Source organism: Caloenas nicobarica, chromosome 1 (assembly GCF_036013445.1).
Source record: "Caloenas nicobarica isolate bCalNic1 chromosome 1, bCalNic1.hap1, whole genome shotgun sequence".
Lineage (NCBI taxonomy): Eukaryota > Metazoa > Chordata > Aves > Columbiformes > Columbidae > Caloenas > Caloenas nicobarica.
Genome location: NC_088245.1, coordinates 70,331,906 through 70,476,084, shown reverse-complemented (window position 1 = coordinate 70,476,084; position 144,179 = coordinate 70,331,906). Strand labels below are relative to the sequence as shown.

General features: G+C 40.0%; 5 protein-coding genes across 10 annotated transcripts in view; 2 read left to right on the top strand and 3 right to left on the bottom strand.

Moving 5' to 3' along the window:
- Positions 1-631, bottom strand: part of FGF23 (fibroblast growth factor 23) — a 4,040-nt gene extending 3,409 nt beyond the window's left edge. The window contains exon 1 of the mRNA XM_065658658.1: positions 409-631. Coding sequence (XP_065514730.1) covers positions 409-631 — 223 coding nt within the window. The remainder of the gene's footprint in view (positions 1-408) is intronic.
- A 16,443-nt stretch (positions 632-17,074) lies between these two features.
- FGF6 (fibroblast growth factor 6) lies at positions 17,075-26,476 on the bottom strand. 2 transcript variants are annotated; one of them, XR_010605824.1, is made up of 5 exons: positions 25,854-26,476; positions 24,844-24,947; positions 22,559-22,805; positions 18,074-18,160; positions 17,075-17,127 (listed from the first exon to the last, which is right to left on the bottom strand). XR_010605824.1 is itself a non-coding variant. In XM_065629659.1 (3 exons), exons 1-3 carry the CDS (start codon positions 26,191-26,193, stop codon positions 22,629-22,631), a joined length of 621 nt encoding a protein of 206 aa, XP_065485731.1. In that variant the 5' UTR covers positions 26,194-26,476; the 3' UTR covers positions 18,364-22,628. The 2 variants fall into 2 exon arrangements, 1 of the variants encoding a protein (XP_065485731.1); XM_065629659.1 differs by lacking the exons at positions 17,075-17,127; positions 18,074-18,160 and having other exon boundaries at positions 18,364-22,805.
- Positions 26,477-52,560: 26,084 nt separating this feature from the next.
- Positions 52,561-74,218, bottom strand: FERRY3 (FERRY endosomal RAB5 effector complex subunit 3). 4 transcript variants are annotated; one of them, XM_065629624.1, is made up of 15 exons: positions 74,119-74,206; positions 73,485-73,596; positions 72,704-72,898; positions 72,294-72,439; positions 71,893-72,074; positions 70,142-70,241; positions 69,934-70,055; positions 67,568-67,674; positions 66,076-66,273; positions 64,025-64,132; positions 62,866-62,934; positions 61,163-61,365; positions 55,323-55,380; positions 54,056-54,123; positions 52,563-53,218 (listed from the first exon to the last, which is right to left on the bottom strand). In XM_065629624.1, the coding sequence occupies exons 2-15, from the start codon at positions 73,525-73,527 to the stop codon at positions 53,126-53,128; spliced, it is 1,692 nt and encodes a 563-aa protein (XP_065485696.1). In that variant the 5' UTR covers positions 73,528-73,596; positions 74,119-74,206; the 3' UTR covers positions 52,563-53,125. The 4 variants fall into 4 exon arrangements, with proteins under 4 accessions (XP_065485714.1, XP_065485696.1, XP_065485706.1 ...); XM_065629634.1 differs by having other exon boundaries at positions 73,485-73,561; XM_065629651.1 differs by lacking the exon at positions 73,485-73,596 and having other exon boundaries at positions 74,119-74,218.
- A 113-nt stretch (positions 74,219-74,331) lies between these two features.
- Positions 74,332-82,971, top strand: RAD51AP1 (RAD51 associated protein 1). 2 transcript variants are annotated; one of them, XR_010607539.1, is made up of 10 exons: positions 74,332-74,432; positions 75,288-75,337; positions 76,683-76,824; positions 77,808-77,917; positions 78,245-78,319; positions 78,963-79,112; positions 80,253-80,408; positions 81,257-81,403; positions 81,605-81,724; positions 82,276-82,362. XR_010607539.1 is itself a non-coding variant. In XM_065651680.1 (9 exons), the coding sequence occupies exons 1-9, from the start codon at positions 74,413-74,415 to the stop codon at positions 82,401-82,403; spliced, it is 978 nt and encodes a 325-aa protein (XP_065507752.1). In that variant the 5' UTR covers positions 74,332-74,412; the 3' UTR covers positions 82,404-82,971. The 2 variants fall into 2 exon arrangements, 1 of the variants encoding a protein (XP_065507752.1); XM_065651680.1 differs by lacking the exon at positions 81,605-81,724 and having other exon boundaries at positions 82,276-82,971.
- A 20,303-nt stretch (positions 82,972-103,274) lies between these two features.
- Positions 103,275-128,778, top strand: DYRK4 (dual specificity tyrosine phosphorylation regulated kinase 4). The gene is made up of 14 exons (XM_065645300.1): positions 103,275-103,331; positions 106,424-106,507; positions 107,847-107,996; positions 113,017-113,146; positions 114,337-114,500; positions 114,906-115,042; positions 115,883-116,023; positions 118,051-118,189; positions 120,459-120,540; positions 122,260-122,432; positions 123,427-123,487; positions 124,057-124,186; positions 127,754-127,908; positions 128,358-128,778. Exons 1-14 carry the CDS (start codon positions 103,275-103,277, stop codon positions 128,594-128,596), a joined length of 1,842 nt encoding a protein of 613 aa, XP_065501372.1. The 3' UTR covers positions 128,597-128,778.
- Positions 128,779-144,179: the final 15,401 nt, after the last annotated feature.

Sequence of the window (144,179 nt, the reverse complement as noted above, 5' to 3'; positions counted from 1 at the left end):
TTTCCACCACTGCTGTGGTGAGTTTCCTCAGCGCAGTTCCTTTGGTGATACTGTCACTGCAAGGGGAAGTAGCTATTTAGGGGATTTCATCCCAATCTTTAACAGGAACTTCCACAAGAAGCTGTGGGTAAAATCAGGAGGTGAAGGATAATTCAGGTAGTTTTTGCTTGCAGAGTATCACAGGAACTTTACTTCTCTTAGGTGAGGAATGAAATTCCCCATCCACTAGATTTTTTTGAAGTGATTTTGTTTATTTGTTAAACAAAAGGAAGTTTATAATTACATATGTTTTCCATCTCATATCTATAATCTTCTGACTCCCCACCTAGTGAGAGGAGGGGATTTTTTAGAGGTAGTGAGAAAGTAAAACTCTTTTTCTCCCTCCCCTGCTCCTATAAAGCTACTTACTGTAAATGGTTTGGTGAGGAGCGCCATCAACGTAGCCATCAGCATTGATTTGGAGATGGAAGCTGTTCCTCTCTGTATCTGTGTAGAGGTGCATGAGGTGATCTCCGTTCCCCCAGCTGGGATTCAGCAGCGGAGAGGAGTTGGGAAAGGCGAGGGCAGCCCTCAGGCTGGAGAGAGCCAGCAGCATGTAGCCCAGGCAGCTGTAGGGACTGTTTTGCGGCATGGCTCAGTGGTCCCAGCTCTGGTCAGTATCTACAACTCGATGCCCCTCTGTGCTTCTCCCTTGCCCCTTGGTCGCCTGTGTCTGGAGCATGAATCTTCAGATAGGTTTCCCTTCTTTTCTGCAGGGGCTTATAAAGGGCAGCGAAGTGACGTCACACAGGAAAAACTTCTCCACATCCTTGATTTTTGTCAAAGCAACATTTTAAGTGTCCTGAAACCTCAAGGGAAGGATCTCTGGCTAAGGTGCGGGGTGGAAAAATGTAAGGTTTCTAAAGACAGCTCACAAAAGCTAATCATATGTTCAAATGTTATCTACAACCCTGTGACATCTGAAAGCTTCCCACGCCCCTACTGTTAGGTCCAGGAAGAGCAATCCACTGCACTTTGCTTTTACTGAAGGGAATGACCCTTCAGACCTGCATTATTTTTTCTTTTTCTTTTTTTTTTTTTTTCAGATATGTTTATTCAGATTCCTACCTCCCCTCTCAGTTTCCAAACTACATTCTGATTTAGTGAAAACATTGAATACTGCTAACATTTTTTGCAAATGTATCAAAAACTGCTGTTAGGTTGTCACAGGCCTGATTACCCCTTCATCACGGTCTAAGTTTAGCAGTGAGCCTGTTGGGCTGATATTTGTGCCGCTCCGCTTAAGCAAAGGAAACTTGATATGAACACAACCCACTTCAAATAAACTGTCTTCTTTATTTCTGCTGTTTCATTTTTAGTCACCTCAATAATTTAAAGTTGGCCAAACAGCTGAAAATTACTTGTAAAACACTCAGAAGCTGCATGTTTGCTCCTGCATTGCACATCTGGCTGGCAGCCTTTTAGAGTCATATGGGTTAGCATGGCCAGCAGATCTAAGATCTGAATCAAACCTGAAATATTGGCACATTTTTACTGCTTCAGGGCACAGCGAGCAAGCTTGGGAGAACTACAAAGGGACATGACCAAGCTGATAAGTAATAAATGGACAGCGATGTTAAAAATATTCCAAGACACAATGCTTGCTTTTCAGTTGTTCTGCCAATGTTCTGTGTCTTTACAAACAAATAGTTTGATTTTTAAAATATGGTTCCATTTACTGTATGAAAAAGCTGTACTAATGAGACACTGTATACAGGTAAAACAATTATGATAGGAATAACAGGCTATAAAACTAGTCTGTGTTAAGGTTTCGTTCAAAAATTAGTATAAAACTGAAAAGAGTACTAAGCAATAAATTAATATATATTTTTTAAAGAAATCTGAGGGTTTTAATTGTAGCAGTCTTAGGTTCAGTTACTGTCTCTAGTTGGACACAGTATGCAAAATTCTTAGTTTCATTAACAAGCTGTGGAGCAGTGCCATCAGCAACAAACACATTATGGATTGATATAACTGTAGCCAACTGCAGAAGTTGATCTGATTTTTTAAAAATTGTTTAAAATTAGCAAAACTCTGCCAAATTCTTCTGTCACACCTGTGTAAATCCAGAGACTTGCATCAGTGTGTATACACCTGTGTAAATGACAGCATTTTTAGCCAAAGTGTATAAGGGTCATATCTTAAACTAAGTAGACTGACAAAGCTGTCTTCACTGAGAGGCAATCTAGGCTACCGATGTTTTACTGGTTATAACATCTGAAAAGCTTTACTTTCATTTAAAAGATAGCTTGGAAGGAAAGGAGGGTTATTTTTTCTTCTCTTTTTTTAAAGCAATGCATCTATTTATTGCTGAAATTATTTACTAATATTTTTCGCTCTGGATTAAAACAAATGTTTGTGGGGGTTTTTTGTTGTTTGTTTGTTTTGATTTTCTTTTGCTCCCTTTCATTAGATTACCATGGAAATGTGCACATGTATACCTCAGAAGCAATTGCAAAAGTTTCTGTGAGAAGCATTTATAGAATAGTATGTCCTCTTTGAATTTTTTGTGGTTCTTTTGTGAACGCAGTTTTTCTGGTTTGATATCTCATATTCATAATGAAATTTTTCTGTGCTTGCCATTATGCACGGATCTGATCTCTCTCTGGTGTCTTAGCTGCAGAGAAGCAGTTCTCAGATGTTTGAAAAATTTTTTCAAACCCCATTCTAGGACACGCCAGTTGTAGGCAGCTGTTTCATTTTTTTATATGTCAAGGAAGCAAAAACTTCTTTCACATGCTTAAATTGTTTGGTGTTTTCAAAAGTTTCCCATAGGGTCAGCAAAACTCCAGATTTGCTGAGTTCTGTTCAAGCTGCTGAGCTAAAGCGAATTTGTTTAAGTCTCTGCTTGTGAGGATGATAACGCAAATTTTGCCTTTGCATAGACTTCTTGTTGTTGTTGTTGTATTAAACTTATAAATAACCACTGCATATTTTTTTTTAACAGTCCATTTCTTTTTTATTTCAGGCTGATCCATTTATTCCCTCTGTTGGTATGCTGCTTACCTTCTCCTACCCATTCAGCTGATGAAGTAACTAGGCATATGAAAGCTTGCTTACTTTTTCAGCTATGTCCATTAGTCTAATAGAGGTGATGGCAACCTTTCTTCTCGTGTATCATTATGCTTTTTCATCAGTAACAACAAGAGTTCTGCCACTTTTACCATGTATGTCAACATTGCTTTTTTAGGTCTCTATATTGTTCTGAGATGCTTGACCATTTTGAAACAGCTTTTCTCAGTTCTCAGGAAAGAATTAGCTGCAGAGTCTTACAGTTTTTGCATGGTTTAAAGAAAAAAAAAAAAGGAACTGAATTTGAAGACCAAAACCATTTCAGTGAGCTTGGAACTGCTGTTCTTCTTTATCTGCTATGTTAATCCAAATGAATAATACAGCTAATGCTAAGTTTTGTTCACACGTAGAAACAGCTTAGTCCCTCCTCTGAGGACCCTACATTTTTAAGCATATAGGAGAGAAAGTGTGTGCTGTGAAAACAGCACCATGAGCTTGAGACCTGTGGGTGGGAGAGGACAGGGCTGACCTATGCCTTAGGACTGAACACAGGTGTTGCCACAGTCGGGATGGCCACATTTCCACGTTTTCCACTTCTCATTGCAGGGATGCTACACAGTCAGTGTCAGGTGGCACAAGGCTTTCCTTGGAGCCATCCTGAAAGGGCAGCTGGGGGACAACTCCTAAGTACCGCCTACGGAGGATGTGGGCAACTACTGAGACAAAGTAAAGAAATGTGCCCTTCAGAGGAAAGTTGAAAGCAAAAGATGGATAAGACAGGCTTCAGCTTGCAGGCTGAAATTCGTTTGAGAAAACAATTGATGCTCTGACCCTTAGTGGGTCTCATTCCCCTCCATCCCTCTGCCATGCCTTCATCCCAGGCCCTCTCCTGCTGCTTCCTTGCTCCAGAAGCAGCGCAGGTCTGGCTAAGCCGGTCAGTCTGGATGCCCAGCTGAGCTGGATGTCTCAGCTGTGATCCCGGTAATGCTTGTGCCTTGCTGGTACGGAGTGTGCGAAGAGTGCTAGCCCAGGGCACACAGCAAATGGGACACAAAGCACTGAATATCTGTAAATGAACACCATAAATTTCTGTGCTGAGTAAAGCAAATGTTCAGTGGAAAGTTTTGTGATTTATTTAAATATGATCAGTTAACTGGAAATTATACCCAAAACTGTGTACAGAAGGTCATGGGAGAAGCATGGGATGGGGGTCATGTGTTGGGGTCATGGGAGAAGCATGGGATCTGACTTCCCCTCCATTTGACTGCTTTGAGTTTCAACCTTCGGTAATTTTTTAATTAAAAATTACCTTTTCAAATCTGTAAAACCATGATCTCAGCAACTGTATGTCACCCCTTGTCCAGCTGCTACCAAAGTAACTACTTTCTTTTATTGCTTATCTTTTCAGTCAACTGCAGAGGACTTACAAGAGAAAGGCAAGCTTTTTTCCACAAATTTAAGTTGCCACAAGTGATTTTTTTTCTCAGTTACGTTTTGCAGACCCCTTGAAAGTGCACCATCAAAAATTTGCAGATTAAAAGTTGGTTTTCCTTCCAGGATTCTTCTACAAGTAAAATTCACGTTCCCTCACAGTGCTGGGCTACCTTTCATCGTACAGGAGCATCTGTAGCACTATTGCTTAATAAGGTATATTGACTTATGTTTAAACAGGTGTGTGGTTTGTCCTTTTCCAGAACTCTGTGCTCTCTGGGTATTCGTGATGGCCTCAGGAAGCCTCTTGCTCTCCGCTGTTTCAAAGACCACAAGGGAGTTTGTGTTGACAGATTTAAAACTACCTCTGCTTTTAAACAGTTTTCTTTGCACTGCATCTCTTCAAAGAGGTCAGAGAAATCAGGGGCCCTTCTCCCTCCCTTCTCTTCCTTAAAATCACTGTAATAACTGGCTCTGGGACAATCACATCATCAGCGTTGGAAATACAAGGGTGGAGTGCCTCTCCAGAAGTTATTCTAGGAATAATGACGCCCTAAGTCAACGGTACGTACAGTGGATGCTCTGTGTGTATGTGTGTGCATGAGCCTTTGCCACAGGCTTCACCCGGTGTTGTTAAACACATCCTGAGTGACCTTATTTGGATGTCCCATTCTTGTCACACTGCCCACGACTAAAGAAAACATCCTGGCTATGTTCACCTACGTGAAACAAATGAGGTAAGCACAGCCCACTGGCTCTGGGACCGCAGCATGTACCAGCAGTTTCTGCAATGTGCTTGCCAAATATATTGTTTTGGGTCCTCTATTTTTTTTCCTCTCACCCTTTCTCTATGCAGTAGACATTTTGGAAATCCATGTCCAGTTTCAGAAGCGCTAAGTCACCTGCACAGACAGCTCAGACAGCGATATTGCTGGAGTAGCTTCCTCAATGCATTTCTCTACAGGATGTGCGGTCTTCCAGAGAAGTGCGTGTCTTTTCTTCTTGGCACTTTAATTCCAGTTAGATAGAAGACTGGCATAAGCTCTGGTTCATGAGCCCGAAAGGGGGGGATTGGCTTTTTACTGGTGGCTTTAAGGAGTGTGAGCTTTCAAAATTTAATATAACACAGACAGGCAGAAAGAGAAATCCCCAGTATTTCACTGTATTCTGAAGAGGAGGTAGATAAGAAATCAGACTTCCTTGCCTGTAAATGTCCCAGCTGGACGTTTGTGATGCTGTTAGTGTTGTTTTGCTCTAGCTAACTGAAATGAAGGGCCTCATTCCTCCTCCAGCTGAAATCCTTGGCAGAGCTCCCAGTCAAAGCAGAACCAGTCCCTAAAAGGTCGTGTTTTCTGAACAGACAGCGTTTCTGTCATTTTAAAGCATCTGAATTTTCTTAGGTATTGTGGAATAGAGAATGGTTACAATCTGTGGTGAGAGCTGCTGATACCCTCCATTTCCAAAGAGATGCTTCTAGTTAATTGGAATGGAATCTTCTGGGTTGCGACACCTGTTCCTCTGGGGATGGGAAGCCCATTCCTGCTTCTCCTGCAGCTCAGGTCAGCACCTGGACACAACCAACCCCACAGATCATCTAATATGCTTGATGGTAGGTAGATGAGACAATGTCCTTGACCTAGGGTGAAACAAGTGAGAAAAGTTGGTCAGGATCTAAGGGTGAGTCCCAGCGTAGAAGTAGGAGGCAAATGGTCAGGGTAAGAGGTGTAGCTGTGAGGGGGTACCCCAAGAAAGTAAAGAAAGAGGGCATGAAGACAAGACCTCTTTTCATGTTAGCTGTGGTAGATGCTGCTCTTTGCACATGAGCAAACTCCGAGGTAATCTGCTTGAAAGATGCAGGTGTCTGAACCAAATGCCCTTTCTCAGTGTCTTGTGGTATCAAGCTCTCCTGATAATCTGTGGCTTAAAACATGTATATACATTTTAAAAGATATATTTTGATCTCTCAGTGTGCGACTTGTAATTTCATATGAGGTACCATAAAAGTGAAAGAGTTTCAAGTTAATTCTGCTCCTATGCATGTACTTGTATCAGCTTTCAGGTGTTTTTTGTCCTAAAAACCAGACAGCCCAAGTCAATCTGATTTCTCACACGGAGATCCCTCCGGGCTTTCATGGAGCGTCCTTGGACTGTTGCTCTTGCTGCTGAGATCCCAGCCTGAAAATCCTGATTTGCTTCAGTCCACCCTTTATAAAGTAAAATCCACATGCCCAACAGGAAGAACGTGCAGCACTTCTCCATCCCTTGTTTCACTGCATGACCCTCTGGCATCCATGGTTGGATCTCCATTGTTTCCTGTGTTCCCTAATGCAGAATAACTAAATTCTTTTTATCCTGGCAGACCTGAGATGAGCAGGACGTTAAATGTGTGCCAGGTGGCTCTTGCCTGGCAGGTTGACTGTGGATTGAGACGCGGGTCCCAGGGTGGCAGATCTGGCAGAGCCCTGTCCGGTCTCCTGGGGTGAGCAGCAGCTGAACCAGCAGCTGACGTGACTCTGGAGCTGATAGCGCTGAAAGAACCAATGAGATGTTGCTGCTTTATTTATTTTTTTTAAAACCAATAACATAACTATGATATCTTCCATTTTGTCTGCAGGGGAGGGGAGCAAAAAGATAAAAAGCAGCCTCTGAAGGACTCCTCCTGGATACACTCTAGTTTAAAGGCTGGCACTCAGCTGTTTGTGAAGCATTTTGCCCACAGTGGATCTGTCATATTTCACTTCTGTTCAGTTCTTCTTAGTACCGAAACAAAGTCAGTATAAACAAAAATCTGCCCTTGGGGAAGGCTTCTTTTCTTGTGCCATATTTCAGACTTGAAACAGAAGCATTTGTGTACTCAGGGTTAAAGGGAACCTAAATTGATGCTCTTATCATGTTTGGTCTTTTCTTATGGCTGTTTATTGAATCCGAACTCTCATAGTCAAATGTTGCTGAAATAGTGTTGCTATTGAACTGGTCAAGGGATGGATTTTTTCTCCTGCACATCAACACACATGAAGCAGAGAACTCAGCTTTATAGACACCTCTTTGGATGTGTGAACTCCTTGTCTCTTGTAAAAACCTGCATGGTTTGGTGGCATTTAGTTTGGAGTCTAATGTAAAATTGCAGTCTTTGAAGAGCATTTGGTTTCTCAGCTGCATTAGGAGTTTACTCTTGAGAAATGTTTGTCCTTACACAGGGGGTTAGGAAGGATGGAGATGACAGCCTTATAAGCATAAAGAAAAGTTTTTAAAGGCACTTTTTTTTTTTTTTCAATGATAGTTTTCTTATCTTCTGTTTCCAAATCTGTTTGGGCGGAAAAATTCAGTACGCTTTCCACAACCCTTAACTTTTCAACTATACAGCAAATATATTTATCTAGATGAAATTGAAGATACTGTCTAGGCAGCCTAAACTAACCAGTCTACCTCCATAGTTTTGCACCTGAGTTTTGCAAGTTCTGGGTTTTTTTTCTGAAGAGGATATTACATTTTAAAAATGGACCAGTCTAGCATCAGTTTGGTTTCAGGTGTAAAGAAACAAAGAACAGCCTTGCAAGATTAAAAAGGTACACTGATATTACAAAAGATTCTGGCAAACAGGTTTGAAATGCAACCAAGAAGCATTTCTGCGTAGTGTTTGTAAACCCAACAGAGTGACATGAGGTTAATGAATGGCACTGAAAAAAGGAGGACTTAAAACTAATAAAGCAGGAGCAGAAAACGGAACACACCTTTTACCTTGGTCAGAAAAAAACAAAAAAGGAAGAAGAATGTGAGCGAATTGGTCCCCTGCCATCTCCATGGATAGTGCTTTGTCTTGAACGGTCTGCTCTAACAGCCCTCTGTAATGCACAATTTCTGTATAAAACCAAGTTGAAACAAAGGAAATTTTGTTTGGAAACAAGTTAAAAATTATTCCCCTGAGATGCAGCACTTGAGCAGATACGCAGAGAGTTTCTATCCCACAGCCTTGGAGATATTAAAAACTTGAGTAGGCAAGGTCCTGAGCGAGCTGAGGTAGCTTGGGAGTTTGGTGCTGCTCTTATCTCAGCTTGGACTAGAAACCTAAAGGGGCCCCTTCCCACCTAAATCTTTCTCTGATTCTATGACATTGGGCATAGTAATTAATGTGTATCACTGCATTTATTGACAGTTTCCAGTAAACTAAGAAGATAATTTTCCCTTATTAGATAGAAGATGAGAACAGATAATCAACTTTGTTCTAACCTAGTTTTAAACTTACTCCAGTCTCCTGAGTTCACATGTTTCACTCAATTCTGTCTCCTGGAAGAAGAGATAAAAAGGTTTCGTTTAAAGAAATGAAGAATGGAAAATGCAAAGTGGGGGGAAATGCAGTGAAACTGTCAAAAGACAAAGTATGTAGACAATCTCATCATCAGTCAAGGGCCCTTTTGCTGTGGAACACTAATGACATAGTATGTGACTGATGAAGTTATAATTGCTTCAGTACAATTACATGTGTTGCTTTTTAGCTCTTAGACTTATTTTTAGTGGGATCTCTTTGAAACTAAAACTCGATTCAAGAAGCATTTGCTCTATCAGTCTTAAGAGTAATTTTTCAATCCAAAAACCTAAGCAGTAAATGAAGAAGCCTGTGACTGAACCAAGCATTGCCCTTGTCCCCAGTACTTCTCAATGCAAGGAAAGTATAAAGGTCTCCCAAGCTACCGCAAGACTAATAAATTATTCTGGACTCCTTTAGAACAACATGGAGATCAAACTTCATAAAGGGCAAGGCCAGATGAGTAACAATGACTTCATTTTTTCACCTGAAGTTAGGTTAGCTCAGCTTTGCTCGGAAGCTGGGGTATGTTGAGATATTTCTCTGATGGGGGCACCTGAAGCATATAGACAAGGACTGATTAGATTTGATGGAAATCTGGTTAAGTCTTTAGCTCTGTCCCTGATTCAGGTTTTTAATCACAAACGGTTTTTCAGGTAGATTTGCAGCTACAATATTTCTTTGTGTATTGCAGACACAACAGTTCTTCATGTTGCCTTCCTAGCCTGTCGTGCTGCTGGCAAGGAGGAACTTCACACTTTGTGCCCTGGATGCACAGGTTCATCAGCTGCTGGGTCACTGATCCTGCACCTGGGCCCTGCTGACCTTTGGCCATCTTCACAGCTGGCACAAGCTGGTGTCATGCCAGGGCTGTTTGGGAAATGCATTCTCTTTCAAAGAAGACAAGCAGGCTGTTTTTATCATATTTATTGAAGTTTTGGAGTTGCATCAATCTGCTTAGTTTTCCAGAAACAAAGATTTGCTGGCTGACATAAATTTAAACTTAGAAATGCAACCTAACAGGTTTTTCAATTAAAAAATATTCGTATGTTATCCTTTCCGTAACCCTAATGGACCTTCTTACATGCCAGATGATGGCTAGCCCACCTGCCTAGCCTGAACATGAATATACCTCTTTGACACTGACGTCACTTCAAGACCTCTTTCTCCATGGTTCACCCACCCCTCAATCTCCACTGCTGGGAAAAGACTGGAAATGAACTCAAGTTAACACCTTCACGACAGCTGATGACAAGATCAACATAGTCTGAGGTTGTGCAGAACACAAACATACATATGAAACTTCATACATAAGAAATTTCACAGTCACTCAAGTGGCTTTTAGACCTGCATGTTGATTGTTATAGTGGTGTAGAAAATAAATCCTATTCAATATTATCCTTCTCTTCTTTTGAAATCTGCAAGTTTCTTTTTAAATTCTACAACATGATGCCTACAGATTTGTTCAAGATTTACAGAGTGTAGCATCCATACCTACCCCATAAATGTCCCCTTCCCTTTCCCACATTTTCTATTGCTCTAGTTGTTGCCTTTGCAAAATGTTGTGTTCTGGTGAGCTGGCATGGAAGGGCTGCATCTCATCTGTCTAGATTCTGAAATTTGCCCTGTGCTACAGTTTGTCCATCACTGGCATACCCAGTTCTGCTGACCTGCCTACCCAGGTAGTGTGTCTTGTCTAAAAAAGTGTATTCTTTCTTTTGGTGTGCTTGCTCCTAGGTCCTTAGGAACACTGATGATCCAGATATACAGCCTCAACAAGAAAATCAGTGAATGCATCCAACTTCTGTTGTATTACACTGCAAGGTGACTAAAAGTAGTCTGACTGTTTTGTTTTGGGAAAACTCTTGTTTTATGTAAAGTTTCCTATTTCCCAGCATTGCTGTTATCCTAGCACGGGGATCTAGTGCTTTTGCATAGTGTTAGCTACAAGGTTGTACTAAAGTGCAGAAGTACTTAATTTGTTTTCATTAAAGGACTGTGGATCAAACCAGGCAAGATCATGAGGTTAGAGTCAAATAAGTTGCTTGTGCTACTCGCTGTTCCCATCAGCTCAGCCTGACATCTGAACGCCTGGCTGCATCAAAGCTTTGTCAAGAGTCAAGGCAGGGTAAGGACTTGCCACGTGTCCACTACTTTGCAATAACTGCTTGTGTTTTGACCCTGTGGTAAACGTGAGTTTGTCCCTCACTGGATAACTGAGATAGTAGAAGTCCTATTGAAAAAGATGATGATCTCATTGAATGACACCTGTGCTGCTTATCATAACTACCTTCCTCATGCTTTAGCAGCAGATCTATTGCCTCTTCAATAAACTAGAAGATTTGTGTTGGCGTGGTGAGCCCTGGGCCCAAGTCACAATCAGAGTAACCCCAGGAAAAGAAACTAGCTCTGACCACCTGGAATGACTCAGGATGGATCAGTTCTCATGACAAATACTTAAGAAAAAAATAGATGCTCTTCTCCAGACAGCCCTGAAACAAATATAATTGCAAACAACTCTGTTGGTTTATACATTATGGCTAATGATTTCTCATTTGATGTAAATCCATTTGGTTGCATTGTCCTTGGAGGAGCTATTCTAGTGCTGTGAGCTCTGGTCCGTGAAATCAAAAACACACAATAAAATTGTGAATTGTAAACAGTTAATTTGGGGGACAGAAATATAGGCTTGATCAAGGAATTTTGGTCCACACCCTATAATAAAAAATAAGCAACAATAATAAGCATGCATGCAATCCAGGATTGAATAATATGCTCACATCTCATGATCCAAGGACACAGCTTGTTCAGCTCATCTGGACTTATTGATCCCTTGGATTTTGGCCAAAAACTTTTCAGCAGACTATGGCTTCCAAAACAAACATGCTTTTGGGTTGAGCTGGATGCAGAGCTTGGCTGGAGAGAAAAAAGAAATCTCCGCTTGTGGCTGCATACTTGGTTGTTTGGTTTTAGGATTTTTTTCCAGTGACAGCTATTTCATCAGCCAGGATTGGTCACTGCAGTTAACTGCAATTCCAGTTTGCATTATATACGTTACACCTAGAGATTCCCACACTGTTTGTCTTAGCCTCAGTCTCCCCCTCGGTTACCCAACAGCTGGAAGACATTCTTACTTCCTACTTCACTCTTGTGTTCTGACAAGGAAACAAAATGTCCTCTTGGCTTCTGCTGAGTCATTCGTGATTCCAGGCTTGAGGCACAAGAGCTTGCAATTGGGTCATTTTTCCAAGGAAAAAAGTCACCCGTAGCTGAATACCTGGGACTAATTCTGTCTAATTGCTTAAACCTGTGCAGAGGGTAGCTTCAGCAAATGCCAGTAAGTAAAGCTAAAAAATAGAGAATGCAAAAGAGATTTGGGGCCGTTTATTTCCTTTTATAAGCATATCTTAAGTTACACGGCCAATACTGACCAGCACTCTGAAGTCCCTGAGACGCTTTCAGGTCATGGTCTGCAAATGTCTGTCTGAATATCCTCTGCTTTCCTTAGCAACAGTGGGAATGGAACTGATCATTGCTTAGCTCTGTAGGGACTGAATTGTTTCACAACAGTTTAATTTGTTTACAAATCACTTTATGAAATCCAGACAACAATCTCACCCCATTGTCATGCTCTTACACAAAACTGTCTTCAATGAATGTTTGGCAGTTCCCTGGAGAGCCTGGAGGGGGAATCCCTGGTTTATGGACTCTCTGCCTTTGCCACTCCTTACCCTCTGAGACTCCTTAACCATTTCAAAAACAATGGCGTGTTGGGTTGCATTAGCAAAAGCATGGCCAACAGGTCAAAGGAAGTGTTTATTTCCCTTTTGTGAGGCCACATCTGACACTGCATCTCTTTTTGAGCTCCACATTGCAAGAGAGGTGTTAACAAGCTGAAACAAGTCCAGCAGAAGGCCACTTAGATGTGTGCAGATGGCAGCACATGATATACAAGGAAATTTTTTTGGAGTGGGGTTTGTTCAGACTGGAGAAATGAGAGGGCTAATGTAGCTACACTTTCACTACATGAAAGGCAATGTACGGAAGATGGAAATTATATTATTAGGATGTGAAAAATACTTTGCTGATGTATTTTTCCACTCTCCGTTTATCAGAGATGTCCCAATTCAGTACAAATGGCTTAGTTTTCTACACTGTTGGTTTTGCAGCATTTCCTGCAGGGACACAGTGCATTGTCCATGGTCATATAAGATGCCTGTGGCAGAGCTGAGATCTCAGCCTGTGACTCCCAAATGCTAGTCCAGCACCCTGTAAACTGTTCCCTCTGCGTCTACAATTATAGAACTCCAGTGTGATATGCCAATTTCCAGAAAAACACCTTGTTCATCTCCAGAGTTATGGTGATATGTCTCAATCCAGGAGGTACAGGTAAGGCTAGTCAGGGCCATTAGGGCCAATTAAGGTTAAGCTAAGGGCTTGGTGCTCTGGAGATGCCAGAGCCCTGTGTAAGGCTGACACCTTGCAAGGTCTTGTAGGGCCAAGGTCTTGTGTGGCCAGAGAACCACCTGTCATAGAATCATAGAATCATAAAATAATTTTGGTTGGAAGATAAAGATCATTGAGTCCAACCATTAACCTAACTCTGCCACTAAACCATGTCTCTAAGATCCTCATCTACGTGTCTTTTAAACACCTCCAGGGATGGTGACTCCACCACTTCCCTGGGCAGCCTGTTCTAATGCCTGACAACCCTTTCCATGAAGAATTTTTTTTCCTAATATCAAATTTAAACCTCCCCTGGCACAACTTGAGGCCATTTCTTCTCATCCTATCACTTGCTGTCATGAATGCCTTCATTCATGTTTTTGTCAGGTATTGATTTTATCTTGCCTGTCTTCCCTTTTTTCCCTTTTCTTTTCTTCCCTCTGCATTCTCTAGTCCCATCTCCCTAGATGTTTGCTGTGGGATTTTTTGTTTGTTTGTTTGTTTTTTCTGGGATGTTTCTTTCTCTATTTTTCCAAAAAGAAGCTCTGGTTGAGCCTATCCTGCTTCCTTACCGCTGACTCTGCCTGTGCTCTCATAGTCTGATGTCCTCACATGGCTCTGTCCCCATCCAGGCTAGTTTAGACAAGGCTGGGCTCTGGGGACAACCTTGGTTGTAGGCCTGGCCTTCTGCAAGGCTGGGTTTAGCTGATGCATAAACTTTACCCAGCTCTCACCTTTGCTTTGGTTTGTCATTGTGGTTCCTAAAAGACAGGCTTTCCAGAGCTGCTGGGATACTGTGATGTCCACGTTGTGGTCTCCTCTATGCAACACCATATTTCAGTAATGGCAAAAGGACCAGGAAGCAATTAGGCTCCCATGTGACTTCAAAATTGCAACCCAACCCTATCTCTCTCCCCTAGGATCAGCACTGGGATCATGCTCAAAAACTCACAGGTACTGGGCTGGAGACTTGGATTAAATACATCGGACAAGCGTAAGCCTGATTCCTGCCTTCTAATAGTAGCATAAACATCATCTGAGAGAGCACAGGCTGGGTCTTCGGTCTCAGACTGTGTCAGCCTGATACTTCTCAGGAGGTTCACTTTTAAAAGAAAGAAAAATGTATTCACACTAACATGTGTTATGTATCTGTTCTTTAAACCAGAGAAGAAATAAAGATCTATTAAATAAAACTTGATGTTTTCCGCCATAAACTTTCTTGATCTAAAAGACATGGGTGAAAACTTCTGAAAAGCAAATTATTTTCAGTTATCACTTTTCTGGTGTACCTGTTTACATACTCTAAGGAAAGTAAACAACTTATGTGAAAGGTTTTGGTTTATTTGTTGTTGGCTTGTTTTGATTTTGATGGTGGTGGTGGTTGTTGTTGTCTGACTGAATTAAAAGCTTATTTTTTCCTTTGAGGAAAGATCTGGCTACATTTTTTTTCATGACACTCTGGTACAGTAGCTGCCACCCTTCTAGAAAAACTGCTAGCTCAGTAATTGATGGGGAAGTAACTGCAGCAGTTCTATGATCCTTTAGATTTTGCTGGTGAGGTAAATCTCTCTTCTTAACAATACGCTGTTTCTTAACAATACGCTGTTTCTTAACAGTACGCTGTTTCTTAACAATACGCTTGTTTCTAAGTGTGTGAGGGACTTCTCCTATGTTTTTTCGTTCTGTTTTTGTTTGTTTGGGGTTTTATTTGTTGTCGGCAGTGGGGTTTTTTTAGGTTTTGTTGCTGCTGTTGTTTTCCCCAAAAATTATTGTTTCTGCAGGTGGCACACTGCCCCCTGGCAGCCAGAGCACCAGCATCTTCCCCAGGGATCCTGCTCCTGCAAAGATTATTTCTGGTAGTCGATGAACTGAAGGCTGTATCATTTGTGATCACTTAGGGTCCCACAGCACTACTTGTAACAATGCGCTCAGTGAGACAATTGGAAGAAAAGGGAATTTCTGAACATGATTTAAAATTGCTGTCTTCAGTATAATTTGGAAAAGGCTGCTGCTTTCTGCTTTCCTGCTCAAGGTGCTCTGTGCCGCTAGACAGTATTTCCAGTCAGAGGTGTCATGAGAAGGAGCAGGGGGATCCAATGAGCCTTGTCATTTTATATCCTTTAAGGCTTTCTATGCGGCGCTGCCTTTGGTGAGCAGGCTTTATGTTTGCAAAAGCCTTGCCACATCTTCAGATTGGAAAATTTGGAGTTAAAACAAAGTAGTTTTCACGATGAATTCACCTGCCTAGCGTTATGAAAAGTTCCTCATCAAGAAGATACCTGAATCCCAAATACTGTGTTCTGTGGCTCCCCACTTAAAATTGTGGCTTTCCTGCAAAAGGGTGCAACAGATAGATACACGGTAGGACCCGAAGCCTGAATCCATTCGCAGCCATGAGGTGGTGGCCTCCTCTTACCTTTGTGCCCAGGCCCGTGGTACAGAAACGATGCTTGGTTGCTGGTATCTAGATGCTAAATAACAGAATAGCCACCAGAGGGCAATAACAATAACAGCAAACAAAAAAGTGCAGTAGTCAGCCTCAGGAGGTCAGACTCTTTCTACCTGTCCCTAGCAGGCAACAGGTGGCATTCAGGTTTTGGAATAGCACTGCTGCTGCTCTTTTCCCAGAAAGTGGTCTGGGGGTGCACTTCCACATGATTCTCGTACCTGTGTGCTCCACCAAATCTTGTGTACCCGCAACTGAGGTAGCCCTGCATCCCTGAGCTGTCGGAAAGCCTGTTTGTTTCTGGTTTCTTTGGGCTTTTCTTGCCTTGAGGGACTGAATCCTTCAGATGATTTGTGCAGTTATTTTTGTCGGTGGGAGTGAGTTCCAGGAGGAAAGCAATTTTCTGCTTGCTGCGCAGGCCAGATGTGGCTTGTGTCAAGGCCTCATGGGACGATACTTTCAGCTCTTAGACTGCCTTCCAGCAAAGCATGAACTGTGATGGTGAACCCTTTGAGACCTTTGTCTGTGACTGACACTTCTTGAGTTGCTATCCAGAGCTTAATGAACCATGAGGCTCTCACAGGGACTGTGGATAGACGAGCTTCTTCCTGATGAAGCCTCCCCTGTCTTTGAAGTTGGTTCTGCACCAAGCCAGAGGTTGAACTGAAGCCCTCCAGCCACCCCTTCCAGTCTAAATATCTCTGATTCCATGGTCAGGTTGTTCCCAGGGCAATACCCATTTAGCCCTTAGCTTTTTCTGAGTAGAAAGTGTTTACTGCCTATCATACATATTTACATTTATTTTTTAATTTGAATCTTGCTGCCATTGCTAATCAGTTTTTGCTGGCTTCAGGAAGGTGCAGTGCTGCCTGCTTTCACCTGTGCTGCTCACACTGTGACCTCCAGCCAGCTCAGGGCTGGCTTGTCAATCAGGAGCTATGCACAACCCAGGCTCATCGAGCTAATGAAAACAGCACCTGCTGCCTCATGTAGATGGTGGGTCATCAGAGAAGCCAGAGCCTGGATAAGTGGACAGATTATGGGTCTCAGCCAATGGCTTCAGGCCAGGAGACACAGAGAGCAGCATGACTTGGGGGAGAGGGGAGAGAAGGGACATGCTGGGATACTCTGCTGCTCTGCTCTGGGTGCAGGGAGGCACTTTTCAGAGAAGCAGTCATATTTTCAGTGACAGATCAGAGAAAAAGATGTGGAAAAAAGAAGAGAGACGGGATTATTGCAGGGAGCTAGGAAAGGCTCCCTTTTAAGCCGATTGATTTTTCATTTAAATTGCATTTCCCTTGCCTGTTAAAGCTTCTCCTTCCCTCAGAAGCATTGCGCAGCTTTACAATCTTGGGAACAGAGCCCAGGATCAGCAGCAGAGAGCTGCTGAGGCACGAAACCAAGTCGAAGTGGTGAGGTGAAGCATAAGATTACTGTGCTGCAGCCATACCTGTAGGAATAGGTACAACATTAAGTTTCAAATGACCTGGAAGGAAGCAGAAAATGATATAAACTGAGCTAAGTTCAGCCAAAACTTTTCCTGATCTTCATAGAAGTGTGGCCCTTAACCAGCATCTCTTGTCCCCCACATTCCCTGAAGAATTTTCATCCCCTGAGCTGGGATCACACAGTGGGAAGGTAGGAGGGGAACCGTCCGTGCCTCTCAGGGCACCTGGACGCTTGCTTTGGTGCGTCTGGCCAGCTTCACCTCTCAAATGGCAAACTGCAATAGAGGGAGCAGAAACCAGCCCATCTGAGGGGGTATCCTGTCAGCTGGCCACCTGTAGCCTTTTCCTAGCCTCTGCAGGTGACTCCTTCCCAGGCCGTTTATGTTTCTGTTTTGCTGGGGCTAGGTCAGTTTGCATCAGATGCTGGTTTGTCCTGTTGTTTGCAGTCACTGCACATGGGCTGTCTATCTTCTCCTGTCCCCACTTCCACCTACAGTGGCTGGCCTTCAGAGCTGTAAACAAGGCACTTCTATAGCAGACAGAAGCATTGCTTAACCCACCAGTGAAACATCACGCTCTCTCAGGTGAAATGTGGCATACACACAGCAACAATATGCGGGAATTTATGACTCCTGGTAAGCAAAGGGAGCTACTACAGGGGGGCGCAGGCAGTTGAAACACAAATGCAGAGAATAATGTTTAGCCAGCGTGGTGTTGCTGATGTTCTTGTGCTCCTGAGAAGGGAAACCAGCAATCAGATCCTTGAAGAACTGTCCGCTCTGCAGTATCATGCTGGTATGGATTAAATAGCATGCTTGGATGAAAAAGCAGGGGGCAGATTCTCAGCTATTAATTTCTAATACTTTAGTTTGGGTCCCCAGACTGAGAGAGGTCTGCAATCACATAACAGGAGAGCTTGGGGGTGGAGGGATGGAACACAAGTCTTACCAAATCACTGAAATGTAGCAGGGTTTTCCAAAGTACTCAACTTTGAGGCATAGTGAGGCAAAAACCTTCAGAGATGATTCCAGGAAGCTGCCCTCCCAAGTTAGTCCCAAGAAAGAAGAAAAATCCATTTAAAAACAAACAAACAAACAAACAAAGACAAAAAAAGCGCCTTTCTTATTTAATAAGGCAAGGCTTATGCATGTGCAGTTACACACTGAAAAGTAGTATTATAACAGGAGAGAAGAACAAGAAGCTTCCCAAGTAAAAGGCTTTGGAATTTAGACAGGTGACTATGACAACTCATTTTTAATCAGATTGCAGTTTTATTTTTCTTCACTTCTATGAAACTCCCAGATTGTCTACAACAAGAATGACTCTCTTATGACTTCCCAGTCAAGAAGTCTGAAGAACACAAAAGTCTACCACAATTTTAAGTGTACCAATACGTCCTCTTTTTTCAGACGTGAATAAAAACGTTGTGTGTTTGTGGGGGGAGGCGTGTTAATACAGTGACTCTGAAGCAAGGAATAAAAAGAAATGTTAAGAGGGATTTGGAGTCAAAACACTACCAAAATATATAAAAGTTTATTTTTATTAATACATTAAACTATTGTGCGCAGCACATACATATAAAAATAGAAGCGATTTCACAAATTATTGGACAGTTTTGTGTTTCTTGAAAATTTACAGTCTCAATTGTGAGTCCATATTGAGTCAGAACATGAGGTATATTTTGGTGAAAAAAAAGTGAGAACTTTGGCACCATTTTACTGTGCAAAATAAAATCTTGGAATTGAAATAGTTCGTGAGGTATACAAACGTTACTCCTCTTTTCCACTGTGTGTGTCTGCATCTCTGCATGTTGGGGAAAATTAGATTATTTAAGAACATGATTCTGTTCCAGTCAAGATTGTTTTCTAATGGAGGTGGATTAGGTCTTAATCTATTATGGGATTTGCCTATGGAAGAAAAAACTTTGAAAATAAATATCAGCTCCACAGGAGAATCCCATGTGCAAAATATGGGCAAGGCAGGCTGCAGTTGGGCATTCACAGCAATGCTTTCAAAGCTTGTAGCCCACTTCATGGCCCTGTGTTAATAAACACTGAGATGACATATGCTTTGAAAGGGATCACTGCAAGAAATATCAATAATATGTTCCTAATTTGGCCCTGATTTGGGAAAATCCTTTACTTTCATGAGGTTTTTTTATGTAGTCACATATCAGTGGAACTATTCTTTCAAAGAAAGTTTTGCTTGAGAGTGTGCCAAACCATGCCCATATTCCCTCCATAGCCTCTGTATCATATACATTCAGTTTATAAATGGTTTAAATTTTTTTTACTCTCTGCCAGCTCAACAAATTTATCCTGAGGTGTGTAAAATGGGTGGTCTTCCTAAATCCTCTTTCTGCCGTGCAGGTAATGATGTCCTGAGGAGGAGGAGGTGGAATTCAGCTAATCAAGCATGAGAGAGAACAGGATCAGGCCATTTCCCAGGCAAATTGTGTAACTTCTTAAACACTGCCAGAGTGCATTCTGCTACCATGAGCTGCCCCTAGACTGCTTGCACATCCACAACAGTGTGTCAACATGTGCCTTGACTCCTTTCTTGAATGGAGCCATGCATTCGCTTAAGAAGTACCTCTGTTGAAGTATCGTATCCAATTAGTCTAAAACTCCGCAACACTTCATTACCGCACTGTTTATGCTGGAGGGGTTTCCTGATGCAGTTATCACTCCTGACAATGGCATCTTTCATTGTCACTTCTGACAGTGATGTCATTCACTCTCATATTAGGATTCCTGGCACTGGGAGACCCTTTTTTTTCATTTCAATGTTGACTTCAACATTGATCTGGCTGGCATAGATAAGTAATAAGGAAAAAGCAGTTGTACAAAAAGTAACTCAGCAGAGTGACTGGTAGGGCTTCCAAAATGCCCACCAAAACTGCACCTGGAGGGTCTGCAGTTCTTAAGGAGAAGCTCAGCCCAGCCGGCTGCATCCAAACAGACTTCTTGTGACCTGGTCTACGGCTTGTTCTCACTGTTGACCAGTATGTGCAAAATGGAGTCAGCGAGTCTGATTCTCACCTTATATGCCAGCTATCCCGCTACTTACCAGTACTGGCAACAATAAAATACTCTAGACTGCACTGGTTTAAGAGGCAACTGACGTCATCCTATCCTAAGGACACTGGTTTAAGCTGTAATCAGAAAGAAACTTATGTGTCAGCATTCAAACTATGATTTCTTCTACATGCATGTACTCTTCCAACCTTCTTCAAACTTAATTTCAAAGACAATTAGGAAGATAACACAAGGATACAGGTTGCCAGCTAATGTGTTTCAGCACAGCTGTAGTCTTTCTATCTGTACCTCTAGTGACTCTAGGTCGATGTAACTGTCTGATATCCATCAAACTTTTCTCTGGCCCACTCTCTCCACTCAAAAATCCTGCTTTTTCTCTTGAAATGCACGTTTTTCCAAAGCAAACTGCTGCACACATTGTGGATGAACAAAGTGTACCAACTTGACTTCTTTCTACATACTGCAAGACCAGACAATGAAGAGTAGCTCCTTTCCTTTGCCATATCCAAATTGTCCCTTTCATGTACTGTAAGCAAATTTCCATTTTTTTTTCTGTTCATTTACACTGTGATCATCACTGATATTTGAGCAAAATAAATGCAAGTGTAAATCACGCAAAAGAAGCTGGAAAACTGTATCTTGTTCACAAAACTATTGTCTTGACAATTTTTCAGAAAACGTGACTGTAGATACATCCTTGTAGGTGTGCTCTTTGGGCCAAACCTTCTGCAGCTATAAATGATAGTCTTACTAGGCTGGTTTACTCCAACTGAGGATCTGGCCTTGACAGTGTTTTTCATGCATGTCAGAAGGCTCAAATTCATCATGAATAGATGCCCCCTGCAAATAGAATGGCATGTCAAGGCTGGACATAGCCACGTTTTGGATGGACATGGGAGATTATCTTGCACTCAGATGTTCACTTCTGCAGCAGCATGGTCCATCTATGCTGAAAATGCTCAAGCTCTGACATTGCCTTGAATCTAGTTTCAAATTTAGGAGCACGACATCAATTCAGGAATCCCAAGGCTTCTGGTAACTGCCACTTATAGTTACTATTGACTTAAGGCCTCTTAAAATACTCTTTCAAAGGCACAGAGAATGTAGCTTCACTGGTGATCTGGAAAAAGGTTGTCAAAATAGTAAGGCAAGGTTACATGCCATTTGTATGGCTTCTAGGACAGCTTTGGAGAGTATTTCATACAGCTTGCTCTGTTGTCTTTGAAACTGATGCTTTGCAAGTGACAGAAATTGGAATTATGGCACAAATTCCTCTGCCTCAACCCAAGAAGCCATGCTTGCATATCTTTCTTCTTCTGTCCTTCATACCTCAGTGAAGTATGATAGAGAAGAACCAAATATACTTAAAGCAGTAAATAGAAGAAAATTCAAAATGGAGAATTTTTCTAAAATAACCCTTCACTGGAATCTTTCATGAATTTCATTCATTTTATAAAATGCATCCTGCAGACCTGTTCTAGTTCTTAGAAATTAACAAGGTTCAGCCTAAATGGAATACAGTTCCTTTAAATATTTATGTTCTTTTACATGTGTATGCATATAAAGGCACCTGGACATCTAGAGACTGGGATGATTAATTCATTAAAAATATGCTATTACATGGATACACACTCACACACCCCATGTCTACATATATACACCTGTATTTATATTAAAGACGTACACATCTATATTTGAGGTAGGTCTAAACTAAGCTCACAAAACGCCAAGGAGGCGGCATTCAAAATCCTCAGCTCCAAATATATTTTACATTTGGGACCCATCTGTGATTTATCCTGTGGCCCTTCCTAAGTGAAATTGATTATAGGTCTTCATTTTGCCAGCAAGTCCATGCGAGGAGACCCTGGAGAATCCCTTCAGAGACAGAGGGCCTCTAGGGATAGACAGTTTGCTTGTGTAGAAATGGTTGTGGAATCTGCACCCTAACGATCAAAATAGGTTGAGGACTTTTCAAAACAGGACACAAGGTGTAGAAGCGGGGGTGCAGGCAGATATTCAGGTGGAGTGAACTGCTTGAAGCTTTGGTGGAGCAAAGTCATCCGATGATTTGGCCCATGATATGTAAACAGCTCACTAGGAAAGGTTATTGTCTGAGGTAATTAGTATTAATTAGCAGATAACCTATGATTGATTAGATTATTATCCACAGCCATTCTATATCTTCCAAATACATTTTTTCCATTGTACTCCAGCTTGCATTTTTCTCTCTTCAGCACCAAAGGAGGCACACAGCCATGTAAATTTTGTACAGAGTAGAAGAGCAGCAGCATCGTATTACATATGCTACGTGATGAATCTAGTACAAATATTTTTATCCAAATATACACATACAAATATAGATTTTTTTTCCCTATGACCAGTATAAATACTTTACCTGGGAGATTATTCCCATGTGCAAAATGAAACAGTTTTTCCTGGGATTTAATCTTCTGCTTTGCTCAGGTTCATATCCTCGGTAAAAAGTGGGTCACTGTCATAGCAGGAGAAACCTTGTTTCCTCTCTTCACTCTCCCATGTTTGCTGAGTGCTATGTAAGCACCACGGTAAGCATTTGATTCATATGCATTGTAGTTATTGGGCAACAAGGTTTCTTTGAATTTGCACTCATCTTGAAAAACAGCCTAAAGAATAGGAAGGGGTGGGGGTAAAAACAAAGCAAGTACAATAAATATTTCATGAAGACTCGAGTCATTTTTCTTAACAGTGTTTTTACAGCAGAACTTGTTGCAGTGTGCAACAGGTGGTGCTGGGGTGACTGCATCCAACAATAAATCTCCCTCCTCAGTGCTAATTTGGTGTCAGATGAACTCACATGCCACCTGTCCAGAAAATGGATTGTGTACTTCCTGTGACAGATCAAATTAATTCATCATAAATCATGGATTTCTTCATTTTATGTGCAAGCAATGATTTCTGTCAGCATCACACCTTTTTGCCCAAATGATGTATCTTTATTTGACACCTCTCCTCTGCAAGAGGTCCTGTAATTTATAAAAGAAAGATCTTCAGTTCTCTTACAAACAGCAATTTCCAGGGAAAACTATTTGCTTGAAAAAAGTATTTGAATAAGACTTCAGATTGTCACTAGACCTTTTCTTTTTTTAAAACATGAGTGATATCACATTTAACTGCTGGTGAGATATGCAGCAGGAAAAGTTTTATATTTCTTCATGTTGCATCACATAAATCCAGTAAGAGGACGTTATCTGAGAGCGGAGGTGCAAGGAAAAGCAGGAGACAAACACAGAGCATTGAGGAAATTAAAAGAGAAAGCAGAATAATTCCCTGACATTAAATGTCTGGCACATAAGACACCACTAGTGCTGTTCCATTTGGACTGCTTTGTAAAAGTTTGTAAGAGTTTAACTTAGGGCATTGCATTGAGCAAGGGAAAATACACATCTCTTACAGCTTTTAAAAACATCTTTGAAAATAAGGAAGACTGGATTGAACTGCGGAAAAAAAATATCAAAATGTGCTCAAAGCCAGACCCTGCATTCCTTTTGAAAGACCTAGTCAAGCAAAGCATTTGGGCTTGTGGCACTTTTTAAGTGCTTGAAATCAGACATGAAACTTAAAATGTCTTGCTTGCTTTATCTGTGGGAGAAGGAATGTATCAGATTAGTAACAGCTACAGGTCCTCCACAACATTTGGTATTTTATTAAGCAACTGAAATGTTTTGTTGAAATTACAGCTATTTCAAAGGAAATTACTTTGTCGTTTCTTGACAAAAAAGAGATGAATGCAATCAGTACCCCTCATTAATTTGAGATGGACGGCTTTTGCCTATTGCCCAGAGCCAGCCTCTTTCAAATGCACCTCCCAACAAGCTCCTTTTCTGCTGAATGTTGAGACTGGAGATGTCCCGCTCAGGCCTCAGAGATTAAACTGCATTTAGATTGCACAGCTAGCACTTTCTAGATGAGGATGGTGGTGATGATATTTCAGTATGAGTTGCATAGCGTTGTTAATGGCTATTATTGGTTTCGCACTCTTTGGGCCTGGTCTCACAAAAGTGGTCCTTAAAATAACCACAGACACATATGATGACTTTGTAAGGTAGACTTCCTATTTATTCTTCATGGTGGGATTGTTTTTGGTGGGGGGGGGCATCTGATAATGATTTTACTAATGGTAGCTAGTATACATAGCTCTAATTGTACCTCTCTGACACACATCTGTATGCACACCCATGTGCATGCAATCACACACACACACTCATGGACATAGACACAAGCTTTACCTCCCAGGGCTTTTTCCAGCGCACACACTTTTGCTTTACACACAATACACCACAAAAGGAAAGCAACAAAGTTCAGTCTTACTAGAATATGTTTGCAGTGCTGAGCCCTTAGAAGCGGCCATCTAATTAATCCATACTATTTGCAGAATATGTTCATTTTCCTAGGGTGCTCCCTGTGCAATCTTATTGGAAAGCTTTAAAATAACAGACCTCTAACAACCATGCTTCTTGTCACACTAAATAACACTGGTGACACCAGGCTGGGCAGGCTCTCTGTGATTGAAAGGCTATTTTCTCTGCTTGCAATCAGAGATTTCCAGGAGGGAAAAAAAAAAAATAGCAACAAAAACCCCACCAAACAACACTTTTGCAGCCTTTGTTTAAGCCTTGAAAAACTATTTGCACTTGTACTCACCGTTCCATAGAGTCTCCCCTTGCTGTTCATTGCAATGAAGAGAGCACTTTTCACACCAAACAGGCTAACAACACCTCTCTCTACAGTGGATATTTCAAAGAGACCTGAAAAATGAGAAGTTCAACAGAAGTGATCGCAGAATTTATAGCTAATCAAGGGCAATTCATATATAATTTATTTTTTTCAAAACCCTAATGAACACTTCATATTTTCTTTACTAGAATGATCTCCGTAGTCTAGTATAACAAAAACAAAACAGAGAAGATCTTGTTTTTTCCTACATGCCATAGGATATTAAAATAATTCTGCAATTGTAGTCAAACGCTATATAATCATTTTACTCTATCAGATTCTTTTGGTCTGTCAAAATCTTGGGCTTTCTAATAAGCCAATTCTTTTCATCTAACATGTTGTGATTACAGAGCCTTTGTTATTGAGCTTTAGAGAAGTATAGCTTGCATTTTGAAGTGTCCCCATGATAGCTGCAAAAGATTTTAGCAGCTACCTTCTACAGGAAATTCAAATCCATAGGGCTAGTGATTTTCTTTTAACCTTACAGTTACAGACCAGCACCCACAAGAACAAGTAAATGGGAAACAGCCAGCCTGTTCAATGATGGAGTGTCTCAAAAGCACTAGTCGGCTGGGATTCAAAAATCATACTTTGGTACTCTGTGCTCAGCAACAGCCTCCTGAATTTGAAAGGCAAATGAGAAAATGAGGGGTGAGAAAATGCAGCAGAGAGACTGTTTTCAACCTGGTTTGTCTTTTCACATCTGTGCAGTAAAGCAGAGTAAAAATAAATTGTATCTAAATTTGTCTAAGCATTTGTGACATGTTCCAGCCTGGAGGGTTCTAATGTTTATTGATCCCAGAGACTTTTAAAAGGCAACAGATGTAGCACAGGTTAATAATATCAAGTAATAACATTTACATTCTATGAAGGGTAATTACTAGAGTTCACAGCAATTAAGTGACATCTATTCTATTTCATTTCTGGATGCAACTCACTGTATTGGTTTTCATTGTGAACTCCGCTTATCCTTCCGTCTGGGAGGATTTGAAGGTGAAACCCGATGCCCACGTTGCAGTAAAGCCTTCGCTGCCTCTTGATTCCTAGCAAATAGTCACTCTCCCAGTTCACATCTGACTTCTCCCCTGACATCCCAGCAATGGACCTGGACAACAGAGATTGCCATCCTCTTTCCAGCAATGTGCCATTAGTTCTGCTTACAACTGGATGTGCTGAAGCAATCCCAGCTAGAAAACCGAGGAGAAGGAAAGCAGGCAACGTCCGGTGAACGCTGGCTTCGCAGGACATAGTGATGAGAAGTCTTTGTGCCGTGGCCATCCGGTTCACCTCCTGGGCACGTGGTCAGAATTAATGGCCCTAAAAATACCACCCTTCTTGTTTTTCTCCCTTCAGCATAGTGGCAGAGGCTTATTTTTGGAAAGCAAATAGAGATTGCTGACATGAAACTAAAGCCCGATAACAGTTGGGTTGGAAGCAGAGACAGGCCGGCAGGACTCGAACTGGTGGGGACCATGTTTTGTAGATCTGGCTTTCCGGTGAGCAGCCTCAGTTATATTTGATTGACCCATTTTTATAGTGTAGAGGCTGTCCCTCCCCACATCATCACTCTGACATCAACAGCTTGCCAAAGGTAAGCCTGCCACGGCTGTAACACTAACCTGCTGTCCTCTCGGGCTGGCTGAGGTTTGGTGAACGCTGTCACCCAAGACCAGAGGCAGGAGTGGGGTTTCATTGGCTGTTGAAAGCAAAGGAGTCAAATTGGTTGGGCAGCGGCTTCCTTATTTAGAGAAGATGTAAAAGCAGTTATGGACCTCATCAGCGAGCAATGACAACTTTGCAGGCACTTCCTTGGTGTCACGATCACTGGGTGTATGTCAGGGCAGCTGAATATTTGGGGAGAATTGGCTTGAAGTGGTCATTGCTCTTGCTGTGAATACTCAGCAAATCCAAGGCACCTCTTACTATAGTGGCCCACGCGCTAACAGCTTGTCTGTTCCTCTAAAAGGAGTGCTCCTGGCTGGTTAACAGAGAGGTAAGCCGTGTCAAAGGGAGAGGAAGCCCCAGGGCTTGCTCCTGCTGTTTTTATGCAAGCACATTTCTGCTGCTTGCAGCGGCAATTCTGCAGAGCAGGCTGTGCAGGCTGGAGCATTGATCTTGTAGCTATAAGTAGCTGGGGACATTGATGTGTTCTTAAGTTTTCGTGTTTTTCACTGAGATGTCTTCCAAATTATCACATTTATTTGGGGAGGGTGTGTGCCTCTTGCAGGAGTGCAATAGTATTTGTGTTCATAAGGGCTTAGGTAATGCATTAAAGAAGGGGAAAAAGGGAAATGGCCACACCTCCCTACTGTTTCACTGTCTCTTTTCCTCAAGCCCAAATACTCTTTTTTTTGTAATAATGTTTTAGCATCTCACTTTTCCTCTCCTTACCTTTGCTCAGACTGTCTTACTTGTTTCCGCTCATTTTGTACTGGTGCTGTTTCAGCTTCTTTGGGGCTGGACAGATTAGACTTTTTTCTTAATTAGTTTCACAGGACATATTAACATATTAGTGGAACGAAAATGACTGAGATTTATGCAGATATTTTTGCCAACATGTCTGTCAGCTTTTCACAGCACAGAACTTGCGTCGCCTATGTCATTTGAGATCCCTGCGTGTTAATAAAGAGAGTACCTGGAAGCGTAATTGAACTGAGAGCACCCGACGTGACATACAGTTTCACATTAACAGGGGTGTAATATGAGACCTTGGATACTGCCAGCACTCACGCAGGAGCACCGTGACAGGGGGGCAATGGCAGCCCTGAGGCAGGTGAGCAGTTCGATTCAGTGACGTAAGAAATACTGATTATTCTCTTGAGAGTCAGCTATTAAAAGATTGGGAACCACAGGACTAGACCCTGGCTGGTGCCAGGTGGTGTTTCAAAGCCTCTCTGGCTTTGTTGAAGCAGCACAAGGAATGTCTTCTGCCTTTTTCTCACAATGAAAAGCTTCAGACCCTTTTCTCTCCTGCCTTCTACTTAATCTCATGATTTTTCAGCTACACAAAGTGCATAGATAGTTTTTAGCAAGGAATAATACTAGTATTTTACATCCCCTCAGCATAGCTGCAGTCTTTACGAGGCTAACATCAGTGGGAAACAAAGCCCAGAGTCACTGTCGTAGGGATGGAATGCTGAGGTCCTAGGTTGTCTTATGCTACAGTCTGAAGACCTGCTCATTCCCAGTGTACGTGACTCCTAGAAACATTGCCTAATCTTTTTCTTTCCAATAGATGTTTTTTTTCCCCTAGAGGACGTCTCAAGTGTAATTTTGCAGTTCGCTCATCATCAGTGTCCTAGGAGGGAAAGCGGAATACAGCTGCCAATCAGCAGTCAAAACAGCATTGGGTGGTTTCATGGGTTGAGGGAGGAGGGTGCAGAGCTGGCTTTCCATCATTGCCTTTTGATCACCTTTGCATCTTTGTGTCTCGTTTGTCAGGTTTCTCATAGCAAAGCCTGGTCATGGGCTAAGAATGCTTCTCTAACTTGTGCTGGCACATCTGCCACTGCAGATTCCCAGCAAACTGTTCTGATGGCCCAAGTCAAAGGAACACTTCATGGGATGCACCGTGTCACATCCCGGTACTCTTGATCCATAAATAAATACTAGATGGTAGTACAAAAAACTGGGATAAATTCCACCAAGTCTATTGGATGCGTTACTTTGGCTTTACCAGAGCTGTGCTGGGCCAGGGTAGCTAGATCATGGGACAGCCTCCTACCTGCAGTTTCTTGCTGAGCAATTAGAGCTGATAGCATACTGTATGGGAAGTGTGGCCAGATTGCTGGCCTGCAAAAATCAGGACTTCTCTTGCTTGATCTGGAAGCCAAAACAAATAGCTAAAAATGGTGATTTCACTGGGACATTTGGCCCTCATGAGACCAAGAGTCCTGGTACCTGGCCTAAGACCAAATGGTGTGCAGCTGGGACATGAAGTATATACTGTAGCCTTGTACCGCTCAGCAATTTTGCATTCGAGCTGAAATGAGTCTTGAAACGTTCTGTAGTCTGATCTGTGGCCAGCAGGTTGTTGACTTCCTGTGTGTTAGCTAAGTGGTCTGAAGATGAACTGCCATGTAAATTCTGGAGCTTCTGATTCAATTAGGCAAGCTTGTCTCCTCTAAAAGATGTCTCATTCTGGTTGACTTTGTCTTCTTGGCCCATGAAATAACTGTTTTAAGAAAACACACTGTAACGCTTTGATTTTCAGATAGCATGTTGTCCCAGCTTCATGTCCCCAGTGAAATTTGGAAGGCATCAAAGGAGACAATAGCGTTTGCAGTAAAATAAATCCTGTCAATTCCAAAATGGTAAAAATTTACTTCAGCAATCAACCTTTGCTTGCTCAAAATCTTAAGACCCAGGATGACAGTGCTTACTGCCTAATTAAAGTAACAAGTTTTCATTGTCAGTATTTTAGTACAATATTAAAATAACCCCCGCTTTGGAACACAGCAGTACAGATCCACTTTCAGATAGTCTAGGAAAAGCCACGCAGCTGAGCAGTAACATGATATGGATGCAGAGCACATCTTTCAAAAATGCATGATGACTTAGAGTCCTAAGTTCCATTTTCAAATCTCTTAAAAGTCTCTCCCTATTTTAAGGCCTGGGTAGAGCAATCATTCACTTGAACACAGAAGGACAGACTTGCCTGTGTTGAAGACCCAGGAGGTGGAACAGAGGAGAAGGGAGACTTCCAGGTGACAAATCTGACTATAGTAGCAGGAGAAGTATTGCAGTCTCTGGATAACTTGCATAAAAGTCTGTTAACCCAAGTATGACCATGGAGCCCCATCAGACCATTCTTAGGCTATTGGGGTTTTTTGGTCAGCATGTAAAGATTTGTAACACAAATACTAGGACTGTTATGAATGAAATATGAATCACAGTATGAAAGCAGCAGAAAAAAAGACCATGGGTTGCAGGGATGGCATGTATTGATATCCAAGGACCCGACCGATAGCCATAAAACTAGTAAACGCTGAGAAGTGTGTTGTTGGCATCATTAGATTCAATTAGGGCTGCACCATAGATGATTAACCAGCAGAAAACCTGAGATCTGGTAGCGGAAGGATGACAAAAAGAGTTATAGCACACCACATTTGTTACTCCTCTTCCTGTTATCCAACAGAGAGGCAGATTTGTAGCCATTCAGATACCCAAAATTAATAAAGACAATGGACAGCAACCTTGTCTGAGATTCTTGGAGGCTGAAGCAAGCAAGCTTCTGAAGCAAAAGTTTCACCTCATTAAAACTGCTGATTCCTAAAGCATGTAAAAGACCTGTTTAAACCCAGTTTGTCATTACCAGTCAAAAGGAACCTAAGATACATAGAGAAGACTTAACAGGTGTCCTCCTTTGTCCTCCATGTCCCACAGGCCACTTGGGCACATGCATTTTGGTGCATGTGCATACATGGGTAAGAGAGTGGGTAAGTTAAACAACTCAGAAAGTAATTTAAAATCGTTATCTTCCCATTCTGCCACAAGGACTGTCACTGAGTTTTTACAAGCTAATTTCCTACAGGCAGGCACAAATGACAGAACATATTCCTGCTATTTTTTTTTGAGGGAAGAAAATTTTAAAAAGCTAGCTTGCTTGAAAAAAATCTTGGTTTACTGCTTATTCATCCTAAGTTCATATTCTGTAGAGAGTATGTCAAGCACAGATGTATCAAACATATCCACCCATCTTTCTTTTCTGAGGAGTTACCACAGAAGCTAGTTCACAGGGACACAGAGTAACTTTGCTGTGTTTGCACACAGACAGGGTTATGGGCAAATCTTGTTCTTAATGACATGAAGACAATATCCTTCTTTCAGCAGAGCTGTTCTCAATCTATCATGATGTGACAAAGCAGAACTTGCATCCTTTATCTTTACAGTTTTCTGCACAAGATCTCGCCAGGGATTATGCCAGTTTAAGGCTTGGTGTAGAAATCGAGAGGTAGGAAGCCCTCTGGGAAAGGGAATTGTGTTTCAACTTCCCTCTGTTCTAGGCTCTGGGAGAAGAAGGTAACGCACACAGCCTGCAGAATAGTTGGTGTTGAGTCAGAAGGGTAACAGCCAAAGCTGCAGGTGATTGCACTGGCTCCCCTGTGGAGCTCTTGCTAGTGCGGGCTGAAGGAGACTTGGAGATCTGGAGATCTCTGGAAGTGCAGAAAAATCCTTCTGTGGTGCAGAGATGTCAGCGAGAGGTGTATTTTAGCATGGGTGACATTCTGGTCTTTCTCCATTCATGGCACAATAAAACCTCACAATAAAATCTCACCAAGAACAGTTCTGAGGTGGCCACGTCTGCCTCTGAATATCTTATAGAGGTTGAAATGACTGTCATGAGACAGAGTGGTGACTCCACAGCTAACCTGTGGCTTCCCAAGCTGGAGTTCTGCACACCAGCCCACGTTCCCTCTCTCATTACCTCCTCAGCTGTTCCCACTCCACAAGGACAGGCAGTCCTAGGGCAAAATGCTGAGCTTAAAAAAAAAAGAAGTGACAGCTGCCAGCCCCCACAGAGATCTGTTCAGTGTTATTTATTAGGAGAGTGGAATGACATGGAACATGTTTAATTTGGTTTTAGTTTGTTATGTGTGTGGTTTTCTCATTACAGCAGGAACAGGGACATTGCAGGAACAGGGATGCTAAATGCTTCATTTAGGTAGCATTATTAATAGGAAAGCAAAAATAACTGGTTTTTGTTGGTGGTGATGATTATGTTTTGTCTAAGAGGTCAACTGGCCAGATCTCTGAGTGATTCCTGACTGTGGAAGCCATTCAGATTATTTCCTGTAATCCAGTATAAAAGATTAAGGGCAATTTCTGCCATTTACCAGGTAACCATATCTTCCTTGTGTTGTGTATCATTAGCTCAGTTGAGGACTTTCTCTTGCATGTCAGTTCTTAATCTGTTGGTCTGGTTCTCTCCTCAAATTTCAGAGAAGTATGAATCCTGGGCCTTTTGTGCAGTCATCTGAACTCTTTCTTGGATTTCTCAAGCTTTTTTTCTTGCAGAGTGGGCAACACTGAGAGTCTAGAGCTTGTAATCTAGCTTTGATAGCCATTGAGATTTGTCGTTTAATTTCCATAGAAAAGACCCTGTCTTTGACCTCTCTTCCTGACATCTTCCCGCACCCTCTTCCCATTCCCCCTCTGTGTTGTTGGGGAAAGAGAAGCTACTAGAGGAGTGGAAGTGAAACTCCTCAGATCCTTGATACTTAGGGAGAATGGCTTAGTCTTTAAATGGAATACAAGATTTGAACCAAAGCATAACAGATGTTTCTAGCACACAAGTGGATTGCCCTTTGGTCCCCAGGAGGTGAGGAAAAGTAACACTACATCATATTTTGGCTGCACTCACCACATCTGAAGTCTTTAAAATCCTATAAGGCAGACAGGTGTGTAACCCCTGTTGTCATGTTGCTCTTCCACAGAGGAAGACCAAATGAGTTACTGCAGAGAGAGGAGAAGGGGTCAATATGCAAGGCCTCCCACCATGACAGGAGAGTAAAGCAGAGCCTCATTCTAGGAAAAGAGTCCTTGGGCTACCTGGGGTGAGAAACTGCTTTGTATTCAGACACAAGCATGAAGATGTCTACATTTCAGTGGGTCCATGTTCACTGAGAGTCTAAGCTTGCAGTACAGTCAATGGGGGCCCAGTTAATACAAAGAGCCCAGTAATTGACACAGCTCACTGGCCATTAAGTGTGTTCTTCAGGGTGAGCTGAAGCACTCTCGGGACTCCACTACCTTCATTGACAAGATCTGTGTTTCATAGGAACTGGGACACATGGAGAAACCTAAGTGGAAGTCTTTCACTCTGGAAGTGAATCCTTTACCCAGCTCTCAGCAGCCTACCTAGCAACGGAGCAGCAGACTGAAGGCAAAGGTGTGCGGACTGCTGTTGGATTCAGCAACATCTGCAGGGACGGTGTCTGCTTGGAAACCTCTTGCACTCCTCTCCCAGTGGTACAGACACATTTCGCGATCCAAGTCTGAAAGCCAATCTCAAGTCCATAATCTGAAGCCCTGCAGATGCTTCACACGTACTTGCATCAAGCGGGTGTCTCAGTATCCTGGCTGCAGTATCCTGGATGTTTTTGACAGTGGGGGTGGAGAGGGTGTTTCAAAGACCACGTTCCTTTTGTTTTGTGCTAGAGCATTTGCACATTCTCAGCTACATAAGGGTGGGTGGAGACTGGCTGCACAATGTGCCTCATTCTCACTCTCCTTGCATCCAGATCTGCACTTGGGAGAACTTTTTAAAGGGCATCAAAACTCCAGGCTGAGCTAAGTGACCCATTCAGGGTTTTGGACCCCCCTGGCTTCTGTTGTCAGCTGCATGTGCTTTCAGTGTGATTAAGAACCCCTAGGGCTACATAGCTAGCAGCAGTTCACAGACACGAGTCTCACCAGCCACCTCCCAAAAGCTAGGTCATGCTCTGAATACTTTGTGGAACCAGAGCAAGAAAAATAGATTCTCCCAATCCTTTATGTTTCTGAAATCAAATTGCAGGAGTTGTGAGATTCCAGCTCCCAGTTTCTGCCCATCATACCCATGGCAGGTTTCATAGACTCAGTCTTGTCCTGCCCATTGCAGAAATACCTTATTTCTTCCTCAGCTCTTCCATTTATTTGGTTTCAAAACTGGTCTGCAGTGTGCCCATAACTGTATTGCATGTACAAAAAGAGCAACCATGTAATAACTCATACAGGGAGGAAATTTAGACTGTCAGCGATATTACTGAAGAACTCATCATGTCTTCTCTTGCCTTTCCCCATTAATCTTCTCTCTAATTCCTTAACTCCCTCAGTAACTAATGAGTCAGAGTCACAGAAAGATTTACATTAGAAGGGACCTGGGGAATTCATCAGCCTCCTGCTCCAAGCGGTGCTAACTCCAAAGCAAGAGCAGGTTGCCCAGCCTTTAACCTCATTAGGCAGCAGCAAGAACAGGGCTGCTCCACATAGGAAATCAAGCCAGCAGCTGAGGGTGACAGCTGCATGGACAGGGGCAGTGCCTTCAGCCAGGGCACAGTCCTAGGTCCTCACCAGCACCCAGACTGGGTGAGCAGAGCAGGGGTGCTGATACTAACAGGTCCCATCAACAATTCACTGCTCAACACACAAATACAAGATAATAAATCAGGGCCCAGGTCAAACTAGGAAATCAAAACAATGGAACAGGAGCCCTTTGGAACCAGGCTGGGACCAGAAACACCTGCACTGTAGGTTAGGCCAGGACTGAAGGTGCATCCCTGAGCTTAAAGAGAAGTCCTGGAGCAACGGGCAAAGGGTGCAGTTTGAAGGGCATAGGTGGGGCTGTACGGAGTAATTACAGCCACCTGGTACACTAAGGGCTCTGAAAAAGTATCCTCAAAGACAGGAGATTCCCTACCCTCTCTGGCTGCCCATTCTTGTGCTGCACAAGTCTTAAGGGTAAATGTTTTCGCTATAGAACTTTGTCCTTAAAATTGTCTGAAAGATTCAATGCTCTGCCTTCAGTCCCTGGGATCATAGATCACACAACTGCCAGCTTGAACTTTTTGATGGTTCCAAAATGTCATTTCAGCTTAAAGATGGAGCTGGTGTTTTCCTTACATATTGGTCTTTATGTGAGCCTCTATAAATAGGCAAATAAGAGTGGGAGGGCAATGGAGCTTTATTTCTTTGTTATTTAGTATAAATTGTTTCCCAGGACTGATATAGAGGGACCTGAGTTTAAACAGAATCTATAGGAGTAACAGCAGATTTTTCATTTCCTCTTTGAAAATATGCATATGGAACTATATCCTGTTCTCATCACCAGAGGTGTGTTAAAGGTGCAGGCTGCATTCTCAGAAAGCTACCTAGATGGGTGGCTGAAGCTCAGTTAGCCATCAGAAATTCATCCAAAGAGAAAGTTCACTGGCTAAATGAAGAAATGGGGCAATTTCAGAAGTGATTTAAATTCTAGTCAGGTTTGCAGGCTAAAGCAAACAGAATGAGATTTCATATATAAATGCAGTGATTCAGGTTTTGTTCCTATAGCTCCTTTTCTGAATAGGGGAAAGAGAACAGGGTGATTTTTAGTTCCTCAACAGCAGGGCAAGTAATACAGCAAAGGGGACTCAAGCTATGCCGCAGACTATTAAGGAGCTCCACATTTGTCAAGACCTTGCAGGGGACCAGGAATGCAAGACAGGTAAGCTGTTTAAGGCAATATAACTGATAATAATTAGTTCTGCAAAGAAAGACTAAGGGAAAAAGTCTGTCCAGGAAATGGAGAAAAAAGGAGAAGAATAACAAACCCACATCATTTTGAGACAGAAAGGTGATCAAGTGGTATTCAAAGATACTGGAAGGAATTTTGAAAGCATGTGTGTGGAAATTTATCTTGGAAATTGTGAGGAGCATATCAGATCTGCAGGGGCATACAGGAAAAAAAATAGAAATGGTTAAAGTACAAAGCAAACACCAAAAATATATGGAGAATAGACAGCTAGTAAGTATTGTGGCTTACATCATCAAGGATCAGAGATATGTGGCATGCAGCTGGGATCAACCAGTACCTAGCTTCCAGCAAGTTGCACTTTTAGAGTCTGTGGTCATTGGCTCCTGTGGAACCTGGGACTGTTCACACTCAAAACTAGGCATATGCTGCTGCAGATTGCTGAACTGGCCTGACTTACAGCAGTAAAGATAGACACATGTAGAAGTAGTTTTAAGATTAGAGCATTAAGGAGCAGAGGGTGTAAAATAAGCAGAGTTAGTAAAACTCATTTTGGTATCAGTATTAGAGAAGAGATGAAGGAGTCAAGACAGCCTATATCTCAGTGCAATAACAGGATTATTAAAGAGATTATAAAAAGAAACATGGAAAATCTAAAACATGGAATTAAAAAAGTGGAACTGAACCATAATAGGAGCTCTGGTCATTCTATGAGACCTGTACAGCTCCCGTGGAAAAGGTGTTAGAGTTGAGCTCTGTTGGCATCTTCTATGCTTGAAGAAAGGACACATTTATGACATACCCGCAGAGTTCAAAGTTTGTGAATTCTCCACAGAAGTATGACAGATTAATTTTCCTGATGATATCCAGGACCGTATTCAAAAAGCATCTTTCTGATACAAACAAAAATATTTTCTCTTTGCTAGGTGGCTAAAGCTCTAAAATCTTGCAAACAGCTTAGCAATATCTTGATCCTTGGTAAGTTGCTGAGAGGACCTTCAGCCCTTCCTTGAACATCTTTGATGTCCTTCAGCCCCCTGTGCATCCTAGTGGCTACAATTTGTTGACCTCTCCCTTGTGCTGGGATGTTCAAAACTAGACATAGCACACCTGATGTGGCCTCTCCAGTGCTAGCTACAAGGGAAATAATCACTTCCCTCAATCCTTGAACTCCTGGCTACATTGTTGCTAATGCAGCCCAGTGTGTGCTTTGCCTTCCTCACCACAACTACTGGTTTAGGTTCAGATCACTCTTCACCAGCATCACCAGCCTCTCCTAAAAGCAAAGCTTCTCCCCCACTAGTCAGTGCCCAACCTGTATTTTTGCCAGGAATAATACCTTCCCAGGGGAAGGGCTTTGCATTTGTTAATGCCAGACTGCATGAGAGTCCTGTCAATCCAATATTCCAGCTTTTCAGGGTCCATCTGGATGCCAGCCCTACCCTCATCGTATCAGCTTTTCCTAAAATTTGTTGTTGTCAACTGCGAACTTGTGGAGTCAGTGAAAATAAAGTCAGTTGGAGCTGGTGATAAATTCTTCCTCAAATGCCTACTACACTTAGGCAGAATGTTGTTTCTACTCTCCAAATTGTTATCCATTGTGATTTTGTACTATGTGTGGTCATCCCACATAGTACCAATAGTAAAAAACAATATAAAAAAAAAGGGGCTGGGTTTTTGCCAGAAAACACCTCATTCTTCAGCCTCATATTTTTAACACCCACTTTTTAATCTGTGTATGATTCTAGATGTTTCGCTACTAATCCATGACTGTACAATACAGTTAAAATGACTGAAGCTTCCCTCCAAGGCAAAACGCAAAGACGAGGTGAGATCAGTAAAACAAGTTTTCATCTGGTTGATTACAATGGCCGTTGGATAATATTTTTAAAGCCTGCAAGTCCCGTTTTCAGAAGGGAACCCACCTCTCCATGTCAAAATATCCTCTGCTGTCAGCACCACAGCTCCTTATTACCAGGACCATTTTTCACACTGGACTCTGGGAGCTGTTGAAGAGCTGGCTGTGAGTAACTAGAACATCAGTGCCCTCTCTCCAAATATTATGAAGATTTTAAAGTTTCTCTGGTTCAAGACTGCCTCTTTCCTTGCCTTGAAATGTTAATTTCTGATACTTACTCTGATAAGAAAGTAGCAAATCTGAGCACAAAGTAAATGCTTTGTATTTAAGGTTGCAGCCACCTTGTTATTTCTCTATCAGGCATCGCAATGTAAGGTATTTGTTGTGATGGCTTTTAACATATGGCAGATCAAGATCAGATTCCTAAAATATTCTGAAAACCAGTTATAGCTTTAACAGTGACTGCAGTTAAATATAAAACCAAAATAATTTGTTCTATTAAAAAGTCAGAGTCTTATTTTTATCAAGTGATGTTATGAGGGCATGTTCTAAATCAGCCCAAAGCTCTTGTAGCTTTTGCAGAGCTTCACTTCTGCAATTTTTAACAGCCCAGTTAAATTGGTGTGGCTTCTTTGTGCATTTTGTTAGCACAGAATTCTTGCTCTGACACTGACCAGATCAGGCAGACTCTAGAAAATTAAACATTTGAAGAAGGCACAGGCAAGGGAAATCCAAGAGCTAAAGAATACGGCTGAGTTTATTTTTTGCCTGCAAAGATGAGTCTCATTTGGACAGGATCAGGTTGTGATGGGAACACAGGACTAAGAAGTAAACCCACACATTTCATGCATTCATATAACACTTCCCCTCTTGACATCCCTCTCCATACTATCATGTACTTCCCCATATGCATTGGCCCAGTTTAAGATTACGCTGCTAATGATGATATGCAACTATTCCAAGCATCCTTTAACCAGAATGTGTATTCCACACAGGATTAAAGAATAGATTGTCTGATGCACACTAGACAGGCGGTATGGAGCAGGGTCAAGGCAAGCATGTAGCAGAGCTCTGAAATTTCCTTTTTGATCAAGCAAGTAGTGAGCATATGTTCGCAGCTGGAATGTGTGCTCAACTTACTTTAGCGGAGTTTCAGCATTGACCTTTTGCTGCATTCCTTCAGCAGCAGTAAAACGGTTCTGCTTAAGTAAACTGACATATACCACGTGCAAACCCAGCTGTCTTCTCCAGCCCACCATTTCTCCTACTGTTACAGAAAGCTTGAACGCATGGGAATGCTGTAATTTAATGTGTAACGACCTCTCATGAAAATAATGTTGTAAAAAATAACTGTACTTATGGCACAATAAAATCCACCTTGAGAAACCAGTTTAAGAAATGCCCACTGGGATGCTGTTAGCAGGTCCTGGATTGTTGTATTTTATTACTGCTTGGTTGACACAAACACAGGAGGTTAAAGCCTCCCACACCATCTCCTGCTGAATCCTGTTGCCATCTCCAGCTTGACCCATCCTTACCTCTTCTTCATTGCTTTGTGTTTGACACCTTTGTTCTTGTTCTGTTTTGTTTTTCTAAGTGTCTGGCAGGTCTGGCCTATGTATGACTCCACAGTAAAAACTAAGATGGTAGCAAGTAAGTGGTCTGGCAGGCACAGGCAGTTATTACTGGGTAGAATGCTTCTTTACAGAGCTACTCATGATAGCAAGCACTGCCATTGGTGTGAGTCGACCCCAGGGAAACCGCCAGATTGTGCCCTTATAGTGTAGTGTTGCACTGCATGCAGACCAATGCTTTCCCAGGAGGTCTGCAATTCCAAGTACCCCTATTTATGAGATGCATTAAACTTCAGATATGTGGACTTCGCTTCGAGAAAGTGCTGAATATCCCCCACCTGAAAGCCAACCTACTTAAGCTGCCTTAGTTTGGATACTCAAAAGCGAAGACATTGCTTGGTGTTTGGATAGCCAGGAGAGAGCTTTTTTCATGTGCAGGGCCTGAGCTTCCCAAGTCACAACTGAATGCATCTTTCCCCATAACAATTCAGAAAATACACAAATGACACATATCCAGCATGTATTATACGCAGCCTGCACTGCCACATTCTTGGCACCTGTTTTTTGAAGAGAAGGTGAAAACCCTGGTGAATGGGAAGGGCAGTCAGGAAAGACCCAAAGGTGGTTGGTGGTTTTTTTTTTTCAGTCTTCTCATAGGAATGAAGGGGCTGTTTCCACTGCCCTGCTGAAATAAATAACTCAGCCTTGACTGAGTTTTCTTCCCGTTGCCATGACATCAGCTGAAAGATTATTACCTACTGCTGCTCGTTGCTGCTGCATTTCTCTCAGACAGAGGTGGGTCAGTTCATACAGGACAACTGAGGAGCTCTTCTGACCCACCTTATTTTGCCTACAGAGGCTCAGGAAGCATTTTGGGGACTGTTTCACCCACTGGAGGTGGCAACCTTCAGCAGAGAGGGCATCAGACAGGGTGACCAGCTGCAGGCAGTCGCCCTTCTCAGCAGGCAAAGCTGTAGCCAGAGGACAAAGAGGTTTCAGAGCTCCCTCAGTTCTCCAGCCTCCCTTAGGTAAGGCCCCCTTCCCACTCCCGATGTGTTTGCTCCCCAGCACTTGCTCAGCACTGTAGCACTTCACTTGCCGTGGGCTGAATCAGGCTCCTTGACAGCAGCAGAGGAGCATTAGTCACCCAGGAATGACAGTAGACAGCAGACTACGGAAGCATCATCTACTGTAGTCATAAAGAAATACTAAAGGGTGCCTACAAAGGCCACTGGACTCAGGCCCTTCTCTCAGGTCTGGATTTGTAACCCCAAACCATTTTTTGAGGTTAAGCACCAAAGAGGAAGAAAGGTCAACCTGATTTTTTTCTGCCATTGCAGGGATGTCCTATATTTGTATATATTTGCCAGTACATAAAATTATCTCAATCTCTTTGATGCAGGAAACTCAGATTACAGGCCCACTTCAGCTTGAAGACATTTAAATCCAGCTCTCTCCTGAGAATGGCTTGACTGTCGAGGGAAAAGAACATGTTAAAAAGCCAGGCTTGGATGGAATAACGGATGAATAAGAAACCGCCGCTCTCAGCGCATGTCCTGGAAGTCAGGGAACATGTGGATGAGGCAAGTGTCCTCATTGCATGGTAGATGTGCTACCTGTCTATCTGAAAGCCTTCTGTGAAGTCTAATCAAAAGACTCAAAAAGACACTTAACCTGAGTTGAAAGCATTACTGAATGCTGAGGCTGTTATGGATAGAAGTAGAGCTAGGAATAACACCCCTGACTCTGTACTCAGTCACGACGATGACTCCCTGTTGTCATAAAATCTTATTAAAGAGGTACTTAAATGTAAGAATAACTCTAAAGTCTGGGTACACGGTACACTTGATATGTCTGCAGTTAGACAAATAACTTGTTTTCTGAATCAGGTGCCTTCACGGGTCTGCAGCATTGCAGCATTGTGGTCATAAGTAAATCAGTTCTCCACCTTGATTTTATCTTCGGTATATAGGGTGGGTCTGATTTATTTTAGCTGTGAGACAGCTGAGCTATAAGTTCTCCAACAGCACTAAAAGATGTCATAGCTTTTGAAAGTCAGAGGATTCCAGAGTGCTGGGAGCTGCTGAATCCAGCCCAGATCCAGCCAAGGCTGCAGAAGCTCAACACTCCCAGCTCCAGAGACCAGCAATGCTGAGCATGTGTTTTCAGTAGCCACACATATACACCATACATACATACATATCTATGTGTCCAGTCACACAGATCAACACAAGCAGACAACACAGCACTCAACAAAATGCAAACAGTGCTAATGGCCTCATTCTGCTGCCCTCCTTGACTGATTGGGACGAAAGCCCATTAGTGGAAAATGTATGTGCATGTATGCATGAAGGTACAGGTACACATAAACATATACATACGCATATAAGCTATATGTATCCCTCCAGTAGCTGATGTGCTTTAGACAGTCTATCCAGTAACTTCCCCCCATCTTTGATTTCCCCTGCTGCTGGCACTTGGACATACGAGTCCCTGTATCCTGCAGACCTCCATGCACACCTACCCAGACACACACACGCCCTTTGGATTCCCCCTATAACTCAGTCCCTATAACTCAGTCACTATAACTGGACCGAGATTTTGAGTGTCTCCAGTATCTGGGCCCTGGATCTCTGGCATCCCCGCTGCCTTATGCACGGCCATACACAAACGTGTCTCCTCCTCAGCCTTCCTTGCAGCTGACCCCTAGACACCACAGTCCCTCCAGCAGCTGATTCTCAGACTCACTGTTTGCTTATGGCCACTCCAATACCTGGCTGGCAAGCCTCTTCCCCTACCTCTGTGTTGTCCAGCATGATACTCATGAGCAGGGACGCACACTGACTCCCACACCCACACAGCAGGCACTCTCTTCAGTCTCCCCAGTTGCTGGCTCCTCAGACTCACCAGCTGCTGGCACTCAGACCCCCATACACATGTGCACACAGAAAAGAGAGTCCCTCACCCAGGAAAATAGTCAGGAACAGAGTTTAATAAGAAAACAGGAGAGACTGCAGGCTCAAGGCATAGCCCGGCAAGTGTATTGACCAGCAGACTGTTTACGTGCAACTTGTCCCCATTTCACCCCTTATCCCTCTGTTTTTCCATGCTTGTTCCTCCCCAGTCCGCCTTGATCTCTCCCTCCCCACCTCTGGTCCCTCCCCTAAACATCCCATAATATGTCTTGTGCAATCCCCAAATATTTTTTCCCCAGCATGCCCTGCTGAGTCCCACACCCCCATAGGCAGTAACCCTTCTCAGTCTGTAACGTGATGTGGAGAGAGCCTCCCCACTGACTCACCTGGTGGGTCTCACACCTACACAATGGGGCTGAGCATCCCCATCAATAAATACCTACTTACTCTGAAAGAAATATGAGAAGAAGAAAAGCTAGAAAATGTCCTCCTCTTTCAGCAAATTTCCTACTATAAGCAAAAGTATACTGTTGTCTAAAGTGTGGTGTACACAGATAGAGAATCAACATGACCGAAGGCCCCTTCTTTTAAACTCTTTATATATGAATACACTTAACAAGCTCTGCACGTCCCAAAGATTTTTTAAAAATTAACACAGTCCCTTTAATTGTAATTTAGGCATGAGATCATGCTATCATAGAAATGTTGGTTGGAAGGAACCTCTGGAAGTCATCTAGTTCAACCTCCCACTTGAACTGGGACTCTTGCCAATTCTAGAAAAGATCAGGCCATGGCTGACCTTCCTGCTGTGTTTCCAGCCGTAGAGAGATATCCATCTAACTTAACATATGATGATTACTATAGGGCTAAGAATAATTCTCTGACAAGGGTGATCTTTTAAATACACTGGATGGTATCTGATTGAATTTATTGCAAACTTATTTTGCAATGGACTTTTCTCCTTCCTTCCTTCCTTCCTTCCTTCCTTCCTTCCTTCCTTCCTTCCTTCCTTCCTTCCTTCCCTCCTTCCTTCTTTCTTTCCTTCTTTCCTTCTTTCTTTTTCTTTCTTTCCTTCTTTCCTTTTTTCTGTCTTTTTTTTTTTTTTTTTTAATGACAAGTTAAATGTTCAGAGCTTTTGCTTTTTCTGCAGAGGACTGGACTTGGTGAAAATAAGTGCATCTGAAGAGCATTACTGATGTGAATGAAATGTGTAAGGGTGCATAGTTTCCTTTTTCATTAGATTTACATGACCTATACCAATACACTGCTAACAAGGGGACTTCGGGAAATATATATTTGCATGGTGAGGAGCTGTGTATATTATCACTGAAAAACCATCTGCCCACTGGTGGTTTAAGCATATCATGACACTTACCCAGCACTCTTGTACTGCGTATCTCAATTTTGCAAGAGTGAGTTTCATAATCCATGGTTTCCAAATTAAGAAGTTGAAAGGGGATATTTTGGCTAAACTTGCCATGAGGCACTAGTGACACTGAGGAACTGAGTTTTGTTCTTCTGATGCTCAGTCTGGATTTTGAGCCTTTAGATCTGGCTGCTAGACAGTCTTTTGTTTAGAAGAGTTGCAAAGCTTTGATGCCTTGCATATTTTGCACACATTCATCTTCTTATTTAACCATTACATACTGCTAGAGATATGCTGGAAAGTAAAATCTTGGGCCCACTGCAGCAAATAGCAAAACTCTCACAAAGTTCAGTAGGGCCAGTATTTGACATTATTTTGTCATAAAAAGCCCTGAATTTGGCTTAGGCACGCAACTGAGTGGAGGAGACCATAAAGTCAGCCTGAATAATGGCATCTAGCAAAGATCATATAATCATAGCATCGTAGAATGGTTTGGGTTGGAAGGGGCCTTAAAGATCACCTAGTTCCAATCCCCCTGTCATGGACAGGGACATCTTCCACTACACAAGGTTGCTCCAAGCCCTGTCCAACCTTGAACACTTCCAGCGATGGGGCATCTGCAGCTTCTCTGGGCAGCCTGTTCCAGTATCTCACTACCCTCATAGCGAATAATTTCTTCCTTACATCTAATCTAAGTCTACTCTCAGTTTAAAGCCATTTACTTCGTCCTATCACTACATGCCCATATGAAAGTTTTGTGCTTTAGCTTTTCGAATTCTGTAGTTTCACTGTAAACAGCCTTGATGCTGCTCTTTGCAGAGCAAAGAAATTCAAACAGGTGGACAGAGATTTTCTAGGAAATCTCTGGCAAGATTAATCTCTGGCTTCATCACTCACATCACATTAAGTAAAAATTACTTGAAAGTATTCTGTTAGAGTTGGTGTGAGTCATTCTCTTGAACATAGAATATGTTATTCTGAGTTATACTGAGTTATTCGGTTGATCAGCAGAGAGTTTTCTTCACTATGTTTTTGTATTTTTTGAGGGGGGAAAGTCTGTTAAACTCCTCTAGATAGTATTTTATGTATGTCAGAATTAAGACAGGGTCATGAACTGAACTGTAGTTAATCTGATAGCTTGGAGATAACAGTCATGACAGAACAACTGAGCCATTCCAGTTCAAAACCTGCTGTTTTCAGGGCAGTGAGTGTGACTGCTTATGTATGTTGGTCTGGCTAGAAGACCCTTGTAATGGTCTTTTTTTCTGGTATAGGACTGCAATTATAAGTAATTAGCTTCAATTGACCTATGGGTTGCTGGTGTTTTCTTCTGAGGCCTTATCAGAGTTTGGGCATGCTACTTTCACCACTGCGGACCATGATTGCTAGTGCTTTTGGCTACAGAGGCATAAAAGACTAAGGTTGTGAAGAAAGTGTGGCCAGATAGAAATCCATTTAATAAAAAAGGGGTCCAATCTCCTAGGATTTGATCTGGACAACTCCAGTGCTCTCGAGTCACTGACTTTTCATTTTCACTAGTTCCAGTAGCCTTTGAGTTAGGACTTGGGTGTCCTGAAGCATGCAATTTGCTCTCTTCTCACAGAAGTTGGTGTCCTGCAAATAGTGAATGAAATGTTAAAACCAACCAACTAACAAACACAAAAGCAACAAGCAAGTTTCCTTTCTTCTCAGGGTGCCTGTGGTGGGGTTGAGTGGAACAAAGTTATGGGAACAAGAGGTGGCCTCTATGTTTCACAGGGAGGAAGGTTTCTCCCATCTGTGCATGACAGAACATCCCATCCACTGTCCAGATGATTAACTTTTTCTACATCCTGATAATGTTCCCAGTCAGTAATGTTTTCCTGATCAACTACATTTTATCTCTTTGTCATTCATCCTACCATTTTATCTCTTCGTAATTCATCCTATCACTATCTGGCCCACAGTTTGTCGTTTCAGTGCTAACAACAAAACCAAAAAGCCTGCTGCCAGTCTTTTGTGCGACTGCTGACAATTTATCGTTCCATCACTTGAGTCCTTCTGTTTTTAAATCAACTTAGTAGAATGAATTGTTCAATCCAATGACAGGAGTTTTAAAAGGACTAGATAATTTGAAAGGTAGGGAGGTTTGACTTTCCTGGGTGTTGGGTACTTCAGAGAGAGGTAGCTAGCTCCTATTAAGTCTATGGTAATCAGAACTGTACTGCTATGGTCACTTGTGTGCTGTATGCTGAACACCCAGAGTTTTTATGCCACTTGTGTTGAGTGCTACATCCATCACTCAGCTTTGTCATCTCTGTTGGGACTCGTGACAACTGCCAGCTACCAAGTGATTCAGAAACACAACAGTTAGGAAATGTGTTATGGGGAAACTTTGCCTTCCTTGACGACTCCAGAGCACATCCAGTGTGAAAGGCAGAACTGAAGCAGCAGTGGCCCAATCCAAACAGCAAATTCCATCTACTGAAACAGCAGAAAGTGACACTAGTAAAAGCATCTGCATCAAAGAAAGCACAACATCCTTCATTGTTATGCGGCACTTCCCTGAATTATTTTGAAGGTTTCAAAGTCAAGTGGACCTCAGAAAGATGCAGCAATTGCCAACAATTAATTTTTATCTGCAGTTCATATTTTTTAACAGGAAGGATTCATAAACAGAGCTGAGCAGGACTAGCTATCAATGCAAGAGTGGTCTGTACAATTTTGCATGTAGCAACATCAGCTTGAAAGAGTTGCCCATAATTTATGAACTACTTGAAAGAAAGAACCACTTCCATGGGCAGGGAGAATTGCCTGAAATGGCTAAAAACATTTCCAAGATAACAACTGGTGGTCAGGCAGCGGTTTCCAAACAACTACTCAACAGAAGCACTCACATCCTCTTGTGTAGCTCCTCAAACTTGAGGCCAAGCTCCTCTCACTGACCCACTGCAATTTCCACCTTTTATTGGTGAGCAAGAGAAGATTCATTTCTCAAAAAAGGAGGCTTGGCTGGCTTGCGCTGGTAGGATTTCCGCTGCGGAAATAGGCACGCCGAAAACCGATAACGTGGATGCTGCACACACGAGGAGTGGCGGAAGGAAGCAGGCCCCTGTTTGTGGACTGATGCTATTTCTGCCAGGATTTAAAAGTGTTCTTTGGAACAAAATTGAAATAGTCACTATAAATGACTTGCATGAGTGAATACAGAGCATTTTGGAGGATTATAATTTATGCCGGGCAGGAGCTGTTATGGTTCAGTTTAAGGCACTTAAAATAAGTCTTTTGGGAAACAACCAAACCAGCTTCAACTCTGGTAACTTCCCAGTTCAAGACACTCCTAAAATTATATGTACAGGGTCCATTCCTGCCCATGGGCCAAGGACCTTGAACCCTTGTTGAAACCACTAGGTTTCAAAGATGCTCTGATGTTATTTGGCACTGTTATAAATGAACCAACACTCATTAGGAAAGAGCTGACAATGTCATGTAGCACATGACTCTCTACACCTCTTATCCAAACCTGAATTAATGTAACTAAAGCATTTCTTTTCCCAAGGTTTTGCTTTTCATGGAAACTATGTCTGGAAGGAATGGGGAGTTTTTCTCCATGGCATGCTGCTTCATGCAGATTTAAAACCGATCAACACATTAAGCCAACTGGGATCAAACCACGTCTGTCTTGATCCAGATGGTCATGCATGTGCGTCCCAAAGATGGAACAGCAGGAGGGAGAAACCTATCCATTTCAGCTGAGCAATCAGAAAGGCAGACATGAAGCCCTCTCTTGCCATCTCTCAGGCATCTTAAGAGTTCTTTATAACACAAAGGCATAGCTATATCCTCCTGTCATTTTGTAAATTAGTGGATATCTCTCCATTCTCAGATAAATTTTTGTACATTATTACATATTTTTTTTGCTCAGTTTTATCCCTGTTAGTTAAAACCTTTCTTGGAACATGCAGTACAAACCCGCCTCCTCTTTAATCTTTGCACCCTTTAAATATTTACTGATGGTTTTCATATTCCCCTTCAGATGTCATTTAGCCAGTGTTACTCTGTATCTCTTCAAACTTAGCACCCTTGGAAGGGCACACAAGGCCAAATTCTGCTCTCAGTTACATCTGTGCAATTTTGGAGTAAGTCAGTGAACTTTAGTAGACTTTGAATTTACACCAGCAAAATGCAGAGCAAAAGGTGACTCATAAATAAAGGTGACTGCTAAATAAACTCTAGGGAGACAATCAAAACTATTATCACATCCTCCAGGCCCTGGACTGCACAATGTTGGTGGATTTTCTACAACAGGATCTTTTGCTGCATTCCCAGTGACTGGAACAAAGATTTAAGAAACGCTGTGAACTGCAACAGCCATCTGATGCATGCCATTATCTACCACGGCTCTTCTGAGAAGTGCAGATATAGCACACCATTATGTGCAAGCCCATGCTGAGTTCTTTCATGATTTAACACTTTTGGCTTTGGGGTTTTTCTACGTTACATAGAATATTTGATTACTAAATACTTCGTATTTATATGTCAGTGTTACAAACATGACACAAGAACCTTCTTTTATTCTGTGATTTTTTTCTTCTCTATGGGTATTGATAACTATCCCAACTAGAGAAAATTTTTCCACTTCTTATTAGCCCTGCATAGGTCTGGTTGAATGCACCTTTCCATGTCATTTCTGAAACAAGAGAAACTAGTCAGTGAGACAAGAACTATGCATCATGTACCTAAAGTCCATAGTACGTTTTCCAATGAAAAAAAAAAATTCAAATGGGAAGAAAGTCCCCAAAGGAAGCTTTGCTTGCTAAACCTATCTCATCTTCCCCAAGCTGCACTTGCCAATCCACACTTTATATTACCTTCTACCACCTCTGCAGTCTTTTTTGTGGCCTACTCAGTCTGTTCTGCTACATTCTACTAAGCATATAGTGAATGTTTCATGGTCTGCAAAATTACATCAGTTATTTCCCAGCCATATCCTTTGGCCTTCTCTAAATTGTCTTGCTGTCCCAGCTGACTTCCTTGTACTGTTACTCTTTCTTCTATAATACCTACGTTAAAGATTGTTAATGTGGTCAACGCTTGAAAGGTGTTATTAAATCTAGCAGAAAAATAGCTGACTATTCACTGACAAGTTTCTCTGGGCTGTTTATACCGCATCTTTCCACTTGGTTTATTTTCCTTATGCTTTGCCACCCCAAACCTGCATTAGATAGGATCAGCAGACGTCCTCCGTCTCTCAACCACTTATCCCAGCTATTTCAGGTATGAAGCCTGTTGCTGTATGAACTGCCATACCCTCTGCAGGTCATCCCCTTCCCCAGCCTTCCCATGGTCCTCATGACAGGAACCACCTCCCAGGAGATGGACAGAGGTTCTCTCCTCCTCTACAGGTGGCAGCCACCTTCCTCATGCTTATTCAATGGGACACAGCCAACAGAATATTCTTTTCCTCACCCAGGGTACACTGATATCTGTCTGAGCTGATGGGTAGGTGACACAGCATTGTCTATAATGACACTGTTGGTAGGTCCTCCTTAGCAAGGGACTTCGGATGTTACACATTGTATAGGACAGCCTAAATAATGAGGCAGAGCTTGTGAGACTTATTTCACATCTTATGTTGACTATTTTCAACAGCTTGTATCTTTTGGAGCCTTTATTACAAAGGGTGAACACTGTTTTTCTCCCTTTACAGGTTATCCTGACAGATGTAGGAATGGAAGTAAAGAACTGCGAACCACCTCTCTTTACCCAGAATCTGGCCGTATCTCCAGGAACTAATCTTCAAAAGAGCTTTACAGGTTTCTTACGGCTTCCTCTGTAGCCTAAAATCACCACGACAGCCTGTACCAAGTGTAAAGAAGAAAGTCAGCACATTTTAAATTGGAATTAAGGTGTAATTTAGATGCCTACTTCAGAAGCTGTGAGACTGCCACACATGCTTAGACATCAAGCATCTATGGAAGTGCTTGATACTGAAGCACAGGAATGCAAATTTTCCCAGGAACTTAAATGCTCTGTTTCTGAGCGTTCATAAACCCATCTCTATTTCAAAGATAATAAGCACATCAGCAACTGGCTATGCTGGAGCTCATTCACATTATCAGTTAGGTTGTCCTTGCTATACATGCTCTGGTAGATGGGCTGACTCTGTGATGTGCCTCCTGGCAAACATTGCCATCGTCTAAGGGTCTCCACTTAATACGAAAGCCCACTTGCTCAGCATGTTCAACACCACAGCTCCATTTGCTTTTCTACCTGAGAGGACTTAAAGCCAAATTTGATATCAAGCCACGGACTTTATCAATCAGGGGTTATTACCCCACCTGGCCTGTTGGAGCTGCCTGGTGCCTGTTTTGCCAGCAAGCACAAGGGGGAAGCACAACCTACAACAAATGAACTGATCCCATCTGCTGCCCACACTCCCTGTAACTGCTGGACTTTGCCTTCTGGGTTTAGTCCAGCTTTCCATGGTAATTTTGCTCACAAATAGCTTAAGCCATTAGCTGGACAAAAACTGTTCTAAGGACTCCCTCCTACAGAATACCATCCTGCTGCTGGAGGTAGTCCCTTCTTTCTCTCAAGTGTAGCAAGTTTCACAAGGGTACTCAAGTCCATCACCACCTTGCTTCTAATGGCTGTTGCGGCTGGTCTCCAAGCGCTGCTCCTTGTGATGTGTGCTCGCTTTGTTTCACTTGCTTCTAAAGGCTGGGGTAAGATTACAACTTAAGTGTTCAAATGCTATTATAGTGTAAAGTCAAGCACTGGAACTTACACAACCAGAAATGAGGTTGTTTGTACTTGTGCATAATAATACATTCTTCTAATTCTGTGGTCTCATGGGACCACAATTCTGTGGTTGCTGCTGACTTGTACCACATCCAGTACATGGTATGAAGAAATAGATTCATTTTTATGCAGCACTGATGGTCTGTCCTGATACCTCAATGAGGCAAAGATACAAGATGAGGATAGACATCTCTTCACACTTCTGACCTGGTGTGAATACCAGGGAACAGCACTGTATTTTTGAATATAGTACAGGCAAGAAATAAATGTGGCATACAAGACTAATGCTCAAAATACAACACAAGCATAAATTAAACTTCAATGAGCAGAAAATGAGCTATAGATCAAATGAACTGATAAACTTTTAAGCTCACAGAAATAACAGAACTGGGTTAGAGCTCGTTATCTTAGTCATTATTTCCTCCTTTAAATTATATCCCCTCTCCATAATCACCTTCTGTGGCTTCACTCACCTCTCATACAACAGGAAAATAACACCTTTCAGCTGTGCTTCATTAACTTGCATCCTGCTACCAGAGTGAACTATTGCAGAGGGAAAGACTCTGAAGTGATTCTTACTTCTCTAGGCAGCGACATCTACTAACAGTGAAATTTCTGGAATTACAACAGGGTAACAGCAGCCCAGTCAGGACGAGGTTTGTAGATCAGTTTCTCAACCATCTGCGTTCTTCTCCTCCTGTTTGTCATCAGCCACCATGTGAGGAGATGGACACAGATCATATAGCTCAAGACAAGAGGCTGAAGGTCAGTTATCTATATCCTTGACAAATGGAGACTCTCTAAAATTATTTTTTCTTGTAATAACCTCAGTTCGGATTCTGTAAAGGGCACCTGCAGTTGATCATGGTCACCATGAGCAGGTTAAAAAAGCTAGACGATGGCATTTGCTTCTCATTTCTCTTTGTGGCAAGAACAATTTACTCAACACAAGCTACATGTACACTTTCGCACGTTCCTCAGGCATTAAATACTGTCATCCTTCCAAGGAATGCTGCACTGCATATACAAATAGAAAACCTCATGCCTATTGAGTCATTTTCCTCTTAATCCAGCTTCTCATGACCCAAAGAGGATTTCTCACGTGGCTTTACTCCATAAATTGCAGCCTGCCTGCTACTGTTCTGTGCCGCTGCCAGGTACGAATCAAAGAGAAAGTACAGTTTAGGTCATCCCATCTCTACATTCTGTTTTTCAATGACGACAGCTAAAAATCTGCTGTTAGCACTACTTCCTTGGGAATAGATATGAAAAATGGGAATAATAGGTGATGCATCAAGAGTCCTTTAGGCAAAGGTTCCGTCTGGCAGGCCAATTCAGGATTTACATGGGCCAGGCTCCAGTACAATTTTAAGCAGAATTAATAGTTTTCCCATGCCATTCCTACTGCTTTGATTTTCCAAAACTTCACCACTAGAGCTTGTTTGTTCTTTTTAGTACTAAAGACTAACGCTGAAAAGTTCATACGTAAACTGCAAAGGACTGAAAACACACAGATTCAAAAAATGAAAGGCAAACAATTATCTTCTTAGAAACTACTGCCAGTTTTAAACAAGTGATACTAAATTAATCGGTGTTTTTGTGTTTTGATAAAATTAACAGGAGAATTCAGGCATCATTTCTATTAATAGTCTAAAAGTATAAGCAAGATGATTTGCTGAAGAATTTTTGGTGTTCCACCAGTTACTTGTTGGTAGATGTACCGACTGAAGAAAAAGTAAAATAAAAGTACCAAGTATGTAACACAGATCTTTTTCACAACACAGATAAGTCTCACAACTTATAAAAAGGAATATTTCTGCTACTGCACCTTTCCCAAACAGAACAGCGGTTAGAGCACTTGCTTTTCTGGGACCAGAGTTTAATTTCAGCTTAAGGCCAGCAATGTAAAATGAGCTCTAACAGGATTAATCCAGCTCCTTCTAGATGAATTTTCATCCTTTTCTAGAACACAAAATTAGGTCACATTACTTGCATGATTCTTCTTGAGAAGTTGTTGGCAGAGGAAAAGAAAGTATTTGACAGTTCAGCAATAGATGTTTGCTGGGTCACTTTCTGTGCAGCATGCAGGACTTGATAAAAATACTAAGCTAAGAGGTCATTAATTACATGGCAACTTTATAAACATCATGAACTAATTAATATTCTTTTTATTCTCCGTAAGAATTTTAAATCATACCGTCTCTCCAGAACAGAGCTTTGCAATCTTCACATTTATCAAAAGAAGTAACTTTAAAAAAAACCAAAAACAAAACCACACTGAAAATAGAAAATTAGCTTTTTCGTTGGCTTCCAGGATCCCCATTTTTCAAGCACAGAATCTCAGCAATACATAGAAAGAGATTCCAGATTCAAAGCCAGCTCTGCCAGGATCCCCATGCTTCCTACACAACAGAACTGTAGACTTCCAAAAGCTGCCTGGGACCTCCAACACCCTGAGCTGCCTCGCTATGAGCCTGACTCTTCTAGGAACCCCAGTTTCAGACACAGGACTTTCCCTGTGGCCGATCTCTGCATTGCTTCCAGCACCTGGGTCCACAGCTGAGTTCAAAAAGTTTGACTGTCCTAGATGGGGGGAAAAGCAGTTCCAAGCCTACTCTCTGCCCCCCAGTCATGAAAAAAAAAAAATAAACCCTAAGAAATTTCATGGCTGTATCTTGAGCTGTCTCCCTGGTATTTCTGATTAGATTCTTTAGTCATAAAATAATAATCAATAAGCAGCAAAATGTACCTGTACAGAATCCAGAACATTATAGTGTTCCTATTCAGTTGTTCAAATGACAGACTTGTGAATGCGATATCTTGAAATAAAGCAAAAAGTTAACATATGGGAAAAAAAGGAAATAACAATTAAAAGTTCTAACTATTGTCACAGGTATATTATTTTGATTTTTTTTAAACACTTCCGTGATTTACAAAATGCAGCAGCATAAATGCTTGTTCTGTGTCTTTCATTTTATTACAGTAAAATGGTAAAATGAAGCAGTAATACATTTTATTTTGGTGGTCACTGCGACTCTGGAAAGACAACCCCGACTAACTATGTCAAAGTTATTCTAAGGAGACACTTGACATTGTTCATATTTTTAAAAATATCACTGAGCAAATTCAGAAAACGCTTTTAAAACTCAACAACCTGAAGCCCATTCAGAAGATCCTATTCCTACCATAAGCTCTTATTCCTACTACTTAAGTAGGAAATCACTTATATTTCTGTCGATTATATACAGTACGTTACATTGAACGTCTTTCAGATGAAAGTGAGGAATTCAGCATTAATACCCTGCTGAGTCAGAAAGCAAGAGGCAAAAATCAACTGCTAATACCAAGTACAGAAAGCATTTATCTTTTATTATGGCACGATTCTTGAAATTGCAACAAATACCACTTCAGGGTCATCAACCCTCAGAAAAGACATTCCATTCCAGAATCTCTGTAATCTCATCCTTTTTCAACAGGATACATCTTACTGCTGCACAAAATTCAGTGTTTAGAGGTCAGAGTCAGTGTAGAGGATACTCTGAAGATCTGTGGAAGCATATTACTCAGTTGGTAAAACATTTCCTCAGAAATTGTCTGAAAAAAAAAAAAAGCATCAGTAAGCTTTGGCTTTTTGCTATGGTTTGGAAGAATTAATTATCTCTCAACTTTGTTTCTTGAAATAAGAGAGCAGTTGTTTTTCAGAAGACCATGAAGATTATTTTCAAACTATGTGTTATAATTCCATTTAATTTAATCAAAAGGAAAAAGACTGACCTAAAAATACTGTTTGTATATTTATGTGACATATCTGTTTCCAGTAGATTTCTTGTTCCAGTAATCCATTATTTCTGCGTTGCATAAGCAGGACAGTACTGTTTGTTATCCACAGAAGTCCTGCACTCTGAATTCCGGAATTAGATTCAACTTCACTACTTAGTTTATTCTTGGCTTCCTCCTTGCTCAGCCATTTACTACTTTATCAAGAAATACATATTATTTCTTTCCTAATATAACTCGGATTTTCATATTACTTCCAGTACCGCTTTTTAGAACAAATAAAAAATAGTGCTGGCCACCTTTGGAAAACTTCCTGTTTCTGATGATCAGCTGTAACTCCAAATTAAATAATTTCAGAATCTTAATTACAATTCACTTCAAATACCTAGAGTCATTAATGACTTTGCAGAAACATGACTGAACTCTGAACTTCCCAATTTGAAATTTTAGCATCCTCAGAAAATACTACAGGATATCCAAAAATATAAACCCCTCTTATTCCTGTTTTATAGGGAAGGAACCAAAACAACAGTGATTAACTTAAGCTCATACAAAAAGAGCAGGGCATAGCCAAGAAATCAAACTAGATCTGCTGACATTTAAATTCTTGTTCCAACAGTCTCCTACATTCGAAATGAACTTAGATTAACTTACCTGTGGTACCAAGAATTGTACGGTCCGAGAAATTCCTCCATCCCATGAGGCCATTTCCATCATGAAACCTAAAAAACAGCATTCATACTATATGCATTACCTATGCAGTCTTCTCTGTCAATTACACCATTATCAAGCAGCGAGGGAGTTTTCATGTACAATTAGGATTGTACATCCCTGTACATTGTACATCCCTGCCTTAACTATCGATGTCATTAACTACATTTAAATCAGACTTGGTCAATTTCCTGACTGAAATCTGCTTTAGCTGGAAAATCTAATGAGGACTTATGGAGAAAAGTCAATATACTCTTGAAGAGCAGAATAACCAGTCCTACTGTACAGCAGAATTGAGAGGTTTCTCCAAATACACGTGAGTTCTTTCAATGGCTTGCTTTCACTGAGAAATAGCTCTTTCCTTCAGCTCTAATGGGATCACATCCATGTGAACGAGTACAAGCCTGTTGCCAAAAGTGACAATCTGACAGAAACTATCTGGACTGACTTATATGGAAAAAGCTCAGCTCTACTTTATTGCTCAAGTTACTTTACAGCATTTTTATCCTAGCTTCTCCTTACAAATGAATTACGGTCCACAGAAACCCACTAGGGGCAAATAAAGATACTCAAAAAAATACTTGCTTCATGCAAGTGGCTATGTGGATGATATTCCATTAGTGAATTAGTAAAGGTCACAACAGGAAGAGGTTCCTTGAGTAGGTGGTAGAAAGAACATTAATACTACTAACATTTTTAACACTCTAAATCACTTGTTCAAGTATTCATAAGTGCAACGCAGAAGAATGCAGTAAATAACACCACTTGGAAAGACAGAAAAACAAGTTGAGTCGTAAGGATTTTCCAGCAGAGAGATGAATTAGCATATAAACTAGCCTTGGAAAAATGTTGGAAGTCCTCATTGTTTGAGGCAAACCAAATACAGAAGACACTGGAAATTACACTGTAGAGAACCACTAGCTCTTGCCCTCCTTCAGAGATTACTCAAAGCAGCAATGGCTTTTTCTTCTACTGTCTAAGTTTAAGTGGTAAAGATCCATATGAAACATTTTTATCCATTCTAAGTGTCTGAGACTATTTCTTGGTAGGACATTTAATAATTTTAAAGAGACAATACAAGTGTATGTTTCAACAAATTATAAATTATTGAAAACTACCTTTTTTTGGGAAAATATACAGCTTGAGCTAAGGCTGGATGTCACTAAATGCAACACAAAAAAACCCCCAGCTGAATCATTCACTAACATACCTTTGACACACTTGAACACAAGCTCTGCCCTCTTCAAGCACCATGGAATGGTCATTTCCTGAAAATTAATAAATGAAAAGCCTCAATGCCAAATGCATTTAATCAACAAGAGTAGCAAGGAAGTTAATAAAAATAATACATTTTTGCCACAGAACTACATTTTCCCATCAGGTATTGAAGCAACATTACAGGCCGTGAAAAAGGATTCGGTTCTCCAGAGTATCCTAGGCAAGCAGTATATACCTTATACGTGACCATGAACACACTGCAACTGCTTATTGATAGGAGAGCTCAGCATCAGAACAATCTATAAATTTTTAAGCTGAGACGTTGAATAAAAATATTGTTGCCAATCCTGTTAATGTTATTTGAAATGGGTCTATTCAGTTCTCCTGCGGAGCTTCAGAAAAATGTATGATATCCAATGGATAACTGTCAGATTTGTGCTTCAGCTCGCCAAAGACAGGCTCCTGATGACATCTGAAGAGCAGTAACTGATGATTCCCAGCTATTCTTGATGATTCTGGTTAAAGTTCATTGGCATACCCACTGCCTTCAGTAAAAACCTCCCTAATACTGGAACAAACCCTTCTCCCCTAAAGATGCATGTATGTTAAGAATTAAAACAAACAAAATCCATTTTCATCTGATGAAGGAGTTTCAGATATAAACAGCTAGGAAATTCTTACCTAAAGGTAAATACCAAGGTGGGATATGAAAACCACACTGCTTTAAGACATCTTAAGACATGGCTACAAGTACTAGCAGAAATAATTTAAATAACAGTTTAAGTGCTTTAGTACATTAAACATTCTTTGGCTGTGTGCTACAAAGTGCATTATATCAAGATGAATATTCCAAGTCATAGACAGAATGACTGTCTCTGTAAACACTCCTGAGAAAGAAAATAGTACCTCTTTGTTCTGATGTACTCTTCACCACAAAAATGAGCACTTTCCTGAATACAGGAATATAGACATGGAAACAAATTGATCATTCTATGTACCTTTTCAAATTTATGCTTTACCTAATTTTCTATTCAGTAAAGCCAACCTTTATTTTGCAATGCCAAACACTGTGCAATCTTCCATTTTCAAAGAGCTTGATTTCAGGATTTAAAAAAACGTTGAGAAGCAAGGTTATCTAAGAATGCCAACTGATAACACTGAAACAGTGTACCGAACAAAGCTGCATTAAACAATTTCTGAACGCCAAAGTTCCGACTTAGGAGGCAGCATCTCCTGTCATCCCCAAAGTATGTAATACATTAAAACCAGCATAAGCTAGAAATGACTTTTCAGAAAACTTTCTTTCGTGAGGTAAATCACAGAATCAATAGATGCCACTTTTAGGGCATAAAATACATTAATCAGAAAGAACAATGCTGGATATCTTTTTTTTTTTTTTTCATTTCTAAGTTTTCTGGAAGAAATACTTGGTCTTTGTTATAATTTATCTGCCTAAACGTGCTTTCTGTCACAAGTAATGTAGCCGCTTATTGTTAGTTTTGATCACCATTTTGGCTTAGGTAAAAAACAAGTGTCTAAAAAGAAAGGTCCTGTTGCTCTGAAGGCATCTCAGGAGTACCTTGCATAATCAATAAAGGGAGCTAAGCCTTAAAAGGACTGATCAAAACAGCAGGATATGACACTATTCCTCAGACCGTTTCAGAGGAACATAGATGTTAAATCTTGTGGACACTCAGGGAAATAACAGGTTGAATGCAGAATGTCACTGTGTGCAAGCCACAAGAACTGAAAATGATGCACTAGCGATTCAATTCTAAACCATCTTTAAAAATGCAAGTTCTTACGATTTTGTCATGTTATCAGGATTTTTCTCTGTATGCAAACTAAGTAACAGTTATGGAAATGATGAAGGATTGGCTAAGTACCAATTCAAAAATACAACGCTGGGGATAGGGTAAAAAAATCAAATACCCCACCTTCTGTAGTAAGGTTTGGTTAAGAGCATTTAAACAAGTGAAAAGCCACCTGGGACCTTTGGTTTTGTTCACTAGCAGAGACCATACCTCGCTCCTTTTTAGGATGCAATGGTTTGTTGTCAAATTAAGGTATTTTTTCTGCTTATTAAGAAAAAAAGGGACAATTTCATTGATTAGACAGGTAAGCCGCAAACCTTTTTATTCAAACAAATTTGTGACAGACTCACTACATGGGGCTGCTGATTTTGTAAAGCTAAAGGCTTGTACCTTTGCAGAACAATGCCAGCCAGGTAATGAAAACACTAAATCTCCATAAATGTCTTATGGGACAAAGATTTCAAACCAAATTTCAATGGTTAATTTTAGTAAGTTAAGAATTAGCAAGATGTTTACGCAAAGTATATCTATGCAAATGCTAAATATTGTATGAGCAGCTATACATTTAAACGCAGGAAACTCAGATGAGAATTATTTGAGGTTAACACACCCATCAATAATCTCTCTCTATAAATCATGTTCATAAGCATCTGTTACACAGCTTATACTCCATTTATACTTCTTTTTTCCAAACATTTTTGTCCTAACTTATTGTAATAGAGACAGCTGCCTGTGACCCTTGAAGAGTCACATTTTTCACAGTATTGCTGTGAGGACAGCAGCAATGGCTCCTATGTTGTAACTACAAAGGAAGTGCGCCAGCATTTTTAGCAATGCCATGCTATTAGAGCCATTTTGTTGCCCAGTTTATATATCAGTTTATATTAGATTCAGAACAGTGATAGGACAGTAACACCTTAGTTGTCCTGAACTTGAACTTGTCTGGTTTTGTTTCTTTCCTTCATTTAACTTAATGATCAGAACAGAGAAATCTGGTTTTGTTGTTCTTGTCATAAGAAAAGCTAAGGAAAATAGAATTCCTAATTTAAAAAAAAAAAAAAAAAGCAAGCTTTATATCAAGGTCCAAGAATAATGAATGTAACAGCCTCATTGAGATCAATACCCTCCTTACTTCTGTGAACTTATAAACTCTTCCATCCATAAAAGAAGAAAACCTTTGGGAAAAGCAGAGAGAAAACTTATGACAAATGCCTGTCACAGTGAAGCATCCAAACATCTCTGCAGCTGTGCTCCTGGTTAACCACTTTACAAAAATGTTTTTATGTAGGTGGTAAATGCAGATTCAAAACTGGGGCTGTTGAAGGCACCAAGTTCAGGTTAACTTTCAGAAACCTGTTATTATTCACTTTTCCCTCAACAACAAGTTACATATGTGTTTGTTTCAAATTAGGTCAGCCAGCTGCAAAGCACTGTAATAAGCAATGCTGCTAATGCAATTCACACAATGCAGTTTTGGCTAAACATACACTTATCATACAGGTCACTTTCTACTGGAAACTTAATATAAAAGGTAAATCATTTTACCGGGATCTTTTAAGAATCCAGCACTAGACAAGAAGATAATTCTTCAGTTTCACACGTCCAAGCAACAACATACTCTCAAAGCACACTGAACATTTGGTCTTGTGCTTTATTTGTTTTTTAAAATACAGATGTGCAAATGAAAGCTAAAACTAACAAAGTTTAAAGAATATAGTGAGATGGCAACTTGATTAAGAAAAAACGTCAATAAACATATGAAATATAGTAACTGAGTCCCATGACTAACCCAGGCCGCTGTCCTGCAAGTTGATTACTTGCATTTGAGCCCCAAAAAAGGCCTTGATACCAGAGATGAAAAAATTCAGAAATAATATTATCCACTCCTAAAAGTCTACTTTTATATATAGAAGTATATCCTTTAGAAGCTTCATTATTGGACATTTTTAACTTTTGCATTGCTTGCACTTCCACAATAATAGACCCTGATCTTGCAAAAGGGGGGCACATCTACATGGTGTTCCAATCAAATTCTGTTTAAAAAGTCAGGTGAGCCTTTATCTTGCTGCGAGTCAGGCACTTTCAAAGAAGGAAAGGCAGTACCGAAATTTACATGTGAAAAAAATCAACGGGTTATTTAAAAAAACCCCCACAACAGACTCTCATTATCCATGCAAGGGTGTGAGTAATGGCAGCATTATCTGACCATTATCTGCCTTCTATGATGGCATGACTGGCTGGGTAGATGAGGGGAGAGCAGTGCATATTGTCTACCTTAACTTAAGCAAGGCTTTTGACACTCTCTCACAACATCCACATAGACAAGCTCAGGAAGTGCAGGTTGGATGAGTGGACAGTGAGGTGGATTGAGAACTGGCTGGATGGCAGAGCTCAGAGGGTTGTGATCAATAGTGCAGAGTCTGGTTGGAGGCCTGTAGCAAGAGGTGTTCCCCAGGGGCCAGAACTGGGTCCAGTCTTGCTCAATCTATTCATCAATGACCTGGACGAAGAGACTGAGTGCACCCTCAGCAAGTTTGCTGATGATATCAAACTTGGAGGAAGGGCTGACACACTAGAAGGCTGTGCTGCCATTCAGTGAGACCTGGACAAGCTGGAGGACCAGGCAGAGAAAAAACTAATGAGGTTCCACAGAGGCCAGTGTAGGGTCCTGGAGGAATAATCCCAGGTACCAGTACAGGTTGGGGGTGGACCTGCTGGAAAGCAGCATTGCAGAGAAGGACCTGGAAGTCCTGGTGGAGAACAGGTTGACCATGAGTCAACAATGTGCCCTGGTGGCCAAGAAGGCCAATGGCATCCTGGGATGCATTAGGAAAAGTGTGATCAACAGGTTGAGGGAGGCTGTCCTTCCCCTCTCCTCAGCTCTGGTAGGGCTGCATCTGAAGTACTGTGTCCAGTTGTGGGATCCCCAGTTCCAAAACAAGGAACTACTAGAGAAAGGCCAGTGAAGGGTTACAAAGATGATCAGGGGTCTGGAGCATCTTTCTTACAAGGAACAGCTGAGAGAGCTGAGTCTGTTCAGCTTGGAGAAGACTGAGAACAGTTCTTATTTATGCTTGTAAATATCTCAAGGGTGGATGTCAAGAGGATGGGGCCAGACTCTTCAGTGATGCCTAGTGACAGGATAAGTGGCAATGGGCACAAAATCGAAACACCCTTTTTCTTCTCTGCTAGTATCTTATGAGCCACATGTGTAAGAGGAAAGAGGTTGTCAATGGCATTAAACTACTATGCACTGCAAAAAATTACAGTTGGGTAAGAGACAAGCTCTACCCATTAGTGTCCCATTGAAGAAGAGAATATAAAAGCTCAGCACAATAATTAAGCACACTTGTATCTACAAAGAGCCTCAGCAGTACGCTGCTTCTTGCCTAGTTGGTATTTGAGGGACTTGGGAGAGGAAACAGGGACAGAAATTAAGGATGCAAGTGATTAGGCAGTGAAGAAGGAGACAGTTCAGAGCAGAGGTGAAATTTGGTTGCTGCTGCATAGGGCTGAGGTGGTGTTTAGGGACACAGAACTCCAAGCCAAGCTTTACTAGGTTTGCTGCTCATAAAACTTAAACCTTAAAACCGACTTTCTAACTCGTAACAATTAAAACTGGGGACCTGGTAGCTCTATTGCATCAGTGACTCTGAAGGTATAGTTTGTAAGCAAGAGCTGTTGCCAGAAGACTCCCAGGCAAGCAGTCCCATCTTTTCTTGATTACTTGTTCAGCTGTGCAATGAGCTGGATCAAGTAAGTGAGATGTCCAAAATGCAGTGCAGGAATTAAAAAAAAAAAAAGTGATTCAGTTGGTTGAAATGCTTTTAACTGGTTCGGTTCCTTAATGTGGGTCACCATATAGATATGAGTGCCAGCAGGACAATGTGGCAGGAGCATGTGACTAGGATAAACTGTCCCATTTGGCTTAAACCAGCATGAAACATATGCGTCGCAAAAAATCTCTTTTGTTGCATCCTAGATGATAAAAAGAAACCAAATCTTTACATTTACTTACTTCTGACATATCGTGCACCAACAGGAGAGGAATACTAATAGTAGTAATGTCATGTGTGCAGCAAACTTTGAGAATGTTTCTGAGTCCCATGATTGCAGGATCCCGAGCAGTTATGTTACCAGACCTTACATTATCGTCCACGCAGAGGTGGAAAGCGACATGAATTTCAGAAAGATTTGAATGGCGTGTGATGTAGAATTCTCCTACAGAAAAATAGAAATGAAGAAGGCAAGATATCATGATAGTGATGTGTACTGAAATACAATTGTTAGACAATGCAAGGATAGGGTCAGTTAAAGACAAAAGGCAAATACAAATATACAAAAGAGATCAGAACACGTACATAAGGAGATAAAAAAAGAAGTTAGAAATGAACTGATGTAAAATCTCTTGGAATATCATCATGGACACCTGGTATAATAAGACATAACATTGCCAGTACAGGCGGATATGATCTATATATAGCACAAAACAGAAAAACAAACGCAGAGGAGCTGTAATACTCAAAATATATAATGTAAGCATTGAATTGCAGACAGATGTGGGAGGCGGAAATACCAAAAATGGATGGGTTAAAATAAAGGATGCAAAGAGTCTGTGGAAAAAGATAGGGGATTACCTAACAACTGAAATATGTACCAGAAGACAAAAGTATCAATGATCATCAGAATTTACAATATTTAATAATAATGGGAAGATTAGTTACAGAGTTGTTTTCAAAAAGTTACGAAGACATCTTGTTGGGGATATTTTTAGACTTGGTAACCATTTATCAAAGGTAGAAAAAGACTAAGAGAGGGTGAAATGCAGGTCTCTCCATCTTACCTTCTGGCAGGAGATCAACAGTCTATACTAGAGTCAACAGAAAAGCAGGTATGCAATACCCACCACTGTTTCAGTCAACAAACGAAGGTCTTTCTTCAAACTTATTTTCAGGGGTCATTTAAGTTAAGATACTACCTTTGTATGGGACACCTGAAGAACAGGTATGTACACCCTTCTGATGACAGCTAAGGAAGCAGCAATTCCCAGCAATGACCATCTAAGATTAATAATACGCAAGCCACTGCAGCAAGATTCACCCCAATTATCTGTTAAGGACCCAAGTTGATTTATAATCCACTTATACTAACAAGATCTAAGACAATCATGAAAGCAATTTTTAAAAGCCTTCTTATTCAACCATGAGTTGTATGGATTTAACTCCTTCCTCCTCCAACTGTGTATTCACCTTCAAATTCCACAGAAGCTTTCCTTACTAAAAATCACAACATATACAGAAGATACTTCATCTTTGTGAGGAACAGATTTATACATTCTCAAAGTTAAAAAATACATTCTAAAATATTTTACTGTATCACGACAGTGACATATTAATTATTTTCAAAAATAAAATTAGTATTTAAGTTTCACCTTTTCCCAAGATGCTCAGAGATTTTTTTTCACTCTGAAATTCTGAAGAGAAATTTTAGTCATAGAGAAGTGATTTGCCCCATGTCACATGATGCAGAGGCACAGCTGGGAATAGAAACCAGATGTCCTGACACCCAGTTCTCTGCCTTAGCCACAAGAACATCCTTCTCCTCTGATTGAGGTCAACTTGGGTTTAGTTTATAATTTATGTTCTGACTTTAGAGCTAAAAATGTGCATCTATAAACCACATTCTGCTTTAAAAAGAGGGGGAAAATGCAAGAGAACTCACCCGGCAAAATATTTGACTGGTTTCGTTCAATATTCTTTAATTTATCTTCATTTCCACTACTTTTGTTTCCTGTATATAAATATATAGCACAAATATTAAACATATCTATTAATTACAGTTTGGCATGAAAGTTTGATGTATTTTTACCATAAAGTTACCATGAAGTCCCCCAAAAGAAGCAGGATTGACAGGAAATAGACACTGAACTAAATCCTATCTCAACTCATTAGCTTTTGTATTTAATAATCCTACGATACCTCTACATTTGGAAAAAACATAATTTTGTCAAAGGTAATATTAAACTTTCCAAATTGCCCCCATAACTACATAGTACTTTGCTATTCCTTTTTAAATACTGCAACTATTTAAAACAAATTTGTTCCTAGTACTACAAGAAAAATTTTAAAGATATTTACATAAATCAGTGGTAAACAGACAGCTTTCAGTATTTTTCTCAGGACTACAGCAACATGCAGGTTCCTAAGAAAACTTGTTTCTCTATGTACTCTTACGAATCTATTCATGTTACTGATGTATTTAAACCACATAAGTAGTTCTCTGCAAGAAAAACGGAGTTTCATGATGTACTGCCTTAACACCATGTGCTCAGAAAATTTCACAAACATTTGTAAAAATAACTGCAAAATAAACCATCCACAAGGTTTTGGTCAGCACTGAAAAGTATACAAATTTAGTCAATTTATTATTCAATTTTAATGTTCACTTATAAAAAAGGGAAAAAAGTCATAACTCCTCTTCTGCAATTTTTAAAGCTCTACATTTAAGTAGAAATAAAAAAGCCAAGTCAGATAAAGTCTGTGTTGCTAGAGGCAGTTTAAACTGCAGAGGAAGGCACGATGGCCCTATACACTTCCCATGCTGTTAAAGTGTGACCAGAACCTAGTTATACCTTTTCTTTTCTTTTTTTTTTTTTTTTTTTGGTCATGTATGTCTGTTTTAGCAGCAAAGACATCATGTGAATATGCTGTCTGTGAAGACAGAATTTCATGCAGACTTCTCAGAGTTTACAGATAAACATTCAATTTTATAGATCAGGTAAATGAAGAATGAAATCAACAATAAACACTCAGATGACCACTATTCTATTTCAAGGTAAGTAATTTTGGTTGTCACTGACCATGACGTCTTTTCAACTTACTGCTACGCTGTGCTCTGGCCTTAAGTACAACCTTCTGGACAATTTCAAGCTGTTCTTGAATTCCAGGAAAATGGAAATCCGTGCATTCTTGGCAAACAGTTGCAAAATCTAGGAAAAAAAAAGATTAAAATAGACGTCATAAGGCAGTGCTTAGTAACCTTATATAATTCTGCTCTGTTGTTCAAGCAAGGCCAGTTACAAATGCAATTCTCCCAAAACCAGACAAAGCCCTGCTGTGCTCTACTTTAAATTCTAAAAAAAAAAAAAAATAAACACTGTGGCATAGAAAAAACATTTTTTTGAAAGAAATTAATTACTTGGAAAAAAGCACAAACGCACAACCAGAGTTGAGTGCTTGAGTGCTGTTGCTCAAACAAAATCACCCAGACCAAAAAAACCCCCAAAATAACAGCAATAATATATGTCCATTAAATTTAATTGTGCTTTAAAAATGATCTTTTTACTAACAGTCCTTCAATCTGTGATACTTTTTAAAAACATATGTAACAGATGCTTCCAACTGCGACAACAGCATTCCAGTTTGTTTTGAAAAATGAAAGCTATTAATGAAATTGATAAACAGTGTATCTGGAAAGCTGGAATTACAGTTTTTTCCTTTTAGTTCTCACAGATCTTAAAGCTAAAGAAAAGTGTCATCAGCTGAAAAGAGCCGCAAGTTCCTTTTCCTGATAAGGAGGCATTATGTCAGATTTGGAAATATTATACTAATAATTAGGATCATAATGTACTGCCTCTGTGCCTGGTATACTAAGCTCCTTAACCTAACATCCAGCCATCTCTCAAAGAAAGTCAATGGGAGCCAAAACAAGCTATTAGCAAGGAGCTGGACTATACTACATTCACTTCTGCAACATTTTTTAAAAGAATGATGGTGCAGACAGTTATGGAATATGCCCATAGTTAAGTTCACCAAAGTCCCTTCAGAACTCGAAGAAATAAAAATGTATTGAGGATTATATTTTACAGATTAGGACATAGTTGCTTATTTTCCCCTCTGCTGTGGCTGCAAGATCTAATGGGTGACTAGAAGATGCAATTTTGTGTTTAACACTACTACTTAAATATTCATCTTATCACCTAAGATTCACTATAAAAAGAAATCTCTATTTGTTATTGATTTAAATATTTAAGCAGTAAAAAAAAGTAACTGAAAATTAGTACAAATATGAAATAATATTGTCAGAATTAAGCAACTTGGAAACCATAAACAGCACAAACACAACTGCAATTTTCACCAGTACACTCCTTGCTACAAGCCTGATTCCACACTGTTTTCAGGGATTATCAACAAAGTCTATTTTTTTTATAGCATACTAGAATAATGATGAGTAACAGTGGCTCCAGTCAAAAAAAGATATTTCAGTGTAAATATTTTGGTCTTAAACTTCAAGATGAAGGTGGGAAAGTCAATAATGTGGTTCAGACAAAGCCTTGGTGACCAAAATTGGAACAGGAACAAACACATTTCATTAGTTAACCTCAACAGAAAACATCTTCATCATAGTGTCCAGTTACTCAAAAGACACACCTTAAAAATGGCTACTAATCAAGCTCTCCAGGAACAGGCAAATAACATTCCTATTGTTCATTTTTAATGGAATTCATAGTGCTGCAGATATCTAAAGCACATGGCATTTTAATGCATTTACTTATCAATTTAAAATCTTAGCATATTTCATTTTCATCTTTACAAATAAGCTTCATTATGCTAAGCTGACACTGGAGAGACAGAAGCCCCTACTGATAATAAGTTAGCCTAAGGCAGGGGAATCAACACTGAAGTGTTCACCCTAAAATGTTCTTTCCTCAAACACAAAACCTAGGAAAGAGATGAGAGAGATAACAGCATATCAGAGCACAACCCTATCCTCCATCCTTACTCATATCTCTTTTTGCATTTGTTGCCATTTTGCAATACCATGTCCAAAACATTAGGGTCTCCAGTAAATTTTTATTTTACAGGAAACATTTTCTGCGAGAGAAGACAGCAAGTTAAGTGACATTCATTTTCACCCTGTTAGAGGACTCACCTCTTTTGATGCCGCTGTATGAACTGATCCGATTATCTACCAATAAAACCAGGCCACAAAGAGAAGCTGAATAGAGAGACATTGCAGTTTGAAGTCTGTGAAGTTTTACTCCACTTCGATGATTACGCTTATGTTTACAGAAATCCAGCATATCAGCTCTCAGTAATCTCAAATTATGCATGGTCTTCAACTGAGCTCCTGTAAGGCATATAAATTATTTTAATATATACAGTAAAAGAGGAAACTCAGGATGGTTATTAAAATGTAAGGGATCAAAGTGTTCCCCTAAGTTTTGTGTAAAAGATCTATAAGGGAAATATCACGGAATCATGGAATGTTAGGGATTGGAAGGGACCTCAAAAGGTCATCTAGTCCAATCCCCCTGCCGGAGCAGGAACACCCAGATGAGGTTACACAGGAAGGCGTCCAGGAGGGTTTTGAATGTCTCCAGAGAAGGAGACTCCACAACCTCCCTGGGCAGCCTGTTCCAGTGCTCTGGCACCCTCACTGAGAAGAAGTTTCTTCTCAAATTTAAGTGGAACCTCTTGTGTTCCAGCTTGAACCCATTGCCCCTTGTCCTATCATTGGTTGTCACTGAGAAGAGCCTGGCTCCATCCTTGTGACACTCACCCTTTACATATTTATAAACATTAATGAGGTCTCCCCTCAGTCTCCTCTTCTCCAAGCTAAAGAGACCCAGCTCCCTCAGCCTTTCCTCACAAAGGAGATGCTCCACTCCCTTCATCATCTTTGTTGCCCTACGCTGGACTCTCTCCAGCAGTTCCCTGTCCTTCTTGAACTGAGGGGCCCAGAACTGGACACAATAATTGGGATATGATCTCACCAGGGCAGAGCAGGGGGAAGGAGAACCTCTCTCAACCTCAATAATACTCAAAGAAAGATCTTAACCATTTATTCAGTTTAACGTACAGATCAACAATTCAAAAAATAAGAGAAAAAAATGCAATATTTTCACATACTGTCTCAAAGCAAGGCTTACCTGTACCTGAAATAAGCCTTCTTCCCTATTATAAAGCTATGGATGAAATATTAATGCAGTCAAAATAGATAGTGTAAGAAGTCTCTATTGCATAAACAAAAAGTAAAAAATTTAAGCATCTATTTTTCTGTTAATTTATTGTGAGGATTGAATTTCATACCCACATTTGCTTATCAAACATAAGTTAAAATATTATTTTTAACCGCTATATGTTTTGATATTAGTGTGCTTTTCTACATCAGTCACCTTGCTAGGGCGGATAAAACGGAAAACATTCGAGAAGCAAATTTAGGTGTATTTCAAGTAGCTAGATACTGTTTGATACAGTTTATACTGTACTGTACTTCTCTTACCTAAAGAACAAGTACAAAACAATTACAAAGTATATATATTGTATACATCGACAGTTAAATACTGTAAATAATACATGGCTTAGATACATTATTTACTAGTATCTGTTACTACGTTTTGTTTTGGTGTTGGTTTACTTACCCAAGTGAATGGTAAAACTTTCTTCTAACAGCCTTTGCTCTTCATAAATTCTTCCATTTCCTTCTGCAGATTCTCTCAGCTGACTGGGCTGAACCTTAATTTCATCACTAAAATAATAAGAAATGCACTGGAAAGTTTATCCTATTTTTTTTTTTCAAGACCAACAATACTTTGTGAAAGCTATCTAAAGCTTTCTCAGCTAGTCTGTGGAAATCAAGAGACTAAACCTATTTGAATGAACTCCACTCATCTGAGGTTTTAACATTCTGGCATGCAATATTCCAGGTGCATACCAGCAGGAAGAGTAGACTCCACTATTAGATTTACATTATCCAGTTCATTTGTAAAGCATTCCAAGACTGAGAAATAAAAATACATTACAATACCTAGTTGTAACATAATAAGAGCACAGAAAAGTTTTAGCTAGTAGCTTCATAAATAAGGTTTTGGCTATTATAAATAGGCTGAGAAGAATTTTATTTTTTCCTTTTATTCCTTTTTCCCCACACAAAATGATAGGTTAAAAAAAAGCCAAATCAAATGTTCCACAGTGTTCAAACTATCAGGAAATATTTCAGAGAGCACGTTTTTTTTTTCTAAATTCGACTATCTGGTAGCAAGTGATATAATAAGTACTGTTTCTGCAACATGAAAGAACATGAACATCTCGTCAAGTTGTTTCTGCATTAAACGTTGCTTTGTTTTCGAAGTGCCTAATCCTCAAAGGTGTTCCAAAGGTGTTTCATAAACTTGTAAGCAATTCCACTAACTGCAAATGCCTAGTGATGAGGTAGAACTGAGATATGAGATATACTGTTAACAAATATATACATACATGTAAGCACCCAGATGCTTAGAGAGATATATATATACACGCACACATGTATCTTCTATGGGTATATATGTAACACACACATTTTTATTTCTGTCTTTAAGTTTCTAGTTGCCCCAATATAGACCTCCTGTGCATTATTTTCAAATACATTAGTGATCTACAGTTTTCAAGACTCAACACTTTCTGCTAGTGTGAGTGCAATGATTCAAGTACTATCACTTCACATCTGTTATAAGCATCCAAGATTATGAAGCCAAAACACCTCACTCTCAGAGGTCCTTTGCTCTAGACTTCTAGCAGTCCATTTCTTCTAGCTTTCAGCCCTAAGCAACTTCACCTTGGTCTTATTTTATAGCAGAAGGCCACAACAGAGGAAGAGGTTCACAGTGATAAGTATGACTAGTCTTCGTAATTTCACTATCTTTAAAGCCTCATTGAAATAATCAACAAAGCTGACATAAACATTCTGTGGGAAAATATTTTAGGACTGAGCTTAGAGCTTGAGCAGACTGTCGCTGCTGCAGTCATGTTTTACCTGATCACTAGGTTAGAAAGAGGGCAGCTTGCTTGTGAGCTATGCAATCCTAGGACATTCTGGGACTAACCCGAGAAGTGCAAGAGATTTCCAAAAACATAAATTCACAGCCAACATAATCCTGAGGAAAGTAGTGAGAAATCTAAACATACAGCATCATCTTCTAATATATTTCCCCTCCTCTCTCTCCCCTCATATTCCATACACTTGGTTTCCTTATACCAAAAGGACACACTTAAGAGAAAGTGATGAAGTATTAATATTTCATGCATTAGGGTCCATGCCCATCTCCTCTTATCGCTGGCATCCACTTTGTTCAAAGGTGGTGTGTTTCCCACAAATTCCTTACTGCATCCATCTAAATCTACTCAGACATGCTCTTCTACTGTGATAAGGGATGAGAAAGCATCAGGTTTTACTCCTTCTGTTTTCCTATTAGTAGCAAAGGTGGTGGTTACTAATGATATAGAATAAGGATCTCCCCAAGTTACAAATTCTGATTCCCTGCTATTTACTCAATCAGAAAGCTTTCCATTGAACTCTCACGAGTGTTCACACTAAAAAATAAATTTTTTTTAGCTGTCCAGTGATGTATACATAAAACAAATGAACAAAGAGGCTTATAATTCAAAACTTGTGATACTGTTACCATTTATTAAGCTACAATCATTCTGCAGAGCATCCTTAAATGGTAACAGAAAGCCTTGTGAAATAGTGCTAAAGAGAGACATTATAAATAAAGGTAAAATAGGAGGAAACCCCATTCAGCTCAAGTTGTAGTTTAGTGCATTAGAACACATTCTGGTACAGAAAGGTTGTAACATTACACAATGAAGAAACTCCTAAAAATACAAATATTTAATTACGGTGGTTTATTTGCTTTTGAATTTTCTTTGATGATCCTAATTAAATGCCTAATCTGAAATAAAGATTATATAAAAGCAAGTTCTTTGAACTATTATAGATGCAAGTAAGCATCACAGAGGAATTAAATACCTGACTGAGCTGTTGTTGGGATTCTTTAGGTCCTGATGAAGCTTTATCACCCATTCCTGGTATTCCTGCTTCTGGATAGCAGTAGACTGTTTTAATTCATTGGTCCATTTGTTCTCTAAATCCTAACAAGACAACAGTCATGATTTGGGTTTTCTTTTTAAAGAAAATTATTTGCATGACATATTCCAGTTCACTGAATTTAGTTTACCTGCTGAGATTCAAAATGCTGAGCTGCTAATGAATTTACATCTTGGTCTGTCAGTGATTTCCCTAGTTCCTGCATCACCTTATCCATTTCAGCTCCTTGTCTGAAAGAGAAGCACATGTAGATTTATAACAAGCAACACTCTCAAAAAAATGACAGAAGGACACCCACTGTTGTTAATACAGTTACTGATATGATGACTGGTTGTATCATTCAGCTGGTTGATGCTCATCACAAGCAGAGATATAACTGAATACACCGCTGAAAGATATGTCATGTAGTACATTATCCGTATGCTCATTTTGGAATTGGAATTCATACATTTAAAGACTGCCCTCACAGATATTCAAAAGAAGGTATGACAGCATCTCCAGATACTCTAATATAGCACTTTACTCTCCTTATTGTTAGAAGAGTTTTTGAAATGCACCTAGTTAGGCCCTTGCTTTCCTCCTGCCCCAAACACAGATGACACAGACAGGTAAACACCAAGATGTAGGCTAAATACACCTATTTTTAATAGTCAGACGAGCTTCCCGCTCAAACTGCATTCAACAAGGGGACCTGGAGTTGAAGGGCTGCCCTGCTGTTATTAGTTCATCCAATACCTCATCCCTCCTTACTGTTCTCAATTTGTGGCTTCACTTAGTCTTTCACATTCAGCCCTTTCTTCAGCATGGAATCAATTTACCCTAGCACAGATTTAGCAATGAATATCCACAAACCAAATTTGATTTGAGGGTCGGGGATTCCAATTCAGCTCCCATGTAAACAGAACAACACCTTCGCTCATCTGGGATAGTCTCGGCTGCCACCAACATATGGGGTTTCTTGATCAAGACAAATAGAGATGATAAATTCCTCTGGAGTCTATATCACAGTAGAGCTCCACAACATTACTGCTTTTAGGATTAAGTGCTCTTTCTTCTAAATGCATACTAAAGAAGAGTCAATAAGCAGCAAAAAGTTTTGCTAACACATTATTGGCAACATTTATCTCCAAATGAGAGATACGCAAGATTCAGTCTAGAAGAAACTATATAAACAGGTATGCATTGTGTAATGTGAGCTTAAACAAACAACGCGAGAGGAAAATTAGCACTTAGAATGGTAAAACGTACTTACTTAGAATATTCTGGTATCTCACAAGTATCCCTAGCATTTAGTATCTACCGGTTTTGTATCTATATTTGTGTGCATTCATTTTACTTAACCTATTCAGTCTCCAAGAGAAAAACAAGAGTCTGCATTGTATATGCCCCCTCTTGTGGACAAAGCAGCCACCTGCAACTATTCAAGGGTATTTGGACACTTGGGAGCCCACATAGACTTTCCTACATTTCAAAAATTTGGTTTGAAAGTTGGTTCAAGTATTTTGCTCATCTTTTCATTCCATGGAACTTCCAATTTTTCATTTAAATTACATCATAACAAAGGCAAAATATGGTATATACATATACTTTATTTTCTATTTCCTAGGCACTTGACATTGCTATATCACTTACATAGCGGGTAGAACAATTATTTTGATGGCCTTAGCTTTTATTCTTTTCAGTGACTGAGGAGAATATAAGATAGCTGACCCTAACAATATAGGCTAAGTATTACATGACTTTAAAGAGGGAAACATAAAACTAAAATAGGGCTTACATGACAAATACAAATTGACACACATCCTATGAGTTGTATATACCCCGTGGCATGCACCCCTATTTAATAAGATAGGAATAAAACAAACAAACAAAAAACTATACCTTTCCCGTAGTTTTTTCAGTTCCACATCTCTTTCACTTATTAATTCTGAGATACTAACAAAATAATTGTGTTCCAAGTTTAACAGCATCTCAGAAGCTGGAGAATGTATCAGATCATGATAAACATCGGCAAAATCTTCATCCCAGCTGGTTTCTTCAGGTTTTGCATATTCTAACATTGTCTAAAAATTATAAGAGATTTTAAAGAATATGGTACCTTTTAGAACACATAAAGATCCCTCACAATGGTGGGGCAAAACCAACTGGGCATGCACACTGTAAGAATTGATAAGTGAATTTCAATGTAGTTTTGCACCTTCGCAGATGTGATTCTGTCTGTACATGCACACATGCTCTCACAAAGCTGGTCCTGAATATTAACTTTTCAGCCTTAATCTTACCTCTTTATAAGCTTTAGCCCAAGTATCTGCCAGCTGGTTTATGTCTACTTTTCCTGACTTCACTGCTTCCAGAGCCATTTCAGCTTCTCTATCATAATCTTTTATAGTTTCCTCTTCTATGAACTTATTAAGGGATTGCTTCAGGTCTGTTACAACGAAAATGGTCCATCAACAAAACATGCCAGTGGAAGTATCAGTAATCATCTGGGAAACATACAAATAAAGTTTTTTCTGAACTTTTTACCTAGGCACCTTACTTGCTAGTACTGACAGTAATTTGCTTTAATGTTTTGCTGTTTTAAAACCCCCTTTTTAAGACTGTTCTAGTAAATACCCCTCTTTTAGTTTCTTAAAGCAAGTTGTAAGACACTTATGGACACATGACACTAATTTAAGAAATCAATTCTTACCATTTTCTATAAAGCATGGCAGATTGTGCAGAAGCATTAGACGTCCATGCAAATGACTAACATTCTCTTGCACAGGGAATTTGAGAGGAACAGTAAGCACTAAGTGTTGATTTCCGGCATTGAATTTGTACACATAGTCTCTCTCCCTAATGCAGATCTTTCCTTTATTAGGCTTCATCTTCTTGAATTGATTTCCTGTATTAGACATGAAAAGAACAAGTTACATTCTTGTAAAATCATAACTAAAAAATGTGAACTAAAAACATGGCCTTACTAATAATTAACAGCTTCTGGCAAGAAAACTTAAACTCCCAAATTTTTCATAGATACCCATCTCAATTTTGACTTCTAAACACACAGGTTGGAACTGAAGCATAAATACCAGTTTGCAAAACACTGAATACTTCTGAACTGTAACTGAGTGTATCATTATATAAATTTGGGTAATAATTCTTACAATTTATAGTATAAGCCTCCTGATTTAAAGACAGAATCAGGGCAGAAGGAATCCTCATAAATAGCGAACTTTAACTAAGACACTGTACCTGCTGACACACATCTCAAAATCTGAAATCCTTCACAGTGCATTGGGATTTTATTTCCTCCTTTCTGCAGGTGGTAGACTTGAGGGCAGAGGAAGTTTGGAGTAATTTTTAGAAAAAGTTTATTTTGTCATTCTGCAACCTGCTTTAGGATATATCATTATTTTTAAATAATACCATTAAAAATAAGCCAAAAGATAACTGTTTACAGGACGAAAATACAGGATGGGAACACATACCTGTATCAGTAATTTTCCCCTCCACTAGAGCTCCTCCACTCATTTATGTTCCTCTTTTTTGAGCATCACCTGCAAAGCTGGACACATTACTCCAGCTGAAGTCTCCCCAGTGCTAAAAACCACAGTCCAAGGAGAAAAAAAGCAGAAAACGAAAGAAAAAACGTATATTTTCCATAGCAAAATTCATAGGACCAGTTCACAGGGGTGGGGGGGTTTTGTGAATTAGCCTGCATTTTGGAAACTGATTAAATAAACCAGCTACACATCGCTTCACGACAGTAATAAAATGCCTTGGACCTCACTGTGGCTGAGCAGCCGCCCTGCCCCAGCAGAGAGGCCCAAACCCCCTTTCCAAAACCGGGACTGCGGCCCTCAGCTCCACCACAGGCTCTGGGTCTCCAGACCAGCGGGCCCACCCCCATGGAGGCAAAACCACTTCCCGGTACTGAGGAAGCAGAAGCAAAGCTGGCGGCGCGAGCGAAGGGCCCGCGGGATCCCGGCCCCCGTGACCCGCCCGGGAAGGCTCCAAATCCCCCGGGCAAACGCAGCGCGGATGGCGCAGCGCCCACAAGCACTGGAGCCCCTTCCCCGGGCGCGCAGGGCTGGAGCCGTGTCCTCCTCCCTCTTCGCTCACCTGGTTGCCGGGCGGGCAGGTGAGGGGGCGGTGGTGGCGGCGGCGGCTTCGGCCGCTGCGGGAGGCGGCGACAGCGGCTGGTTCCCGCCTCCCCGGTAGAACCTTCGTGTCCGGAGCCGCAGATTCGGCACCCGCCCGCTTCGTGGCGAATGTGCCGGCCCGGGGCTCAAGGCGAGTGGGGAGTTGGGCGGGGGGGGGGGCGGGGAGGGGAGGCGAGCGGGGCAGGAGTGTCGTCAGCGGCGCGTGTGCCCCGGCCCCACTGCCGTTGGGCGCCGCGCGCCGCCCGGAGCGGGCATGGCGCGGCCGGTGAGGAGGTGCGTGCGGCGGCGGCGGCCCGCGCGGCGGGGCACGAGGGGCGCGAGCCGCCGGCTCAGCCGCCGCCCGGGCGGCCTCGAGGCGCGCGGGCAGCTCGCGCCCAGCGGCGCCGGGTGGCGTTTCCTAGAAAGCCTCGGGCGCGCGCGCCTCCGGCGGCCGTTATCGGCTGAGGGACCTTCCTGCCCTCCGCCCCGCGGCCGCCGATCGCAGCCCCGCGCCTCCAGACCGGGCTTCCCCCTGGCCTCTTGCAGCGCGGGGCTTGAGGACGGACCTGCGCTGTTTCCCTTCCGGCTGGAAGGAGGCGCGGGGCTTCTCCCTGGGGCGGGCGGCGGGGGCGACTTGCGTCCCGCCAAGAGCGGCCCTGGCGGGTGGCGCCCCTCGGGTGGATCTCTCGCCGCGGGGTGGGCTTGAAAGTGCTGCCGGTGCCTCCTCTGGGTAGGATAACACCTGCACCGACGGCAGTGCCACTTAAGAAACAGCCTAGGAGGTGTAGGGAAGGCATTTCAAGTGCCTAAAGGTCCCCCAGGAGGTAAATTCAGTTGCCTAGTAGCAGTTCTGAGATGCTGTGTCCATAAGGAGATCACAGTGTTGCCACAACGAGAACAACAGTACTGTTATTTTAAGATTTTTAAAAACCTAGGCGCTATTCCTAACGATGGTACTGTATCCAATAGCACTGGTTATACGTACATTTGAATATACATTGTTTTAAGAAAAAAGTTTTACAAAAGAAAAAGGGTTTTTTAAGAAAAGGTTTTACAAGAAAGTGAAACGTGACTTACCAAAAAATCAAGTGTTAGCAAGTCAAGGTGCTCAGTCTGAAAAGATTAATAGTGTACATTTCCCCCCTCCAGGAACAAGAAAATTGTCGACTATTCTCAATTTGGGGATTTGGAAGATGATGGTAAGCGACGTGTTTTTGTGTATTACAAAAATGCCAAACACTAACGTAACCATGCAAAATATTCTCAGAGTGTCTGTCTTTATAATGAATTACATCAGTGAGAAGGCTATTACTCTTTTCACTGGAAATAATCTGGGCACACTGTTACATATCCTAATTCAACAAGAATATGATGGCAGTAAACCAGAGTATAACAACAGTATGTCAGGAAACTGGCAAATACATTGTGTCTTGTTGCAGGAAAATCCGTTTCTTTGCCTGCCTCATTTTTCATTGGTAATTGATTGTTCCATGTCCTCCTCATGATCAATTCACAGAATCGTAAATCAGAATATCAAGGAGTTGTGAATCATCTGTATGTAGATCTAACGTTTTTCCTGCAGCTCTGTCTTGATGTGTTTTGGGCAAGGACATAGGCAGTCAAATTTTGAGTTCCATTGATATTCCAGGCCATTTGTTTTCACTACAGTCTTCCTTTACTCCAAGCCCTAATGAGCATTGTGCATTTTTCTTAGAGAATTTTATTATTTTCATGTTTTGTGTTTTTGTTTTGTTTTTTTTCCATTCTGTTTGCAGGATCCGGGGAACAGTTTGAATTGGTGGTAAGGGGAGGGCAAAAGTAAATATGTTGAAGGTCTCGTGTGAATCGTATGGATTAACGCAGATTCTTAGTTTAAATTTGGTGCATGGCTTTTCTTAGTTTGTACTTGACCACTTGTAATATTAAAGAAAAGTATGACTTCTCAGAACCATTAGTGATCTTATCTAAGGTTCTCCATCATTTAGAGAATACTAAAAATGATTATATTTTTCCTTATTTTGCACTGTGATATGCAGTGTCCTCAGTCGGTATGCTTATAATTTTCTTTGAAAATTGAAAAAATGCATTGTATTTGGTAAGAGGCAATAAAAAAAGGAAGAAAATGGGAGCAGATGACATTTTTTGAGAAAGGGAACAATTCTCAAAACACCAAGAGCTATAAAACTGTTTAATGACAGTGATTACTATTATAATTGATTGCTGTTCATTATATCAAAAGGTGAACTTCTAGTTATTGAAAATCTGGTAACACATTGGACATTGAAGCTTTCTTGCCATATTGGTAAAAAAAATTGAAATAATTACTGCTTGAATGAAAGTATATGCAAAAGAGGTCTTGTTGAATTTTTGTTTAAAATACAATTAAGAATAATATCGTTGTGTTCTTCAAAAATAGAATTAATTTCAAAGAGGTTATCTTTGGTATATTTTCAGTGTGTGATGAAATTAAGTTGAATGATTTCTTTTGGCCATAGAGAAGAATATAGGAAAACTCATTAAAGCTTGTTGCTCTTTCCCAAACAGATGAAGACTTTGCATGTATAGCTGCACCTTCAAGCAAAAAATCCAGAACACAGCTCAAGGAACCAAAGAAGGAGAAAAAAGAGAAGCAAAAAAAGCCACACAAAGAATTAATTGTGTTACAAAAGCAGACACCTAGTAAAAGGTAAGAAATGCTCAAACGTGGCCAACTCTGTGTAAAGCTGGATTTCAGTAAGAGTATTTGTTTTTTCTTTTTTTCCCCCTACAGTTTTAAGAGGCTCAGAATAAACAACTAACACCTTAGCGTGATAACGATTTTCCGCTTTATTGGTATAGTTGCAAATCAGGGATATTGTCATTATGCATATGTCTGAGTTGGGTAGTGAGCTATGTCTGTTTTGTTACACCTCTACCAAACTCCAGGTGGCCTGCATAGGTGCAGAAACAGGTTTGCATGTCTGATTTTGTCTTGATATCTCTACAGCGCAAAATAACTGTAACAATTCTGAGTTACTCGGCACGCCTAAAACCGAGAAATGTAAAGACAAGTTTGACTCCTTAAAAAAGAACATATTGAAAGCTCAATAGAAAATACAAAGTCAATGAAAAAGGAAATCTGATTATTTTGGTGGTAGAGTTGTACGTAATATTACATTTCAGTGTGGTATTTCAGGCAAATGTAATCATATTTTTCTGTGATACCAAAAATAAAATTGGAAAAAAGAAAAAGTTTATAATGGCACGGCAAATGTTTTGGTCACAGTTATTTGATGTTCAGCTTTTACGGATCCATCAAGGAGCTGAGGGTAAGTGTAGCTTCTTGAAGAAGTAAATAAACTCAGCATCTAAAAACATGATGTCTGTTGTTTTTTCCAACTGACTTTTGTTGATCTGTAACAATCTCATTCTTAGGATGTACTTTGTCTGAATCTTTTCAAATGTTTTGCAATCGTAATGTTTTTAAATCTAGTGTACTTTAAATATTAGTATGTACTTCGAATCTTTTCAGGAAGTAATATTCATATCATATGCTATAAGTATATATTGAAATATTAATCTCTTTACAAGTATTTGAATATAAAGAAGTTCAGTGTGTCAGAAGCAGGTCAGTAACACTCATGTCATTGTTTTGTTATTTAACATATTTGTTTTGTTTTGTTTTTCCAGGATATCTTTGGATGACAAACTTTATCAAAGAGATTTGGAAGTCGCCTTAGCCTTATCTGTCAAAGACAAATCTGCAAATAGCCTTGAGGTGCAAAATTCAGAAGAACAAGGTTATTTTACAGTTCAATGCAACACTATTTATATGGAGTGAATTCAAACATGACAATTTATTTTTCAGTGAAATAGGTTGAAAGTCATGTTTTATTTCAAGATGTCATGATAAAGAAATGAGAATTTCTAGGTAGTGCCTGTCTTCTTATGTTCTTGTTATTTTCTATGAGAAAAATAACTCTTCTATAAGATTTTCCAAGCATATAGTTTGATTAAGACAGATAAAAATGTTAGCTATTTTAATTTCTTAATATCTTGACTTTTTATAATGTGATTTTCGTGTACTAATGTATTATTGTTCGTTTGTTTTCTGGATACTAAAACAGGTGAGACTATTCAATCAGAAAATATACACAGGAGACCCACTTTTTCCAACTGCAGCGTAGACAGTGAACTTCTAGGTAAGTTGTTCTCATACTCTGTCTTTTCAGAAAAAGCATTTCAAGATACATTTAAGTAGCTTTTCTCTTTGTTTCCATTGGTTTCTGTTTTTCACTGAGGTGAGAAAAGGAGTCTTTATCTTAAATAAAGACTGAAGGATGAAGGATGCATTAATTTTTTTCATTAAAAATTTGATCCCAGTCTTAAAATGGAAAACCTCAGGGTTGCTGAATGAGATTATTACAGATCAATAAAAGTCAGTTGGAAAAAACAAAACATTATGTTTTTAGATGCTGAGTTTATTTAGTTCTCCAAGAAGCTACACTTAACCTCAGCTCCTCGATGGATCCATAAAGACTAAGCATCAAATAAATGTGACTAAGATATTTGCTGTGCCATTGGAAACTTTTTCAGTTTTCCAATTTTATTTTTGGTCTTCTGTCAATTCCTTAGTTTGATTACAGAGAAATACTAATAATTTTCACAACCAGGAAGTATAGTTTGGTCAGTTAAAAGAATAAAATGAGAATCACATGAAAACAAGTGCCAATGATACGCTTCTGTATAGTATACTTCAAAATCACTAAAATACCTGCTTCTTTTTGAATCAGAGAATAGATTTACTGTTAATTTGAATTAATTAGAACACCTTTTGTTTTCTAGGTCTCAATCGGGTTATGGATGATGATGTACCTAGGGGTGACTGTAGGCAAAGGACAGCAGCATCTAAAGTTCCAGCACAGCAGAAGTTACAAACTGTTGACAGTGATGATGGAGAGAATGCTACTGACTCGGAACCAGAATCTGTACCCAGTAAGTTCTTCTCTATAAAAACACCCTCCTTAGATGTGCTTTGAATGTGATGCCTTACGTTTAGTTTTTATTTTCAGTTTAATGCATACTGCTTCTACTTTATCTTTCTTCGTCCTCTACTGAAGCCTTATTTTTTAATACTAGTGGCATCTCAATTGCGTTTTGACACTAAATCTAAACATTGAAGCCTATTTATACACAGTCTTCAAACTGGCAAAAATGATACTACTTCTCTTCATTTGCTGCAGTATATCAGAACAAGTTTCTTCTACCCTCTTTGTCCAGGAAAGTTTTGTCCCTTTAAAGAACCTCTGTTCATATTTCCTGTTGTTGTCTGGGGTTTGCATCCAAACAGTGACTCTGGAGTAGTGTCAGGTGTTAGTGCTTTTGGTATTGGCTTTGTTTAAGCTTATTTAAAAAAAATAAGTATCCTCCCTTCTTTCCCTCATCCAATTTTCAACTCTCAGAAACCATGCTTCATCCGACTGGAGGTCAGTCTGGCCTCATACTCTACTTCTGATAGCAGCCTGGTATGGAATTTCTGCAGACTATGATAGACGACTCTCATTCCCCAGTGGTTAACATGTCTGTATCCATTGATATATTCCTTGCTGAAAGATTTATTGGAAAGTATTTCTAGAATTGTCAGTGAAATAAAATATCAGGGGAATAATCCGGATGTTCATGTTGATAGAGAGTTATTTTTAAGATTTGCTAATGTCTGGGGGTTTTTAATAATAAATATATAAAATCTTTCTTACGGCTGAAATGAGTTATAGTATTTTTCCACTTTAAATAGTCATGATTGAGAATATGTAAAAATCAGAGTCCCTGCAAGTCATTTTAGCTTTTTCATCTTGTACATGTGGAATTTTAGTAATTCTGCTGTTAAAATCATTATTGTATGCAGCTTATACCAGGGCATTCCATTATTAAAGTATAGAGCAAGAATTCTGTAAATACAGAATGTGTTATGGAGGCTATTTCTTTCTCAGATCGACATACAAATACATCCAAATTTGTTTTACTATATCCTTGAGATATCCTGGTTCTTTATGCCCAGAATGTGATTGGAAGGCCCTAGAATAATAGTAAATTGTATTTCCTTTAAAGAGGTGGCATCCCTTTTCCTTGCTGTAGGTGAGGAGTCAGAAGAAGATTCAGATTACGCTGAAGATGATGATATAGACTTTGCTATGGAAAAGAAGAAGGCCAAAGGAAATAAAAAGAAAACCAGACAAAGTATGCCAACTGAAAGAGAGAAGAAAACTCCCAAATCCAAGATTAATACTACAGGTAAATTTGTACTATGAATTTGAAAGAAACTTCTTTATGATAAAAGTCCCCTTTATTTTCACTAAGGAATAGATAAATTTGGCTGAGAGACTGCCTGCAGGGTTGTGATGCAAATACCTATATGCAGAGTAATAGGAGGAGACTAGAAAAAAATTCTGAAAGAAAAGAAGCTTTATAATAGACTAACATTCCTTACAATAAAAGCAGACAAAAGTGAAGAGATGGAGTTCATTTATTTTTATATAACTATATTTAGCTTTTAATAAAGGGTTAAATAACAATGAGTGATTTGAGGATTTTTTAATTATAATCTCAGAGCCTCCTCTTGCAGTTGCATTTTTGAATTTTTAAGTCAAGGCTAGCTAAACAATACTAATTCTAACTACTTGGCAAAAATCACTGCATGCCCTTCAGAGTTAGTTGTTCAATATGTTGCCAACAGAATTTACTTTAAATAGCTTGAGAAAATTCTTGTTATGGTGTTAATCTTGTGTCTGACTTGTTAGTGTGTTTTAATTTCAGGCCTGAGTTTACAACATGTAATTTAGTTTGAAATTAGTTTTAGTTATAACAAGAAATAGTTTGCTTTGTGTAGCTGACAGAAGAATCTTCCCTCTTAGAAATTCAATGTCTGGCAAGTCTTCAAGAAAAAGTTGTTACACTGCTTGTTTTCAAAACAGGATTGAAATTCCAGAGTGTAGCAGGACTGACTGTATATACTGTTAAAGATATGACAATCTAGTAATATATTCATTATTTCACTCAATGCAGAGCGCTTGTGCTGTACAGTGATCTATCACCATGTGCAGTGTGATGCTTTCTAAGATTGCTTTTATTTTCCAACTAAGGATCACCTGTAGTTTCTTCTTCACGGACAATGGAACAAAAATCTGAGCCAACACAAAAGATGACGTCTAGTTCTTTAGAACCAGTTGGGAGGCCTTTGCATACATCAAGTCCTGTAACAGACAAGAAGCCTAAATGGATACCACCAGGTACCTCTGAGATTGTAACTAGAAACAGATACATTAGTTGACCTAAGTTTTTAGCAGTCTCTTCTAAAAGCAAACAAACAATAAACAATATTTCAGAAAAATTACTGCCCTCTTATAATGAAAGATATTCTTTTGATCTTAGATTTGAAAAGGAAAAAAAAAAAGAGAAAAAGCTATCTCTGGCTTCTTTTCCTCTTACAGCATTATCCTTAACTCCTTTATCTGGGGAGATTAAAATATTTTCCAGAGTGTGGATCAAATCTTAATCAATAGATTGTCTTGTGGCCATTTCTCTCTCATTAGGAGTTTTCTTTATCTCTGGTACGTGCTGCTTTATTGTCTGTTATAAACAAATAACATTAGAAATACGTTGGAGTGTTTTAACTGCTTTGGTAAAGCAAATGCTGAGAAGCTTTATTTTCTTAAGTTGTTTGAGCATGCTGCTGCTGATTCCTGCCTCTTAGATTTTTCCTTCATATTTACTCTTCTGTATGTGCTTCATTCTGTTTGACTCCTTTCTCTCAAGCCTTCTTTTCCCATTTGGAACCATGTTCAATTGTGTGATTCTCTGTGGAGTACCTGAAAATGCACACTGGGAGCAGTATTTATATGCTTGTCCAGTATTGCTGCACTGTGTTGTTGGTTACTTAAACATGAGCACCATACCTGCTGCATTTGCTCCCAAACAGATTGAATCCCAGTGACTATGCTGATTTTCATGTGCTTCAGTGGTATGCTGTTCAGCCTTTTTTGCAGTGTCTTTAGAATACTTTTTTTTGTTCTGCTATGAAAACTATAAAAAGACAACAGTTACATGATTTTTTTCCCTCTAAACTTCTTACACGTTCTTTTTGTTTTAAAATTGTTTTCAGCTGCATCAGGAAGCAGTAGTAACTCCATGAAATATGTTTCGGTTAAGTCACCTACTCAGTGTCTCAGACTTGGCCTCTCCAGACTAGCAAGAGTCAAACCGCTGCATCCCAGTGCTACGAGCAGTTAAGTGGTCAGTGGCAAGGTGCCACATGAAGGAAAAGACTTCGGAAAGTGTTTTGCTTGTAGAGGGTGGGCAGCAAAAGCTACATGGCATCATCCATTTTGTAGGACTGTTTATGTACATGTCTAATTCTATAATGAGTTTTTATTCTGCAAAATGCTAGGCATCCCTAAGTGCTACTGGATAATAATATTACTTAATCAAGGTGGCATCTGGGTCACCAGCTGTTTGATGTATTATACTCAGAGATGTGGGGTTTTGATGATGTTGATTGTCTGATGTCTAAACTCTTGGCATTAAAATAGTCTAGACAGCACTATGTCAAATTATAGAATTTGATACCTCAAATAGATTCTTAACACAAGTGAAAGTCACAGTTCAAAATATGTTTCTTGGAAGAGTGAAGTTATCACTTGCCACCCCCTTCTTGGAAAGTTTGTCACCACTTTCTCAAAATCTGTTAATGTTTGCATATTTTATATGTGGATTTTAGTGAATTTTTATGTATTATAGATATAATTATTTTTTAGAACATTGTATTAAAAAATAAAATAAAATACTTTATATAATCTAATTAATCTTATCAATTGACTTTATTTATTTTTAAAATCTCTTCTAAATTTTGGCTACAGTCCTGCAAATATTTTTTGCATGTGCATACTCTTACCAGAAGTCAACAGTATTAGTCAGGTTTAGACAGGATTTTGCTTTGAGCTCCTTGGTCTTCATTGAAGACCATGACACCATGCATAGTTAGTGGATTTTGTAAAGCTTTGAAGTGATAGTTACTGAGCAAGGAGACTGAGCTTTCAAATTTCTTAGTCCACAATGTAAATACTTTCCTAAGTGTACTGACTATGTCAGATAGTACAGGAGATGCATTTGTCCCTGTATTACATAAAAGATCTGGTCATGATTGAGTCAATTGTATTAACAGAAGAATATATAGCCCCATTTAGATTAATTACACAGACAAAAGCATGGTGCTGCCTGAAGTAAAACTGTGGTATGACAAAATACTTTTAAACTGTATAGTACTTACATTATTGAAAAGAGATGCTAAGAAATACATATTTATTAAAAACAATATGCATCTTGCCTCATGGGAGGAATTAGAAGAAATCCGTGGGTGAAAATCTGTTTCTCAGAAGCAAGGAAACGTGGGCATTATGACATAACATCTCGCATCATCCGCATTTTGGATGCCTGACTCTTGACTTGGAATTGCATAGCCCTGAGTGAAGTGTCATCCAGTGAGCTGGGCTAACTGACTTTAGGAGGGGGGAGGCACATGCCTGCTGTCTCTAGTGCTTGTCTGACTCGTTCATGAATTGTCTTAACTTGCTAAAATGGCACATCAAAAAAAGCTCGTAGCAGGTTGACATCTGATCAGCTTGAAACTGCTTCCAAACAAGGATAAAGCAAAAGACCAACAGAAGGAAAGGTAAGTATCCAAAAATAATGCTTGTGACAACTAGTATATAATATTTATGTTATCTTATTCCTTTCCTTGATTCCCTTTCTTTGTGCTTACTTAGGTAGCCCCTTTCTGAGGCGTACAGAGGATAAACAGCCGTAGCAAAGTGGGAAGCACAAAGAGCCTTGGGCCCTAGAGTGATTTGTTGCAGCATCCCCGTCCATTGCCTCCTATTCAGGCTTCAGTCCTTTTCTTTCCACTGGTAGTGGTCACAAAAGAACAGCTGTATGGTCCCTCACTGCATTGCAGTCACCAGGGCTCCTTCTGTTGAAATTAAACTCTCGTGAATTGGTTTGCCTTGATGGTATTTTCAGGGATAAATTTAAATTTTGTGTGGTTACATGTTTTCATGCTATAGGGGAACTTATGTAAAATGCAAAGTATTTTCTCAACATGGTACTTTAGGAAAATATTCCTACAACTGAAAGATTTAGTAATCTCCTTTTCCCTCCACTTTTACCCTTTTTTTTTTCCTCTATGAAACATATACTTGAGATTTGTGTTCCTCTGGTTTCAATCTTGGCATCTTTCAAAAATTACATAATTTTCAGTCTGTCACCTGTCCTTGAGCCCCCCCTTAAGTTTGTATGGGTTTCCAGTTCATGAGGATTTTTGCGTATTTCTCTACTTTTTTTTTTTTTTTCCTGAGTGAAAATTTCACATATAAAATTAGAAAAAATGTCTTCGAAAGGGAAGTAGTAAATGTTCTTGATTGTATGTTTCAAATCTACTCTGTATCTAACCTAAAGAAAAGGAGTCTTGCTAGTAGGTGCAGATTATTGTATAAAAGACGACTTCTTTTGTGTCCTAGGTTATTACAGGACATGGTCAAAAGCAGCCAAATTGATTTAGGGACTAATTGTTACAGTAATTATTCTTTTCTGCTAGTAACAGAGAAATTGTGTTATTCCGCCTGCTTCCAACCTTGGAAAATTAATTTTTTGCTGAAAATTACAGTTGCTCTAAATTTTTAAACGCCACATAGAATTGTCTGTACATAATTTCTCCAATAGTTGCACAATGGTATGACATGAAATGCATTTTGATTTCAATTTGTAAAGCAATCGGACAATGTGTTGGTTTGTGTGTCAGAGTTTAGTTTTGACATACTTGCTGTTTTAGAACTGCACCTGTATTAGTAAAAAAGAAACCTTAGTAACATGGTTTAGCTTTTGGTCAGCCCTGAAGTGCTCAGGCAGTTGGACTAGATGATCATTATAGGTCCCTTCTAACTGAAATATTCTATTTAGTTCTGTTCTATTCATTCCAATGATTATCTAATGTGCAGGTAATCATTGTGATAGAAGTTCTTTAGTGTTCGAGGTGCTTATTATAAAATACTTTTCTACTTACTCATAAATTCTTGAAAATAATTTGTTTATGCTCCGTTTCTATGCTCAGACCCAGCCCTACACTGAATTTCAACAAAAGTTATGTAAGGAGTCGTTACAGAAACTACCTGTAAAATTTCCTTTCCTGGGGACTAGGCAAAGTAAGTGTGGAAGAGATTCTGAGCAGTTCATATCCCCAGTGTGGACGCAGGATCCATTAGTCCTGTCCTGACAGAGGCTTGTCTAAATCTCTGAGTGGTGGAGTCCCCTGCTTCCTTGGGTGATCTGTTCAGAACCTGAGAGCAGAGTACACTGTTAGAAAGCTTTTCGGTAGTGGTAATGAGATGAGATCTTTTGAGTTTTTCATGTAGCCTGTAGGCTTATTGTACTCTCCTATATCTCCAGGTCTAACCTGATCTCTTCAGACTTGGTAGAGCTGGAGTCTACTCAGTGTCTAATTTTGACATGTTGTCACATTTGAATCTCTCTATACAGTGTAATTCTTCCTCAAAATGCTGGCAAACTCATGGATATTGCCTTAGTACGGTTTTATCAGTCTTGAGTTTTTCCTTTGTGTTACTCTGTCTTGTCCTCATGTTTCTGGTAACACATCTGGGAAGCAACATGTGAGAATATCAAAATTTTGCAGCGGAGAAATTAATGCGACTTAACTGACCAGCAATTCTTTAGTGAGCAATCACTTCCATACTTTAGCATTATCTTGTAGAAAATGCTATGTGCAGAGGATGGTAGGTGTCGTACCTCTATGAAATATGAAAAATCATTAGCTACCACTAAATATGCAGCCAAATACATGTGCTGATGTAGTCAAATACATGTGCTGCTGCCATCGTCCTTAACCCATGCCTTCAGAAAGCATTCCATTTATGGCTTCACTGAGTTTTTGCTTGCAGATTGGTTGTCTATTTGCTCTTGACACAGTATCAATCATGTTACTGCCATAAGGCAAAGATCACTATTTCAACTGTCATTATTTCTGAAAAAAAAAAAAAAAAAGTTTTGATTCCAAAGCTCTCAACTTGTGAATAATTCATTATATGATTCCAGAGGTCTGAAACCCAGCCTTCTTTTCCCTGGCCTGTATTGGTTCTTCTTGGATATTCTGTTAATGTGAAATTCTGGATCCTTCATGTAGCTGAATAATAAAGGCATAACTTAATGCTTACTTAGAGCCGTGGGATTTAACAAGGGAAACAAACCTTTTCCCATTATTTTTGTAATAGGAACAAGAAAACCCGAATGCCATTTCCTGAGATCAATGGCATCAGGGATTCCATGCAACTCCATGGGATGCTTTTCTCTAAACGGCTCTAGTTTTAGGAAGATCAGTTAGGTCTAAATTACAAGATGCACTATCTCTAGGTAGATAAATGTCATCTGTCCTTCATGTTTGATTGCTTTTGTTGTCTTAACTTTCGTTTACCCAACAGACTAGTAACGAATTGGTGCAAACCACAAAGATGAAAAACGTGTGTTACCACTTCCTGTGATTCTCTGTGCAGAAACCCGCTTTTTGCATTTTAAAACAGTATGTCTGGCTACTTCAAAGAATTATTGGTCTGTCTCCACTCATGCATGCCATCATTCTCTTGACAGGAAGCTAAAAAGGTGTGAAAAAATCAGATCTTATTTGAATTAAGACAGTTTCTGCTGTGCTGAATCTTTCAGTCCTCACACACTCAATATTTGTGATACTTGTGTGCATTTTAAACAAAGACTTTCAGCATGGATTGTTCCCGTATATTTGGGATATTGAAAATCTGAAATTTAATTTTCTTTTTTTTTTCTTCCCCACCATTTTGTTTTGTTTTGTTGTTTGTGTTTTTTTTTCTTTTTGCATTTTTTAATTGCTTTTGAATATAACTCTAAAAGGTTAAAGATTAGTTTTCCTTAGCCTTGACTGAATAAGAGCACAGAAGGACTTGTCATTATCTGTAAAAGACAGGATCTACCTGCTCCTTAGTGTATTTAAGCTTCTTTCTATTTAATGCTCAGGCATCTCAATTCTGTTGCCAAATTATTTTTCATAATTAGAGTCCTTTGAGCCAATGCAATCATATTTATGGTGTCATTAAAAATTCTCAGACTGAAGAACAAAGAAATAATCTAAAACACGAGACAATAGAACTGATCGAACATGAAAGACAGATGATATTTATCTTCTTGGAGACAGAGCATGTTGTAAAGTAGAGCCAAAGATGACAGATTATCCTTCTGTTTCCCTTCTTGAGCAGATGAGAGCTCTTACATGAGTATCTCACATTTTTTTACTTCCAGTAAATCTGTGTAAATCTTGCTTTCATTCTGTTATTTTTGCAGGATTCATTAAACTGAAGGATTCTAAAGAGTAATAATCAGGTAGTTCTTTTAGACATGCCTTGTGAAGCCCATCTCAGCAGCAACATTAGAAGATAGGTGCAGATTTCTTAGAATGCAAACAGAAGTTTGTAACTGTTGGAAATCAACATTAGAGGGCGGTACATTAAGTTACTATTCCAGTACAGTAGAGCTTAATGGTTAACATTTGTATTTGCAAAGTGTACGTGTATCAAAGAGCTGGATGGCATATGTGACCACCAGATGATGTAAATAGAAATAATGCACTACAATGAAATTAGAAACACAAACAAACAAACAAACCAACCCAGACACTGAGAGTATTAGGTGGTAGTTGCCAGTGTAGTTAGTTGTTCCTCAGGTTTGCTGTAGATTTTTTGAATGTGTGTAATATTTTGGCAGAAGGCAAAACAAGAATGAAGACATTCAGATATCTATACTGTACTTGCATCAGCAATGGCTGGTGCTTCTCAGTTACCAACAGCTTAGGATTTGATTATCCAGTCACAGTGAGTCTTAGAAAAGTGAGATTCAACTCTGATTCCTATAGAAAATGAATATGTACTGATTTGAGGATAACCTTATAAATAATTTCCATAGTCGATGTCTGTTATTCTTTGAACACAAGTGTTTTATAAAAAATGCAATTATCACTTAATAAATAAAATATTATGTTACAGTACACTAGTAGTGTATCCTGCAGCTTTAAAAGCCTAGTATATTTTGCTGAACAGGAAAAAAATAATTAGAAGGTATTATAACTATCTAACTATTTTCTAACTATTTCCTTTGAATCCAAAATATCTAGAGTAGAAAAGCAAACACATATTTAATAAGCATTAATCATCTTTTGTTGAAGTATATCAACAGCAGAGTTTTACTCCAATATATTTTCATAGATGAAGTCAGTAATAACGTTAGTAGGTATTTCCTGCATTATTTAATTCAGTTATAAGCTTTAATGTGTAGGACTTTCCAAGATGTTTGCTACAATTTTTCTCAAGCATTTTTACCAGGGTAGAAAATCATATTGATGTAATTTCTGAGTGCAATCCAGCTGATTCACTTTCTTTGTCACCATTTCATAGAAAGAAGTTACCTACAAGTCAAAAAACATAAGAATAGCCAGATTTGCCATCTTCACCAGCATAGCCAAGTCAGAAAAAGGAATGCATTCAGCACAACCAAAGGTAAGAGAACTGCATAGACCTCAGGTGTTGGAGGCATAGATGTCACTTAGCAATAACTCAGAATGCCATAGCGCTTCCCTATGTTGAAATTAGGTAGCAATTGGCAGCTATTGACCGGATCCAGATGGTATGTAATCACTCAAATCTTCCTTCATTCTCTGTGCATCTTTCACAAAGGCCAGTTGCAATTACGTGCTCGTACTTGAAGCAATGCAGGGAGATCTGTCTTCCTGTGCCTTAAGACAAACCTCCCTCTAAGGAGATGGAGAGGACCAAGACTCCTGTGGTAGCAGAGTAGACCATGTCTTAGCTTGACTTGCTCCTTTCCCTTTACACATTTGATTGCTGTCTCAAGAAGGTGCTTGTCTCCTGATTTTGCCTGTGTAAGATGTTCAGAAGGGCATAGCAGGTGGCTCCCACCCTCCTTCGCAGCCTGGTACCTCGTGTTCTTCAGTGCATTGCACCTCCCAGCTTCCTCTGTGACACAGCCAACATATTCTTGACCACACTACACCATTGTTGCCCAAAGATTGTCCAGAGATATCAAAGATGTGTTCATCTGTCTCTTTGATGACTCAAGGACACCAGAAGCCTATTGGCTGGAGGAACTGCTAACTGTGGGTTCCCTGTGTGAAAACAAAAAAGAGAGAATAATCAAGATTCTCAAATAATCCTCTCTTCTTCTACAAAACTGACATTTTTTTCTGACTTGTGGTTGCACAAATAATAAAAAGTCATTGCACTACACAACCATTTATATATTTTAACCTATGCTAGTAAATGAGCCATGTTGTGCCACATGCACTACACATCTTAGATTATTATAAAGAGTATTGGAAGGATAGTGTTTTGCTGGAGGACCAAAAGCAGAGTGGTGATCCATATGCAAAATGGGAAAAGTAGTCTTTTTTTCATCTAGATGTCAATGAAAGTGAGGGAATCAGTCGTTCAGAGACTTGTGGACGTAGCAGTAGAGTAAGACTGAGGGAAAAATTCAAAATTGTATCTTTTTTTGTATTAAATGTTTGTTCCAATCAAATTCGACATAAGCGACAACTTCTGCATATCAATAGTTTCACAGGTGTCTAAGACACCAAGACTGCAGAACAACTACCTTGCTTTTACTTGAACTCACTTTAGTAAAAACAGTACTCCTGATGTCAATTCATTCTCAATAGTAAGTCATTAAATGTGGAATTTATAGCTGATTTCACAATATTGTGATTTCTTTTGGGAGCTACTTTTGATTTTCACTTTTGCTGAATTAGTCAAGTCCTGATTAATTATTCAAATTCTGATGATGTTGATTCTCAACAACAAAAATAATCTCTGCTTGTTGACAATTTTCCATTTTCATTAGCATTTTGGCACACTTTTCGATCTGTTATTTTGGTCCTACCAGGGAAAATCAGTGATCCAATGAACTTACCACTGAAAATACTAATGCTTATGTGGACCTTCCTGTTCAATAGCTATTCTTTATGGAATATGAAAGGAACAGAACATAAGAAACTGGAAGATAAACAAGCTTATGCTATATGTAACATGCCGTATGGTCATTTCAAAATCAAGAATCAAGATTGTTAACACTGCCTCAACTGATGAATGCTGGGCATCACAGCTGTACAGAGCAGGGACACAAGCTTTTACTTTCTTCCAAACATAATCACAGGAGAGACAGCATTTCAATATTTCATAAAAGTCTGGTTTAAAATAAAGTGGTGAAAGTTTTTAGGTTGACACAGAATTCTTGGCTAAAAATTATTTGCAAGCTATAAGGCAGTATCTCTCTTTCTCTTTTCCTCCTGACATCTCTCTTTCTCACTTGGTATGGCTCTCTTTGAGACTGTGAGCAGTTAGGAATTGAGAATATTAATTATTCTACTTCTAAAAATCCCAGCAAAAGAGGCCACAGATTGCTGAGATATTTCTGTGCTCCCAGTTTAAATGTCAGACAGTAAGGGCTGTGTCAAAGCACAACAGAGATGCTACCAAAAGGGTAGTTCCATTGGCGCGGCGAGGCAGCCTAAACTGACAACCACTGCTGAAAAAGGCACTCAAATACCTCCATGACCCTGATCACTTGTCCTTAACTGCAGGGCATGTTTTTGCCTCTGTATGGTGAACTGGAAGAGGACTGATGCAGGTTAAAACTAAGCTGAGTTTGCTTTGCTGGTTTAAGTTTAACCTGAGTTATTTTTTGATCCAGTTTATTGTAGGACTTCATGAACATTTGTGCTGGCATGAAGAAGGGGACAGCTGAGGATTAAGAATAAATAGCAAAGGGAGAAGCAGACTTCTTCCACCCCTCCCACCCTGCCCTGCACCGCCTCCCTACCCCCCTTTTAGCAGCAGTGCTGTTTTAAAATGCTCATGAAACTATGATGCTCTTCTCTGTCTTGCTGTAGTCTGTCTCAGTATATGTGAAGAGACACCAGACACCTTGGACATCTCCTTGTTCTCAATTGTTCTTAGTCTGGACCTATCCAGACTGCTGTTATTAATTCTTAGTTTGATGTATGAAAGAGTAACATTTTTTGAAATGTGTGTTAATTAAACCCATGGTGGGAGACAGCACATAATAGCAATATTGGATATATGCAGCTTCTTCTGTATTTTGCATTTTATCTTTGATAACATGTCCCAGTAGGAAAAGATGTAGTATGATGTATATCTGCCAATTACCTACATTTTATCCTCTGAGAATATAACATTGAATTTCAACCAATTCAATTCACAAAATTAACTCTTAACAATAGCAACATGATTTATGCTACTAGGTCTGGAATGTTGAAGTTTGCTTCAAAGCCAACTGAAATTGTGATTAGTCTTGATTTCAGGAGGCTTTTGCTCAGGTCTTTTGAGGATAATACCCAGCAATAACTAAGAAAGTAAATTCTTTTTACTTTTTTTTTTTTTTTTTAAATAAATTATTTCCTGGTGACCTTAGAAAAGCCCACAGAATTCATAGAATCATAGAATGGCTCGGGTTGGAAGGGGCCTTAAAGGTCATCTAGTTCCAACCTGCCTGCCATGGGCAAAGACACCTTCCACTAGACCAGGTTGCTCAAAGCCCTGTCCAACCTGGCCTTGAACACTTCCAGGGATGGGCCATCCACAGCTTCTCTGGGCAACCTGTTCCAGTGTATCACCACCCTCATGGTAAAGACTTTCTCCCTTCTATCTAATCTAAATCTACCCTCATTCACTTTAAAGCCATTTTGCACAGGACATGACATATGCTAAAGCTCTATGTCCACATACATGAAGACCTAGCAGGTTCATCTTAATAATCTTAAGAATGTTTAGTAGTTCTGTAGTGGTTTTAGGTAGAGCTCAAGTCCCTTGTAAAAGATGTAAATCCCTTGTAAAAGATGTTCTCTTTTCTGTCTTCACGTGGCTGTGCAGAAGTAACCATGAAGCCACTGCCAGCCTGCAAGTTTTGGAAAGGCAGGCCAGCTGGTATGCCTGAGAGAAAGATCCTTATGTGAACACTTCTCAGCTCGTTTTCCTGCCACATGGATGGGTCTTAGTGCTCTTGTGCCTCGTCTGGCTGCCCTCAACCATTCCATCTGCCCTTCCAACACATCCCTGCAGTCAGAGCTGGTCAGACACGATGACCCAAAGCCTTTTCTAGGAAGGCTGAAGTGTGCCCATAAAGGAAAGGCAGATGAGATATATTTACTAAGGGCTGGCTGAATTTAGGCCACCTGCTAAGGAATTGTAAATGTGGAGAGCTGCCAAAGTTCCTGGGAACATTTAAATCAGCAAGATATAGATACGGCACTGCATAGTTTTGAAACCATCATTTAAAGAAAAGTCATGGTCTGTATGGGATATATATTTTCCACATCTAATTTACGTAGCTGTATATAGAAAGCGTGATTCTCTTCATTCATCACCTTTGTGCACGGTATCTTCATTAGCACCAGTGAGGTTGTAATAAACAGTAAGTATATATTCTCTGCTGAACTGGTACACTTTGGAGTATTTGTGAGCTCATCTCTGCTGAGATCAGCTCCCGCTTCCCCTTTTTTCATTTGCTTTCATTCATCTTTCTTGCCAAAGAAATTTGGAGGCAGATTTTTCCAGCTGCTCCTGAAACAGCAGGGAAGTATGTTATTGAAGTGATGTGAAGCATTCTGTCCTACATACATCACAGCCAGCCTGTTCCTAAGCAGGAGCTGTGCCTAACTCCCAAATTTTGATCTGCATCATTCCTGAGACGTATTACCCAGAATATACCACGGTAGCTGCTCTGCACACTCTTCATGCTTTCTGTGCATCTCCTTGTAACGGAAAAGGGATTTATGAGCAAATTTTGTTTTTGTTAACATGTGATATGATTTATTACTGTTCTGATTGCAACCATTATTTTACACTCTCTCGCTGAACTTGCGGGAGGTACCTTTGACACAGGGTAAGAAAAAGTGTTATTGTGTGAGACAAGACTGTGGTAACACCAGTAAAAAGACAGGTCAGCACAACCTTTGTGTGTATGATAAGCAGTAATACTGCAATATTACAGTCACAGAACTGTTTAGCTTGGAAGGCACTTCTCGAGATTGTCAACTTCAACCCAAATGACTCTTTGTACAGTAGCATGTAATAGCTAAGGAAATAGTTCTCCTTTGAAATCTCCCTAATATTCTGTGTATTTATAATGTACATGAAGAGAGTATTATGAAAATATTTTCCCCAAATAACAAGAAAGTTTCTTTACTAAATACAAATTTCTCCTGAAATGCCACTGGAGCATGATTTCTAACACATTCCTCTTCTCCAAAGAGAAAATGAGGCAAAATATACACTTAAAATCTTTTATTTAAATTAACAGTAGCAATGCTTATGTGCCAGGTGTGGACTTTTCAGCACATCTATCTTTAATACAGTGATATTGTATTAAAATTCAGCATGTGTACTGAAATTGTGTCAGTACCTGGATCTTGTAAAGACTAAGCACTCATCTTTGAAGTACATAGAAGCACCTGCATACTTCAAATTAACTGTGTGCTGCTGAAATATCATACTGAATCAGTGCCTCAGACTGCTAATTAACTCATGTCTCCCACACGGGGGTGTCGCCTTAACCACGTTATTCAAATCATAATTCACTGCGCAGTTTAATAACAGCGCGTGAAATGCGGACTGCAGTCTGAATCCCAGGGATTTCCTGTGGTGTCCAGGCACTGAGAAATATCTTGCCAGGCCAGTGGTTGCCAGCCGATCACACGCGTCAACATCAGACGTGAATCAGGGAGCTCTCCCAGTCTTGCTCACGTGGCCCCTTTGCCAAACACAGGGCTGCCAGCAGCTGTTAACACCCCAAAGAGGCTGGGGTGGGGATGGAATTGCTACTAGAATATGAGGCAGTTCAGACCCTTCTCATGTCTGCTGCCCCTTCTTCCTCACACTACAGCACCTCTGGCTGTAGCTGTGGTCGCCTGCCTCTATGGAGGCTCAGTGCTGCTGGAGGTCTGGGGAAGGAGGTGGACACAGACCCCTAAATGAGGCACTGGATGAGAGTGGGAGGGAGTGGACAGCAGCGAACCACTGCACTAAGCATGCACCTGCATTTCTGATACGCCTAAGTGCCTAGAGCATTTCTGAAAATTGGCTTTTGGCCACCAGAACCTGTGTAGCTAAATGTAGAAATCCTGCAATAGCTAAAAGTAGATACCAGCAGTAGACAGTCCAGCCTCCCTAAAATAAGGTCCAGGGCCTTCATGTATAGCCCTTGCAGGAAGGCAGAACCATTCAAAACATCCAGAGGGAGTCACCCAGAGCTCGTCAAAAGCAAAATGTAGACAGAGGGGATGTGCATGCGAGTTGCATCCTGCCTTACATACTTCCACCTAACCATTAGATTTGGATTTGTTCCTGTTCAAAACTATTTGGGTAGGGCTGTCTTTATTTTTCAGTAGGAGCCATGTAATTGCAATTGTGATTACTAAGGATATAAGTGAAGGAAGTTTTGGAGAGAGGTAGTTTCTCTCAACAGCCTAGTTCAAAATGTTGGAAAGACAGACTTGTTCTTGTTGTTACTGGGTTTTTTGTTGTTGTTTGTTTCTTTTAAATCTGCATTCTGTTTTCTGACAATAATTATACAATTCATCTGCAGAGCTGAAGTTTGTTCCTGTACTTATCCTTTCATTCAGATCACATTTGCCATATATTTTTTCTATCGAATGGCTCACTGGCAGCCATGATGCAGTTGCCTGGAAAAAAACTATGGCCATCTATTTTGTTGACTGGGACTTGATTTCTCTCAATTTATAAGTCAAAAACTTAGGAAATTTCACATTTTAGGTGATTACATATACAACTGCCCATTGTTTTATATTCAGTTATCTGCTTTATTTGCATTTTACGTTCAGAATCAAACTGTCCAGTTTTGAAAATGTTTTCTCTTTTTCTTAAATCGTGTCTTCTTCCAACAACAGTTAGACAGTTAGAAGAGACGTGACCTATGATTAGCAGCAGATCTCTAGAAATTTCTGGGGAAACACAGCAGTAAATTATTTGCAAGACCGACATGATAATATTAGCATCATGTAAATGGGAAAAGTACAGGAAGACATAAAATGTCAGAGGGATTGTTGCTTGATTAGACCTGGGGTCTATTCAGCAGAGAAGCAGGAGATATCTACTGTAAGGTGGGCAAACATTAACCACCGAAGTAGATGCTGGAATGGCATAGAGCACCATGAGTTTTAATTGCCAGGAAGGTGCTTCATCTCTCAAGGGTCTGGGACATGCCTGATTGGGAGATCCACACTGGCAAACAAGGAGATCTGTACTGTGCCCTGCTCAGGCTCCCATTCACAGCACGTACCCGTTCAGTGTTCCACAAGTGCAGATCGAATTATGCCCTTGCAGGAGGTACAAGTTAAATTCACCCACAGGCTCAGCACCTCTTAATATCTGTTATTTTCCAAATGTCAATAGTATTCGCTTTAGCAGTACACTGATGTCAGATCACTGCCATGCACCAGCACTTGTTGAGCAATAGGAGGGGCTCGTGCAGATTCATTTAGTTGTCTTCCCTCTTCTCCCAAATCAATTTAACTTTTTCAAATATCTGAAAGCAGAGTCAATTTGCTCCCTGTCAACACCTGCAAATTAGTTTGGCAGGTATCGTAACCTGTACTAAAACGATCAGAGTTATTTGGCACATTTTTATCAGGTTCATAAGTATAGTGTTTTTGAAAACTAGAGATGTCATTACAGGTTTCTCGATGCTTGAATGAAAACACATTTCTCCTATTGACTTGCTCAGTTGATATTGACTGTGGTTCAGGATCTGGGGAATGATCCGTCTTCCACCAGACTTCGCAAAAAACTTATTTGATTTTATCCAGTTTCTCCATTTTCCATGGCTTCCCTTGTCTCCTTTCAAGCTCTAAATTTGACTCCCAGAAGCAGAACAACACTGATGTGAATTGGAGCAAGATAGGAAGGCAAAGGCAGAATTTGTTCATTACAGACTTTATAGTGCAAGCCTTTCAATTTATTATTTTGATTGCTGTACCTCCTGCCATGGGGAGCAAACTCTTTGCTGATTCTCTAAAATCTTTCTCAAGCTTTGCTGTTTTTGTTTGTTTTGCAAGAAAAGTTATGGTCTTCAGATGTTATTGTTTGTTTCTTTGTTTTGTTTTGTGTTTTTTTGTCGTTTTTGTTTTTTTTAGTTAAAACAGTTTTGGGTTTTGACGTCTTGGCATTTATGTTTTGTCATCCAATTGCCTTTTTTCTCATCCTTCTTTTTCCTTACCTTCCATTTTTTTTTTTCAAATTTCCAAAGGAAATAAAAATTGAGTAAGGAGAGAATATGATTTCAATGTCTCTGTGGTCCTGAATATTTTTTTTCATGAAAACATCTTGAAATAGGGATAAAATGATATTAGTGTTTCTAAAGTTATTTTTTAACATTAAAAATATAATTATATTTTAATTTCAGTCTTTTCCAAAAAGCAGATTTGAAGATTTTTTTTCCCATTTTTATTCCAAACCCACTATGGCTTTATTGTCATAAGGCTTGTGCTCCTTTTCTGCTTTCTAAAATCTTTCTTTCACTTTGATAAAGATTGTGTCTGCATTTTTCTGCCCTTTATGAAATGTGAGTTGCTTTATTGTTCTCAGAAGTAAAGAAAATAATAAATTGAGACTAAGTGTCAGCTATTCCCCCATGGAGCCTGTCAGAAGTACAAAAATAGATTACAGCTTGCTGAATAAAAGATCACTGAAGTCTATTCCCTTAATATTCCAAGCTAAAGCTGCTCCTTCTGCAAGCATTTGTTTTGCTGATGGAATATCTAAAAGGCTGTCAGGGTGCAGAAAGAATTAAAGTTCAAGCAGAAACAGGAGTACCTAGAAGTAGTCATTTCAAGATTACAAGTAGTTTTGAGGGCTACGAGGAAGCTGCAAGTGAAATGCTTGAGGGCACTCTGTGCATTCTCAGTAAAACTCTGAATTCCCGTTGTATTACCTTCATTAGACAGCTTATGTTTATAGCGGGAGAGCTAAAGCTATGGCTCTTTCTTTGAAAAAGAAAAAAAAAAAGAAAAGGAAAGCAAATGATGTACCTTGTGGTGCCTCGAGGGATGGTTTTGCAATCATGCTGAGCCTAATTGACAAACATGTTGTGCTTGCGCTAAGTCCTCAAAGATTTCATAGCACGTCAGCAAATATGCTACTGTTCGCAGTTCAGTTTGATATTATTTGGTTTGTGTCAATGCTGTGGAACTGTGGTAAAACAACATGTGATTTGTTTCCAGCCCGCTCACCCATGAAAATCATCAATTAGCCCATGCTATTATTCATAAAGGGGCACCTGTGTGCCTGGGTTGGATTAGATGAACAGTAGTGGCAGCTTTAAATTACAAGGAGAACAATTTAATGGAGACAGATTTAAGACATGGAGCTTTGTCATTATGGGGAAAGAAAGAAGCAGCGAAAGCTGCTGTGATTTCAGCCTCTTCAATAACTCTTGTTTACGAATGAGAAGAAATAGAAGAATCCAGCCTAAGGTAACAGCAGTTGGCATTTGTTTTTATTAATGGATATACAAATGTTTTTATTAGGTTGTGACATAACTATTGTGAGGAATGGAAACTATTAGAAAACAGAGAAGACAGTTTGATCAGTTGTACTATCCACCGTCAATTCCATATGATATTTTGATTACATTAATCATTATTTAAATTTGTTTGGAGAAGGAGAATTAAGAAGACAATTTTGGATTAAAACATTAACATTATTAGTTCCCCAAAGTTAAGAACTGTTTACATTTTTAAGTTACAGGAGTATCTTACAGGTTTCTGTATAAATGGTGAGCAAATTATTAATTTGTAGAATCCTGGAGTACCTAGGGTTCTGCAAAAGATTTCTGATTGACCTTTTGGTTTACGTGATAGGCTTTGTGGTTTATTAAAACTGTATGTATATTGTAGATAGTTGGTCTATTTTTTTTTATTTTGGAGAAAAAAAAAGATGCTCTGTAGAAATCCCAGTGAGTTGAATTAATCTGAAATTGAAAGTTCTGCCTTTTTAAAAATGTGTATTTCTAAGTTTAAACCTAACATTTGATCATTTTGTTTAAACTGACCTTCTACAGGAAAATGAATGTGAGGGGTCATTCATTGATGTGCTAGCAATTTTCTACTAGTATAACTTCTCTGAAATAATGAAGTTGTGAAATGATGCCCCTGGTTTTCCTCCCCATATGGCATTATTTAGGAAGTCATCTGAATGTACAGGTGCATGTCTGAGGTCTATAGTATTTGGGAAGGTATTTAGTAAGTGCAGTTATGAAGTATACAAGGACTGAGAGGCCTTGATTCTTCTGGAGAAGCCTCTCCAGCTTCCATTTCCAGTCATCACAGAGGTGACACAGCTGTTTCCCAAGTTTGGTAGATAGAAACAGCTGGAGGTCTTTCTTGAAAAGAAGACCTTGCAAGGCTTTCAGACCTTGATAGGAAAGTTAAAAATTCTTTTCCATCATGATAATGATCTTATTTGCATATCATCATTTTTTTTTCCCTATGATTTTTCAACATATCCAGTGCTACGTTTCATCTGTGCACCCCACTTAATTTAAGTCAGCTTATCTGGTCCATGTCCAATTCCTGCTTGTTATGTGATTCCCCTTCAGTTTGTGAGTCCAGGAATAACTGCATTTTTTGTTCTTGGAATAGTCCTAAGAACACATTGATGCTTTAGAAAAAACAGTTTGAGCACTGATTTCTGGGCTACATACTTTGTTTGCCCAGTCTGTTTCCTAGAAATGATGGTGTTGCTAGGGTTCTGGTGGCTTTGTACAGACAAACAGCTGTTTGGAAGATCCCCATGTACCCAAATTCTATTTGAATTCAGTCGTGGACCCTTGCTCAGATGTTAGGAGTTATCTCCAAGGTTATGATAATTATGTCCTTACCTAGACAATGTCTTAATTTCCTCCTATGTGAAATTGCATTCATGATTCTTATCTAGCTTTTCAGTCCTTTTAGAACTGAACAGCGCTATTAATTTGTTTTTCTTGTTTGCTAAGAGAAAGAGTAGATCTTAACTGTGATACAAATTGTTAATAAACTTTAAAGAGCCAACTTCCTAGCAAATAATTTAAATATTAGAAACTTGACTTTATCAGATCCCAAGCTTTTGCACTCATCTGCAGAAGACTCGTTCTCAAGAAGTTAGAAACTGTGCAGCTGGCTTTTCCATTTCCAACAGACTTGGACTAATTGGTTCATGTGATGGGATCTTTGTTCAAGTACATGTATGCCAAACCTTAAATCACCCATTCCCTTTGCACTGATTTTGTAACAGTCTTATTGACATGGCTCATGTGCTTTATTACCCCAAATGGAACAGGAGTGATATAAGAAGTTTTCTGCCTGTTCTACTCACATTATTCTTTAGCGACTTCTGGTGTTCACCTTTGCTGCTTCAGCCTGCAGTGGCAGCTTTCTCCATGGCACTGGTCAAGCCTGTATGTATGCCACAGCTCAGGGCTGGGCAAAACCAGGTTCACTTCGTTGTTCCTCTGTATATTTTGTCCTCACTCAAACCAGGAGGACTGAAGTGCAGGAGGAACACAGTAAAGGGTATAAAGAGTAGAATTAATCTAATCTAATTTTAGGGATATAAAAATTCAGGATAGCTAGTCTACATTATTTGCACGGGTTCCTTCTCAAGGCAAGCCAGTAAAAGGACAGGGGCTCTTGAATGGGGAAATTTGTTCACGTGGAACATCTAGGCTGAGATAGAATGAGTCCTCTTCACACTCCAGAATGCCTGTTCCTTTGCAGGGTAAATTCTTTAATTTCCTTTACCTCTAATACTATTCTGCTTCACAGAGGTGTTATAAAACACAATAAATTTGTAGTTAAGCTTTCATCTGTGATGATCACAACAATTGATCACATCCACAAGGAATTTATCTACCATCACACTTAGCTGCTTTAATTAAATAGCTTTCAGAAACAGGTATTTTTTTAATAATGAGTTACAAAGACCATAAATATCTCCTTCAAACTTAACAAAACTACTTTGTAATTTATAGCTGAAACATTTTATGCACTGCTTTTTACTTCAGCGTATTATGACTGAAACTTAGTAGTGATACTGGCAGGTTTTTCTTGCTTTGAGAGTATTGTTGAGAAAAGTAGGAGAAAACTTTATACACTTTCTTGTGTTGACAAAAATTAGTTGATTCTCTTCAAATATGAGAAAATAATAATCCTAAAGGTTGTTCTTATTCCTGCATGACTTAGCACAGCAAATTTGAATATGCATATTAGAAGAATGTAATAAAATCTGCCTGGACACATTCCTGTGCAATCTGCTCTGGGTGAACCTGCTTTAGCAGGTGGGTTGGACTAGATGATCTCCAGAGGTCCCTTCCAACCCCAGCCATTCTGTGATTCTGTGAAAATGAGGAGAATAGAAAGCATTACAAAGAACATAAATAAATCAAAGAAAACAAAATAGAGAACATTCTTCTTAATGGGGGACAGTTAATGCATGGCCAGATCTGTCCTCTCTATGTGGGCTATTCTGGGAATGCTAATAGTATCTCAACAAGAATCAAAACGTGAGATGGAAAGGTATGGCCCAGAGGGTTTTGGAACTACATAAAGCTGTATTATAATTCTTCTAATTAAAAGCATGGCTGTGTTACAGCAAACCAGAGGGAATGCAGTGTGCAGCTGTTATGTACCCCACCTCATATGCCTAGCACGGCTGGTCAAAAGAAGAACACTGAGTGTGATTAGCAAGTACCAGTAGTGATCGCAGTATTTCCCCATCTATGTCATACATAAACGTGATATCAACAGTAGACTGCGCTGATAATTTCCAGTATCACAAATCTGTACTTTCACAGTTAGAATGTATGCCACACACTGCATTAGTTAAATTGCTTCATGTGAACCTCAGTGAAAATTGCTCAGAAATGCTTGATGTACCTGTGGGTTACAAGAGTTGGAGTGCAACTAGCTGTATGTGCTCACACATGCCTGTTTGTCTGTATATGTTTGTGTGGGAGTGATTTAACCTAAATACATTTCATGTGTGTTTGTGCTGTTTAATTTGTATCCCAGTACATGGCAACTCCATGCGTTCCCAGGGCTGAACCTGCCCTGCTGGCATGGCAATCTGTCTGGTTATTTGGCTAGAGAATGAGAAGTTTCTCTTGTATGTAAGGGGTAATACTGGGAAGGATTTGTTGAATAGAGAATTGCCAGGCTTAGGAGAAAGGAAAAGTGGGAGTGATGGAAATGGGAGTGATGTGCCTTTGAGGATGGTGCACCTCGGCAATTATATTAGGCAAAGGCAAGGGCATTGCTTGCACTGCCATGAGTGCATAAGAAAAGCTGTTTGTCCTTTGACCACACTGTGAAAAGTGGTGCTCATTCCTGGAGCATCACTAAAAGTGGTAGCCTTCTAGAATAGCTTCTGTGGGTGAGCATCTATTTCTTCTCTGAAAACCCTGGTTTCTGAGTGAAAGTAGAACTATTCTGGGTTGTTGACAGATTTAAGACCAGCAGGGAACATGCCGTTGCTTGGCTGTATGAAGGAGGAGAGCACATTGTATTTCTGGTTTTAGATATTCCCTTAAGATGGTTGGGGGAATAGGGATGCCTCCATCAGTGTTCCAACACAGGCACAACACCCAGAACGGGAAAAGGAAAGACAGGATGGCAGCTGAGTTCTGTCTCGCTGTCCACACAAAAATGAGAGCATCAGTATCTCACAGGGCAGAGGAGCTCTGCAGTGATGCCAACAAGAATCACAGACCAAGGTGCCACACTTTGGTCTTCAGTAAATGAAACATAATGTCCAATGAGAGATCAATCCTTGAGGTATTAATTTATTTTCATTTTCCAGGCTGGCAGTCTTGGTGGGTAGATTTTACTTACTGTATAGCAAGGTTGCTGTGACAATTTTTGAAAAAATACAAGTTCAAGTGATTTTTGGTTTCACAAGCACATGAGCTCAGTGAGAAAGAACAGACTGAGACAGCAAGGAGAACAGCCAATCCTGTTATATTTGTCTTTCTTATTACTGACTTGCCATGATAAATATGGAAAATTATATTTGGCTAGAAGGAGGCTGAGAAAGGGAACAGATGGCCACCAAAAGAATACTAGAGCAGCTAATAGTCACTGGCATATTTCCGGGATAAAAATGTAAATCTGAAGCCAAGCAGAGGGGTTATCCATTTTTTTCTGATCAGGGTACTGTGTATGAAACTGATCCCGCTACGCTCTGACTAGATGAAGGTGGGCTTCCTGAAATGCATTCACCGAATGGAATAAACAACCTCTATCCTGCAGTAAACGGCTCTTGCAGTTATGCTGACAGAAATAGTTGACAAGGTGGGGAAAATGTTTATGTTCCTACTGTATTTTGAGTGAGTGAGAGTGCGTTTGCTATGGCTTTTTAATATATAGCATGATTTAACACCTACATTGCAGTCTCTCTGTGTTCTACAGGCTTTATTCAGTTTTGATAGAGGACAGAGAGAAGAAAGTGCCCATTAATATGAGGAGACAAAGGTGTCTATATTTTACGTAGTTGTGTGGTTTATAATTTCTAAAATTCTAGTACATTTCTGATTTCTTTGGTCAAGTAGAAACTGAAAAAAATAAGCTGACATTTTAGGAATTATAAAAATCTGTCACAATTTCTGATTTTGCAGAATGCTGTATGCTCAGTGCCTAAAACTCCTTATGACTGCAGACTAGGTAGTAAATGAGGACATTGTTCTGTTTGTTGAGTGATAACTGGAGTTACCAAGGTAATGACCAGTAATGCATGATTTGAAGGGCTGGAAGAGCAGGAGATGATACTTTGGGGTTGAAGTGCAATATTGGAGCTGCAGGACAGGCCAAGTGCTATAGGAGTTGGACAGCCAGGGGTGAAATGGAGTGGAATAGTAAGAGTTGCTGCAGTTTTTCTTTAGGATGCATCCACCAGAATTAAACCAGTCACAACAGCTCAACTGTAGTTCCCATACTAGATGTACAGGGTTATGCTGGAGCAGCAGCTGATGGGTCATCTGGATCATTATTATCAAGTAAGTTACTGTGCAGACTAATTGATTAATCCACCTGCTCCCCATTCAGCCATTGGCAGGACTGTTGTAGGCACGGATCAGTTTTTCCATGGATAAAAAATTATGCTATTTACTTATTTGGGAGGAATATTATGAGGATGATAAGTTACTGATTTTAAGGGGTTTTGAATTAATTACCCAAAGAGTCCTGAAGAACTATAAGCCCTTGATAAGTAGGTTTTGAGAGAGACAAAGAGAATCACAAATTTCCATTATTAAAAAAAGGCACAGCTGTGGGCTGATGGACTGACTTTGCTTTTGCAGTGTAAAAGGAGAAATGTCCATCTCAAAATCTTGCTAATCCTTCCCCAGTGAATGGACATTAGATGGATTCTGAATTCTGGCAGCACATTTTCATGCTCACTTACCTGCTTCCTTAGTTCTTGCTGAGTTTTAAAGACATTTTGTGAATGGTTCATGGTCTCTTAATAAATACAATATAGTTTGAAATACAATGCCATTTTGGAGTGAAGACTGTGCAGTCTCTACAGGTGTGTCTTCATATTGACTTGTACTTAGAAAAGCACAAAGTGGTCAAGAAACTGTCTTTAAATAGAGTGTAATGTTTTAATCAGCTCCAGAAACTGAAAAATGAAGCTGGATGGGAGTAAAGTATAGATGAGGTGTGAGAAAAAGTATATCAGGCGCTAAAATTAATAGTCTTATTAGAAGCTCGGTTGATATATCTAATAGAGTGGTGAATGTGGATCACAGACTCATCTTCGTAACTAATGGGATTCTCCCTTGAAATGCAGAAGTGTAGTTTGCATGTGAAGTGTTTGTCTGTAAAAACAGTCTGGTACTGGGTTTTCCATAGATCATCTATGCAAATTCACACTGAAGGATGGTGACCACAAGGATACTTGGTGCACTGGGCAAAGTATCTCATGCTCTAGGACATTCATATGTAGGATGCAGTAATCCAGTGGTTCTCTTCTGGGGACATTTGTCATGGTGGCTCTGGGGATATTTTGTTTTTACAGCACATAATCCCTTATCCCTGGCTAGCTGATCTCCAGTTCCAAAGATGGGAATTACTATGTCCTGCAAAGACCTATCTTACTACCTTTCGCTTTGCTGGTATTCTCTGCTCACAGATATTCATGACCTTTCCTCTCAAACTGTACTCAATCAGCATAATTAAGCTAAACTCAGAGCTGTTGTTCTCAGCTTGTGAATACGAAGTTTACCCTTTAAGCTTTCAGAAAGCTTTACTTATTTGCGTGGGGTTTTTTTCTCCAACTTTTCAATGAAAAGAAGGAGAAAACACCTGCAATGGACATTAACAGCACAGTTGTCCAAAGGGCAGTTTCTAGCTGGTCCACCCAGTGTTTAGTGGTGTCTTCATGGTTGATGGTGAGACAGTTGAACCTCCATGTCGAAGGGCAGCATTTCCTTCATGTGATTAGGTAGATTTGCAAAATGAGTTTTCTTTCCACATTCAGTTTGGAAGTGTCTTCTAGAGGTCTCTAACCTCATCTCCAAGGATGGACACCCCACAGCCTCCCTGAACACCAATTCCATACTTACAAAGCAGGATGTGTCACAGCCATTGTACATGAATCTTCAACTTAATCTGCACCTTTGCAGCAATGCTGCTGTGCCCTGGATATATCGAGGTCACTGTATGTGCATGGATCAGTTTGTACACAAGCATCCCTTGACTGCTACAGCTCCTATATATATATATGTATATGCAGTGTATCAGCACAGATGCAGCAGTCTAATCTGAGTTGTCCCTCCTTCTTTCAGGATCAGACAGAGGCTCTTTCAGTGTGGCTAGGCTGCATCTTGGCAGATATTTTATGGCACTAGCCAGCACAAAACACATTGAGCATACTCTTCCAGTATGTAAACATCCTTTCATGTGGACTAACTGAAGTTCATGACAAAGGCCTTTAAAAATTGATGTCCTGGCAGTGATACTGGCACCGGATAGGCTAAAAGTCATTGCAAAGAGCAAAGACTTTATCATCAGCAGGTGCTCTGCCCATGCAAGACTGCATGGCAGGTACAGGCCATGGCTGCAAAACAGATAAACAAAAATACCATGCTGCTTTATTCAAGTATTTTTAATCTGCAGCTCACATCCATAAGATAATTTTGACTGCAGATTTGTTATTTTGAAAGTCTAAATTAAAGTTCCCTGCTCCAAGTTCCTCTGCTTCTAGAGAAAATATTGCTGTTATACAACTTCAGAACACCAATAGTGAAGCTGATGTGTCTACTTGGATAAAGATTTTTTTTTTACTGTGCGTGGAATGACATTGTCTCAGAGCCCAGGGACAAGGGAGCATTTTTGACCAAGCCCAGTGGGGTTTACTCCAGCCTCTAGAGCAGAGCTGCAAGCCGCTTTAGCCACACAGCTTTCAGTATCTAAATTATCATAAAGATTTCTGCAATTCACTGCAGTCTGTTATTGGACAGAAATGTACAGTGCTACTTATCATGTTTATCTTTATAAAAAAACTGCCAAAAGCAGCAGCAAAATCTTAAAAATGACACGCTGCTGAGCACTTTCCCCATGTTTCTTTTTTTTTGGTATTTGTTGCTAATATTATCTGTCCATTGGAACCAGTGGATTTTTTTCTATGTCTCAGTAAATTGAAACATTGATTTGTGTTTTTATAAAATCTTTACCACAAGTTGAATTGGCTTAATGCTGGTATTAAAAATGGAAGGGCTCACAGTCTACCCTGTGGCACAGTTTAAAGCTGCCTTTCCAAGCAGACCCACTATCTGCTTTCAAGCATATATTTAGGGGTTGCAAAGCCCCCCCGCTTCCCCTCCGCTGACCACATGGACGTATCAAGCCCGCTGAGAGGCATAACAGGGAAACCAAGCTGTCTTTGCACCTGCCCACAAAACAGCTGTTCAACTGGGAGAGGAATTGCTGGAGCGTAGAGCGTTATCAGCAGCTTTTGTGGTCCTCTTTCACACACTGTGTTGGCACAGACATTGCCACAAAGGAAAGAAACACAGAAACCATACAGATATTTCAGGATTTTTTTTCCCAGAATAATTTTTATTACAGCATCATTTAACGTTTGCAGTCTTCCCACGTGGATGCATTTTCTCAGTCTCAACTGACTGTTCAAGAGAGAGATCATCTGGGATCTAACAGAGTCTTCCATCAGGTATGTGACTCTTCAGCTGACTTTAAAAATATCTGAATGTTTGTTTTCTAAAAGGCCCCTTATGATAAACAATTCTGAGCAGAGGGAAGTCCTTTATTCCCTGCCCTCTTCCATTTCTCCTGTAGCTGTATGACTGTCCCAAGTGCCTGTTCAGTAGCATTTAAGGTATTTCTTCTGCCTGGCCACTTTTGTTTCTTGCAGCTTTCCTGAAAAGTCCACTGGAATCTCAGTTCTAAGGTTTTAAAGACTTTTCTATAGTATTGGAAAAAAAAGTTATTCATCCAAGTTGGTTGGATTGAGAGCTTTGTTTCTTTGCTTTTTGAGAAAAGACCAAACCTCTCCTTTGTTGTCAAAACCTTGACAAACGTTTCTGTCCTTCCCTGACGATAAAAATTTCACAGGCTTATGTGTGTTACAGCCTTAACTCTGTGGATCTCATTCTGCATTTGATAGTGCATAGCTGATCTATTTCAGATGTATTTCAAATCATTTTTTATTATTTGCCAAAGAAATAGTCTACCTCGAAAATTGTCTTTGGTGCTGAGAGTTAGATTTCTCTCACTTTAGATATCCAAGAATATTAGAGGTCCTAAGATTCATAAAACTGCATCCTTAAATAACTGACTTTAAAGAATGAGTGGTATAGAAATGTTTTGCAAATAAGAAATGGGAGAAGTCTAAATGAAGCACTAATAATCCTGGAGTTTTCAAATGAATATAAGCTTTTATTTTTCCATAAAGTTTGCACAGATCTTGTCTTTTCCTCGCTAACGAAGAATACAACAAAGGGGCCTAGTTGAAGTGAACTCCATGGCAAATGAGGGGAAAGGAAATATTGAGATGCCAGTGCAGAGAAGACCCTCCCAGTGTCTTCCCCCCCGGTGTTTGGCAGCAGTCCAGTCCCGATTTCTCTTCTGCCACTGGGAATAGCTAATGGTGTTGCCTGTCATTTACTATTCATGCCTGCTTATTATCCTACATATACTTATTTTCCCCACTCCGAAGAGTCCTGCTGCCTGGAACAGCTCTTCAGTTTCCAAGCCCAACCACCTTTTCCAGCTGAAGGAGTAACTGCTCTGATGCTGGGTGGAGATGCTCTTGTGGGGAAACTTTCATGCCCTAAAATGTGCCAGGCTGCCCAATGCCTGGACAGCCTCCTCCTGCCCATTAGTACAACTGGGAGCTGCCGGGGAGTATCTGCTCTTTTCCCCTTCACCATTATGTGTCAGAAGTGAACCGTGCACATTTTCAAGGTTTTAAATCCCTCTGTTTTTCAAAGGTGTTACACCAAATTGTTTTCTAGATCCTTATATAATATTTACTTATGCTTTCTCTTTAGAAAGTCAGTCGCAGTGTTCTTTCCCTCCCACATCTGGAAGGTCAAGCAAAGCATGGTTTGGTCGCAGACACTGCACACCCTCCCCCCCTTGAAAGCAGCCTTCCTCAGCTAACAAATAAGAGCTTGCAGAATGTCGTCCCTTCTTTTCAGGTGAGTTATAAAGCTCTTAGACATCTTGTTTGACTGGTTAATCAGTCTCTCTCTAAATACTGCTACGAGAGTGTCAGTGGCAAAGCGTCACGTGTGTGTGGGAAGAGAGAAATAATTTAGTGTCAACATTTGCATCAGTTTCTGTTTTCAGCCATAGTTAGAGAAGAAAAAAATAAAGAGTCAAATAGATAAATTGCTTACCAGCATGGTTGTGTGTATCTCCAGATATTTTAACAGACACCCAGCACCACAGGAAGTTTTTAAATTCATCTTCACTTTTGGCATTCCTTCTTTCTAATTTTTTCACAAATCCCATGTCCATCCCCTGTCTGTACTCTTCTTCATCTGCTTCTTGTCTCCCCAACAAATCCAGGACCTGCACTGCTTGCCACCACTACTCCAATCACTCCTTTTTTCACCTTGCCTCTGCTTCAATGGAGCCTTTTTATTGAGAGACTTGACAGGCTCTATAGGGCTCCAATATGAAGTCTTTTCAGACATCTTGCATTGGAAGTCTCCACACAATGCATTTTGTTTGGGAAGTCAGGAGTCTTCTGAAATACTATGACTTTGATATTGGCAGCTTGCTACCACTACAAATTATTTGATTTGGTTAGGGGGGGTCTGTATCATTGAGCAAAGCTACAAGATGCAAAATAACACTAGTGATGAAGTGGAATGGGTTAGTCTCCAAAGTTATTTAAATTTTCTTTATAGCTTCATTCTGTGGCCTTCATAAATCCAACCTGCACTCAATCACTACAAAAGCCAGTGATTAAGTTTTGCATCTGAAAATGAACCATCCTTCCATTTTATTTTCCATGAAAATATTGGAGCCAAGCATTTTACAGAGGTTTTTTTATTATTTAAATGGAATTGATAGGCTTCTATAAGAAGCTGTGTAAACACCAATAAGAAAGCCTTTTGCTTGGCTTAGAAATGCCAGGGGACAATGAATATTTCAATCTAGAAAGTGTGATTATGTGCTGTCTGCTTTGAAGACCTTCTTTGTTTACCCTTCCTTAGAAATAACACAGCATTGCTGAATTGAGGGAGTGTGTATTGGAATGGGCAGAGTGCAGTTCTCAAGCTGGGGCTCAGCAGAATTGCAGTAGGACTGACCTGTATCAGGACAGACCTGTATCTGACCTGTTCAAGTGGTGCTGCTGATACCTGTTTGCCCTGCTTTTATAGCAGTTAATATTGAAAAAAAAAAAAAAATAAAGTAACAAGGTTACGTGCAAGTGTGGAAAGATGATTTTATTTTAAAACAAGCCCATTTTCACTTGCACTAACACATTATTAATCCAAAACTCACGAGCACCAAGAGGCATGTATCCAAGTGGCACCAGGCAGGACTTCGTGTAAGGACATGGCGGACTAGAACTGCTCACTGGTCAGTCCATATTATATCATTGGGATTCTTCTTTTCTTGGCAACCATGAATGGTTTTTCTTGGTTTTTGAATATAGCTTTTGTACCCTTCTGACACTGACAGAGACTGATCTTTTGTGTCTCCATCCTGTCCCACTTCTGTGAGTCATCAGGGCTTTCACAAACAACGAGGAATTATAAATAAATTTAGGAATAATTTGGGTTGGAAGGGACCTCTGGAAGACATCTAGCCCAACCTCCCACTGCAAACAGTGCAAAATTGGAGCAGGTTATTCTGAGCCTTGTCCAGTTGGGTTCTGAATATCTCAAACGATGGAGAGTCCACGTCTTCCCAGGGCAACCTGTTGCAGTAGCAAACCACTCTCACTGTAAAAATGTTTCTCCTAATATCTAATCAACATTTCCTGTGTTGCAACCTGCATCCATTAGCCACATACCCATCTTATCCTAGGACCATGCACCTCTGAGAATAGTCTGGCTTTGCTTTCTCTATGCCATCCTGTAAAGCAACTAGACAGCAGTAAGGTCATTCCTGAAGCTGCCTCTTCTGCAGGCCGAACAAATACATTTCCTGCAGCCTCTCCTTGTACATGATGTGCTCCAGGCCCCTGGACCGTTCCTTGACCTCTTCCCTGAATTTGCTCCAGTTGGTCACTGTCTTTTCTTGTACTAGGAGATGCCAGACTAGACACAGTACTCCCAGTGTGGCCTATCAAATGCTGAATAGAAGGGGGGGTCGCTTCCTCCACCCTGCTGGCTATCCTCTTGCTGACACAGCCCGGGATGTGTTTGGCCACCTTTGCTACAAGGGCACACTGCTCCTTCATGTTCAGATTGTTGCCAGGCCCTTCCCTGCAAAGCTACATCCTTTCAGTTGTCCCTCAGCCTGTCTTGTTGCGTGAGCATATTCTGTTCCAGGTGCAGGATGTAGTATTTGACTTTGTTCAACTTTAGAAGATAACTATAGCCTGTTTTTCCAAGCTGCTGAAGTCCCTTTGGATATCAGCCCTGCTATGGTCTGCAGATTTGAGAGGGCGAATTCATGCATTGTCCAGATCATTAATAAAGACACAAAACTGTACTGGCCTTAATATTCATCCCTGACGGATGCCACAGGTAACCAACGCCAGTCCTTGGAACCCAGCCATCCAGCCAATTTTCCACTCACATTGTGATACATTTATCTAGTTCATATCTCACTCTTTGCATTTCAGGCATGTTGTGGGAGACTGTCAGAGGTCTTGCTGAAGTCAAAGTATATATATCCACTCCTTTTCTCTCATTGGCCAGGCCAATCACATCATCAGAGAAGGCAGACAAGTTGTTCAGACACTGCTTGCAACTCATGTTGGCAAATCCATACTGGCTGTTCCAAATTAACTTGTCTTTCATTTGGTTGGAAATCGCTTCCAAGAGGAACTGTTCCATAGGCCTCCCAGGGACTGAAGTAAGGCTGACCAGCCTGTAGTTCCCTGAAGCTGCCTTCTTGCCCTTTTTGAAGGTAGATGTGATGTTTGCCTTTTCCAAATGGTCAGAAACTGCTTCCAATTGCCATCGACTTTTGAAGATGACAGTGAGATGCCTTGCAATGACATTGGCCAGCTCCTTCCACACCCTCAGGTGCATCCCATCTTGTCCTGCAGACTTAGGTATATCCAGCTGCTTAAGTGGTCCCTAATTATGTTCCTCTACTGCAGGTAAGGCTTCTCCACACAAACGCTCCTTCTAGACTCCAGGACTTGGGAGGCCTGAGGGCAAAACTCACCAATGAAAAGTGTTGAGTACCTTGGTCTTTTCCAAATCCTTGCTCGCCAGATCCCAAATTCCACTGGGCAGTGGATTCACATTTCCCTTACCCTTTTTAGCTGGTGATGTTCTTACAGAAACTGTTCTCATTGACTTTCACATCCCTTACTAGCTGCAGTTCCAGCTGAGCTTTGACTTTCCTAAACATGCCTGCATATTCAGGTAGTGTCTTTTGCATGTATCCCAGATAATCCATCCCTGCTTCCACATTTTTTGTGCTCCTTACTCTGTGCCTTGTCAGAAGTTCCCTTTTCATCCATGCAATGTTTACTCAACTTTCTGCATGTTCGAATGGACTATTCTTGTGCTTTAAGGAGACTGAATTTGACGATTAGTGAGCTCTCTTGATTTCCTTCACCCTCCAGGGCAGTCTTCCATGGGTTTATGACGAGAAGATCCCTGAACAAGCCAAAAGTTGCTTTCTTTGAGTATCAGGGTTTGTAGTTCTACTGCTTGTCTCACTTCTCTGAGGATTTTAAATTCCACAATCACGTGGTCACTGCAACCAAAGCTGCCCTTCCCTGACCTTCACATCCTCAACCAGTTGTTCCTTGCATGTGAATATCAGGTCCAGCAGCACATCTCAGATCACCTGCATTAAGAACACAGTTCAGAAACCTCCCAGAATGATTTTGCCACTTCAACAGTATTGAGGTGACTCAATTACCCCATGAATATCAGGGCCTTTAGGTAATGATGACTCTTCCCTGATGTACCTAATGTATGTAATGATGTACCACTGCTCTCACTAAGTTAGCAAAGCTGTTTGCAGACACTCTTGCCTGCTTCATCAGATGGATCCTGTTCATGCTCAGCAGTCCTTGTTCCTCATCCTACATTCATAGAAGCCATAGCCCTCTCTGAAGCTTCAGCCAGGTATTGATCCATTGGATGCATTGTCTCCAGCTGAGTCTTTTCCCCTCAAGGAAGGGACTGATGAGAACATGGCCTGGGCCCCCACACCCTACACCTTTATCCCAGAACACACTGTCTTCTGTCACCTTCTCTAGCTTTCTTTTATCTCCGACCCTCCATCATCAATTCATGGCTGGATTTTGTAGTCTGTTCTTTGTTTTCCTATTCTGGGAGCCCTGAGAATTGACATGTGCTGGGATCTTGATGACATGCTGATATAGGTGACATCTATATATCCTTTCTTCTGCAATTTGTTCCTTCAAGTGCTTCCATACCCACACAGGCCAATTAATTTCCCATTCATGCCAATCTTGATGTTTCTGTTGCAAATGTGTGTGTGTGCAGGCCCAAGCTGGTGTCCCTGCAGTTCTGTGGGCTGCACAAGCCATCTCAAAGATTCTAGCACAACTCTCCAGTGGGTGTGCCCAATAAAATCTGAGATGGTTGATGCCTATTAAATTATCTTTCCTACCCTCTCTACTAGGAAGACCATACTCAGACACTACCCTAGCTCATGTGAGTTACTGCAACTTAATCAAACAACAGCACTTTGTAGCATTTATAGAAAGTGAATGCCCATGTATTGAATGGACCTGGAAGATGAACTTCATTCTCTTATTTAGAAATTTATCTTTCCATCATCTAATATCTTCTAGTGCTATTGGCAGAATTTGCTCTCTGGGTAAGTAGGGCGTTCTAGTCTCCAAGCACACTTGTTCTGTCTTGGCACACAGTCGACTCTCAACAAATCCAAAATAAATATTTTGCAGCTTTGTTTTTGGTTTGCAGCATTTTTAATATATTTTTGTATATATTTGTATAATTGCAAATCAGCTGACTGTTCATGAAAATATCTGAAAGCAAAATTTACCAATTTACCTTTTTTTTTTTTTTGACTTGGCAGGAGAACAGAACTCAAGGCAATTTTTCCCAATTTAACCTTCCAGACATTCTTTCTGAAAATGATGCCAGACCCCAGACAAAACCATCAGAACTGGAAAGCACCAGCATCAAACTGCCTATGACAGCTTCAGGTAGAATACAACAGAGCATGCTAAAAAGGCTGGAGTGACAGGCTGTCTGCCCAGATAGGGAGTGTGTGCAGTCAGGATACTCAGTGACCAGAGGTCCCATGCTAAATGGTTACTGAATCATTTACTAAACAATTTGGAGGAATGGAATATGGATGGGATCGGTGATTTATAAAAATCCTACTTAGGGATCTATGCAATAGGGGAATTAATAGACTAACACAAATATATAAATGAGAGAAATATGCATTATACAAAAGAATGTATATTTGTCTGACTCATGACAGCTCATGTAAGTGACAGCAATATTCTATTACAGTGATAAGACACTTTCCCCACTGGCTTGTACCTGTGTCACATTTTCTCTATGTGAGCTAAATTACATTTTGGGAGTTCTCAGATCTAGAAAGTTTCTGGCAGAGTTATTTTATTTTTAGAAGGAGTCTAGGAAAAAAAAAAGTAGCGGCCTTTTGCTGTGAAATGATTTAGCATCCCTGCATTAGTGGGTGAAGATCTGCCACTGTGTAACAAAACACCCACATGCATGCCTAGAGAACACGTTGATTTGTAATGCTACTGTCTGATTATTTATCTAGATTTAAATTATGTAAGTGGAGGTGTTAGGACAGCTGAAATGTTTCTGTGCGGGAAGAATCTGAACTAGGAGAACAGTAGATTTGGGCCCCATTTAATTCGTAACATCATGTATCTGAACTTGACATTTTCTAACAGAAAAACAAGTATTTGAAAGCTTTAGTTAACTAAAGCTTACTGCAATTATCTAAATATGACGATCAAATCAATGAAAACATACAATTTTTAATATGTAAGCTATGAAGCTTGCTGAAGTAGATAAACAACTGATGGGATTTTCAAAAACATCGAAGTACTTGACTTTGCTCAGAATCAAATAATTTTTACCTAATCTGTCTTAGAAGTCTTGCTGACAGATGATGAATGCTTTGTTGAATATGATACTGTAAGTCAGAAAAAGAAACATAAATTTGCGCAAAATGTCAACATTGTAGAATCATAGGAATGTTGGTTGGAAGGGACCTCTAACAGTCAGCTACTCAGCCTCTTGCTCAAAGTGGCATCCTCTACTGTAAAATGTTCAGTTGTAAAAGCAATTTGCCATCAGGTTTCTGACATTTTATTGATTTTTGGTTTTATATTCTTTTTTTCTGATTTAGAAGCTTTGAAAAATTTTAGAAACCAGTTAACAGTCTATGAGCAAAAAGAAATTTTAAATTATACAGAGCTATGGTTTCTTGGGCTGGAAGCTAAAAAGATTGAAGGTTTGCCTGAAACCCAGAATAATAATTGTTATGATGATGAGCATGGTTCCTACTTAAAGGTAAGTGGAAAAATTATGGTATTCATTTTCAGCTCATTAAGTTTGTAGTGACTGTCTGCCAACCCTTAAGTGATCTATGTGAGATAAATGTTGTTTCTAGAAGATAAATATTCACATAGTGAAAACATCAGTACCAATCACTTTAAAACTCAGAAGAGAATCCTAAAGACAGACCCACTTTGCATCTCATTCAGGACTGATCCAAGGTAGGTGGATTCATGAAGCATGCACTTGTTATTTTCTCTGTCACCCTTGTTTAATGTACTTGCTATCAAGTACATCAACTGCACACTTGCTATCAGTCCAGCATCTTTCGTAGACAGCAAACTCACACACACACAAACTACTTCAAAGCCCAATCTTTGTCGTATTATCTGGACATGAACTATTTGTTTTCTTTTGAAGGTTTTACATGACCACATTGCGTACCGATATGAAGTGCTGGAAGTGATTGGGAAAGGGTCATTTGGGCAGGTGGCTAAATGCTTGGATCATAAAACCAATGAATTAGTGGCACTGAAAATAATAAGGAATAAGAAACGGTAAGACAACTGTAGACTTTAAATCAGTACAATCAGCTCTTTGTTATATAGGCAGTAACAATCTGGGATAATGTGAACAAGGCAAAATCAAACCACCTGTACATCAGGCTTTCATTAAACACAGTGAGAACAGAGTGAACAAAGATGATGTCAGGGACTCAGAATTGGCCTGGGTGTGGTGGACACACAGTCTATGAAAGCAGGCACAGTTTTTTCAGACTTAGAAGGAGATCTCTGTGGCACAGTTAATGCACAGCCCAGGTAACCAGCCCTGCATGACTGAGACTGGCTATGGTCCTAAGCAACCTCTTCTCTTTATGCGACTGATTATAAATTTTTAATTGAGTTTAGCTTGAAGCAGAGTCAATGGAGCAGATGAGAATTATACTGTTGAGTTCAGGAACAGCTGTATTCCAAGTTATAGCTGTTCAGTTTTCCCCCTCAGTGAAAACTGAAGGTAAAGATGATCTTCAAAACTCACTGTCTTACTGTGGTAGGTGTGAAATATGGCCCCGTTCGAGTAAACAGAAGCATTCCTATGGACTTTGAAAGCACTAGGATTTTGCTCTGGAAGCTCCTTTGAAACTGTTGTTCATTAAAGCATTTTTTCAGACAAGTCAAAATAACTACTCTTAAGTGCTATGTCAGGCCAGTACATTTAGACTAGGAAACAACCATAATGAATCAAAGCTACATTTGTTAACAAGGGTGAATGGTAAGTTTTTGATCATTGTCCCATATGTTGAGTTTACACTAAGATTGTGGTGTTTGTAGCATTTGTAGAAATACAAATGCTAGATCGAGTTAATGTTGCCATTCCCATGTCCTGTGATATTTCAGATTTCACAGCCAGGCTTTGGTAGAAGTAAAGATCCTTGATGCTCTCCTGAAGAAGGACAAAGATGATACTCACAATATCATCCACATGAAGGAATACTTCTACTTTCGCAATCACTTCTGTATTTCCTTTGAACTGCTGGGGTAAAGTATATTTTCTTTTACACAAATCTTAAGGAGTATTGTAGATCTTGTGCCTTACAAGCTTTAATTTTTATGTCTTCTTCGGAAGAATTTGCAGCTTTTAACGTTACAAGAAACTAATACTTTCTAAATACAAACTGCATAACTGAGCCTTTGATCACCAAAGGTGAATGGAAAAAGGCCCCGTTCAGACTTCACACAGACCTGATTCATCCCTTTTTTTCTGTGGTATGTATTGAAGTCTTCTTCCCTGAGAGACCTATGGGGAAAAGAGGAAAACGACGAATTCAGGACTGGTAAACTTCAGGGTATATAAATATGACTAATATTAAATAATTTTAAAATGTAGCTGCTTCTTGCTTTCTATGAACCTGTGCTGCAGGACACATCTTGGGAGGAAATTTGGAGAAATTTTAGAGAAGTCAGGTCATTTTATTCACCAGTCTCCTTGCAATCAGGGCATCAACCGGGAATTATGGAGGTTACCCATGGTTCCCTATCCCTCAAAGTAGAGCTCTCATTGCTGCACATGTTATAACCCTTGTTGAAGATTCATCCTCAAATGGAAGGCTTGACCTCAAAGAGACATAAATTCCTTGTGTTGCTGCATGTGAGTGTGCCGCTCAGACCCACAGGGCTAAGAGTTGACTCCTTCTTTCCAGGGAAGACACAGACCAGTCTTTTCAGAAAGCTGCTATGGAAGCTTGTAGGAAAACGTTCATAGGATAGGCACTATATTCAGCTCTTCACAGAAGAGATGGAGACTGGTTGTCATATAAAAATATTTTCCTGGTGAAATTTTTATTGCATCTAAAATACAGTGAAAACTCCTTAATTAATGAACTTTCTTCTCCATCAAGTCTGGTAACTTACTTCTGAAGGAATGGGGCTTGCTGGACTACAGTGGCATACGAACGGAGAAGGCAGAAAGCTACACTTTTTTATGTCCTTGCAGATGCATGTGGTCCTGCTGAGGACACCTCTTGAGATCATATTGCTGACGACATTCTTGTGCATCACTTCCATAGCCACCATCTCTGTGGACATTTCCTCCTCTGAAGAGTGACCACACACGAAACACTCAGTACTTGTCAGGGTACAGCCCAGGCTGGAGTGTCCCCAATGCTCTGGTGCTGGGAGCTATAGGAGCTCCCTCAAGTCCATCGGGGCAGGGTCTGACAGGCAGGAGCAGGGCAGCCAGGGGGCACTGGGGCAGCACAGACCTGGGTACAGGGTTGGGACAAGGCTGGGCCAAGACGTGGGCCTGCCGGGGGACTGGCTTGGTGGGACCCATAGCAGGGCTGTGGGAAGCTGGAGACCAGCCCTGCTGGGGCAGGGGCTGATGGCCCCAGGGGCCCGAAATGGGGTCCTGGGCCTTGGATATGTGGGGGGGGCTCCAGGGTGGGCTGGGCAGGGACATCAGGGCTGGTGGTGCCCTCGGGGTCTCAGGGCAGGGCTCACATGTTACCAGCCACACTTGAGAGAAGTTAGCAACATCATTTAATGCACTGCTGGAAGGAGCTAAGTTACAATGGTGACAGCAGGAATATAAAAACCTATCAGAACCTGAATTTGTGTGGGTATTCATCCAGAATGATTTAATGCTGACTGAGGACTTTTTAGACAAAAAGGATTTACACAAGGTGGCAAAGCAAAGACAAATGAGAATGAAAGGAAACTGAAGAAAATCTATTTCTCTCAGTTCTTTGATGATTGTTGTTCTTCATGAAAACCAGCACAGCTGCATAATATAGCACGAAGTTTAGCAAGCAAGCAAGCCCACTGACATTATGTCTTCTTTAGATTTGGAGGCTCAGGGAAATGTTTGTGCATACTACATGCAGAAGAGCGTTCTCAAGGAGGAAAATAGCTAATCATTTTCTTCTGCATGAGCCCTCTCTCATGTAGGAAGACAGGCTAAATACCCTCTTAATGCAACTGTAAACTCATCATGCCTTTAAAAATAAGTTCCCTAATCTCTTTTCTACTTTCTGTCTTCTCTTTCTTCCACCCCGCATTCTCCACAGAATAAATTTGTATGAGCTGATAAAAAAGAATAATTTCCAAGGTTTCAGTTTGTCTTTAATTCGACACTTCACTCAATGTGTGCTGAAATGTTTACAAGTGCTCTACCAGGAAAGAATCATTCACTGTGATCTGAAGCCTGTAAGTACAGTCATTTAATAACCTGTTATTCTGTACAGAATACAGTATCTTAATCTCATTTTTTATTGATCAAGAGGAACTCTCAGAAGAATCCCTAAACCCGGTAGGGTATTTATACAGAAATTATAGTTTATTTCTGACTGTATTAGTACTAGATTTGAGTGATTCTTTCCACTGATCCAGTTCATCCACTGCAGTATTATACGAGATCATCTGGTTGCCAAAGTGTATGCAAATATGAATAAAATTCAGCTAATGACTTTTTGCTTAGAGAAAGAAAAAAAGTACCTGTGAAATTAAGTATTTCGATATGAGGGACATTGTAATGCAGAGAGATATTCACAAGGCAGTCTGTTTCAGGTTATCCCATTAAGTCTATTTAATTTTATATGCATAATTATAAAATTAAGTAGCTTAGTAAATGAGAAAGCAATTCAATAGTACAGTATTTAGGGTGCTCAACTGTTTCTGGAGGAACATCTGTGATCCAATTCCTTCTGCTCTATCTGCTAGGCATTCATGCTAGGAGAAACATTTCCATTCTCCTTAAACTCCAATCTTAAATTTTTGCAATTTTCTGAGATTTCTGAAGTATTTTAATTCTATTTTTATTTCAGGCAGACTTTTCTCTTGATTTCTCTTCCAAAACTGCAAATGAATTAATAGATAAATAAATAAACAAGCTCTCAAGTAAAAATGCTAAAGATTAAATTCTCCTCTCTCTTTCCTTAATGTATCTTGACTCAGAAGTCAGAAGAGTCACATAGTTTTTACCCATTGTCTTGCCAACATTTTTGCAAGATGAATTTGCAGTGAGAAGTGAGGCTTGCAAGATAACCAAAATATCTTAATCAGAAACAGTTTAGTCCAATGGGAAATCTCTTTCCAGGCAACCACTCACAAAGAATGAGGTAGGCAAATCAATGAGTGTAGTCCGTATTTAAATGGAGTAACATATTATTGAGTGTTTAGTGAGTTAACTAAAAGATAATTTCATTCTCATTCTACAATTGGACAGTTTCATTAATTTAATTTGTGTTGCCTGAAACTCACATCTGTTATTCCATCTGCGTCCTCTGATATTTCTCAACATAAGGTAGGGTATGGAGTTTCTCTGGACTTCATGCTTGGTAATCACTGCTGCCAGACCCTGGTTTTGCAGTTAATCAGCTCCCTTGCATTGTGGGAGATTCAGTTTTAGAGACAGAGTCCTACCACGAGCATGAAGAGATAGCTAGCTGTGGAGAGAGGATACTTCTTCCCATGACAGAACCAAGAACAGCTGGGGAGGGAAAGTCAGTCCTTGACTTTCATCAGTAGCAGCTTCTCCCTCCTCTCATGCACAGCATTTCCTTACGAGTCCGCTAATTACAGAAGAAACTACTTTGTCATTATTTGGCATCAACCTGTTAACTACTCAGTCCTTCTAAGATTTTATGTATAATTGCTTTAAAACTAGTTGATAAAGGTAGCCATCTCTCTACTGAGAAGTGGAGAAGACTGTATGATCAGAAAGGAAATCAAAGGAAATCCTTTATTTAGATAGATTTTTAATGAGGATGAAATTCAGCTTGTCAGAAGAGAGCTAATAGGCTGTGTTAAGTCATCCATATGAATATTCCTGAACTAGCTCTTTAAGAGTCACTTCTCCAGCTGGAACTGTAGGCACACAGTGCTGTACCCACCTGCACCCAGCTCATCACCCTTAGAACCCTACCATTTCTGTCCATCACTACCTTGGGATCTCCACATCCCACTGTTGGGAGGCAGAGCGTGGTGTGCTTACAGAAACTCTGGAGAACACTGAAAGGAGGGGAGGGAAGAACTGTGAAGTACAACTGGTTCATGAGGCAGGGGCTTTCTGTGGTTATAGAACAATAGTTTCGGTTAATTTAGCACAGAAAGCAACCAGATGGAGTTTGCCTTTTACTAGATTAGCCACAGTGAGTTTGGGGGAGCTCACTGCACACACAACAAGCTTTCTCACTGTGCAGTGGCTTGGACTGTATGTGAGGGACACCAGTGTCCATGTCCAGCTAACCTTCAAACTGAGTACCTTTACAAATCTCCCCTCTGCTTTGGTTAATTGCACATTAGTGGATGGCTAGTCATATTAGTAAATGAGTTTCCAAGGAAGTGGTACTTCGAAGCTTTTATTATGTGGATAAGTGTAAAACCAATGTGTTATGCATTGCTTGTTTTCCAAAGTGTTCACTAACCTAATGTGGTGTTAAAACCCTTTTTCCCCTGTGATTTTTTTTCTCTTTAGGAGAACATATTATTACACAACAAAGGCCAAGGTTCAGTTAAAGTTATTGATTTTGGATCAAGCTGCTATGAACACCAAAGAGGTTTGCAGAAAAGTCAAGTTGATGTAATTTTCTTAATAAGCTTTCTTAATTTTAAAAGATGGGGAAAAAACTTTCTTTGGTTGAGCTAATATAGTGACTTCTGCCCCTAATTAGAATCTGATGAACTGTTCCACTGGTGGTGGAACCAACACTGGTAGGAGACAAGTAAGCTATTACCATGCTTTTTCTTTGTCCCAAGCCTAATCAGCTCCTCTACTTCTTCAGAAATCAGAATTGCATTTGCAAGAGTGGTTAGCTGAAATAGGCCTATAAGGATAATCCCAGTAATTAACAACGAGTTTATCAGGTCTAGAGAGCCTTTCTCAGCAGGATTGTTAAACTATAATTGGTACTTTTTGGATGAGTGCAATGGAGGGAATAGGAACTATGCCTTTAGTTTAGAAAGTTTAAGTTCTGTCTTATTTTTATTCTATCAAATATTTAAGTAGATAACAGAACAAACTTTGTAAAGGAGAAATGAATGTATAAAAATTCACCTAGTAATAAATCTTGACATAATAGACATATTGTAAAGCAAGAATGATATCGTAATCAGGAATGCAAATATGACTTGTTAAAAAAAGAAAAAAAGAAATCTGCACTGCATTTTATTAACTTAGAAAAACAAAATTAGTCTTAAATGGCTCATATTTTTCCTATGAAAGATTGATATTTAAATTGAGCCAAACCAGTTCATCTATATTTTGGGATTCAGATTTATATCCCAGTGTTGTAGGAGTGCATAATTATTTTAGGTTGGCCCATTAAGTAAAAAGTAATCAGAGAAGCAGCCTGAAATTTTTGCAGAGTAACAAATTGAAACACAAAACAAGTGAAAGATGGAGCATGACTGAGGAGACTCGGTCAGCCGAGACAAGAATTGGTACAACCCTCAAAGTGGTAGAGGATTAGAGAGTAGAAAACAAGAAGTCAGCTATTTATTTGTGACAAGAATGACAAAAAGCAGACAACAATTATGCAGTTGGTTGAATCCACAAGGGCACAGATTGCCACCACGTTACTCTAACTGTACAGATTTGGTGAAGTCACATATTGTGCAGTGCCTACTTTTCAGGGCATTTTCCTTCTCGAAAGATGTTGAACATGTGGGGATACAAAGGAGTGCAGAAATATAAGCAAAGTGACCATCAGAGAGATAGGAATAAAAAAATAACAGAGCTTGCATGATGTAATTGTGTTCAGTTGTCTGAATGACAAGAGGTAAAAGAATCAGTCTACTCACTATGATGAGTTCCAATCTTGGAATGAGGTGTTTTGACATCTGATGTGGGGCTATAATGTATTAATAAGGAAATAAGGCAGCAGGAGATATTCCCTAGGTGTTAGTGAAACCAATATTTCCTACAGCGCAAGCCTGTGATAGTGAAGAACTGTTGATTGATGCAAGTTGAAGAGCTCCAAATACGAAAATGGACGTGGAGTAAGCTGAATCACAGCATTAGTAGAATAATTTCTTTCAGTGAAACTTGTAGAACAATTTCCAAATAGAATAGCGGAAAGCATATCAACTGTTGATTTTAGGATGGGATTAGAAAAGGTTTTCAGAGCCTATGTAAGCAATCTGTTAGTGTCACTTAATGGATAGAGTAGATATATGATGCCTGAACATGTATTTCACTTTTCTGTGATATCTCGAATCCACATTTCTGCCCCAATTATGATATTTTGCTTCTTGTCTAATTTTCTGTTTTGATATAGTGTACACCTATGTTCAGAGCCGGTTTTATCGCTCACCCGAAGTGATTCTTGGTCATCCTTATGCTATGGCTGTTGATATGTGGAGCTTAGGCTGTATCATAGCTGAGCTTTACACAGGCTACCCGCTGTTTCCGGGGGAAAATGAAGTTGACCAACTTGCTTGCATCATGGAGGTAACTTTTGGGTTTATCTCTGGAATTGCATACTCGTTTGATAAACTACACTGCCAGCAACAAAGAGAAATCTTGAGAGATAAGTACAGTTGGCTATGGGCTGGCCTTTTAGAGGGAGGTTTATTACAATCAAAGGGCTCTTTGAGAGCATGACCTCTAACACAAACCTGTTATTTCCATTTCATCTGCCGAACACCTCTTTGTACACTCACTGTCTTGCTTCTGAAGGAAAAATATTATGATTTGGTCAGAATTTGTATGGAGAAGCTAGAACAGAAGAAGCAAAACTTGAAAACCTCAAAGGCTTGAGTAGAAACTCTCTGGGTGACCTGCTCAGCTGCTGTACTCTCCTTGTGATAAAGTTTTTCCTAATAGTCACCCTGAACTTCTCAAGCCACAATTTGTGGATGTTGCCCCTTCTTACACTGTCTGCCCCTACCAAGGAGTTTGACTCTGTCATTTTTGTAACTGTTTTCCAAAGAGTTTTAGGAATGTACTGTCCCATCTCCTACCTCAGCTCACCTACCTGGTGCAAATGTTAGAAGAGGTACAAAACTGACCCACTAAAAGTAAGTTACTTTGTTACTCCATACTGATCACTGAACTACAACCTGATGTTGAACTCAGCCCCAAGTTCTGATCCTTCTAGTGCCATGTTAGTTTGTAGAAGAGTGTTCAAAGACAGCATCTCTCCATATGGCCACCTATATGTGTCATTAACAGAGATGCTTGTTCTTATAGTCTTCTGTGGTACTGAAGAAGCCAGTGTCATTCCTTATAGTTCACGTTTTCTGTGTACAGATCTCTCTAATCCATCAATTCCTTCCACAAAAAATGGCACAAGAGGAAATGATTTGTAGACATTTCATAGTAAATTGCTACATTCAGCTTTTTTTTTTATGGGGGAGGGTAAAATAGCCCATCTCTCCTGACAGTTGCTATGTATGTTTGTGAAATGAAGAGTAACTCCATGAATTTGATTTCTGTCTTGAAGGTATTGGGTCTTCCACCAGCTGATTTTATCCAGGCTGCATCAAGAAAGCGAACATTCTTTGGTAACTGCATCTGATTGTTTGTCCTTGCAGGATTCCTCCCTTCTAGTTAATCACTAGTTCATGTCACTGGTAGAGAGTAGGGTCAGAGACCCTTAGCTCCTTCTTAGCTGACAAAACTTCTCTCAGAAAGAGGTATCGAAAATAAGCAAATGGGTAACATGAAGCCTACAAATGAACCCAGTGCTGTGCTTTTCGTGGTTTATGGGCCTCTCCTTGCAGGAGTGATGGGGAAAGGATTGGGAAATCCATTCCACTGTTACTCATTAAAAATATTATTGCTAAAAGGAATGCAGTGGGCTTTGGGAACTAATTTAGATTACGGTTTTTCCCCCTGGGTATAATTTGGTTTGGGAAATTACACAAAATTAACAAAAAACCCCACAATATAGGAGGCAGTCTCTAGAATGTAACAAATATTGTTTGCCACAATACTGGCAGACTATCAATTCAATCCAACAGAGCAAAACTGGAGTTAGTGGGGTGGATATAGGTACTGGTTTTGCAACTCTCTTAACCATTTAGTGAGGATTTTTAACATAATTTTTTGAGCATGTCTTTATTTTTTTAAGATTCCAAAGGTTTTCCTAAATCCATAACTAACAGCAAGGGAAAAAAGAGATGCCCAGACTCCAAGGATCTAAGCACAGTGCTGAAAACCCATGATGCTGGTTTCTTGGACTTTCTGAAAGGATGTCTAATGTGAGTTCATATTTTTGACTTATATGCAGCTGTCTAGTTTTAACTTTGCTAACATTGTCTTGTGCTTAAAGGCTAGGGGGTTTTTTGGTGAGTGTTTTGGGGTTTTTCTTGGGTTTTTTTGTTGTTGTTGTTGTTGGTTGGTTGTTTATTCCTTACGGTAGCATTTGGGTAACTATTATTATTCACAGCTTACTGCAGGGAGAAATCATTGCACAAAAAGACTAATAGGCTTAGTGCAATATACAAAAGAAAGTTGACATCATCATATCTAAAAGCAAATCTTCATCTTCTGATGCTGGAGATTGAACTCTAAAAGCAAAGATTTTTTACCCATTAAGGCCTTTGTATTAAATCCTTTCTGTTTTATCTGAGATAAAGGTTTGTTCAGATAACACAGATAATGGTAATGTACTGTCCCAAGGTAATGCATATCTGGAGATCAAGATTGGGTTTATACTTAGATCTAACTCCCACTCTGGTGGGAAGAAAGTCTTCCAGTTTCCTTCAGGAGTTCTCTTGAGAGCTGACTTAGCTGGCTTGAATGTCTTGACTATATTTTCAGTGCTAGGCCTTGGGAATGGCAATCAGGTGATAGGCTGTGGTATATGTATGAAAACGGTTCTGCTTCTTTGAATATCTACTTACAAAGATCTTGCTCTCTGCTTGCGTGTTCCTTTGGGTGAGATTAGACTCTTTAGTTCCAATTAGCATAAAGAGGCAAAGTACTTTCAGACATATCTCCACCCCAGAATTAATGGTATTTTTTGCTTGCTTCTTGCCTGTGGTGGTTGATGTAGAGAACTACCGAGCACAGTTACCAGCGTGTTACCTGGTAGTTTGCATGCTGATTTAAGCCGTTTTCTCCTTATTATAGTTATACTTATTTTTCATTGCCAGCAGCCATGTTGCACATTTCAAGGATTATTTGATAGACTGTATTTTTCGGTTTTCTTGATTGGAATAAATTTTTCTAAGTCACTGGAGCTCAGAATGCAAGAGTCCAATGTCTCAGATCCTGTCATTTCTAGGATAAACTGTTGACTTTACTCCGGTCAAGGATTTTGTTGCTGAATACCTAGTATGACAAGTGGTCCACAGCTATTTTCTTATAGGAAATAGATGATTTTGTAAACTGCAAAGTGCAAATAACATGTAATTGTTGACAGGCTTCACAAAAGGTAGAAATCCCAGAGATTCTCTATGCCAGGAACTTTTTACCTAGTATCACAGAATAATTTATGTTGGAAGTGACCTCTGGAAGTCATCTAGCCCACCCTCCCACTCAGAGCAGAGCAAAGTGGGAGCAGGTTGCTCAGGATCTTGTCTGGTTGGGTTCTGAGTATCTCCAAGAAGGGAGATCCACAGCCAATAGTGAACCATACTGATGGTGAGAGCATCAATGGAAAGTGTCTGTGTGTTTGTGTGAGGCAAGAGAGGTGTGATTTAATGTCACCAGCATTATCTGTTATCACGAAGTAAATGGGACTTTATAATAGATGAAGTATTGTGAGAGAAGCAAACTATTTCGTGGCTCAAACTTGATCATGTGTCTTTTCCAAGGCACTCAGGCAGTTACTGAATGTTTTACAGGGTGAGATTCCATGGACCCTGCTGATATGAGGTGTCATTTTGCTAAAAAGTCTTTTTGCTTTGGAGATGATTACTAATGAGGTTTTACCTATCCATCAAACTAAAAGACTGAGTATGCAGGAAGAAACTTTTGTCTGATTGCCTGAAATACTGACCTCTTGCATAGGTGCAGTAACACTTTGAGCTTGAATCCTAAATTGTGCTATGCAGTGGCAGCAGAAACTGATTCCATACCTTCCCTGGTATTACCTGTATCTTATGCAAGGCTAGTATTTTGTGTCTTCTTTAGCACTGATTGTGACTTTCTTTCTAGCAGTTCAGTAGTAATTTCCAAAGGAAATCCGTGCTAACTTGTGGTTACAGTAAAAAAAATTTTAAGAAAAATCATCTCTATCTGTTTCACAAGGAGGTTGCTTTTAATGTTCTCTGTTTGCTAAATCTGTATGAGTCATTGATCCATTTTGGTTTGCTGGCTGAATCAGAACATTTACAAAATAATTTCAGTCAAGTGAAAAAACCCTGTATACCAGTCATTTCAGGCCATGCAGGAAAAAAATGTTCTATGTTAGGATTGTTTAAATTTTCAAAGGAATGAAGTAAGATTTGGAATGAAAACTCTTTTTGAGACAAAAAGAATTGAACTATTTTGTGGTTTTCAGTTGCTAATCTGTTCAAAGCAGCCTGATACATTTGCCATGACTTCACAAATAGTTTTGTTTAACTTGTATACACCTGTTTTGTGTATGAAAACATCAGACCAAAAAAAATTCACTCAGCTTTTGCAATGACAAGAATCTGTTTTTTTTCCTACATTATTTCTATACAGTTCTGGACAGCACTGAGATTAGACAATTCAGAACAATATAATCTGCAGCTGATATAGAGATTAGCAACACAGATATTAGGATTGATATGTGTGCAGTATGACTGGAAAGGTATGTGTGTTCGAGCACTGGAAGAAACAGCAGAAGAGGGGTTGAAAGAATGGCCCATATTGGGAACAGAGGACACTGGTCCCACCTGTGAAACTGAGGAGCGTGTTGTCCACGTCACAGCCAGGACACCTGGGCTTTGGTGAGACCACAGCAGTGAAAAGTCTCAAAGCTCACAGCAATTGCATGTCAACAAGGTTGCAGAATATCACATGCACTGTTCATTTTCCTGTTAGCCCAAAAGGAAAACAAACATATATCCCAAAATACAAGGAAAACCAGACCACAAGTAGCTTGCCTAGCATTTATGGAGACTGAATTTACCAAGGTTCTGATCTGAAGGACCATCCTCAAACAGCAGGTGACTCTTAGAGGATATAAAAGATCTGTCTAAAGACATCATCGCCAATCACGAACAACTCCAGAGATGTGATGAGTAGCTGACAGCTCTTGTCCTCTGTGTGACACACAAGTGATCTCTGCCAGAACACTTGGTACTTGTGAGTATGCAGGTGTGAGAACTGAGTGAATGAAACCTGTGAGAGGATAAAGTCAATGTAGAGATTTAAAAAAAAAAAAAAAAAATCACTTCCATAATAAGATCTCACGTTTTGTTACACTAAGTCTGTACAGTAGTTTCAGGTGCAGTTAAATTAGGGAAGACATGTATTTTCATTAATTACCCTATGTCTCATTTGTATTCCTTTTCTTGGAGCTTGTATGGACAGAACATCGAAAGCTTGAAACAAATATTGCGTAGGATCCCTGCCCTAATAACACTGTGAATTGCATATTTTTGAGTTTAAAAATGGTTTGATGCCGCAGAGGGTTTAATCAGCAAAGCACACAGTGCTGAAATAAATAAAAAGTTTAGAAGGATGGAGAAGGTTACACAAGATTTTTCCTTGTTTTCAGTTAAAATTCTTCTGTTTCAAACAGTGTCTTCATGATATGATTTTTGGGAGACAATACTGAATCTTTTTGCTTAAACTGACTTTCAGTTAGAGCTACTGTTAAATAACTATTTGTCTACCATGGCTTTAAGGTGGGAACCTGCCTTACGCATGACTCCTGATGAAGCAATGAAGCATGCATGGATCCAGGAACCAAAAATATATAGAGCAAAACAGAAAACACAGTCTTCAAGGAATCTGAGTGATGGCTCTTTCTCTACACCAGAAAAGAAAAAAGAGAATATTCGTAAGCATGTGCTACCAGAAGAAATAAGTGTATTTACGTCAGTGTTTGGTATTTCTTTGTATTTAATATCATCTCTCTGAAGTAAGGTGAGGTGATAATACACAGCGTGCAGATAATGGATGGTTGCTGGAATATGGTGGATAAAGCCACTATTTCTCACTTCTGTGGAAACCCATTATTTATGTTTTGTAGTGGCTGCCAGCAAGAAGACTGGCAATACTAAAAATTGACACAGAAAGATCTTTTCCCTACTGACAGCAACATAGTTATGGTGACTGACACCACACCATAGTGCACTTCACTTTCAGAGCAAAAGAATGCATCAATGGTGGTTGTAAGATCCCAGAAAAAATATTCAACTGATTTTTTTTTTGGTGAATTTGTGATCGTATGTTTATCTGCTGCTAAGAGTCTGCAGTCTTACCCTTTTTATTTATTTATTATTATAGAAAATATCTGGAACGACATGGCTGATGAAGTGAGAAGTGAACTGGCTGAAAGACTGACTCCCACTGTGTCCTCTGCTGGCACAACAGAAAATGTTGTGCAGAACACAAGGAAACATGTTATTCTGGAGAAACATTTGGAGACTCAAATGCTGGAAAAACCTATAAAAAATGATCAAGCAGAATATGGTGGTGAAACCACTCTTCCAAAAAATTCTCTTTTTTTCCCACCAATTAAGTAATACACAGCACAAGCAATGATCAGTTCAGTTGCATACCTGGTGTATTTTGTAGATATTGTTTGTACTCAGGAATATAAGCTGTGTCTGTCTGTACATGGGCTGTGCACATCATAGGTATATTTAATGTTAATTTTACCCTGAAATAGTCCAGGCAACCAAACCGGAATTTGAAAACCATTCCTTTTCTTCATCCATAATCTTGTTGTGATCAGAGATCCTTCACAACCAGCAGCAATAAAGTGGAGACTGTAGAGGTGGAGAGTGGCTTATTCTTGATGTTATAACAGGCTTTTGAATTTCAGATTTTCCTGGAACTAAAAGAACAAATGCATTGCTTGAAGAATCTGAATCCTTTCACTTACATCAGCATAAATCAGGAATAACTCATGGACAAGGTTACTGAATTTACTTCTGTATAAAAATTAAGAGAAATCAAACCTAGCATCTTCACTTTCCTCCTTCTCTATCTCCCTCTTTTTGTAGTGAAGCACTAAAAGGAAGCTATTATCACACCTTCTTAGCAGATTTAGAAATGTAAATTATGTTCTTTAGCTCTTTAACAGCAAAAGAGTGGTACTCTGCAGGGACTCCACACAGTATTCATATCAACAAGAAGGATGAATTAAAGCGGTTTTGATTCAGAAAAATTGTCCTTCATGGGAAGTTTAACTTAATACTCTGAAAAAAAGCAAACCAAACCAAAACAGATTTCTATGACCCCTATGATTTATATGTTTAATTAATTTAAGTATTTAGCTCTTGGACAATAGAATGCATTTTCATCGCATCTGTAAAGTACTCACCTCGTTGTGACTCTTTACTGTGGCTTATAGATAGTACTATAATATAAAAGGAAATAATGAGGAAATTGTCCTACAAAATGCAGCTGCTACAGTAACAGTGATATTGCAGTAATCCCAAGAGAAACAAGTGTTCGTAGGTGTTAAGAGACACCATAGCAGCAGACTCCCGCAGTCTCTGTGCAAAGAGAAAACCCAAAGGATGTGAAAATGTTCCTCATGCAGTTCTAATGTAACAGTGAGTAAACAAGCCATCATGTACAGAGGTGACTGCATGACAAAAGGCCTATAGCAGGTGTACTCTCCTGCTGAATGGAAAGTTAACGGTAACAGTAATTTTAGGGAAAATGGACTGCACAGTACAGTGTGAGCATTCTCTTTGCTTCAGGCAAATCCTGGGACTCATGAAGAAACACCTGGAAGATGAGTGACCCAAGCAAGGCAATAGCCCATTATTGAGTGTAATTGAGCAGTGAATTACAAGGGTATTTTGGCAGACAAATACCATCCTGCTGTGATGCAGACATTCCTGACAAGCAGACCATCTTACTGTACCAGAATTGTCTGTATCTCTGGCTTCAGGGAGACTCGTCTGCAGCTGAACCCTCCTGGAGACTATGAAAAGCTCCCATTCATCACCAGAATGATGCACTGGGAAAAGTGAGTTCTGTCATGCACCGCATTTTGGAGCTTGGAGAGAATACCCAGGGTGGGTGAGCATCTTGCAGAATGTGGGCAGAGCCCTTATCACATTTCAGCGAGGAGTCCCACCCCTGGTGGGAGCTGAATGAAGGAGTTAGACTCATCAACAGTATTAGGGAATATTCAGATAGGTTTTTTCAGATATTTGGAAAATCTTTTGGCTATTTGCAAGTAACGCAGATGATAAGAAGCAGAGGGTTTAGGTCTAAGTGCAAGGGTTCAATGTGGACTAGGAAGAGCAAGAGTACTTATCCTGATACCACTTAACATAAAAGCTCAGATCCTTATATCCTTAGAACTATAATTTAGACTGTTTCCATTCAGCTGCCATTCATTCTCCATATCTGTTGTGGTATGTTCACTTAACTGCATAGGCTGCTCCAAGTTAAAATATCTGTCTTCTCATAACTGTGCACTTCTGTGTTTGTCTGCTCTACCTCAGATGAAAAGTTTGGGATCAATTATACCAAGCTGCTCTTGATAGTATTGCTTAGTCCTAATGAAACTGTAAACTTCATTTGATTTATGGGCTCATGTGCTGGAGCCGCATATTCTTCACACTTCATACATTTCAATAGCTTTTACTAGTAAGCAGCACCATATTACTTCTCATGGCAAATGCTGATGGGTTTTTCAAGGCATTCAAAGAGTTGACAGAAAAGTAACAAGGCCACCTGAAACTGCAATTCAGTTTGATTATCCTTCTATTCACAGAGGGCAGATGGGTGGCATTTTACTGTGGCTAGCTGCCTGTCAGGTATTTCCTGTCTTCCCTTCTTTGCTGACCTGCTATTCTTTTTTAATTCCTTCAGCCTCCACAGTGATTTCCATGTTCAAAATCTTTCCTAATAAGGGCTTTGTAAGATAAATGTTGGATTTTTTCAGAGATGACAGAAATAAACAGAACTAACTTGGCAGAAAGATCTAGCCCTCAGATACCATCACTGCTTTCACATTCCTCTGCAGAAACGAGTATATTCATCAGATACAGGTAGTATCCTCTTCTCTGCACTGTAAGAGAACAGCTTTTAAAATGTTGAGAACAATCCTTTAACTCCTGCTCTGCTTGAGCTACTCTCAGACTGGAAATGGAGCAGACTCACAGGGAAAAGAAACACTGAGTAATTTACTTGGTTGAAAAGCCCAAAGCATGCATCGCGTTTTGTTTCTGTTTGATATAATGCCACCTTTTAGCCACATTTGCCAAAGAAATGAGGTGGCTGCTTTCCTGCCTGCTTCTGCACATTGATCTGCCTGTCTTCCAGTTGGTGTCCTCTGCTGCCGTTAGCTCTTCAACATCTTAACACATGTTAGCTGAGGTAGGCAGAGGAACAGCGTTCTCAAAAGTATTTGCTTCTGTATGCTATAGCTGACAGAGGAATGAGACCCTAGCAGTGTTACCAGTTAGAGAAAAGCAGGAGAACATGGTTTTGGTCAGCTCTACTGGCCCACTGAGCAGCATGTGAGCACTGGCTGCCCAGGGAGCACATTCATGTTTCTGCATCACTGTGAGGAAGTGCTGCCCCTTGCCCAGGATCTGGGCCAAACTAAAGCCCGCAGGGGATGTAGGGCATAGAAAGAGCTGGGCATTTTACAGCAGAAATAACTGATCTGGGGTGTAAGGATAGAAGGAGCACCACACCAAGGAGGGAAATCATGTCATTGAGTTGAAGAGAAATTGCAGGAACAAGCACTGTTGCAACAATGAGTATTTACAGGATGTAGGGTACAAAACTGTAGGAAATCAAGCTGTGAGAACACAAAGACTCAGTGAACAAACTGTTATACCTCTTCAGTCTTTGAAAATCCCGTTATTAAAATGTTGTTTGTAAAAGCTGATGATAATGCATACTCCTAGGCCCTGCTACCTTTCTAGAATTTAATGCATTTGGCAAAAATTGCACGTCACTCCTCCTCCTAGGAGGCTGCCTAACTATAATTGCTATCGGTCAAATGCACAGTGACTTCTGGAGCCCATATCAAGCCATGGGGATCCTAACAATTGTGCCATGCTTTTCCTCATGCTGGATCCTGAAGTTAGCACTTTTATTCAGGGTCGATAAAGGTGTCATCTGCAACCATCTTGAAGCACCACAATCCCAATTCGCATAACACAAGAGGTGCAGCTGGTTGTGAGATGTTGCGTCTCTACCGGTTTCAGCTCCTTCACTACTGTTCCAGTGCCATTTAGTGTCACTACATGTTACCTGTATTCAATTTCGAAAGCATTGCTAATGGCTCTTCTTTACCCACCCCGCTATGAAAGAATAATAAGTCCACCAAATACATCTCACAGAACAATGTGCAAAAGCGGTGGGGTCTTTGTTTATATCTAGAATGTTGTATCTTGACCTAAGATTTCAGGGTTATACCTCAACCCAAATAACAACAAAAAAAACCCATCCTATGTTATACAAGGGCAGAGTTGAGCCATGAGATTGCAGCAGTATGTCTGTACTACATTGGAAAAAAAGGAATGAGTTCAGCAACTACTTCACCGAATCAATGTAGCTAAGAAGCTCTCAGAACAAAGTACAAGAAACCTAAGCAGAGATTTTGCAGCTTGCTCCCCCAAACCTTGTTTTGCATTGTTTTGATTTCACAATGCATGATGCACATGTATCACACTATGACTCCTGTAACACCTGTGTGAATAAGCAGGGATCATCTACCCTGGGGCAAGGTTCTAACCAGGAGTATAAATTATTTGTGATGCTGGCTTGTCTCTGTGTATCAAACCTTTACTCTCTATTGATGAGAAAACAAAACAAAACAGTTGATGTTTGTCAGACTAGATAGAGTAATGACACTTGAATTTTTCAGTCTGCAGGAAGCCTTGACAGAGAAGTTGAGAGATTGGTCATGCTATTTCCAGATTTTTTTTTTTTTCCTAAAAGCAGAATTGTTGTAGTAAAATTATTGGTAGGCTAAAAAAATTGAAGAGTTACAGTAAGTTGTGATGGGGAAAATCTAGGAAGATTGAAGCTCTTAGAAATAAATCTTTCCTAAGCATGCACCCTGCAAGCTTGTACTCCAAGGATATTACTTGCATGCTGTGAGAACCAATCACTGGTTTAACAGTACTATTGAACAGACAAAGCATTAAAACTTGTTTCTAATGAAACATCCAGTCTTGTCTTTTACTTGATTGAAGCTTCTTTGTATCAGCACTGGTATCCACATTGTAATGTACTATATGGGATGGATGTAATGCTGATTATACACAGGGAATTAGATTGCATAGTAAATTAAAAAAAAAAAGGTGTTACAGCCACTCTTTATCATTTAAGTGCATCAAAACTGCTAGTGCTTCACATACAAAAGATTGACTGAATTCTTGCTTCTGCTAGGAAGAAACAAGCAATAATGATCAAGAGTTTCTTCAGGGAGATCCTGTGTGTTTGTGTGGGAGGTAGGTGGGTCTCTGCTTCCTGGGGCATGGCTGGATTCATGTGGTGGGTGACACTTTCCCCTCTCACCATTTCACACTTATTTTCAAACCACCTACTAGTTTCCTTTCACGATCCTTCTGCTAGAAATGGATCTCTGATTTTACTGCTTGCCCAGGTCTGTGACCTCCACCAGTAGTGATCCTCCTAATTACTCCTGGTCTTTTTACTGCAGACAGCAAAAGGGTTTATCGGCAGGTGTAAATTTCTGTGGCCATAGGAGAGTATGTGCCCTCCTGTTTCTTACATGAGACAGCAGAAGCCTATTTGTCAACCTGACCAGTGGTCATCTTCGACCCTCTATCCTTCCCCATGCTCTTAGCTTTCAAATGACAAGTCTGTCGGCAAAATGGCTATGTAGACACTGTGTTGTTTATATCTATTCCAAAATACCTTTATCCATAACCTATGATGCCCCTGCCTTCAACAGTACTTCTGTCACCCCTATGAAGCTTGAGAAGGGAAAGGAAGCAAAAGAACTACAGTCCTACAATTCCCCCTTCCTTAAATGTCCCTCACATGCCCTTGCACTGTCTCTCGCCCTCCTAGCCCACTTTGCAAATTACTTAATATAAAGATCACCTCTCTGTCCTCAGATCTTTGTTCGGAGCATCCAAGATTTTCAGCCTGTGAAGAGAGAGGGTACTTTTCACAGGTACAGTGGGATGAATACAGGAACAGGAATGTTTGTGCAACACTTCAATGGCAAAACAAGCCAATAGCAGTGAAAGAGCTGAGAAATGATGTTAAGCAAAGGCGAAGTCCTTCCACAAGACAGCTTATGAAAAAAAAAAATCTCTGTCAGCACCCTTCCTTCAGGATTGCATGCTTTACTCAATGAGGAGGCTGTATCTCCTCTGATCCTTGCTGTGTCCTCCCCATACAATTTGGTAGAAGCAGTCCTGTAGACGTGTGACAAAAAGCAAGTAAGTTAGCTTGGCAGCATCTTTCACAAAGTCTACAATTTTTTGAAACCTAGAAGATCTGGAATGGACCCAAACGTGGAAAAGGAGGGCTGTCCAATAAGTGCAGCAATGTGTGGTGCTGAATGCAAGGATATTTTTAGCCTGGCTACCAAAGGTTCAAGTTATCACTCTGTTATAGTATCTGCCTGGGTATCAGTCTCCAGCAATTTTTAAACCTGCTGGGTAATTTTACTCCAAATATTGAGCATAATATAATGCAACATACCCTGCAATGTCTTATAAGGGAGTATCACCCATTTCAGGACGATATAGTACTGTGCACCACGTTGCAAAGCATAGCAATCTAAACTGCAGCAGCTCATAGTGCAACATAATGTATTTCCCAAATGAAAATAGTCCTGCATTGTCTTAAGGCCTTCCAGAGGACAAAGTCATTGGGAAGGATGGAGATGGGGCGGGAGAAGGAGAGTTTGTCATACTTGAAACCTGAACTGCTGAGAACTGGGAAACAAAGTAAATTCTCTAATGCAGCCTTGATTCTGCCTTTTTCAGCAGATAAGCTAATACATCATGAATCTACACACTGACACTCGACCAACACGCCTTGTTCAGAGAACAGGAAATGTTATAATTATTGCAAGCACTGTCACAAGTTCTATCAAGCAAACCTTGTTTTGTGCATGAGGGACAGACTTGTGCTGCCTGCACTTATTCTAGTCTTGAAAATCTTGATTCCCTCACTGACACCCCCTGCTCCTTGCCAATGCTCACAACCCATTCATAAGGAAAAAAATCATGATCAATTCAGAAGAAAAGTTTGATCTCTGTTTTTTAATCATGATTTTTAAAAAGTGATCTGAGGTAAAACTAAAGCATTTAATTTCTTCTAAAAGAACACCCTGAAAGGAAAATTTCAAGTGTTTGGTTTCAAAAATATTAAACATTCCATTATTTTCAGAAGATATATTTAATATTTTCAATGTTTTTCTGCACTGGTAGCTGAAACTTTGTTAATGTTAGAAAATAATTATGGTCCCACAAAAGTTGTGGTTTGGGTTTTTTTTCATCTCTTTTACATATCTGAAAATATCTCCCAATAATTTAGGTCTGGAGATATTGCAGTAAGCAAACACACTAATGACCACAAAAATTCACATTTGCTCGGTGAGCTCTGTATCATATCCAGTGAACCCATGAAACAGGCAGTTTGAAGGAAAAAATATACTAGTTACTGTAAATGGAGTTTAAGCGGGGTTTTACATTTGTGTTCTTCCTTCTAATCCTCTCTCGCATACTTGTTTTTTGCTTTAGTTTTCCTCTTTACTACAATATTAACAGAGTAATTACCTGAGTAATGTCCAATGGGTGAAAAACTAGCCAAAAAGGCTGGATGTGAGTTCTCTTTGATTCATGGTAATCACCAGTGAAAGCAGAGGAGCTTTTTGGAGAATTAAATGCTTTGACAGTTACTCAGGTCTCACCAGCAGTACTTGGAAACATGACTTCCCAGAGTGTAGGAAGTTCTTTCTCTTTGTCTTTCTCTCTTCCTCTTCCTCTTCCTCTTCCTCTCTTTCTCTTTCTCTTTCTTTCTCTTTCTCTATCTCTTTCCTTTCTCCTGTTGCTTTGACCACTGACTCTTTTCCAGGATTGTCATGTAGTAGATGAGGCAACCCTTAAGGAAGATGAGAGCCAAGACTACCAGCTGCTGCCAGTAACAGAGAATGAGACCTCTACCACCATGCACTTCAAATGCCACCTTCAGACATGTGACCCAAATGACCTGGATATCACAGTAAGAAAGGGGGTTGCTCAAGCAAGATCCCAAACAAAGCTGCCCTCATGTCCCAATGTATCCCCAGATCAAATCTGGGAATGACAGGTTTTTCTTACAACAGGACAATAACAGGAATATGAAGAAAAATATGGAATCATACATCCACATTTATAATGCCCATTTCAAGGACACTATTTTGAGGTCATTGATGTTTTCTTATAATATTGTCCATCAAATAATCGAGAAGATATAAATCTCAACATTTTCTTAAGCTTGAACACATCTCTTCAAAATCCTGCTCATTTCTCTGTCTCTCTCTTGTTTGCCACATACAAAAAAACAACCTAGTATGTGAGATAAATGTTTTATTTGCCTAATGTAAGGTAGCATTTTGGTAAGAATTCTGTTTAGAAAATTCAGAGAGCTTCAATAATGTCAGTCCTTCTCTCTTGGAAGATCTTTGTACTGGTATTGACTGACATTAAAAATTTGGCCAAACCGAATTGGTATTTTAAGTCAGAGATTTTTCAAAAATATGGTTTGCCACTGTTCACTAGCACATTAATGCACACAATTTCAGAACTCCGCATATAAAGACACTGTTTATGCTGTTTCACCTTTACTTGAGGAACCTTTGGGTAAATCAGCATTATCCAAGGCTTAGCCCACTTAAAAATGTCCAGAATTAGATGGACATTCACCATTTTTCCAGAATTCAAATACATGTGCAAACAACTGGTTAGAAGCCTTTGTAGTCACAAAGCTTCTTAGTGACCCTTGTTAATTGAAAGAAGTATAATTCCAGTCTGAATGGAAAGAACCTACAGAGTTCCATGGCTGCTGCTGTCTTTACATGATCATTGCGTGCATCCATGCTCAACAGCAGCTGCTACTGGGGAATCAGTTGACTACAGTTTCGTTAGCTTTTTTTGTAAGTCCCTTAGTAATTCTTCATAAAAATTGGCCGAAGCATGGTAACAGTATATACAGATAAATTAAATGCATCTTCTTGCTCTCGGATATGCTAAGATCTGAAAATCTGATCTTTAGCATCATCACAGACAACCCACAGCTAGAACAGTACTTAGATACTCAGTAGCTAAAGATTTAAACAAAAAGTGATACAGGTTTCAGAATCTTTATCAAATCACTCACAGCCTTTTTTTTCAGCTTTCTTTCATTTCACATATCAGAACTTTAAATCCAAGTGTGCCTAAGTAATATGTGGGAAATGACAGTGGGTACAGATTTCCTTGTGTCTTTTCTAGCCAACACCCTTTCTTTGGGAAAAAAAAAAAGTCTCTGCCTAGACAAGACAAATCTTGTGTATTACGTTTATAACTCTCTGTTGTATGTTCTGATACGTTGTCTGAGTGTCTGGGTATAGACCCAATATACACAGTTATATTATTTTAGATGGCTTTTAATTGTACGTAGTTAGTATGTGGATTGCATTTTAATACATGTGCAGTGGTATAAGGCACATGATGTGGGGTCAATACCTGTGTGTAGTTGATAAGAAGGTACGAAGGAAATTTTCCAATGAAACACTCCCATTACAGATGGACACAGCATGCTTCATTGCTGCATTTGGCACTGATGACACCATCCAATTCTTTCAAGGCGAAGATTTTCCAAATCTCTTCTCTTCTGAATGTGTGTCAGGTCATATAAAGGGTTACAAAAGGATATGTTAAGAATACCACCCATAGATTTGCCCTGAGGTTGGATGGTCATGGATGGAACAGCATGTGGGAAAACGTGGGCAGGTATCTAGAGAATTTCTCACCTCTGATGGTTTGTTGACTCCTGAACAACTGCAGGACCCTGATGAGGTGATAGAACATTTAAAAGGAAAATGCTCTGGCTATTCCTAAGAAGCAAGAGTTGTCTTTACATGAGAGCTGGTGCTCAGCGGAGCAAGCTACAATTTTCAGTGAAATACAGCTGCATACTGGAACTTTTTGAAGCCAGAGTGAAGAGAAGCTGATAAATTAATGTATACGGTGATTAAGTTACAAAGAATGTACCCATCGTTAACCAATGACATGATAAATGCTTCTTAGCCACCTGGAAACTGAGAGGATATTTTTCAAGTTTTAAATCCTCCTGCATGACAAGATGGAGACAGAAGATTAAGTAATACATTGTCTAGAAGCAGGGTGCTTAGCTTATATTTAACTAGAAATTTATAGATGTATTGTAAGTAATCTACTAATTAATTACTTATGTGTGTACCGATTGCGCCTGCTCGAAGAGCTGCCAACGTGGAAAGGTCGATCAGCGGACAAATGAAAAGACACTCAGAAGCTCCCCCAAGAGGCTGCAGTACCTGCAAACGGATGATAGATGGCAGCAAAGACCGTGAGATAACTAATTCATACTACCCTTATGTTTATGCAACTATTTCTTAGTATAGATGTGTTAAAAATTTCCAAAAATTGTAAAGAATATGTAATAATGGTGTGAATGTAAGCAATGCAAGAGCATCCTGTCACTGGAGCACTTATGGTGGAGAATCCCCAGTGCTACACCAGCGCTGCTAATAAAGCACGTCTGCTTAACAGTATAATTGACTTTGCTGTTAAGTATATTTTTTTGTTTCAGGAGAAAAATTCTGGTGCTCGTCCTGGGTGACCCACGTGGCTCAGGTACTGCTGGCTCGAGGTGGCACCTGGTGGTGTGAGCTACAATTTCCATCAAAATGCGGCTCCTTGCCGGCACTTTTCGAAGCTGGAGAAAATTCCAGGGCTCGTCCTGGGTGAGACAGGCTGCATGGGTGTTGCCGGCTCATGTTGCCAGGTGCCAGATCTTGTGAAAAGATGAATTATTTCTCTTTGGCCAAGAACCGGTGCCTGGCGGTGCAGGCTACAATTTTCAGTGAAATGAGGCTGCTTGCCACAACTTTTTGAAGCTGGAGAAAATTCCAGGGCTTGTCCTGGGTGACCCACATGGCTTGGGTGCTGCTGGCTCGTCTCCCTGAGTGCCGATGGCAGGAGCTACAATTTTCTTCCAAATATGACTACTTGCTTGAACTTTTTAAAGCTGGAGAAAAAGTGCAGGGCTCATCCTGGGTAAGCAACGCAACTTGGGCGATGCTGGTGCCTGCTGGCATGAGCTACAATTTTTGGCAAAATGTGGCTGATTGCTGGAACTTTTTGAAGCCAGAGACAAATTCCAGGGCTTGTCTGGTGTGAGTCACGTGTTTCAGGCACTGCCAGCTTGTACGGCTGGGAGCCGGTAGTATGAGCTACAATTTTCTGTGAAATACATCTGCTTGATGTAACTTTCTGAAGCCAGAGAAAAAGTGCAGGGCTCATCCTGGCTGACCTCTGTCATGTCTTTTCTCCATGTGTATCATCAGAGCCCAGAGGATGCTGTAAGTGCCAAAGTCCCAGCAGGGAGATGTTTTGTGGACAGGCATCTAGGGAAGAGACAGAGACTGTCTTTGATTAAGCCCTGACATCCATGGCTTGAGTGCTGCTGACTGATACAAATGATGGGACCGAGAAGAAAAGGTCTCAGTTACCCCTCCTGAGGCCCTGAACCCTACTATAATTGTGAGACAGAGGCAGTATGTATCCTGCTCTTAGCCACTTGAAATGGGGCTGGTCTAATTGCTTCTCAGAAGTGTGTTTTCCATTAAGAAGCTTTATACAAGTTTCTGAGTCAGTGAAGGTGACACATGGGAAAACAGCCTGGCAAGTCCTTCCTTCTGGACATTTCTGTGATAGGGCACGGTGAGCACTGTGTGAAATGTCAGAGCAAAGTGATGAAAACGAGGAAGTTCTGTTAGTGTTCTTGTACACAGAAATATATGGAACTCCGTTGTGAACATTATCTTCCTTCCAGGTATACAGCCAGTCACGCAGGTACGCTGTTCCCACCACGACCGCACCATAGATTGTTGCTGTCCCCGCCACGGCCACATGATACGTGTGACTCTTTGAGTACTTGCACTAAGCATCTGGTAGGGGTCCCAGTTGCTGGAAGCCCACTCCTCCTGCTTCTGGGCAGATGCCCCCTTGTCTTTGTTACATTGTATCAGAAGGTAGGGACTGCTGTGGTTTCCACTGAGTTGAGTGTCTACAAAATTAAAGCTTGAGAGGTAAAGTCCATCCCTATGCTACACTTCTATTGGCCTGTTACACAGTTTACTTGAAAACATGTATTTCATAACCATTTGAGTGCTATTTGTTTCCTTTAGCCAGATTTCTCTGGATATTCATCCAGCTCACTTGGCTTTTCTGTCTGATATCCACTTAGGTTTGCAGTACATCACAAACTGAAAAAAATTCCCCAAATGCATGCATCTTCTATTTCTGAACATTACATTTTCAGTGAAAAAAGTGACAGTATTTGCTTTTATTGCCACTGGAATTCTTCTTTTCCCAAAGGATTAGCTCTGTTTCTTCTTCTGGATGAAACTGAGACCATAGTATCACATCTACTAATCATCCTGTTATGATTCAGGTGTTAATGGAGTCAAGTGGATCTGAGAGAAGTCTGAGAGGCGCAGTTCTTATTTTGAAGGATGGAGTAAAAATAAGGGCACTGGCCTTTATGTAGCGCGAATATGTCACCCTCAAATGAGAGGTCACTGAAGTGGGTATTAAAGTAGAATAGGTGTTTACTGGGAAAGCTCCAGACTGTTTATGAAGCACAGAGCCTACCTAAGTCATAGCATGGGTGACCAAAGAGTTTGCCCCATGCCCCATGGCTGCCAGTCTTCCTGGCCATGGATGCAGTTCACACGGTATGTGTCCTTATCTTCTGGCTTGCCTTATCACTGATTTACAGCTTTCTGTCTAGCGACAAATCAAATTAACCTATGGACTCATTTCACGTTTCAACTGTAACTTTGAACTGCTGCCCTGCATTGGGCCTTACTTAGTCACAGGTCTGGATCCTGTTATTAATCCACTTTCACATCTGTATCCATAATGGCACATCAAAACTTACAGGAAAAACTTCTTAAAGAATGTAATAGACAGATACCTAGCATAAAAGGTCAAGAAAAGACAATATACAAAATACACATACAAATATATATAACATAGAAAAGGTATTTTTAGGCACAGGGTTGAAGAGGTAACAAAAATGGAAACATAAGCTTGGAAATAGAAGGTTAAATGGAGTTCAGCATTCTTATTGATAGTATGTGTCCCATTGGGAAAAACATGCCATGCTGCAATACGCAGCTGAGGAGCATGCAGGGCCATAGGAAAGCAGTACAGGGTGGCCCACCCTAGTGGCAACTCCTCGCTGAGGTGTTATCTACTGCAGGACTGTAACAGAGAAGGGATCTCATACAGATTTTTGTTTGTTTCAAAATGAGTTAAGAGTCATTGAGCCACTGCATACCACAGTAAGATAATCTTCGACACCTTTATCAGTCAAAGTGGAGCTTATCTAATTTTACTGATTTACTAACTGAAAAATATGGCAGCAGCCTTAGAGTATAAGCTTCGAAGAGCCCAAAGGGCAGAATGGTCTGTGAGTTACAGAACACAAGTTAAAGTTATGATGGTAGCAAAACTTCAAAGTTAATAAATTAGTTATACACAGACATACAAGTTAAAACAAAGTATGGTCTCAGAGCCAAGTTTGTTTGGGTTCTAAGTAGCAATTTTAAGACTGGTAACATACCAGAGAGAAAGAAAATCCTGATTTGGAACAGCAAACATATTCTTAGCACTTGACACAAAATGCAATAGTTGTGTTTGCTCCAAGTCCCTTAAATATTTAGCTTTGAAGTAATACATCATGTTTCAATACATTCACTTAAATGAGACATGAAAATGCATGTTATCTAATTCAGTACATAAACAATGATGAGCAACTGTGTACCAGGAACCTTGAACCTCTTCTTTCTCTCCTGCTCTCTGCTTGGGAAACCTACCTGTAAATCTTTGTGAAAGCAGAGATCAGCTCTCAGTTTTTGTGGCAATACACACATCTTTGGGCCAACTGCCCACACAGAGGTTCTCCCAGATCTGCACAGCACTGCCAGTAATGTGGGTTCTCACTACTGTGTCTATTAATTTAAATTACTGTGACTTCAGAGTTATTTAGAAGTTTCTTTCTTTTCCATAAAGCAAATAATTTACACTTACTTGTACTGAGAAGAGAATTTGAGGCTAAAGGTTGCTGTACACTATGAAAAGCTTTTACCATAGGTTAAAGACTGGCAGGCATCAGATGTTATTCATATACTTGTAAGATGTTGGTCTTTGACAAAGCCGTAGGAAAAGTCAGTTTTCACCGACCCCTGTTTGGCTAAGTTAGAGAAGCCATTCTTCCATTTTCCTCAAGTGGTACTCATTTTTATCTTGTCTTGTAAATAATATACTGCTACTAATAAAACCACCAACAAACCTTGTACTCATGAGTGCAGTGTTTAGTTTGAAATTCCAGTTGTTATGCCATTTTGCTAATCTGGCCAGCAAGCCACCTTGGGTTGTGAGGCTACTTTCAGTAAGCACTTCAGGTCAAAGAGTTACTCCAGGGAGACCTTCTTTTTAAGTCTCAGATAAAAGAATTCAAACCCACAGTTTGGGCATGAAGTCATATTTTACCTTCCCACTTGGCCAGCTCCAGGAACATAATTCATGTTTGAGAAGTGCGGTGTCTGCTTCAGAAGTGCAAGCCCTTTCCCAGAGAAGTCAAACAAACTCACTCTTGGCATAACAAACAGAATTATCAAATGAAGAAATTATGTTGGGAAGGGTAACTTTGCTGAAAGCACTGCCTATTGGGTTTTGGTCCAGAGGACTACTCTCAAAGCAGTCTGTCTGACAATTTGCCCTGGTTTGTATATCAACTTAATTAGTTGTTACCTGGTACCATTAATGTTGGTTGGGTCCTTGTCTCATAATGTGATGCTGCATGTTCACACAGGAACCCTCTGTGGCTGGAAGTCAGCATAGGTGAAAGGGCTTCCCCTTAGCAGATCTCACCTCAGGATTTGAGCTTTAAACTACGAGGCCCTCTAGAGATTACAAGGACCATGTGAATTGACAGCATTTGATAAATAATGTGTATAGACTAATTTAAAGTATTTCTTTGGTCACAAATATATTTAACTATTTGGGAAAGGCAGGTTGTTTGGCTTTTTTGCTCCCCCAATAGTAATCTATATTCTTCTTATCTACAAACTAATTGCTTATGGTGGAATAAAGTGGACAGTTTAACTGTATATTTCCACTCTTGTTCCCCTTTTCCGTTTTCACTGTGCAAGCATTCCTGCAAGTCCAAGCTCAAACAAACAGATGAAGTCTTGACATATGCAAAGAAAATATTTGATAAGATTCTGGATGCCCAAGTATACATGAAATTCTTGTCCTAATGTGGAAAGTTAGGAAGGAGTACCCCTGAGGTATTAACATTGTCTTTTATATACTCTTCCATTTCATGTTTGCTGTTACTTAAAAGGTCTCCTGGAATTCCAGTGATGATAAAAGGAGGTTAGAGGAATGGGAATGTTTTTTCTTGCCTATTAAACATATTTTTTTTTTTTTGCCTAGTGCCTTCCAACCCGATATTCTGATTGTGTGATTCTATGATTCTAGTCCCTGCTTTTCACTCAAACACATCTGCTTAGAAGGCACAGTGGAATAAGATGTATGGTTTTGCCTAATAAACAAACTCAGGGCAATTTCACTTCCCTTTCTGGGAGGCAACTAACAATGATCATGTTCAAAATGTGAGGCCGTAGCATATCAGCAAAGTCACCTATTGAGGCCATGGAAACCTGTGGAAAACTCTATAAAAAGACCCCTCTTTCTGCTGGCCTTCCCTCTTGCCTAGACATTTTATGGTGATATGGGTACCAAATAAACCATACGAAATAAGATGTCTTTTTGCATCTGCTTTGACCTCACTTTCACTGATTTGAGTGGTTACAAAGAGTGCAAGCCACAGGGAAGTGTC

Excerpts from the sequence above, each read along its gene's own strand:
- FERRY3 (XM_065629624.1), bottom strand. The coding sequence starts at position 73,527 with ATGAGTGGAGGAGCTCTAGTGGAGGGGAAAATTACTGATACAG. Across the intron at positions 66,274-67,567 it reads AAGTTTTACCATTCACTTGG|GAGCTCAGTTGAAGACCATG; the intron begins GTAAGTAAACCA and ends TATGCCTTACAG. Across the intron at positions 64,133-66,075 it reads ATACAGCGGCATCAAAAGAG|ATTTTGCAACTGTTTGCCAA; the intron begins GTGAGTCCTCTA and ends TTTTTTTCCTAG.
- DYRK4 (XM_065645300.1), top strand. The coding sequence starts at position 103,275 with ATGTACAGGGTTATGCTGGAGCAGCAGCTGATGGGTCATCTGGATCAT. Across the intron at positions 123,488-124,056 it reads AAGAAAGCGAACATTCTTTG|ATTCCAAAGGTTTTCCTAAA; the intron begins GTAACTGCATCT and ends TATTTTTTTAAG. Across the intron at positions 127,909-128,357 it reads AAAGAAAAAAGAGAATATTC|AAAATATCTGGAACGACATG; the intron begins GTAAGCATGTGC and ends TTATTATTATAG.
- FGF6 (XM_065629659.1), bottom strand. The coding sequence starts at position 26,193 with ATGGCCACGGCACAAAGACTTCTCATCACTATGTCCTGCGAAGCCAGC. Across the intron at positions 24,948-25,853 it reads TCACAATGAAAACCAATACA|GTCTCTTTGAAATATCCACT; the intron begins GTGAGTTGCATC and ends CTCATTTTTCAG. Across the intron at positions 22,806-24,843 it reads AGGGGAGACTCTATGGAACG|GCTGTTTTTCAAGATGAGTG; the intron begins GTGAGTACAAGT and ends CCTATTCTTTAG.
- RAD51AP1 (XM_065651680.1), top strand. The coding sequence starts at position 74,413 with ATGGCGCGGCCGGTGAGGAG. Across the intron at positions 74,433-75,287 it reads ATGGCGCGGCCGGTGAGGAG|GAACAAGAAAATTGTCGACT; the intron begins GTGCGTGCGGCG and ends TCCCCCCTCCAG. Across the intron at positions 81,404-82,275 it reads GCCTAAATGGATACCACCAG|CTGCATCAGGAAGCAGTAGT; the intron begins GTACCTCTGAGA and ends AATTGTTTTCAG.